Here is a 109,686-nt window from a genome sequence, read left to right as displayed (position 1 = left end):
ACAAAAAAAGACACTAAAATATTTGGTCATACGATATTTGGTCACAAAGAACCTTTTGGTTGTCGAGTCGCACACCACAAATACCTTTTAACGTCTTGTCCAGGACTTTATCAAATGACATTTTTACCTACAACTTCATTGTTCGAGGCACTGTAAGTAAGTAAAGATCGTTTGCTGCTATAAAGTGAAAGTAGACACCAAAATAATTACTTATTAGTTAATATATTTAATCTTTGTTTCTTATAAACTCAACATATTTAATTATAAAAAGTAGAAAAATAACACAATCAAATATATTAAAATATGTGATTTTTCTTGTTAAACAATGTACTTAGTGAGTAATCTTAGCGTTATTTTATTTTTTTTTCAAATGTGCACAGGCTCCAAGAAACCAGTCACAATATAAAGTTTGATGCAACTAAAAATATATTAAAAGACATGTTAAAACTAAAAGAACCGCAATAGACCTATTTAATAACTAAAAATATTAAACTAATGGTTTTGTATTAGACCGAAATAATTAGACTCAAGTTTTTATCAATTAATTACAACCAATCAAATAAGCTACAGTTTTTTATAGGAATTAGTATTTTAGAAAATACCGTAGTAAAAATGCTAACAACTTTTGATTTGTTAATTTTTGTTGATTCAAAGTGAACATATGATTTATCTGATCTTTAATATATTTAAGCCTAAATTGTATGTATACAGAACTTATATTAAGTTTTATTTCTAAACTACAACTGTAAGAAATATTTGAAATGTTAAAGACAAGTCTATTATAAAACACGAGATAGAAACGTCTTAACTGCAACCACAATTAAATGCACTTAACAGCTTTTATAAAATAAATAGTTTGAGTTTATTCACACCAAAAATTAAAATATTGCATTCAACTCGGGAACTTTTGCGCCAGCGAAAAATATGCAGCCTCTTTCCACGACTCATCAAAACTAACTTAAAAAAGGTTAGTGTTAAAAAATGTAAATAATGTCTAATAAAATTTCTTATCTTATGATTCGAAGATTAAAATAATAGAAAAAAAACTAGAACAAGTAAAAGAACTCCGTGATGTTACTTGAGCTATTCATATAGCTTATACTTACGAAAACCTTACACTATTTGATAAAGAACTGTTTATCATGCACGGAATTTCAAAAAAGAATAATAATTAGAAGTTTACTTTGACACTTAGTTGAAACTTCTATATTAGGGAAAATGGGATCAGTAGGGACTGTTCACTGTGCAGTAGTGTGCTTATAAATACGGCGAACTTTGAGTTTTCAGCTGGAATTTTTTTACACTTAGCAAATACCACAAAAAAACTTTTTTCTAAAAGTTTTTATAGAGGCTACTCTAGATTTTCTGAAAACCATCCCAAGTGCAGACTGTTTGGGATTCAAAAAATTAAACTCTTGAATTTTTGGCTAAAAATTTTCTCTATATGTGGCCAATTAACACAAAGTCTCAATGTGCACAATTTAAAACTATTTAAAGAAAGTTTTAGGGTGGAATTTTTGTACTTTGAAAAATAAAACTTAAAATTCAAAATAACTTATAAAAATGTTAAAAAATTACATAAAACCAAGAGTTGCCTCCATAAACTTTCCTTAGAACCTCTTAAACTGTGCACAATGTTTTTTTGTGATAACTGGCCACGTGTAAAAAAAAAATAGCTAAACTTTACTAATTTTAATTTTTTGGGCCTCACTGAGTTTGCATTTGGGTTGTTTTCAGAAAGTCTAAAACAACCTCTAATTCAAATCAGCTGAAATTTGCACATAGTGTTTTTGCGATATTTCTTACAGTGAAAAAAATTCCAGCAGAAAACTCAAAGGTCGCCGATTTTATAAGCACCCTACTAAGCAGCGTGCAATGTTTCGGATCTAGAAAAAAATATTGGGAAAAAAGAGGGCATGAACGAAAATACAACGAAAAGTAAAGAAAAAATGTTCAGTGCCAAAATTTAATATAAAAATAATTTTTCTATTGATTGTAAAATTTAAATTATGTTTTTTAATAATAGTTGCTTTATTTTATCTCTTTGTTGTAAAATAGTAAATAATGACTAGATTTAACATGAGTCAAAATTTTTGTAATTTTTGTACTAAAAATACGTTTCTCTTTTTGAAATAAACAATACAGAACTTTTTATTGTAAGGAATAATTTTAAATGAATAATTTAAATGAATTCCAATATTGAGACTGTGACAACTATTGTTTGCTCTGGTGACTACTAATGGTGTCTGTTGATGACTGATGAGCAGAGTTGCCTTGCCAACAGACCATGAATGCTTTATAAGCCTTGGTTTTTTTTAACTTAAATTGGCATGCTTGCGACTGCGAGTATTCCTTGCCAACAGTTTATTGCCCTAATGTAAGCCTTTACGTTTCCTTTTATTTTACATATACTAATTTATAACCATTACATATACATAATAAATCATTATAAAAATCAAGGTTCAAAAGCTTAACAAATATTTTATCTTTTAGAGTAGTTTATCTTGCAAATCATACAAAATCAAAAACTTTGAAATTTTCCCAAACAAAAATTTTCAAAGTTTTCATGGGCTAGTATAGTTATTCATAAATTATTTTAACTAAAATAACGTGAAAAAATAAGATTTTTTTTTTGCTGACTCACCTTTTTTCAGTTCAGACAGACCTTTTAGTTTTAATTGTTTAAGCTTTCTTTTTTGATTAATTTGTAATATGTTTCGGTAAATTGGGTTAAAATATTTTTTTAAAGTTTGCTGACTCAGCTTTATTTCAGCTAAGACTGACCTTGAAGTATACTTTCCGATTTCCGTTTCTTTTATTTACCACTTCTCTGAAGGATTTGTAAAATCATAAATAAGCTAAAGATGTTGTGGTTGAACAACTTTTGAAATTTATATTACAGGTTATTTTTATATTATTTAAGATAAATTAGTTCCTCAAACTAAAATTTTGTTGTATCATGAATTAAAATTTATGTTTTTTTTAATAGTTTATTTAAGGTCTCTCAAAGCAGGCAATAAAAGACTACTAGATAAACAAATACTCAAACTACGGTTACTATTACTACTTTATTTATGTGTGATGATTTGTGGGTAGGAATGTAGGAGTTTAAAATGCACGAAGGGTCACTTTTACACGAAGGTATATTTTTGCAAGAAGACACTTTTGCACGGGTTGAAAAATTCTTAAATTGTTATTTTTTGTATTGAATTCAAATGATAATTATTTTTTCACTATCAATATTAACCTTAAGTTAAGGGTAATATTGATAGTAAGGGCCTTAACCCTTACCCTCGGTCATTTACTTTTTTTTATGTTAATTTTTTACTTTTTCTAGTTATTTATAAAATATACATTTTTTTACTTTTAATTTTTTTTACATCACTGTTACCCCTTTCCCTCGGTCGGTAACTTTATTTTCTTTTAAATTTTTCAGTTTTTTTTTGTTATTAATGTTTTTATTTTTATCTTTTTTTTTCTCTCGTACAAAAGTGATCCCTAGTGCAAAAGTGGTCTTTCGTGCATAAATGTCTTCGTGCAAAAAATTCCCTTTGTGCAAAAAAGTCTTCGTGCAAAAGTGTCCCTCCGTTCAAAAGTGTCATAATTGACCCGGTCCTGTGATTTGTATACTAGCTTTCTATGGAAGTTAATAATAGAATAGAACTATCTGGAACTCAATTCTTTTTTGAATGCTGATTTTTTTTGTTAATTATTCAACCATTAAATAAGCATGTTGCTTGAGAAAATGAACACATAAATTTTTAGTATAAAGAACTATAAATATTATTGTAGAACAAAAAATAAAATGTATCCAAAATAATTGGTCCTAGAACTTGATGTTTAGAAAAAACTAGAGTTATTGAGTTAAAATAGTCAACTAGCATGAAGTTTATAAAGATATAGGTTTGTAATTTTTATTATTTGTCTTTGAAAACTTCATTGAGACAGTAAGTTTTTTTTTGTACTTATACTTTTGTTTATTGATCTATAAGTACTCAATAAAATCACAAGTAAAGCTAAATTACTTATTTAAATAAATACTTGTTGTTTTAAGTATGGAATTTTAGTAATGTTTATGGGTGAAAAACAAATAACATTTTTTGAATTTAGAAATCACATTTCTTTACTTCTAGCAAACCATATCATGAAAAAAATAAACAAATGATTTTGAAAGTTTAGTATATAACGAATTTTAAATTCAAAATCAGTAAAGTTTTGAAAACTAGCTACCTATCACTTAAGCTAGATTTCTATCAGTTTTAACATTCTAAATTAATGTTTTATTAAATAATAATATAACTCTTGAAAATATAGGTGACTATCTTTTTTTCACAGGATATTTCTGGTTTAAAACTAGAACCTTACTTTTAGAAAATTTTTTGCACTTGCAATTATATAATTTGTATAAGTACTATTGAAGATCTTTTTTTATTTTAGCCAATCCAATCAGAAACATGATGGCATCACATTTTAAAAATAAAAATTGTACAAATCATGTTGCAAAAAAAAAGTATTTTGATTACCAGCAAATATTATTAGATTTTGCTTCTGCTACAGCAAATAATTTCATCAAGTCATGCTAATTTTTATTTTGATGCTTAGAATAGCTTTTTTATTCAAAGAATGACAACCCAATCAACATATTTATTTAAATATGAGACAGGATTGAGAAAAACCCTTGAATTTGGTAAAACATTGACAATGTAGACAAAAAAAAAAGTAAAACCTGGAAATTGAGCAATTATGAAAACAAAATTAACAAACTCTGAGGAAAAATAATAAAAAAAACCTGGAAAACCTTTTTTTATTTGTTAAGTGATAATATTCTGTTTAAACACAAATGATCTGTAATAATTTTTATTTTTGTATCAATTAAGATATCATTTGTTAAAAAAAATTAAGTACCTGGAAAACTTTGTCACTTTACCTGGAAACCTTGAAAAACCTCTAATTTGACAATTCAGGCAAAAAAAACCTGGAAAAACATAGAATTTGAGAAGTATTGAAAAAAAATTCTGGAAATTTTGAACAAAAATCACTAAAAAAACCTGGAATTTTAACAATTTTCACATTTTCAATAGTAAAACTTTGATTTTACTCAAAAAATCTATCATATAGATAAAAAAATTTTGTCATCATCAAATTTTTTTTTACTAAAAAGCATATTTATAGTAGCTTTACAGTATTTTATTAATGTTATTTTACTACTTAAGACAGTTTTTTATCTTAAATTTAATTTTATACTAAAAAAGGACCAAAAGGCTGGAATAATTTAAAAACCATGATGTGATTTCCTTAACATTTTAAAGTTCTTGTAAAAACGAATCATTTCATTTCAACTTAATCTATTATTGACCATGAGGTTACTGTACTGATATTTCAAATTTTTCTTCTTACATTAAATTAAAGTTTTTGGGGTGGTCTAATTTTTTTTTTCAAAAGTTTACTAGACTTTTGTTTCCAACTTTAAGTATATACTCTAAATAGTTTTCACAGAACAAAAATAAAAGATTATCCAGTTTTTATAAGTAAGATATAAATTTGTGGATTAAACAATTTTAGTAGCCATTTTTTTTGAATTAAAACAAATAACTAAAAATTATGGTTTTTATTTTTAAGTAGTTTACTTATATATTCAGGAAACAATCAACTTGTAAAGATTAAAAACAAAATTTTGACAGATAAAATATAAGTGTTGTTAATTTATTTAAAAAACTCGAAATAAATTGAAACATAGGTTTCTCACAAGTTGTTTCTGATTGATTACAGATCAGACTCTCCAACTTTGATGGCGTATACCTAAAAAGTTACTTCAAATTTCAAAATTTAATTATTTTCTCATCAATTCAAGATGCTTCACAGTGGCTTGATTTAGGTGTTTAAGCTTGATTAATTGTATTTTCTCATAAGCTCAAAACAATTTAAACTAGTTTGATGTAAATTTAAAGCTGTTCTTTAACTTATAGTTGCAACCCTGTTTTGTGCTGCATATTTGCCAAAACTGAAGCTTTAAGTATAAAATAAGTGTCTTTTTCACAACTAGATAGTCATGTGTTTGGTACATCAAATTGAATAAAAAGTATAATATTTTAGAATTTTTATATTAAAAAACCAGCTTACTTGAAAAACTAATATAATTAAGCACTATCTTTGAAATCTGTTATTAAGTCACTAAATAGTCATTTCAGTTGATGCAATTTCTTAATGTTAAAAATATCAGTTAGTTGTACATATATAAGAAAATTATAAATACATGTATGCAGGTAAAATTTATATAAATAAAACTATTTTTGAGTTAAATGTATTTAAAAATGAGCTAAGATTAAAAGTAGGGAACAAAATACATTCTTATTGAAATTAGTGACTTATAAAGTCAAGTCAAGTTATTGAAAGTTATAATTTGGATTTAATGTTATAAAACCGGGAAATAAACTTTTGAAATTTTTAATAATTTTTTTTATACCTTGTTAAACCTCATAAAGAAATGTTAGTGAATTATAAATTCAAGTAAAATTATTGAAATTAAAGTTTGGTTATACTGAAAAATACTTTTTTTGAAACTTTTGTTAACATTCTTTCTTTTCTTTGTAAAATTCTCAAAACTCTCATGAATTTTTTCAGGTTTTTAAGTTCAGGTAAAATACAAAGCAGCTAAAAATGACTCTTGTATATGATAGAGATATCCAATCGCGCAAAATTTTTGTGGGCGGCCTAGCCACCACTACAGATGACATATCGTTAGTGAAATACTTTGAGCAGTATGGGGACATCTCTGACAGCATAGTCATGTTTGACAGGCTGACAGGCCAGCCAAAAAGGTTTGGGTTTGTAGTCTACGCCAAGGTAAGCTCAATGGAGAAGTGCCTTGCAGACTGCCCTCACAACGTGGATGGCGCTGATGTTAATGTAAAACATGCAGCCATGCCCTACCCCAGCAAGGAAAAAGATGAGAGAGGAAACTGCCAGATCCACGCAGTCTTTCCCTTTGGCTCCAGGATGGATGAGGGACAGATAAAGCTGTACTTTGAACAGTTTGGTGATGTTGAAAATGTCAGAATCCCCATGGATACTGCTTTAAATAGACCCAAGCACTTTTGCTTCATTGAGTTCAAGGAGAGGACTTCAGTTTTGAAGGCTTTGGACAAGAAGCAGCACAAGATGGGGGAGAAGTTAATCAAGGTGACAGAGTTTGTTGAGAGGAAGGATAGAAACAATAACTATGGTCGGTGCGGCAGGAAGCAGGACATCAAACCTGTGGCTCAACACAGGCAGCAGGACAACTACCGCAGCAGGCAGAGTTACCATGACAGGAGCGGTTATGACAAGAGGGGCTATGATGAGCCAAGACACTATGGGGAAGGCGACAGTCCAAGGAGCTTTAGGGGTCCAAGTGAAGCGCCTGAGGGATATGAGTATGTTCTGGTCAAGAAAGATTCATCAAGGATGGATTGTTTTAGGAGGGGGCCTCCAATGCCACCTCCAATAAGAAATTTTGATGGTTACTCCCAAATGCAAGGGAGCAGAAATTCCCCTATGATGAGAGGAGGATCTATGAGGAACAGGAACAGGTTTAACCCAATGGGCAGGCCCCAGCAAGTAGGAGAGCAGCAGAGACAGAGGAAGCAGGGACCACCAGCCAAGTTTGCTTCAATGCAGGAAACAAAACTCTTCTGTGGCGGTTTGTCAAAGTCTACTGATGACAACAGCCTGATTGACTATTTCTCCAAGTACGGGGAAGTCATAGACCAGGTTGTCATGTGCGATAAGCATACTGGGGTGTCTAAGAGCTTTGGCTTTGTCACTTTTGCCCATATGGACGCTGTTAAGAGGTGCTTGCAGGACGGGCCGCACCACCTGGACGGTCATGACATCAATGTGAAAAAGGCAGAAGTCAACCCAGGCAAGAAATAAGTGAACTTTGGCTCAGAAAAAGTTATCATCTGATATTTTGGTCATCTTGATATTTCAGTATTGTAATTTTTAAATTCTCTCTAGTCAATAAACTTTTTAGGATATTAGGTCTTGTTCATTTATAAAATGTTTTGCAAAGAAAATAATATTTAAGGAATTTTAAGCATGTGTTTTGTGGTTAAATTTGGATTAAAATTCTTCACATTAACTTTACATTTTTGGAAATGAACTTTCTTGTTTTTCTTGAATTGTTTTTTGAGTGTAAAATATTTTGGTAAAATTTCTTGTTAATAAATTCTTATTTTGTTAAGACTAAAATCATTGAGTTGTTTAGGTTAATGTAATAAAAATAGTTATCACATTCATTTACGGCCAACATTGGATAAGAACTCATGTTTCAGTACAACATTAAGTACAACAAAAGGTTGATTTAAAAATTAGTAGTGTTGGTTATTTTTAGTATACCAAAAAATTATATTATAAAATTTTAAATATTTCAAACAAGTAAGTTTTCAAGGTTTTATAGCTATCCTTCATTTTAATATAAAAGGTGTGGTAAATATTACTTAATAAACATTTGAAACTATTAATAATAGCATTGATAATTTTTTCTATTATCTGAAATAGCCTATGTTATTCTTGCATTTTTAAACACTAAAATTTTATAGGAAATGTTTTGATTAATTATAACAATCTTAATATGTATAAATGACACGGTTGGCACTTTATTTGAAAAAATTGGAAAAAACTTGAAATTTGACAATTTAGGCAAAAAATATCTGGAAAAACCTGGGGTTTTAACAATTTTCACATGTTCAGTAGTAAAATTTAAATTTGACTCAAAAAATCAATTATATAATAAAAAAAATTGTCATTAAAATTGTTAATTAAAAAAGACATCTAAATTAGCTTAACGGTATCTTTTCTATGTTTTTATGCTATTTAGCTCAGTTTCTTACCTTAAACTAAAAATAAAACCAAAAATGGGTACTTTTAAAAACCTGAAAAAATATTTGAAAAATGAGTGGCATCTCTGAAATGAGTAGGTGTATGTATGTGTTTATTAAAAATAAGAATATTTACTATAGATTATTGTAGTTTAATGGTCGATAAAATATGTAATATTAAAGTGGACTGTTATTAATATCTGTCATTATTAAATCTAATTAAAGGTAATGTAAAGTAAAATACAAAATTAAATAACAAATCAAACTATAAGCCACTTAAATGAAAGTTGAAGAAATACTAATTCATAAGACTAAACCGTTGTTACGTGTTAGAAAAAATATTTGATAATTAAAAATATTATATAGTTTAAAACAGTCGGATTAAACATTATATATTGTATCTATTATTGACTATTAATCGACAATAATCTATAGTAATTATTCTTATTTTTAATAATCTCAAATACACTAGGGTGCTTATTTTTTCAGGTACTTTTGATTTTCAAGCTAGAAATTTTTTTATTTTTTAGAAATATTATAAAAACGCTCTGTACAAAATTTTAGATGATTTGAAGAAACTTTCACCTTGGCACCAACCGATTTTCTTAAAACCACCCCAATACAAAATGTATTGGATCTGAAAATTGCTACCTTGGAGTTTTAAGCTTAAATTTTTTTACATGTGGCTAGTTGTCACACAAACACACTGTGTACAATTTGAAACGATTGAAAGAAAGTTTTATAGTGGATTTTTTGTAGTTTTTATCACCTTTTGTAAAATTTTTTGAATTTCCAGTTTTTTTTCTTCTAAAAACAAGAAACTCCAACTTTTTTTAAATTTATTTTAAATTGTTCACAGTGTAAAAAAAATGTTACAGCCACATGTAAAAAAAAAGAGCTTATAACTTCAAGGTTGCAATTTTTGGATCCCATACATTTTTCATTGGGGTGGTTTTTATGAAATTGGTTAGTGCCAAGGTGAAAGTTTCTTCAAATTATCTAAAATTTTGTACAGAGTGTTTTTAAGATATTTCCTAAACATAAAAATTTTTCCAGCTTGAAAATCAAAAGTACCTGTAAAAATAAGCAGCCTAATATGGGAACAGGTCTAAATTGCACAAAGACAAAATTGCACAAGGTTACTAAATTGCACAAGGTTACTAAATTGCACAAAACCAAATTTGCACTAGGGAACAAAATTGTACAAAGACGATTTTGCACTAATGTCAATTTTGCACAAGTTACATTTTTGCACAAGAGTAAAAAAATACAGTCAAATAAAAAATAAAAAGAAATAGAAATATAAAAACTAAAAAAGAATTAAAAAAAAAGTTTCTGAGGGTAAGGGTTAGGGGTAACAGTGGTAGTAAAAAATAATAATAATAAAGTAAAATAAATAAATAAAAAAGCTACCGACTGAGGGTAAGGGTTAGGGGTAACAGTGATAGTAAAATAAAAAAAAAAACAAAAAAAAAACTTAATGACTGAGCAGAAGGGTTAGGGGCAACAGTGATAGTAAAAAAAAGTAAAAATTGATAAAGAAAAATGAAATACAAAAATTTAACCTGTGCAAAAGTGACCTTTCGTGCAAAAGTATATTTGTGCATTTTTGTGCCCTTGTGATTATTAGTGTTTGTGCAATTTTGTCCCCCCCCCCTGCAAGTTAGACAGCTACCCCCCTAATATACACATGCTTAAGATTATATTCTTTCCTTACTGTATTTTTTTACAGAGCTTTGTTGTTGAAGTGTGTTAAGAAGTTAACTCTCTTCAACATGTGTTAGTTTAATAGAAAAGAGTACTGTTTAATTTTGTTCTTTTTTTTTGATGTAGTCATTTTTGTAAAAACATATGTACTGTGATTTTTTTTCCTTAAAAACTTAAATATATTACAAATCTATTTTTTTCTTTACATAAGCAAAATAGAGAAAATCCTAAGGCAACAAATAAATATATATTACAAAAGAAATTGTAATAAAAAACACAAATTACTAACAACTTTGAAAATTACCTGATAGAACTGTGTATCAGCAAGTTATTGCAAAGTTTGACCAAAAAATTTTAACAATAATGTTTAAAGGCAGCTGTCAAATTTGGGCAAGCGTACACAATTGCACAAGTACGCTTGCCTTATAATATTAATACTTTTGCACAAAGACACTTTTGCAAGAGGAATAAAATTACATGACAATACAGCTGCACAAAGGGTCATTTTTGCACAAAGACTTTTTTGCACAAGTAGACAATTTTGCATGTAGACATTGTTGCACGTTTTTTTTTTGATATTTTAATTTTCTTTTACTATCACTGTTACCCCTTACTCTGATCGGTAAGTTATTTTTAATCTTTTGGTTTTTTTATTTAAACTTTTTTTTTCATTTTTTTTTACTATCACTATTACCCTTACCCTCTGTTGGTAAGTTATTTATATTTTTTTTCTTGTTAAATTATTTTATTTTTAAATTTTTTTTAAAAACACTGTTACCCCTTACCGTTGGTCGGTAGCTATTTTTCAATAATTTTTTTTTAATTTAATTTTTTTTTCTGTATGTTTTACTCTAGTGCAAAAATGTAACTTGTGCAAAATTGACCTTTGGTGCAAAAGGTATAGAAGATTGAGATATTTATTTCAAGTGTTTAAGTAATAGAATTAAAAGAAAAAGTAGTGTTGTTCTGTTTATAAGATATTAAGGCCTTATGGGGCTACAACATTTTTTTCCAAATTAAAGCATTAGAGCTCAGTTGAAACTTTTTAAATACTATAAGGTACCTTGTAGACAATGCATTAACTTTTCTTTTAATATAGGCATTTAAAGCATTTTCATTTAAAATTTTTAAAGAAGTTTTCCTTGCAATGTGTTGAATCAAAAATAGGAACTAGATATTAAATATAAGTTTATGACCAAAAACTAAAAAAAAATTTTTGTTAATTTTTGAATAAGTTGCAAATTTAAAAATAGATTTACAAAAATTGTTAATAATTTTATGATCATTAGACTGAGAAAGTTTGAAAATGTTTGTTCAAAAACTAGGAAAAAATAATTTTTGATTAAGTAGTAATTTTTCTTTGTTTGCACTTTATAAGAAACTTTAAATCTCTCCAACTTTTAACTGCTTGTTTTCAACTTTTTATCTGCTTCAACAATATTATAAAAAGCAACTGGTAGCTCTTTATTACTTAAAAAAATAAAGCTAAAAAAAAATTCTCATTCCCCTATGGTCATATATTTTAAAGTTAATAAAAAATAAATAAAAAGCATGTAAAGAATCACATAAGTTTTAATATTCTATCAAATAAAAAAGTGTATTCTAAAAGTATTTCAACAAAAGCGTTAAAAAAAACAATAAATTTAAACTGGTCTGAAAAATAAATTACAGTTTTAATAAAATGAATTCAAAATTTTAAACTGCATCAAAAGTTTCCTTATCCTAGATTAAAAAAAATTGGTAGTTTTGTCAAAATTAATATAATGTATGAAGTTTTTCGAAATGCTGTTTGTATAATTATAAAGTTTAGGTTATTTTTTATGTAAGATGAAGATTAAATAAAAACAAGGAAATAGGTTTTTAAAAGGGTACCTACATCCATATGTTACACAATGTTGCCACAAAATTAAGACAGTAATAACTTAGGCTAGTTGTTTTTTTCTTAAGTAGCAGGATAGTTTTTTGGCTTTAAATCTTTTATTGTTTCTGTAAAATTATATTTTATTCAATCTCCTAATCTTTTTATTTTATTACTTTAAGAGATGTTTAAGCTTGATTGACTGTAATTTTTACAGTTGTTAGCTATTTTTATCTCATAAATTCAAGCACACTTAGGTTGGTGTTTGGCTACTCCGGATGTTTTTTTTTGCTCAAAGATTTGTAACTCTCATAAAGTGAAAAAAAAAAGAGATAAAATATGTGTTTGAAATGTATATTTTCATTACTCATAACAATTTCTGTGCTCACTTAATTTTTTTCCACAGTGTTGTGCACACTTTGAGAAAATCTGGCTTAAAGACACAAACCAATTGGACATTTTTAATTGCCTGCTATTATATTATACTTATTTATACAATAGCTAATAATACTTTATAGTGATTAATTATTACAGTTTTTTGTAGTTACCTTAAAAGTAACACATTATTTTTTTTCAGCACCAGACTTTTTTCAAAGTATTTATTTAAACCCCTGATAATATTTATTAAGAAAATTAAATGCACTCTTAAAAGTTAAACTAAAACTTGAAAAACTTCAGCATCAAAATCCTTAAATATGTTCAAAAATCCTTAACAAATTTGATAAAAACAACTTGCAAAACATGAATTTAGATACTTTTTGAAAAAGTTATGGAAAATTGAGAGAAAATTTTTGAAAGCCTAGGATTTTCAAAAATTTTACATATTAAGTTACAAATTTATGATCAAGTGGAAAATACACAAGAAATTTATATAGGTTGTGTAGAATTTTATTTATTATGAAACACATATAAAGTAGCATTACAGTATGTTTTCAATATTTTTTAAGAATTTTTATTAAAGAAAAATAGGAAACTTGAAATTTTTGAAACCTTGAAGAAAATCAGAAAACTTGAAAGATATTAAAAAAAAACCATTGACCACCCTGTATGTACAATGGTCAAAAATAATAGTAACTTTCAAAAACCTGGAAGAAGTTCTGAAATATTTAGAAGAAATTTTGAAAATCTGAAGAAAATTTGCCAAAAACCAGTGGCCACTGTGTAGGAAGTCAACTGTAAACTAATAGTATATTTTCTCAGATCTACTATGTTAAATAATTTGACCAAGTTAAAAACATGACTATAATCTTAATTAATTGAAGCAACTGCTAGCTTATTATTAAATATTCAGGATAGTATTTATTTTTATTAACCCTCAGTTATACCATAGTTTTTAGAAATTATAGGTCTACATATAAAATTTGAAGCAAATGATACAACTGAAAATAAAGGTTAATTTTTATTTACCTCAGGGTTGCCACCTCAGGGCAGCTTGAAATAATTCAGGATATTTTTTATTTTTCATTAAAACTTAGGCTGACTCAAGAAGTATTGTTTTTCAAAAAAAAACTCAGGATTGTTTTAAATTATTTTTATAGACTTAGAATGAGATTTAGTTGCAATATTTTGTTATTTCATAGACAATTTTGTTAAAGAACTTGACTAATATTAATTTTGAAAGTTTAAATAAATATTTTTTTATTGATTTGAAAAACTTATGATGACTCAGGACAGATTTCGGTCACTCAGAACTTTTTTTGACTCGAAGAGTGACATCCCTGTTACCTCATTATAAACTATCTATACTGCAAGTGGGTAGATGTCAAATATTCACAAAGGGACATTTTTGCACAGCGCCAACTTTGAACAAGGCATCACTTTTGCACGGGAAGAATTTTTTTTGTTTTTTAGAAATTTTTTGAATTTTACTATATCTTTTACCCTTACCATTGGTCAGTAACTATTTTTTTTCATTTATGTTAATTTATTGATTTACCGTTTTTGAATAATTTTTTAAAGATTTTACTCTCGTGCAAAAGTGATCCTTTGTGCAAAAGTTTCCCTTTATGCATATTTGACCTGTTCCCACTGCAAGTATGTGTATTATCTACACAGTACCTAATTACAAAAAAATGCAGTTTATGCAGGTTAAAGTATTTTTTAAAATTTAAACCAAAAAAAACAATGTTTCAAGGGCATAGGGGGGATAAACACTTTTTTCACAGTTTGATCTTATTTTATATAGTTTTTACTAAGCTACAAGATGCTTTTTACATATTTTAAGAACTCAAAATAGTTTTTGAGATATAGATAGTCAAAGTCAAAGGCAACAATAGGTTCCTTATGGGAGGGGCAAACTAAAACGGCAAATAAATAGAAATCTACCTCCTACTACGTTTTTTGAGATAATGACCTCAAATTTTTAGGAAATGTTCCTTTTAATATTTAAATAACTCTGTCAGAACAAAATTTTAAAACAAAAAAAAAACATACAAAATTGTTTTTTATTATTGTAAGTTTATTGTCATACAAAGGACCCAGGCATCAAAACCTAGGCCACTTATACAGAAAGACATACAACAAAAAGACAAAAATAAACCAAAATTGTACATTAAAAATGAAAAAAAAAACTAAGTTTAACTAATTAAAGTTTAAAAATAAACATAAAAACACAAAAATTATAACACAAAGTTTATAACTCCTGTGCTTCCGAAAAGAGAACAACAATATCCTACTTCAACTTCACCCCAACAAATGGTTTCACTCCAAAACTGGTTTCAATTTCATTCGAACAACTGGCTTCACATTATTTGAACAACTGGTTCAGCCTTCATTTGAGTAACTGGTTTAACTTTTATCCATACAACTTGTTTTACTTTTATTTGTATAACTAGAACCGCTTTTATCTGAACAATGTTTTTCACTTTTGTTAGGAGAGCCTGCTTCATATTTACTTTCAAATCTTTAATACTCAGATAACTCAGCGTTTGTTGGACTTTTGTAGTAGCTGATAAATGTTGAGAACACTGACTATAAACAAAACTTAAGAACCCAAGGCCCCAAGCACTTAAACAGGCCAATAAACTATGTATTAAGGAACAGGTTTTGTTATACACAGAGGAAAGGTGCCGCTAATAAAATAAAGCTATAGGTTAAACCAAATTAGACAAATACAACCACTGGTTAATGAAGAAGTAACAACAAAAAAAAATAGATAAAAATTACTTATGAATTTTGCTGACAAAATATTTATTTAAATCAAACTTTTTTAACCTTAACCAAAAATGCTCAACTTTTTTACAAGAAACTAATTCGTTTGGAAGCTTGTTCCATAATTCAACTGAACGATAAAAAAAAGAATTATGCCAAACATTATTATTAAAATTATGTCTGCATGTAAATTTTCTGTTGTTACCTCTCAGTAAATAGGTACATTTATGAGGTTCAAAAATAGACTGTAAATTAATTGTAGTTTCACTGTTAATCAGTTTGAAAAAAGTAATTAAGTCAAACTCAATCCTTCTATACTCTAAAGACTTAATACCAAGTTTTGAGAGTCTATCAAAATAAGATGTGTATGAGATGTTGCAACGGTTGAAGACTATTCTTGTATATTTTCTTTGAATGGATTCAAGATGGTTAATATCTTTCTTCAGGTATGGAGACCAAATTGGTGTGTTGTATTCAAACTTAGGACGAATGTAAACGAGATAAATTTTTTTTAGAATGTTTATATCTGTAGATTTAAAACTCTTTAAAACTTGAAAAGAAATAGTTGATGCAATTTGATAAACGTAATTGATATGGTGGTTCCATTTTAGGTTTTCAGCAATAAAAATTCCCAGATCTTTAAACACTTTAGTTGAAGGTAACCTTATGTTGTTTATTCTAAATTCAGAAGTGATACTAGATGTATTTTTTTGAATGTTTAGAACCTGACATTTACTAGGATTTAAAACTAGTTTTCTTTCTTTTAGCCAATGATAAATTTTATCCAAAAATTTTTGTAGAACTGTGTTAGAATGGCTAAAAATTTTTGTATCGTCTGCAAAGAGATTTATGTTGCTATTAATATCTACTAGTAAAGCTATATCATTGATATAAATTATAAATAAAAGTGGGTCAATAACCCCTCCTTGAGGCACTCCACTGAAAACAGGTAAAGACTCTGAAAAAGTGTTACCAATAAATACTTTTTGGGTTCTGTTTTCAAGAAACTCTTTGAACCAGCTAACTAAACTTTTATGAATTTTGTATTGAGTTAAAGTCTTTATTAGTTTAAAATGGGATACAGAGTCAAAAGCCTTTTGAATGTCTGTGTAAATAACTTTAGTTGACTTATTGCTTAGAAATGAAACCAACCATGAGTGTAAGCAATTCAACAGTTGATAACTAGATGATCGATTAGGTAGAAAACCAAACTGTTTATGTGAAATTAGCTTATTTTAAAAAAGGTGATCAAGTATTTTTAGAGAAATTATATGTTCGAAAATTCTACAAAAACTGCTTGTCAAAGAAATGGGTCTGTAGTTTAAAGGGTTGTACTTACTACCTTTTTTGTGCACTGGTATGACATATGAGACTTTCCACTGGTTTGGTACAGAGGATGTAGCTAGTGAACAATTAAAAAATAGTGAAATTGGAAGAATTAGGGAATAAATAGTACGTTTAATAAAATATGAAGGAATGTTTTCAGGCGTTCTGATTATTTTATCTTTTAAATGATTAACAGACTTAATTGTTTCATCATTGCTTATGTAGAAGTTTTTCATTTCCAAACACCTTTTACTAACAAGTTTAAAATTTTTGTCATCACAATCTTTAATAAATACCTTTTGAAAGGACCTGTTAAAAAAAGAGGCTTTATCAAGTTCTGATATTATTGGAAAATTATTTTCATTAATTAATACAGGTAAAGAAGGTGTTAACTTGAGCTTTGATTTTACATAGCTGTAGAATTTTTTTGAGTTTGTGTTTTGGCAAAAACGTTTTTCATGTTCTATGTTGAACACTTTCACTGCTTTTTCATATTTTTTTGATACAGTTTTGTATTTTTGTATCATCTGCTTATCTAACTTACATTGTTTGTAGAGTTTTAGTTTTTCTCTTAACAGCTTTTTTATATCAGAAGGATATGTTTTCATTTTTCTGTCTTGTTTAATCAAAGGCACAAATTGTTTGATTGAAAAGTTTATTGTTTTGATAAATTTATCATAAAACATTTGTAGATTTATTGAGTTGTTAAAAAGAACTTTCCAATTTATTTCTATTAAAAATTTATTAATATTCTCAAAATTTGCTCTACAAAATCTGAATAGAGTGATTTAGGAGATGGTTTTTTACTTTTGTGAACACTTATCCCAAACAAAATAACATTATGATCATTTATATATGTTAAAGGTGAATCAACCAAATGTAACTTAACTCTATCTAATGCCATATAATTACAAAGCAGTAAATCGAGGATATTACCGTTCTTATGGGTAGGTGAGTCAATAAGTTGTGTAAGGAGATTATCTGAACAAAATTTAATAAAACATTTGTGACAGTCATTGTAGGTTGTGCTTGGGATATTCCAGTTTATATTTGGCAAATTAAAGTCACCTAAAATGTAAAAAGGAGACTTTTTTGGAATAAGGTTTCTGATTAAGTCGATCATGTTTGAAACAACAGCTAGAGATTTAGAGGAACTTGGAGGGATGTAGACACATAAAAATCTCAATTTGAGTCCTTTAAGAATCAAATCAAAACATAAAAATTCAAAACCACCAGATGAAACAAAATTAGTTTTTACTTCAATTAATTTTAAAAAGTTTTTAAATATAACAGCAACGCCTCCTCCCCTGCCTATTCTCTCATTACGGATTATATTATACCCTAGAGGACAAAATTTGAATCAATAACATTTGAATTTAACCATGTTTCAGTTAAAAAAAATAAATCTAAATTTTGTGTACACATATAACATTCAATGAAGCTTATCTTGTTTAAAATAGATCTTATATTAGTATATGAAACATTTAAAAATAAATCTCTACTAGAGGTTAAACTATTAGAAAAAACAGTGCCTGAGGCCTTAGTATTAGAACAATTAAAGATTAAACTAGATGATTTAAGGTGCATGTCAGTGTTGAAGCTTGACTTATTAGGCCCAGAGATCCTGGGCGTTAAACCGAAAGGGCAGTTGAGTACTTTCAACTATTTTGTTTTATAACGTATCTTATGTTCAAATTTTTACTTAAAGCTTCTGCTTGTTTTGTTTTAGTTCAAATCTCAATTTTCTAAAATGTTCCATCTCTGATTTTGTTCGATCAATATTAATGTAGATACTAATTTGTTTTCCCAGATGCTGTATTTTAAGGTTTCTTAGACTCAATAGTCGTTTTCTGCTAGATTGTGTCAGTAGCTTCAAAATTATTGGTCTCGTTTTATTGTAGTTGTATTTACCGATACGGTATAATGTATTTAATTCAGTTTCAGCTATCTTGTTGGAACCTAGAGAACTTTGTATTTTATTCAGGTCATTTTTTGCATTTTCTACCGTATAAACTGATTTATTGCTAATGTTTTCGGGAATATTAAATACTATGACATTTAAAGATTTTTTTCTTTTAATTTCCTTTCAGTTTCAGCATTTATTTGATGTCTTACTCTAGTGATAATTTATTGTCAATGTTATTAATAAAGTCTGGTTGTTTTTGAAAGGAGTTTGTTGATGCTTCTGCATACATTGAAAGTTTATTTTCAAAATTATCAAACTTTTTGCAGAACTCTGTTTTAAATTTCATAAAACTTTCATTTAGTGAACTGATTTTGTGATCAAGAGACTTTTCTGTAGTTTGTTTCTTGTAGACCTCCTCATGAGTTTTTGTGTATTCTGGATACTGATTTCAAGTTCCTTGATTTTAGTTTCATACTGACTTTTCAAGTTATGGATTTCTTTTTCCGTTGACTGAAATTTTGCATCATTTTTTCTTCCTAGTTGTAGCAAACTTTCCTTTGTTGCTTTACTAACTTTGCAGTTTTCAATGATACTTTTTATTTCCAATTCAGACATATTAATTTACTTAAATATAACCTTATTCAATATATTTGAATGTTTGGTATATTATTTATATAATATTTTTATTTTTAAACTTTAAAAAAAAATTTTCCAATAGAATTTTCTAAATATATCAAGGAACATATCCTACAATTTTGAAGTAGTTGTCTAAAAAAACATAGGAGAAGATAGATTTTTAGTTAAATAGTCTGTTTTCGCCGTTTTAGTTTGCCCCTTCCACAAGGAACCTATTGTTGCCTCCAACTTTGACAGGCTATATCTCAAATTTTTAATTTTTTAAATCTGTAAAAAGCATCTTGTAGCTTAGTAAAAACTATATAAAATAAGATCAAATTGTGAAAAAAGTGTTTTACCCCTCCCCCCTACGCCCTTAAAACTCAAGCTTTTTTATCTGGTTAGTTACAAGCATAAGCTTTTAATTAATTCTTTAAAGTATTTGTTATAAAATTGAATGCTACAAAATTTGTTAAAAAAACTATTTCTGACTAAGTTTTTTTTATTAATTTATTGTTTCATCGAACAAATAAGTATGAATAAGTACTATAAAAAAAAATTAAAGCAAAATTATAATCAGTTTAATTAAAATAGTTTTAGCTTTAGTGTCAATCAAATATCAAAGTTTGCATTATTTCTTTAATGAATTTAGTTCATATTTAAATAGTTTTATTATTAATACTTTTATAAGTATTTTATTCCTAGTAAGAAAAATAAACTAGTAATTTTTTTAGACTGTTTAATAAACAATGGTAAAATCTGAGTTACCACCAATACCTAAATCTTTTAAGCAAAGAATTAGTGATGAAATCGGGAAGCTTTTGCTGAAAGGTTATTGTATGACATGTGATGTTTGCAACATTTGTAATACTATTTTAATGCAGGACAGACAGAAAAAAAATTGGTGTGTATATTGTAGTTTTCTAAAAGCACCTTCAAAAAACACATCTAAAAGTGTAGTACAAAACATTATATCTGAAAATGGATGTAGTAGAAGTCAAGAGTCATTGCAAGAAGATAGAGTAGCAAACTATGAAGTCAAAGAAAGCAATCTTACTTTAAAACAACCTGATTCCAACAAACTTCAATCAAACTTTGAGGATGAATGTGAGTCTAAAAACGAAGAAGTAATTAAACAAGAACCAAAAGTCACTAAAGCAACTAGCAAAGAAATGAGAGACAAAATTAGTCAAGAGCTAGGTAAGTTGCTGTTAAAAGGGTATCAAATGACAAATGAAACTTGCCCAGTTTGCCAAACAATATTTATGAAAGATAGGTCAAAACGTAATTGGTGTGTTTATTGTGACGTTTTAAATAAAAACACAGTTCAAAAGGAAGCTAATGTAAAAACTGTTGTAACAAACAAAAATGTTTCACTGTCAAAAGTTAAGGAAAATACACTTCCAAATGACAAAGCTTCAAATGTAAATGGGGATAGTTTAGATAATAGTAACCCTCCTAAAGTACAAATGAGTGGAGATCCGTTACTTAGATTTAAAAGTCTTGCTAACAATATTATTAGTAAAGCGACAGTTGATGAAACTATTTACCAGAGAACTCAAACCAATGGTAACAAAAAAATTAAGTTTGTTACTCAAATCAAACCACAAACCCCCAAGGTATTAATGAACAAACATTATTGTGTTGAAGAGAATTTAACTAAAACTAAATTCAACTTCCCTTTGCCTGTAGTCAATGGATCCCAAAGTTCTACCCAAGTCGACCTACTGCCATGTTTGAGTTCTATGGAAATGAAAATCAGTGATCTTTCTCGCCAACTTCAAACTGAAACTGATTTTTTGAAAATCAAATCCATCAGTGAGGCAATTAAATCTTGTTGTGAGGCTGCTACGTCATTGAAATCTTACATTGTTGTCAAACTTTAATTTCGAAATTGGATTTTTAGATTGATAGATTTTAAATGATTAATATTCACTCAATGTTTTTATTGTCTGCATGTAGACTGTTAACTTTTCCACTTACAAGTAGGTCTACTTTTGAATAAGATGTTTTGATTTTATTTTTAAGTGAATTATAGTAAAACAGTCTTAAATATTTAAAAACAAAAAATAAATGGGTAGGCAAATTTTAATTTTTCTTTAAATAATGAATATTTAATTGTTAAACTTAAGCATTTTGTTTTAAAAAGTAAATAGAACTTTTATTTTTAATTGCTGAAGTTATTTTACTAAGTTTATCTCTGATCGTTTGTTATTTTAACTACAGTTTATATACTACATAATGAAAATTACATATTGAATTTAATTTTAATTCCACAGAGTTTTTGTATTTTTACACAGAATCTTTAATTAACTTTGTTAGTATTATTGTGAACTATTTAGGTATTAGAATTGATAAAATCGTTTAAATTAGGATATGCTTGTTTAGATTAGTATGTTTATACACATATTTGTCATTTACTCACGAAAGCTTGTTAATTTTTAAAAACTAATACTGTCATTGAAAAAATATACCTTACAGATTAAAAACATATAAGCATTATGGTACAAATTAATTTTAGTACTGGTGAGTTGGCTATTGCTGTTCTTTATAACTTTTAAAATTCAGTAAAAGTAAAAATAATGTGTATGAAGTATTTGTCTATAATAATTCTGTAAATAGGTATGTGATATATTTTTTTTACTTATTCTTCAGTACAAATTTAATATTTTTATGTAAAAGTTAATTTAATGTTAGTTATGTTGTTATTAAGTAAGTATTTTTGGTTTCTGTTAGGTAGGTAAAATGAAATAAAAACTTTTTAATTGAAATAAAAGTTAATTAGGCCATGTACTGTGAATAAAAGTGTTAGTTTGATTTTTAAATATTTTCGCCTTTGGGTAAAACTAAACACTCAAAATTATTTTCTTAACTACTTCGAGTTACTAAAATCATTGTATAATTTTTTTGCTTAACAAAACGAGATAAGATGTGACATTCACTTGAACTTTCAAAATTAAACATTGTTGATCGGTTTTAATTTTGTATCAGGTAGTTATTTAAATCATTCTTTTCTCTTAAGGTAGTTTGAATTTTATAAAACAGGCTAATTTAAACTTTTTTTTAAATAAAACTCAGGTTAGTACTTCCTATACTTTATCAGCACTTAACATTACTTCTTTCGGACATTATGCTATGTCTTAAGATCAGAAATAGGATGGTTTGAATTTGTAAACTTTTTACAGGATTGCCAAAAAACCTGGAAGTTGAGAAATTTTGAAAAATAACCGGAAAAAACTAATTCTAACAATTTTTACATAAATTTAGGTAAGATAACAAAAATATATAATATACAAAAAAATATTGTGTTATTTATAATTTTATTTATTATAAAAAATATTTGAAGTAGGACTACAGTTACTTTTCAATATTTTATCCTTTTTTACACAATTTTTTACCTTTAATTTAATTTTTAGTAAAAACTTACTTGAAGTTTCAAAAACCTGGAAGAAATTCTTAAACCTGAAGAAAATTATCAAAAAATTTTTTGCATACTTTTTTGTAGTATTAAAGCTTAGTTATAGGAAAAACAATTACGACTCCCACTATATAGATACCTAAGTTTAAAAAAAAAATTTAGCCATAAAAATAAACACAGACTGGCTAAAATTAATTTGTAAATTAAACTTATAATTCAAGGAATCGTTTTGTTGCTTCAAAGGTCTGACCGAACTATTAGGTTTGATAACTTAAGATAATCGAAAAAAACTTCCTGAAAGTTTTGGTATTAAAAATTCTGCAATTTTTTTAAAGTTGGCACGGGTTCTACACTTCTAGTTCAGAGTCCCCCGTGTTAGCATTGCCTAAATTCAAAAGATAAAATTTTATACAAGCTGTCTAGTTTATCGTTTTGATTTACTAACTTGGCATGAGTGTTAAGTATTCATGCCTACTAGTAAATATTTGCATTGAATACAATTCATAGTATTAGTTTACTTAATGCTATGTGAAGAATATATAAAACAAATAATGATTAAACTATTACTTAAATTAAAATCATAATGATAAAAAAAAACTATTTTTTCTATTACTTTACTCGTACAGACCTAAATTTAACAATAGTACAAAACTCTTAACATCCTATCATTAAATGTGCGACTTCATTAAGCTTTAGTTTTTTTAATTTATGAAGCTGTTAATTACATTAAACTCGTTTAAATGCTACTGCACTTGTACGATGCAGACTTCTAACGAACTCAACACAATTTGCAGTTTTAACGACTTTCTTTTGCGCGTTCGCCAGCGGCATGGGAGTGGACTTGTACAGATGGAGCAAGCCTCACATTTCGCTGTTTGTCAGGCAGGCGTTGCTGTGGATCACGCACTCCCTACTGCACTGATGTCACGTTCGTATGTTCAATTGTAACCGCCACAACCTAACCTTTGTTTTTGTACTCAATCGTAATGCACTGGTTTCATCTAAGCACAATCATATTTTAACTGAAAGTCTTTTAGTATTACAGTTGTGAAGAGTTACTTTTTTTTTTACAGTTTAATTGCAAAAATGTTTTATTTCTTTAAATGCCTTGAAATCTGTTTTTTAAGTTTTTTTTTTGTGAAGAAAATTACAAACCAATTAAAGTTTTATTAAACCAAGTAAAAAAAGTTATCATTACCTCTCAAAACAGTTTATTTTTGCAATTATACTATTATAGCCGCACATAAGTTTTGATTTTTTTTAACTTGATGATTCAATGTGTTTTATGTTCATCCCCACGATGTGATTTAATGAAGTATTACTTATTCTGCTCAAAATTTTACTTTACTGACTTTCGATTTGTTTTTTTCTACAATTAAAACTTGATTGACTAAGAAATTATAGGTGTGAGGAAATACAAATGTTTCTTTTTAACTGTTGTGCTTTATCAGAAAAATAATAATGGGTCAGTGTTAAATAGAAAGGAGACTGTATGAGTATGTAATCTTATCGAAAACAGTTGCAGCAAAATTTGTCACCTAAGAGATAACCTTTGTTTACCCTGTGAGTAAAAGTTGGTGTGTAAGACTAGTTAAACTAGAGGCCGGCAAACTTCAGTTCGGCAAAAGGTTTTATGTCAAAAATATTTTATTAAAAGTGCCATTGAACATTATAAGGAGCCGAAGTACATTACAAACACATATTTAATTATTATACTTTTATATAATTTATTTAGATAAAAGGAATTACTTTGTATTATTAGTTGTTAAAGTTTTATTAAATAATTTTTTATACAATAGCAAAAAAAAAACTTCAAATAAAAACCTTACTACTAATCTAAGAGTGGAAAAATTTTTAGTCTGCGGTTTAGGTTTACAAAAAGTTGACATTCGCGAGTCATGTAATTCGAATAGATATACTTTTAATTAAAAATACAAATCTTAAAAACTATAAGTGTATTGTATAAGCACTAATGGGTACTAAAACTTAATTTGCATTGTTGACCTCTCGAGACAGAAATTTTGAGTCCGCAGGACAAATTATTTTCCAACCCAGGTCTAAATAATATATATTTTTAAACAAGTTGTGCTCATAACTAAGGGAACGGGTCAAGTATGCACGAAGTGACACTTTTGAACGAAAGTAATAAAAAAAATAATATATAAATTATTAAAAAAACAGTTACCGACCGAAGGTTAGGGGTAACATCGATAGAGCGAAAAACCTAATAAAAATTAATATTGAAAAAAAAAAACAAGAAAATAAAAAATTAATAAAAAGCAAGTTAAAATACTACCGACCGAGGGATAAGGCTTGGAGGTAGTAGTAAAAATATTAAATATTTTTTCTAATTGTGCAAAAATGTCTTCGTGCATGTTAGACTCCTGTCCATTACGTAAAGGCGTTGAATATTTTGAATACTAGTCAAACAATTGATTTTGCATTTAAAAAAGTGAATGTTTTTTTATTAATAGTTAAACATTTTAAAAACCTCTTAACTATTCTTTGAAGAGTATGATTAATGGTTGTAACAATAAATACTTAATCAATTTTAGAAAATTATTTTAAACTTTTTATTATAAAACATAAATGAAGAACTAAAGTAATTTTTTTAAACTAATTTATTATTTTTATTGCAGTGCTCCTTTTATAATTTATTAACTAAATATTTAATCGAGTTCTTAATAATGTAAATAATTTTAGTTCAAGTTTACCACTACTTTATGAAGTATCTTATCTCTTTAACTACGGGTCAGCATCGCTCGGTGTCACTTTTGCACGATTTTATTTGGCATAGTTCGTTTTTATGACTATATAAACATTTGTAGTATGTTAAAAACGAACTTTGTAAAATTTAAACTAAATGTAAACAAGCTTTAAATTTCTTATAAATTTAAGCTTAAATTTAACTACGTGTTAGACTTTGTGGTACGATTTTTCATCTAATTTTTTTTAAATCACTTACTAAAAAAATTTCAAAGTAATATTTATTTTTTTTCAACATTTAATTAGTTTAGTTTACATAGCGATAGTTTGAGATATCTTTTTGCGTAATCATTCAATAAACACTAGATCTGCACTTATAAAAATGTCAGTTGCTTATAAGATATGAAAACATTGTACTCAAATAATAATTTTGAGAATAGTAACTTTTAAGTATGACTCCCTGAGGAGTACCCACTTTTAGGCTATCAGCAGAAAAGTATTGATCGTGCTAAAGTGTATTTAAAAGTTCCATCCGTGCTAAAGTGAACTTTCAGATACAACAAATGTCTTTCCGTGCTAGAGTGACGCGGTGTTAAAATGGGGTGCACGACTATTTTGATTTAAATAATTCTGAGTCATTGTTAGTTATCTCTTTTAATGAATATTTAAAATCGAAATGTTCTACCACTAAACCTTATTAACTAGACTAACATCACCGATTTCTAACATAAATTTGAAAACTGACTTAAGTGTAGTAACTTTTAGAAGTTTTTTTTTTAGTGATTTTACCATTATAACCTTTTTTTTTAGACCTACAAAAGCAATTTTCCAAGTATATATTTATTTTTGAGAAAAAGTTATATAACCGATAAAATATTGCTCCGTGCTTAACTGTCCCTTCGGGCTGTAATGACGCTCCGTATAATTTCCATTGAACCACAATTTCTTCGTCAAATGTAAACTTAATTTCAAGAAAGAACCGTTGAAATAAAGCTTCCCTTAAGTCTACTGGGTTTTGAACCCTATACTTTAATTGCTAGATTCGTCTAAATACACGAATATGGGTTTTAATTTAATAATCCTCATCATTTAAGACACGTTTTAAACAAAAATTAAGTTATGGCGACTATTCTTCTGACAAATATAAGAAAAAGAATATGCAATTTCTTTGTGAGTCTAAGTTTACTAGGAGTTTTATGTTATAGTTTAGGTAAAAAAAAGAGCATAAGTTTTTTTAATTCACAAGAGTTTTGTGCATTAGAAAAGTATTTATTCCTGTTTCTTTTATTACAAATAAAAAATTTTAAAGTTAAGAAACAAAAGTTTTGTTTATCTATAGTTTTAGTAAATTATTAAGTCATTTCCTTGTACAGTTATGTTTACAATTTCACCAAAGTTTTATTATAAGTAGTAAGAACTGTCATATACTAGAATTTTGTAATAAAATTTTGATTTTAAGCAGCACTGTTAAATGAAACTGAACTTTATTTTACACAGCTTTAAAAAAAAAATGCCTTCAATCATCTTCGTTTGCCATGGTGAGAATTTTGTTTTTAATACAGAAAAAAAACCTGTTAATTTCTCTTAAGCTAGTTTTAGTTGTTTTTTAAATTTTTTTTGAATTCAGAAACTAATTTTACATAGGCAACACTTGCCGCTCTCCAATAGCTGAAGCTTGTTTGAAGCATATCATTGACAAAAATGCTTGCCAGGACATCAGTACAAACAATTCAAAACAAATTAACGCCCCACAACGTGGCGCCACCAAGTGGGTGGTGGCAAGCACGGGCACCCACGTGGACAGACTGGATCAGCCGCCGGATCCGAGGGGCGCCGCCGTCATGAAGAAAGCTGGTGTTTACAAGTATTTGGCGGGAAAAACCGCCAAGTTGTTCAACAAGTCGCTGTGGAACAAGTATGACGTCATAATTGCTATGGACGACAACAACTACAAGTGAGTATATTTATAACTGGTTAAGTAGTTAAAAAAACATCAATAGTATTTTTTTAGTCTTATCAAACAAGAAGAATTGAATTTAAAAAAATATATTTTTAATTTTCTATTTTTGAAACAAGTATTATTTTTAAGCTTCAAAAATAAATAAAAAATTCATAGGTTTTTGTCTGGAATAATACAGGATGATAAAAGTTGTAGTATTAACAAGTTAAAGATGTTTGGTGAGTATGAAAATTTGTCAAACTTTCCAAAAGCTATTTCAGATCCCTACAGAGTTAGTCAACATTTATTGATTTTTTACATATTTGATTAGTGAAACGGAGTGTAAAATAAAAGTATATAGTTTTGTTTAGTTTAGTGTCAACATTTTTTTGATTTAGTATATTTAGAAAATATAGTAAACAAGTTTTAGTTTTTTTAAATTTGACTGAAATCTAAAGTTGTTTTAAAAATTTCTATTTACTTTAAAATAGTCACTCAATATTGAATTTTTTTAAACATTTATCGACAATTTCAACGTGTTTACTTCGAAAAAAAAGTACCTAAGTTTTAGAATGTCAGAATTTTGAGATAAGTGGAGCGGTCTTTAATATTGCATGTTTAAATTATTATATGTACTTTTATTAACTAAAAAGTATAAGTATAACGGTAAATAAAAAATTTGTAGTATAATAATATATAAAAATAATATTTCAACAACAGAGTAAAGATCCTCTAGCATATCAAGAAGTTTTTGAAAGATGTTTAAGACTTAGTGAAAACCTTTACAAGAAGTTTTCTTTTAGCCCGTCCATGTAAAAATAATATGTCTAAAAACCTTTTTTTTTGTAAATATTTATGCAATAATTTTTACAACGATAAGTATTTGATTTGTTTATTTATTTTATATCTTTGTAAAAAAATTTCAGCAGAATGTAGTTACATTATGTTTGATTAATATGTTTAATTTAGTTATTTACTTAGCTGTTTTTTAGTTTATACATGTTTCCACACTTTTCACTGTTTGAGTACAAAAAAACTATCATTCTCCTTAATTTCACTACATTTGTTTAATACTTGTCATTTAAGTTTATGTACAGTCATTTTGCACAAATAAAAAGTTATAAAGTTAACGTGTATGTTTAAACAAACTATTAAATGTTTTATCATACCTGCTATTTGTAAACTAGAAATAAAACAGTGAGTCATTTGAACTATCAAGTTAAATAGTAAAAAAATAAAATAAAATTTTGTATTTCTAAAAAATCTAAAGTTACACTTCAAACAAAGTATAATAAAAATGGATATATACAACTAAATTTAAAAACGGAACTATGATTTTACTCTTAAAGGCTCTTCAAATTCAGTTCATTTCAGTTGTTTCATTAAACAAAGCAAAAGTTTGTTAAGTTATCTAAACTTAGTTGTATATAAAACTATAAGTAACATAGAAATAAAAAAACAATTATGATCTAGACTTAAAATATTCTCCGCCCACAACAATTAACTGTTTACTGATCTAGGTAAACACTGAGATAAGTTTGAAAGTAAATTAAATATTTATGCTTCTTGTCTTTGTAATTGAACGTTTACAAGCAATTATTGAAATAAAGTTTGTAGGCAAGCAAAATAAAATATTTAAACTCCTATTTACTTTAAAAAAGTTTATTTTAAATTAAGTTATACTTTTTTTTCTTAATCAACAAGACTTTGCTAAACAAGCAATGTTTTATAATTTCATTAAAGGTTTATTTTTACTTCAAAGCTTCACAAAATAGACTAATTAACTCACATAAGATTTACTATACTGATATAGCCGTAAGTATTGTGATTTGCAAAAGGTAATGCCATAAACCTTTTAGACACTATTGTGTTGAAAACCATGGTTAGACTGTACAGTGTGTAAATAACTGATCGAGATTTGCTATTTATCTAATTGTAGTCAATATATACATATATATATAATTTAACTAATATGCATGTTTTTTTTATTGTAAAGCTTCATATTTTAACGAGAATTTTTTTATACCTTAAATAAAGCCTGTTTTTTAGACGCTTGTAATAACTTGAGCCTGAGAAATGTTTTATGGTTTTTTGTAAGTGAACAAGTTTTTAAATATTTAAACGCCTCTTCTCTTTAAAAGCTTGTATGTAAAAAAAAATTATAATGTGAACAGACTAATAGACATGGGCATAAATCTCTAGCTTATCATGGTAGTAAACTATATTTAACTACTTAATGACTTGAAAGACCAAGGTCAAGCCTGAAATAATTTTTATCAAAAGAACTATTGAACAAGTTAAGTGTAAATTGGGTGAAATAGGGATATTGTTCGCATATACTTTATGAAATTGCTGATAATAGTTTCATACCTAAAGATAGTCTGAGTATGTAAATTTAATTTGATGGTATTGATCCAGTCTACACTTTAATGCAATTAATGAACATACTTTTTGTTATATTTTAACCAGTAAATTTTATTAATTTAATAGTTCTTTTGTGTAAGTGTATTCACTAAAATAGAAGTTAAATAGCTAAATATTTATCTAAATAACTGTTAAAATGTAAAACTTTAAACATCCTTTGCTAGTTTTTTTTTTTCTTATCATAAAGGTAAACAGTATACCTTGTTATAGTTGAACTTATAGGTTTGCATAAATATTTGCAGTTGTGAAAAGTTAAAAGTTTAAAACAGATTTTTGGAGCATATATATTTTAACTTAAAAATTTTATTTTTCAAACTTAAATAGACCTTATTTTAAACAAAAACTTTTCTGTGTATTGCGTGTTAAGATATTCTGAGATAAATGTCATGTTCTGTTTATTTTTCTATAAACACATGTTTTTTTTTCTTAGATCTTCGCTAATATAACTGTAAACTTTTTGAAATAATAAAAAATGTGTATCTTATTTTTTTATTTTACAGCTCAAAATAATCAAAGTAGAAATGTTGCGTGCATTTTTTATATACATATGGTCCATTGAACATATATTTGAGATTCAACTTCTTATCGTGTTCAATAAACTTACTTATAATCAAACAAATTACACACTGGTCGTCAAGTAAAGTGTAATAAATTAGTTAAAATGTTATCTAACACTAACTTATTTAACAATTAGGAAAACTAGTACTCAACAACTTTGGTAAAATTAACTATATTTTGCTTTAACGACAGTTTTTAAGTAAGTGTAAAAATAAAGAGAGCATTTCCTACTACGTTATATTTTCATCTAACTTGCTCAATGTGTCTTCATTAAACAGACTACTTGTTTCAATCTAATAGCTAACTGTAAAACTAAATGCTACTAGTTACAACACAACAAAAAATTTTTTTAATTAAACAGCAAATGTTCTTCTTTACTTTAGTAATATAAACAAGCTAGTATTACAAGATATAATAATTAATTTTTAATTTATATTAAAGCTACATAAAAAACGGAAATGGACCAAACTTTTTTATCGACGATAAAAAATATATAAGACATTCAATGAAACTTGAGTCAATAAAGTATTTGTTGAATATATATCTATTTGATCAAACCTAGAGTAAACTACGAACTCTAGTAAGTATAAAATGTTTTTACATTTTAGCTGAAATTCGTTTTAGTTATTTAGCTTAAATTCGATTCATTTTGATGAGACGGTTCAGGTTTGAACTTACATCTACGTTTTTGAAACTGCACCATAATAATTATATTAGGAAAACTCTACACATAATCAAAGTTCAAGCTAGAATAAAGTTGATCAACAACTTAGGAAAAATATAAATTAGTAAATAGTTAAAATATTCTCGAGTTTTCACAAAGAACTCAAGTTTGCACTGTTTAAAATTAAAGGTTTTTATTTATTTTGAGAAACTTAATTATTTTATTTAAGCAGTTAATAAAAACTAACGTTTGTGTGATGTTTGCTTTTGTTTCTAAAACTAGCTTTTTAAAACCATTTTAACTGTAAAAATTAAAAAAAAAATGTTAAAAAAAGTATAGGATTCTATAAGCAATTTTTTGCTTAGCTGCAGATGCTTTGCAAAAAAAAAAACAAGTAAAATCTCCGTCCTTTGATTTGTAAACCTTCAATTGATATACGAGTAAAACTTTTTAATGTATAACATTTCTGGCTCCATATATTCCAAAGAAATCTAAAGTTACTTTAGAATGTAATTTTTATCGTTATTCTAACTAATTATAAAATTTTCAAAACAAAAATTAATTTAGTTTGATTTAATTAGAGCTTGACTTTAATAACAGTAAATAAACTTTCAAGTACTAACTTTATTGTTGCATAAAAACTATGAATAAGATTGTTTGATTTTTAAAAATAAAAAAAGATTTTGATTTTTAAATTTTTCTTTGATTTTCTGTAGATAATTTTTCATTAAACTATTGTTTGTATAAAATACTTAGTAAATTAATATAAAGATGACAATGCTAAGTTTTTAAGGTATTAAACAGGCTAAAAACTTGTTATTACCAAAGTTACTTTTTTGTATTTAGCTGGTCTTTTTCCTAACCATTATAAAAATTACTGTATTGAATTATAAAGTTAGTATGTGTATTTAATAATAAAAATGTAAACTTAAATCTCAAAAATAAATTAAAATAATGAATTGTTAACAAATGGTATTTATATATATATATATATAAACTTTAATAAATAAATATTTATTTAATGTAAAAGTAAAAACTATGCATAATATTTTGAATTTTATTATTCTAGATTGCAGTTATATATTTAAACAAAAGTACAAGTAAAATTGGTAGCTTTTAAATATTTTTAACTTTTGAAATCAAAATTTACATAGAGAAAGCCTATTAAAAACAAAATAATTAAGTAATATATATATATACTACATGGTAATGCACAAAATTCATAAGGATTGTCATCAAACAACTAAAAAGGTATATAAAGCTGATAAAAATAATTTAAGAACAAAGCGTCAATAAAAGTAGCACAAACAATTTCCTAAAATTTTTCAAATGTTTTTTATGGTTAAAAAAGACTAAACACCTTCAGGAAAATACCATGACAACTTTGGAAAACTACTGGAATCTATAAAAGAAATAAAAACAAAGTTTAAATGTTTGGTTAACAACTGATATTTTTATACTTGTTATGTATAAAACTAAATTCTCAACTTATTTAAAAAGAATACAACTAAAATAATTATCATTTTACTTATCAAACCAATACAAATTAATCCGTCTTTTGGAACTTTTGACGTTTTAAAGTACACGTGAAAATTTATATGATAATAAAGAATAAATAGTTTAAGTTAGATGTTATCGGTTTTTAATTTCATGTTTGAATTTTTTGCTACACATATATGTTGTGTAACTGTAAATTACATAGCAATTACATTGGGATTGTAAAACTTAAAAGGTTTGTTTTGTGTAGGTTTTCTTTATATAAAAATTATTTAAAAATATAAAAACAGTAGTGATCTGTTGGAAATCTACATAAAAAACTATTACTTTACGCCTTACTTTTATATTTAGATATAAAAACGAAAAAATTTAGAAGTAATTTTTAAAAGATTTTATCAAACTTATTAGCATAAAGTTGTTTTTTGAACATAATGAGTTTGTTTTACATTGCAAAACAAAACACAGTGTTATTTATAAATGTTCTTACTTACGAATGCATTGAAAAATTTAAAACAAAACAAAATAAAGTCTTAATAAAATAAAGCAAAAGTTAATTGATAAACTAAATTAAGCCAAATACTATTTTTAATTAGTTTAGAAAATAATAGTTGTAATAGTGAAATTTTTTTGTGTAAATAAATATTTTTTAGCTTAAATTTTGTTTCGACCAATTTTACAAAAAGTTAAAAAAGTTAAAAATCTTACACATTTAAAACAGTGAATATTTATGACTGCTATGCTATTGGTTTTTTCATAAACAAGTAATGATATATTAGTTCCGTTTTTGTTTTTATAAAAGGTTAATGACTACTACTTCCTCCAGTTAACAAATAAAGGTGTAAACTTTTTCAATTAAAAAATACAAATTAAGTTTTTCAAACCCAAGTTATTTTGTTTAAAAGATTTAAAGTATAAAATTTTATTTAGTGTACTGTTTTAATTTTTAGCCACAAACACACGTAAAACACAAAAAAAACTTTAGTCTACAAATAAAAACTTACATTTTAATTTTCTAAAATAACGATAAGTAAATAAAAGTCAAGGTTGAAAGATTAACTTTATATATTGCGTTGTACGATATTTATTAAAAAACTTGTTTGAAATACCTTCCAAAATAATGTCGAATATGCTGTGGTAGTCGAAAAGTCCCTGCGAAACTCGGTCAAGCATGACCGTTTGCGTCCACGAGGAAAGGGGGCTCCCCAAAAATATCTTACTGCCTTTATTTTTTTTAAATTTAATATAGCTTAACGCAAATAAAATTTGAATACTTTCAAGATCACAATTACAGTTGTCAAATTACAGAATAAGGGAATAACATACCTTCAAACATTTTTTTTATTTTATTGTCAAAACAATGTTTTACTCAAACGAGATCTTAAGTTGTTACAGATTTTTATTGATACTACTGAAGATCTCGTTTGAATGAAATGTTCTTTTGATTATAAAATTAAAAATTTTTGACACGGCAAAACAAAAACCACAGCCACTCACGGACGCAAAGTTCCTGATCCAGGTACGAGGCAGCGAAGTTGTCGCTGAACACCCCAGACTTCCAGTTGTTGTTCAAACTTGCGGCAAAACTTTTCACGTCTTCCGAGTAGAACATTGTTGACAGTTTGGTTTGTAAGTGCTCCAAAGCAGAATTGAGCTGTAAATTACCGTTTTAAATTTGTAAAAAGTTTTAAAGTGTATTGTTTATTGAACGAAAAAAAAGCGCTCAAAAAGTTTGGTCTAAAGTTCTGGATCCAAAAAAACATTTAGTTTATAAAGTCGTACACCTGAGATACAGCTTTATGTCTAAACCAGGACTAGAGATAAGATAAAATAAGGTATACAAGATTTAAGATTTAAAACTTTTGTATCTATAACTAAAATGGCTTTTTAGGAACCAACTAAACATTTTTAAAATAAATATTTTCCAAATTCCTAACTTGATTTATTATTGTAATACAATAGTTAGAGATTTTTTGTGAAAAATCCGCTTATTATATTCTAAACATGAACAAAAACCTGGGGAGGAGCAGCAAAATAAAGAAATCTGAGATTGTTTTCGAACATGTAGTTTTCTATTTTGAGAGATATTTCATCGAGAAAAGTACGGTTGTAGGATATCTGCTGCACTATTTCGCATATCGGTCGGTTTATCTTCCGCACTGAAGAAGGTCTGGAGGACTTACACCTAGGGTTTGAAAACTTCTAGGTAAACAAAATTGAACTGCTGTCACTATTATCAAATTATGCTTTTATTTATTTCTTTCAATGTGTAATTTAAATTTTAATTAAAGTAATGAAGCATAACAAACTTTTAGTTTGTGTTTTTTAATGCTTAAGTTAGTTTGTACTAAGCCAAAACAAATCTTATAAAGGAGGTTACAACTTTAGCAATATCAAATTACAACTTAACAGTATGCTCATTTTGTTGTTTTTAGTTTTTTAATTTTTTATCGTAGTTATAGAAGTAATAAATTTTAATATCTTATTGTAGTTAGATAAACATTTATTGTGATTAATTTTCAATTATTTTGAACTCACATATCAAGCCAGTCAACGTTTTCAAATCTCCAATGAACTGACAAAAACTCCTCATCATTAAACTTTTTTCTCAAAAATTCTTTTGCTAGTTTCTGAAAAAATATACCTGATTTATTATGATATTAGGTTTGAATTATGGTTCTTAAACTATAAATATTGCTGTCGAATATCAATTGCGGATTAAACTCAATCTTAGTTTACAACTTTTTATCAAAAACAAAATGAACATTTATATATATTTTTTTTTTAATTTAAATTTTTAATATAACTTTTTAATGATGATTTGCTTAACAAAACAATCAAATTTCTTAACCTAGTAATATGGAGATTTTCTCCAAAAAATTTTAACAAAAACTGATATAAATCTAAGTTTCACCAAGAAGGACTTAAGTTCTTAGAAGGTGTATAAATATATATAATTATACATAAGATATAGTTTCTCATACCAATTTAATTGTAAATAGTAAAAATTCTGTTAGAACATGTCATATAATATCTTCTTTAAAGTCGTTTTTGTAATCAGTTATGTATTTGAATATAAATTTCATTACTCGCTTCAAGTAGTTTTAAAATGTTTTTTATTTAAACTTTATTTAAAAAAAAATTTATTCAAAAGATAATTTAAAAGTATAGATAGCAAACCTAATCAAATACTAATTAATTAAGTATAAAGTTCTTGCTATATTTGCTCATAAAAAACGTTTTTAAAGTAGAAAAATATGATACCACGGTTCCTAAAAAATGTTCGTAGTTTAGTTAAAAAGTAAATAAAACTGTTACTAAACCTGTACAACAACTGGCCTCTGATAATATTGCGATTTAGGTTTCCAGAAGTTGAGCCAGGCCTGCCTGCTTCCAAAACACTTGTTACCGAGTGCTAGCGCCACGCACTGTTGGTTTTCCGTAGACTTTACAGCATTCAACATGTTCCTAAAAATTATTTTTGATTCAACGTATTTCTTTCACATTTTTTAGTTTGTTTAGTACAAGTATTGCAAGTTATTTTTTTTTTATAGTTCTTGTTGATTAACGATATGTTTTAATTTATATAATAAATAAGTTGTATAAACTATAACTAATGATTTATTACAAGTATAAACGTAAATAATATATAGTTACTAAATTAAACTTGTTAACTAAATGTTAAACATTTTAAAGATAGTAAGTTGATGTATATCATGTGGTTTTAAAAAGTACTAAAAAACAATAATTTCCCTACTATACTTTTATGGTATTAAACAATACTAAAACATTTTATCACTTTGTATAAAATGTACCTAAAAATTTATAAGATCTTAATAAATTTTGTTTAACATTTGCCAATTTATTTTTTGTCGAAAAAAAAAAGAACAAAAAATATATATAAATTTTATACAAATTTTCACTGTGTCAGTGTTCTTAAAAAGTTATAACTACCTTTAAAAAATATGATATGAATGTAAATAAAATTGGCAAGACAAAACTTGTACAAATGTGTAAATATATACAGTGGTGTACACATGTCAACATTTAATTTACTTTAATCTTCTTAAGTCTAATAGATTTATTTGAAATTATTGTCAAAAAGTAAAACTTTACTACTCAACTGTGGTTTTTAATTTTAAATAAAACTTCTTTTATTAATAAATATAGAGTTTTTAACTTAAGCGTTAAGTTTAAGCCGCTTTCGTAAACAAAATTAATTATTTTATCAACTAAATCTTTTGGTTTTACTTTCTGAGTTTTTTCAAAATAATTTCATATCGAAAAGTTGTACCGAAAAGAAATTTAACGATATCTATAAAATATCTAATAAAAGAATGTCTAAAAGTGACCAATAACTTTAAATAAAAACTTATGATTTATTAAACACGCGTAAAGCACTCCAGGCAAATCTAAAACAAAGACCAAAACATTCCAACTCGCTTAACTTGTTAATCTACTGATAAACTATGATGTTAATAATCGCAAAAAAATGACAGATGTAACCGACCATAAATAAACTTTTTGTAGAGAAAACTCATGGTTATTTTTTCACAAGGTTGTAGAAAAACTTATGTAAAAGTTTTCTTCCGAAAAAAAAAATTGAACAAATTAAACTAACACCACAGAGTACTTGTTTTTACTTGTTTGTTGACAAAACTAATGCTAAATTTAGTCAACAACTTTTATAATATTGAATATTTAAATGTTTATCAATTAGTCAAGGAATATAAGTTTACAAAGTCTAAATATATAGAGAGGTGAGTTAGCATTTAAAAACATATTCTAAGTAAAAGATATACAATAAACCAAATTGGTGCAATAATAATAAAAAAATAAAAGTTTTAATTTCTTTTTAATTTTTCAGAATTCTAAAATGCGTAACTAAACGAGAGTGCGTAACGTCACGAGTGCGTAAAGATGCGAGAGGTTACTGTATATATGTAATCATATTGTTGTAGCATAACTATTTGATTATTTTTTGTTGGTATGCTATTGAAAAATAGTTGTTACATATCAATCAGTTTTTTATGTTTAATTTTGTTTTTGCTTTTAAACACGTTTTCTTACAGTGAGTATGCCGAAACAAGGTCTTCGTCTGAAATCTGCCGGATTTCGTAGAAGTTTCCAGTTTCGATGGATGTAGAGTGTTTGAATAGTTTCAGCCCTTCAATCCGCTTCCCAGATATTTTCCCGCAGGTGAGAGTTGTTTGCAACCGACCCTTGCAAACTTCTTTGAACCTTTTAAATTTAAGTTTTATATTTAAATGAAAAAAAAATTTAGGAAAGTAAAAAAATAAAAATGAGTTTATAAAAAACAAATCTTGTAATTTTTTTTATTAGTTTTAGCAAACTTTTTGTAAGTAGATATCGGGAGAAGCTCTTTCAATTTTTTAACGTCTAATATTTTGTTTGCATCAGTTTCAACAATGGAGCGATATGATTGGTCGAAAATGTCAACATCCATCAAGTCCTCCTCATTTTCACCTGTTAATATACAATTATTTAAGTAAACTTTTGATAAAGTTTCAAAGTTTTATTTGATAAACTGCAAAAGCTTATCTAAATATAAAAAATACCTTTTCTTGGAATTGTGGTTGCATTTTTATGCATACAACTATTTTCAAACTTATAATTAAGTTAGTTTTGGCCAATAGTTAGTACATGTGAGCTTGACAAAAATTATTTATTTAGAGTTATTCGTTCTTATTTTTATTTTGATGCCTAATGTTTTGTTTACAAATTCTACTCAAAATTCAATGTCTAATAGTATTATTTTATTTATGAACTTGATGTTTTTTTTTAATTGATGAGCTCATTAAGCGAAACTTTGTTTATTTAATGAATTTAAGAAAACAAGTATTGATACAAATTCCCCTTGTATGGTTTACAACTTTAGTTGTTTGATTAACGACTAGAAGTTATAAAAGAAAATTTTAAAGGTAACAAAAACTATACAAATGTTTAGAAGTGTACACGCCAAATAAAATAACAGTTAAAGTAGTCGGTGCAAATTACACACAACAATATTTTACGCTTTTAACTGTAACCGCTTCCAACAAAAATAATTTAGGCTAAGGTATAAATTTAAAGTCAAATTAAAAATTGCCACAAAACGTGCTTAAGTAGCTTATCGTTGTTGGTAATAAATAGCTACGATGATGGTTAAAGTTACAATTTTCCTCATATTTTCTTTAAAAAAAAGTCTTTTGATTTTGTGAAAGCATAATTTGTTTTAAAATTGATTATAAAAAAGCAAGCAAAAGTGTGTTAGAAAAAGAAAAATATATTTAATAAAACCAACTGTAAATTTTATTGACAGTTTCCATCCGGGGATGATGGGGAAAAGGGGGAATCACCAGAGTCCTTCCGAACAACGTTGCTAGGGAAACTGATTCCTTCATAATTCTGTTTGTTTTGTGAAACATAAACTACTCATAACTTTAATTGTTTATCTTTTTATCCTACTTGAACTATTAATGGTTAAAGAAAAAAAAAAAAATAACTTTTTGAAGTATAACCATTTTTTTTTCTTTAAGAAATATTTTTTAAGCATAATACTTACTTTTAAGCTTTAATTTGAGAAATAGCTGCGTTATTGTCTTATTAAAATATATTGAAAATATTTAAAACCTGTACAAGTTGTTTGGTCCCATGTTATAATACATAATGGGTATTATAAACATTTGTTTTTCACTTGTCTCCACAAACTGTTGCTCTTGCAGAAACAGCTTGTCAGCAATTCGGCTTTTTGGTTTGTTTTGTTTATTTATTTCATGATAACTGAGTCTAACCTGGCCACAGCCATTCGGACCACATATTAGTTTTTCCCGTGACTGCAAATCTCTAATTATTCTTTTTCTTGAAGTTTGAAGCTGTATTTCAAGTTTAAATTGAAACTTACAATATTACAGAATAGACTTATGTTACTTCCGTACACTAATGTTCAAGTTAAACCAATTAAAGTTGGAACTTTAGATATATTAAAAAATTCTTAATACCATAAAACTATGAAAATCTTAAGAAAATAAATAATCGCTAGTTTAAGACTCTAACTAACGAGCAGTTGCTGTTGAAGTAAAAGAAAACACCAGCAAAATAGAGCGATAAAAATAACTGAAATGCATCTTCTTTTCATTTGATGCCTTGACTATATTTTGAAGTCGAGTTTTTTATCCTTCTTTTTCATTTTTATGCAAAGTATCGTTTTTTTTTGTCTGTTAGTATTAAAATTTTTTTAGTTTAATAATGCTTTTTCTTAGTAATTTATTTATTTAAACATTTATTATTACTAACTGAGATTAAATAAAAAAAATCTTAGTTATGTTTTATCCATTTCTTATATTTTTTGTAACAAATAGAGTATATCATTGTGCATTTTCGTATGCATTTCAAAAATAATTAAATATTTTGGTTTAAAAAAAATAACTAAATTGAGTACTTTATTGTCACTTTTTTCACTGAAAAATCAAAAAAAAATTATCCTAAAAACGTTAGTTTTAAATATAATACATGTTTAATAGTTTATAATTTTACTAAAAACTGATAATATTTTAATAAAAACGAACAATTTTGTTATAAGCTAGAGAGAGTTATTAGTTTTTAAGTGAATTAAATTTATTACAAGTTTAGATCACAACTTTACAAAAGTTAAAATTCAATTAACAATTTCTTTTTATATAAAAACAGTTACTTTAATCAAAAATTCTTATAATCAATGAAAGTTTTTTTAAAGCTATCTCCAGTAAAATACTAAAACCTTTAGTAACATTAATTTCTTAAATAGAAAAAATTGTAAATTTTCTTGTGCTCTTATACTTTTTTTTACATATTTAAACTGCAATTAAAAACATTTATATGGAAAATAATCTCCAAAAAAAATTTATTAAAATTAAATTAACACTCGAATATCTAACAAAATGGTTAAATTGTTAACCTAAAAGAAAGCTTATATATATATACATATTCAATATTGTAATGTTAAAACATCTAATGCTGTAAAAGTAATGCTTACATGTGCAGAAAATTAAACTTTCTCAGTTTTTACTTCTCTTTTATTTTGCCTTGGGACATATTCCATCTTAGTATAATTTTCATTGTAGAGATAGCTTTTAAATTCATATAAGTAAACTACTTTTTAGTTACCGTAGCAATTAAAAGCTTTAACTTTGATTAACAAGAATAACTTAAACTAATTGTAAAAAAAAGATAACTTAAGTAAAGTACACAAAGTTTAGAATTTACAAACCTTATAAAATTTTGATACAAGTTTAGAAAGACATACGATCGTTAAAATAAACGTTATAAAAGTGAAGTGCTAAATAAGAAGTTTTTTAATTTATGTTGATAACTTTATAAGTATTTATTGTTTAAATTATTTAAGTTTTCAAAAACTACAATCATAATCTCATAAAGGCTAAATTACACATTTACAAATACTATATACCACATTAAATAGTCGTATATAAGCTAAATTGGAAAACTACTAAAGTGTCACTAAAAATCGCTAGTGGTGATATCTAAAATAAATTCATTTAAATAAACTATAATTATTATTTTTGTAAAAATTTAATAAAATCAATGGTTTAACTTTGGATTAGCTTATATTTTGAATTTTTTAATACATTTTAAGTTTAAAAATAGTTCTTTTAGGGATATATTGGTTAAAATTTTTAAACAAAAATGAAGAATATTAAGTTTAAAAGTTTAAAAAAGTATATATACTTATTATGAAAAAAACTATTGTTTAATAATTAAATGTATTTTTCTGCAATTTTTCAAACAAATTGTTCAACTTTATATACAAAATATTTGTCAAGTTTATGCAGTGTTTTTTGCTTTATTTTAACACTTTTCGATTTCTTTTAATCTTTTTAGCAAAGGCTTTTATAAATCTTTAGCAAACTTGCTAGAAAAAGATGCTCGTCGGCCGCCTTTTATATTTCAGTCGTATATAAATTAAGCCGAATCAAGTAAAAAATGACCACAGGGCTATAATGTTTACTTGTTGAAAACTTGGTCTTTTTTTTACTTGATCTAAATTTTTCTAGGCTCATGATTCTTACTTGTTAAAAATTTTGGGGCCGTTTTTTACTTAATCAAGTTAATAAACTGTTTGCTCTAACGTTAAAGAAATTATGTTTTTAAACTTTTTTAACTTTATCTTTATGGCGTAGTAATCATACGATAATTTTAAATTTCAAAATAAAAATTAAAGGAACTACAAAAATTGAGCAAGAAGATCTGTTGAGAGAAAATAATGGTCAACATTTTTTTTGAAAGAACCCTTTAATTAGTTAGAATATAGATGTTTAAAAAAATAATTATTTTTAGTAACAAATTTAAACTGATATAACTTTAAACTAAATTTTCAAACTAACTAGTATTTTAGTTGCATTTACTTTTTAATTTGTTAAAAATACGTTTTAATATTTCTTTACTATTCGTTTTTATAAACTAAACAAAGCTGAACAAATTTGTTTTAGTTGTTACTTTATTTGATAATATATTTTTTTTTACTTAAGTATATCTGGAGTTAGTTTTTACTTGTTCTGAACAGGTTAAAATAATGACCTAGGAGTCATAATTTTTGTTTGTTGAAAACTGTAGTATTAATAATTGATCCAAAAAGACTTACGCAGACCGCAAACATTTAAAAAAGTTTTTTTATTTTTATGAATAAAAGATATTCTTTTAAACAACAACTTTAACAAAATAAGCAATAATAAAGCACCAATAATTATTAGTTGTTAAATTTAAAGCAGCCTAATTGTAAGTTTAACAAAAATAACAATTTTCAAATCATTTTAAAAACTATGTTTTTAGCTAAAAAGTACATCGCGGGCCGCAACTTGCTGATCTCTGCTTTAAATCAGTAGTCTTTACAGTAATTAAAATCTGTGCACACTTATCTAGAATAAAAATATTTTGTGCATTCAAAGCTCAAAACTTGATAAACATGTAATAAGAGTTTTCAAAGTTTACCCGTAATATCTTGTGTAAGTTTCGAAACACCTCTCACATATGCCTGAAACTTTTTTTGATTTTTATAATAAATAGTCTTAAGAATGTCTAGTCTGAGTTTTAAAGTAAATTTGGTGCACCCCTACATCATTTTGGGGCTCTTTGAAATTATTTTTCTTTGCACAATAAATTTCGCGTTCACTAGTGTGCATAAGCTAACACGGTGAAGACTACTGATCTAGTGTAAGTTTTAAATGTTTTCGGGAATATCAAATTAAAGTTTTAATACTTTCTTTAAAAATTTCTATGACCCTTTTTTTTACTATCAGAAACTCCGGAATATTTAGTGTAAATTGAAAAAATGTTTTAGAATATTTAGTGATTGTTCAAACATTTTCCATAATATTTAGTCTAAGTTTCAAAACTCCCTTAAAATGTGCCTATGATTTTTTTACTCCTTATCCAGAATACTTAAATAAAAGTTTCGTAAATCTGCTAAAAAATCTAGTGTAAACTTCAAAAATTGACAAAAACTTTTAGAATAAATTTTCAAAAGTTGTGATTGTTAAATACCTAGTGTAAGTTTTAAAGGTTCCCTCAAGTATGCCTAACTTTTTTTCTCCTCATGAGATACTCCGTAATTTGTAAATTTAGTATAAGTTGTGAAATTTTCCAAAAAAATTAATGTTTGAAAAAATGTTTGAGTTAAAACATAAAATGAAAACATAAACTCCTTCATGAGTTTTGTGCACCCTATTTTTTCGTTTCCTTTAAACTTTACACACCAGTGTGCACGAATACTAATGCGTTTTGGGCATAGTTTTGGAAGTTTACCTAAGTATATACACTGTATTATAGTAATTTGGCATTGTTAAAAAGCTTTTTAGCTTTAAGTTAATTTATTAATGTATATAGTATATATTATACTTTATACACTATAATTTTACTTAAAGCCAAAAAGACTTTTTCACAATGCCGAATAAACAAATTAGACTTACAATAACAAGAAAACTGAATCATAAATAAAAATTAACTAAATTGTAGCAGTATGACTATAACTTGGTTTTAATTTTGTCTATTACTTTTAATCTAACACCTACTTGTAATAATTATTTTATTTATAAATTATTAACCCTTGTTTCTTGCTTGGATGCACTACAATTTAAACTCTGACAGTTGAAATATTGTATTTCAAATTCTAATAATTCTGAGTTATTGAAGACTATCTCTTTTGACAAATAAAAAAATAAAATTTACCATCTGAGTCATATTAATTAGTATACCTACTTAAACACTATTCTTTTTTTTATATAGATTAATTTTTAAGTAAAGGTAAAATAAGTTTTTAGTCATACTAAATTATAAATTATAGTAAACTTGACCTAACTATGATTCCGGATAATATTTGTTTATCTATTTAGTAATAAAAAAAATTCTTTGGTACCTAAATATTACATTATCAAGTTAACTATCATATGTTATTTTATACAGATTTTTAGACCGAAATTTAGTGTTGGATAGACCTTTGAAACAAGTTTCTAACAAGATTTAATTTGACTAAAGTGTGAAGAATGAGTACAAAACGAAAATTACATGCAAACTAAATTCAAAATAAATACTAAAACAAGCATCATTAAAATAAATTTAATTGACTGAACTTTTTCTGTTTTAACATTTTCCAAAATAGATCTCATTGATAAGCTGCTAGTAATACACAATCTATTGTTATTTTAAAGAACAAACTGTGTTTTAAACTTTGAAAAGATTCTGCTAGCTGAGCTAAACTTCTAAAAAATATTGTTATAAAAAACGTGTTGTTGTAGTGGTCCTAATGACAACTTTGAAATCTCTCAACTTTTCAAGATTAGAACCCAGTGGTCTACACTTATACATATAAGAGACATGATAAACCATTATGTTGCCTACAGTTGACAAAAAAAAGTTTGAGTAATTATCTAGCATGATGTCACACCAATATAAAGCTGAAAGTATATGTCCTTTTAAACCATAATTTTAGGCTAAAACTAGAATGTTTTTCTTTTTAACTTATATAATATTTTGAAATTTATTTTCTTTATTAAAGTCCATCTTTAATTTTAGCTTAAAAATAATTAGAAGTTTATGTAGTTTGACTTAACAAATATATAATATTAAATTACAATCTTAAAATTTATTATCTTGTTTACTTTTTAAATAAGTAAATAACTATTTTTTATATAGCTTGTTTAAAACATAGTATCTTTTTAGACTTGACATATTACTCTAAAAACATTGATTTTTAGCCTAAATTTATGGTTAAAAAAGACATCAAATTTTATATAATTTAAGTTTGATATTGGTGCAACATCATGCTAGGTAATTACCAAAGTTGATCTTGCAATATAAATTATTATTTAAATATCTAATACTATCAAGTAGTAATTTTTCGTAGATGTTGAATGAGATTTAGCTGTTATCTAATAATCAATATATTTTTTATTTTACAACAAAGTCAAGTTTAAAAACTTGGTTTTTAATGGTATTTCAAAGTTTATTTAATTTTTTTTTAACCTTTGTTACTAGCTCTTCACCACTAATAAAGAACATTGTTGTTTTTGTTCAAAATCAGAAAATAAAATATATCCTGTTTAAATTTTTGCTAATAAAAACATACAGATATATAAAAAAATAGTTATTTCATGGTTATTTCAAGTTATCCTTATAATTATTATCTATTATAAGTTACTTATATTACTTAAAAAAAGCAACTTAAAGTATCTTATTAGTCTACTACTAACAAAAAATGAATCTAAAACTGAATTTCTAAAAACTTAACCTTTTTAGAAAATTACCATCAAAAAATCTCTCCACATCATATATAATCTCTTTACTGCTATAACTTATGTTTTTGTTGTTAAATTTAACAAAATAAATATATTGAAACTTGTATACAGCCATCTAATATGGGAACGGGTCAAAATTGCACAAAGTAACTAAATTGCACTAGAACAAAATTGCACAAATGTACAGAAATGCACAAAGATACTTATGCACAAAGACAAATCTGCACAAGTGCACAAAATTCACAAGGGAACAAAATTACACAAAGGCAATTTTGCATCAAGGCAATTGAATTGTGCAGAAAATAAAAAAGCTACCAACCAAGGGTTAGGGGTAACAGTAATAGTAAAAAAATAAATAAAAATGTTCTACCTATGCAAAAATGTTTCTGTGCAAAAGTGTCTTTGTGCACTTGTAAATTTTGTCCTCTTGTGCAATTTTTATGCTTGTGCAAATTTGATAGCTACCCATCTAATATATATACAGTCTTAATTGATTAAGACTTAAATATTGAAGCTTTGAATAAAGTATTGTAATTACTTTTTTTTAACTACTTTGTGGTGAAACTACAATTAATTTAAAGTCATTTATAAACCTTATGAAAATTATAATTATTTAGAGGTAATAAAAATACATGCAAACATCATTTCAATCATGGTATTGGGCATCACTTTTTTTCAATCATTCAATTTAATTGTTGAACAGGCTCCTAAATGAAATAGTTTGATGTGAAAAAGTTAACCAATTTTTAATCAATTAATGTTAAAAAAAAATTATATAAATTACTTTTTATCAATATATTTTATATGTAAACAGTTTTCTTTTTCTTCCCTATCAATCATTAATTTAATTTTAAAGTTTTGGTTTAATTTTTAGTTTGATTTCATTTGTAAGCAACACCTTACCACAATGAATAATAATTCCTTATTTAGTGTTCTTTAATATATGTTGTTTTATTACTCTGTTTAACAGTAATGTACTTTGGGTTTTGGTTTATAAATAAATTTTGCAATTGATCATAGCAAAAACTAAATTTCAATTATTTTCAACTTATTATGCCCCTTAATGTAAAGTTGTTATAATGATTAACTTTTTAAAATTTTTATCTATTAGTTTTAGTTTTTGTTTCTAAATTTTAGATAAAAGGAACTTACTGTATTTATTTTATTTTTCATCTCTTTTGGTGTGTTTTTCAGTTTAATTGGACCAGGTTTTATGACAGGGTCCAGTAGTGTAAAATAAATTAACAATAATAATAAATTGAGTAAACATAACTTGTAGATCATACATACACTGCTTTCTCCTTTTCACTACTCACAAAAAAAAGATTATATAAGGTATAAGTTGTAAAGCTGGAGACATAAAATTTTTTTAAGAATTTAGAAAAAACTTATGAATCAGACTAGTTTAAGGTCAATCAGTATGTAGTTTATTTTAACTCGATTATCACTTTTAGTAAACTATATTAACATAAATTTAAATGATAAAATAGCTTTACAATAAGTTTTATAATATTAGCTACAAAAAATAAAATTAAAATGTAGCTATAAGAAATTAGTGAGACAATTTTGGATTATCAACGTTTTTAACAAGTTGAATTAAAAGTAGATATTCTTATAAATGACTGCAGAGTGCTATTAGTTAGATTTTAAGGTAGCTTACTTTTATTTATGTTCATGAAGAGAATGTTTGTTCACAAATATATGTTGAACTAAACAGAAAAAAAAACTTCTTTACCAACTTTTTCAAGTAAACAAGCTTTTACTTATTTACTAAAATTTGTTAATTCTTTAGTTTTGAACTTCCTTTGAGGGTGTTGTCACACTGAAGTTAAATAAATACACAAAAAAGAATGACTTACAATTCATACTTGATATGAAGAATTTTTTTACAAGATTACTTACTAATAGGTCGTCACTTAAATTTATTATACAGTTACGGGAAATAAAAATAATTTTTAATTAAAGCTCCATATTATAATAGATATCAAAATTGTATACTATCTTCTCAAATTTTATAGAGATTTATTCTTAAGCAATCTGACTTCAAATTAAAATTTTCAGCTTAACTACTTATTTTTAGATATACAAAAGTAAAAACTCTGGATTAGTAAATGTTTATCAAAATATAATGAAAAATAAACTAATCTGTTTATAATTATTAATAGCTAAGTACTTTTATTGTATTCTCAAACTACAAAAAGTATACAAAATACTTAATAAAAACTTAAATAAAAACAAGTTTAATTATTACAAGAATATTTAAAAAAGTTAAAAAACCTAATGGAAAATTAATATTAAGATACACAAAAAACTATAAATACAATTAATACTTCAAACTAACCGGAATTCACTAACTTACAGTATGTTTCAAATGGTCATCACTGACCTTAGTCATATATATATATGATAAATAAGTTCTCAAAAATCAAATCATATTATTATAGACTTCGAAGACAGGTTCTAACTTGATAACTTTAAATGCAAAATATACTCAAGCAGTCAGAGCAAAATTTCAAATTGTTCCACAACTTAACTATTCATTCATACATTTACAAATAAAAGTTACAACCTTGTTTAAATAAAGGCATGTTAGGGAGTAGCCAATAGTTTTTGAGAATTTTTTTCTAGGTTTTCTGTTTTGTTTTCAGGTTTTTGAAATTACAAGTTATCCTGTCTCTTTTTAGTATAAAGTATTTAAGGTCCAAAATAGTGTTAAGTACTATAAAATTACTAAAATGGTACTATAATACTCTTTCCTTTTATATAATACTTCTAGACTAACTGTAAATATTCAAAAATCATTGGTGTAAAACTGAAGGAGAAGATAGATTTATAGTAAAATACTTTTATTTATTTTTTTTCCTTTTTACCTTAAACAAGGAGCTTATTAAATTCAATAACTTTTATCCCTTATTTTTTTAAATTTGTTTTCAATTTTATTTAATGGTAAAAAGTATCTGATTGGTGTTTTAAAATTCAAAGTGTTATCATGTTTTTAAAAGCAAGGTGAGAACCCTTTATGGCCTTAATTTATTTATTTACTCAAATGACTCTATTACACTAAAATTTAGATACAAAAAAATTTTATGACTTCACTCTTAAATAGTAAACATTTACTACTATATTTAATACTTACTATTTAATAAGCTCTTTACATCCCAGTAAATTGAGCATTCTTTTTTAGTTAAGGCAAATAACTATATGACTTTACTGTTATAAATAGCATTGACTCACAAAATAAGGATGCGATTGGAACGGATTGAGATCCTGAAAAAAAGGATTTAGCTGGTTCTGGAGATTAAAGAAAAAAAGCTGAATCTAGCTAGATTCTGATCCGGGCCTCACTTCTAAGTCACTAAAATTAATTAACTATAAGTTATGAATAAATAAAAGATCATTAAAATAATTTAAAACTAATTATCCTTAAATTGAACAGTTTTGTCTGTTATGTTTTGTAATTTTTTAAAATTTTTATTAATGCTTAATACTCATAACAGTGTGTAATTAAATAATAAACTGTATGTGTAAAATTAAACTTTGTTTCTTTTGCATCAAACCAGTAGGCTTTTTCTTGATATAACTTAATTCTAAAATAAAGCGGCCCACAAAAGTCAATGTCAAATAAATTTTGCATATTATGTTTAAACGCATGGGTCTACAACTAGAGTAGTTGCCTAACCTTGTTATAGAACATGAAAAAGTATACTAGAACTGATTTATATACAATAAAATATAGTTATAAAAATTACGATAACAAAAATAAGAAATATTTGTTTATAATGTAAAAAATGATGCTAAATTAATCAACCAACATGCTTTTAATGATACAGCTGTGGTTTGGTATGCCAATATAGATATAAAGTTCACCTTTGTTTTTTCATCAAACATATTTGTTAGATAGCAACATAGCTTTAGATAGCAATTTATTATGTATTTTTGAACCAACAATATACTAAAATTACCATTTAAAAAAATTACTGGTACAAGGGTTGCAAAAAAACCTGGAATTTGTCAATTTGGGCAAAAAAATTCCAAATAAATTTAGAATTTTAAAAGTTTTGAAAAAAAAAACCTGGAAAAACCTATAATTATATACTTTTAAAAAAGCATTTAAAAACCATTTTGTATCATTAACTTTTTTTTCATTACACATTGAAGTAGGTTTACAGTATCTTTTCAATGTAGTTAATTTATTTATAACTGTTTTTTAACTTAAGTTTAATTTTATACTAAAACTAGACCAAAAAACTTGTTTTTTGAAAACCTGGAAGAAATTCAGAAATCATGGAGAAATTGACAAAAAAAAAATCTTTGGTAACCCTGTAATACTGTGAATTTGTTTAAATTAATAGTTTACTTGTGTCTTTTTAATGAGCTTTTGTTATAAATTTTTTGTAGTTGGTTCTTTATTTTTAACAAACAAATGACTATTTTAGATTTTAAATAATTGAATCCTGATCTTTTTATATTGTACATGTGTTAATCACTGGGTTTTGATCTTGTAGTGTTAACTTTAAAGAGTTTTTAAATCCATCATTAGGACCCCAACACCATTAGGCCACTTATTTTTTAGAATAAAATTTATTAAAACTAGTGATCTAACAAATCCAGATTTTTTAAAATTAAGATCCACTCTAAACCGGATCCTAAATTTTTAAAAAGAAAACTTTAATTTCTTAAATCAGAATTAGGCAAATTTGGATAGTAGTAAAAAAAAGGAATAAATCAACCAGATCCGGATAGTGACTTTAGTAGATCACTAGATGAGACTAAGTTATTGAACAAAAATTTCTTAAGGATTACCACATACTCTAGCTACTCAGGCTAGTTTAAACTTATTTAAATCTCAGGTTTACTCATACCAACTTTGGCTAGTTTGATGTTTATTTTTAAATCAGGCTAATTATTTGTTAGATTTAAATTTAGTGAACGTCCATTTAGTTTAAAATATTGCTTTATTTTATAGTTTTATAGCTGTTTAATATTTCTATTTAGTTAATTTTACTATGTTAATCTTAGTTATTAGGTAAAAAAGGTTTGTCTTGTAGGTGCTTCTACTCAAGTATAAAATATTTTTTCATTGTCTGTTGTAAACATCAAGTTGATATTCAAGTTTTAAAAGCTGTGCACACTAAATTACTACATAATAGTTTTTGTGCAGACTAGATAATGTATATTTATTTATAATACTAACACTACTATTTTTTATACTGTTTTTAGTTTGTAAATGTTTTATTAAAACTTGTTAAGAACTAACAAAAATAATTTTTAAGGAAAACAACATCTTTTTTATCATTATTGATTAAAGTTTCTATGCACTTTCATGTGTAAAGGTGCTCACTGAAAAAATCTATTTTATATTTTTTTAATGAAAAAGTTATTCTTAAAATTAAATTTTATATGAAAGAAAATGTTTGTATATCTTTATTTTGTTTAACAAATAAATAAGTTAAAACAAATATAATAGAGAAATCAATTGCTACTTTATTTTGTTTTGTTTACCTTACAAATTGTTGTTTGATGTATTTAGTTTTAATGTGTATATTTTTTTAGTTTTTTTGATACATAATAAATTATTTTAACTGTTTTGAAAATACCAGTTTTATTTTTAATAAATGCTTATTTTGTGTATAAAGGTTTTAACCAGTGGTTTCACAATAGGCACCTGTGCAGACTAGTGTTCATATTTTTTTTTTACTGTGCACAAAAATTTTAATAAGGTATAAAAATGTTTTTTGAATGATGTATCTGTTTTTTTTTAGAACTGCTAATTGTAATATAAATTTAAAGTTCCTATTATATTATTTTTTTATTAGAGACTTCGAAAATTAAAAAAAAAGTGTTTTTGATTAATAATATATATTTTTATAGTTTAGTGTATAGTCTAGCAGTTTTTTTGGTTTATTAAGTTTTTAAATAAACTTTGAAAGTTTCCACATAGTTTCTCTGTAATTTTTTATTCATAACTGCATAATGTAAAGCTTAAGTATTTATACATAGGGCAAAGGGAGAATACTCAAAAAAATATTTTTTTAGTTTGGAATAAAACAGTTATTAAAAAATAAAATTGAAAAGTTAAGAATATTGGTTATATAAATTGTTTTCAGATGATTGGTTTCTATAGAGTGTTTTTCGTTTTTTACAATATTTTGTTTTATTGAACACATCAATTTTTATCTTATCCCTTATATTTGAAAACTACTTTGATTTTTTTAAAGCTTTAGAATCAACTGGTAGGTAAAATTAAACAACATAAGAGACAAATATAAAAAACAAGTAGGACTAACCATTAACCTAATAAGTAAGCAAAATTTTTTTTTTCTTAAAATTATGGTGTTTATTGCTGAACTAATAAAACCAGCTTATAAGACTATTGGTCTTAAGGTTATAATCTTTTTTTTTTTGCTGGTTTATTGCAAATAAAAACTACACTTAAAATAAACATTTTATCACGTAAATTAGTATTTTTTTACTAAACTTAATATATTTATACATAAAGTGAGATAAAAGTTGGTTTATTATTATTTTGAAAATTGCTTAAAATTGAGGTAAACTTTTTATTTAACTTTTTCTAGTATAATTTAATTACATAAAAGATTGTTAATAATAGGCGTTTGTTAGTTCAGTAAGATTTAGTTGTTGTTGTTGTTGTTTTCAAACCATTTAAAAGATAGAGTTATTAAATAAAAACATTGAGGTTAAAGTTTCATACTTTTATTATCTAGTTATTTTTATATTTTCAAATTAATTTTGTACTAGGCAATAAAAGTTACAAAAATAAAATGAGGCTGAAATGTGAAGCAAATGTTGTAAACAGACAGGCTGCTTCAAATGGAATCATATCAAGCAAGTTCAGCGTTGCCAATGTGTTCATCTTGCAAGACAAAACCAACAAAAAAGCAATGATGAAGGTTTGCACTGTGAAAAACAAGGATGGTAAGAGGTACCCGCTCAACAATAATTTGCTCAGGTGTTTTGAGGGGGTGGTCAAAGAAGGTAAAGCAACTGTTCGCCTGATTGCACCACAAGTCGATATTTTCATAAGAAAGGCAAACCCTGTAGAATTAAAACTGTTAGTGACTTCAGTTAAAGCTGCAAACGCAAGCAAGGATGTTTCCAAGTGGGGTGCTACTTCTACAAATGCTGCAGTAAAAGCTAAAGATCTCACGAAACCAAAAACAAAAATGGTTATAAGAACGCCCTTGGAATATAGAAAATCTTATCCATTGCCTTACTCACTTGAAAAACTAGATATTAATGGCTGTGCATTACCAGCAATAGCTCAAAGAATATTGAAGTTAAAGCATCTTACTCATCTTAATTTAGAAGGAAACAACATCAAACAATTACCAGATGAACTGAAAAACTTTAACCTAATGGAGTTGAACTTGAATTCAAACAAAGTAGAAAAAATTAGTGAAAGACTGTTTTCTGACTCTACACCAATTTCAAAAAGTCTTAGACACTTAGAACTTTGTGATAACTTACTAAAAACGTTGCCTTTATCTTTGTCATATGTGAAAAACTTGACAGTTTTACGCATAAAAAACAATAATCTCACAGAACTAGATTTGTATTTTGATAATTTATGTGGACTTAGAATACTTGATGCAAGCTCAAACAATCTTCAAACTTTGCCTTTTAGTATTTTAAGATTAAGGCTAAATGAGCTTTGGTTAGAACAAAACAACTTTGATACACAACTCGATATACCTGAGTATTTTGAATTGAGTCGACCAGCAAAGGTGTTAAAGTTACAAGAGCTAGCTGCAAACACTGTACGTGGAAACTACTCTAAAGCATCAAGACAACTTATTCCATACATTATGAAGCGATATCTTGAAGCGGGAAGAAAATGTTCATTGTATAGTTGTAATAAGTACTCCTTTTTTTCAAAATTTATCTCCCAATCATTAGGAAATTTGTCAAGTATAACAGCAAGTCTTCATTTAGAACCGGAAATGCAAATTGTTAAAACTACTTCTAAGTTTTGTTCCTTTAAATGTAAATTTATATTTGAAAATACTCCCACTTTAAATTTTTGAGTATAAAGTGTAGACATTAAAAAACATTATTAAATTAAGAGTCACTAAAAAAGTATTTTATAAGAAATTTAACTGATAATGTTATATGTATTTTAAATAAGTCTGTTTACACTTGAACTATTTTTCATATACATAAAGTATTATAAACATAATTGCATGAATTTAGTCGAATAATTTTTTCAATTATAAATTTATTAAAAGACATACTAAATTATAAGTTTATTTTTAATTAAGTTAAACTAATAGTTTATAAAATGGTACTATCAAATAAAAGCATATATAAGTTTACAAAACTATTTTTATTAATAAATGTTCATTGAAATTAAATATTTCAATATACTATACATATATGACTTGTTAAATATAGTCTTCTTTTAGTAGTTGCTAAAGCAATAATTATTTACCTTGTAAAATTTTAATCTACATGTTTTTGTACTTAAAACAGACTTAGTTTTTATAGTTTATTGGTTCATCTTGCTTTGAATTTGGTTAGCTTAAATTTTGTAAAAAAATATGTGAAAGTTTTAGTTTTTTTGAAGTATTTGTACAAATTGTTATTTGTACTCAACCAAAAAACTAAGAATTTGTAAATTCAGAGCAACCACTTGAATTTTAAGTTTGTAATTTTTGTTTAATTTTAAATAAATTATAGTACCAAAAATTATTTAATTATTAATTGATTGATATATAAATTTCCAACTTGGTAATTGTTAATGGTTTTTTAATTGTTTTTTTTTTTATAATATAAATTTATAATGAAGTTAATTACTACAAAAAGTTTTTATTCAATATAATATAATATTTTTATACTATCTTATATATAATCCTAAATTATTCTGCAAATAAAAAACTTATTTGATTATATTTCATATGTAAAATATTTTGTATAAAAATGAAGTTATAAAATAAGTACAAAAGCCTTTTTTTTCATTAAATTTTGATTAAAAAAAAAGTTTTATAACTTTTAGTTAAAAGAATTTTGTAGTAACGAGAACTTTTATATACCTACAAAAGTAACTTTTTTGACTTGTAGGTTTCAAATTTGTTTATAATATTAAACTTGAAAACTTAAGCAATTAAAATTTTCGTTTAAAAATATTATGCTGCTATGGCTTGAAATTTTAAAAATATTAAGATTTTTATTAAAATCGTTTAAATTTTTTTCTTTTATTTATCTTGTACTGCACAAAAATCATAATTAAAACTTTATGGTCTGTCTACCTCAGAAAACTATTTTGAAGTAAATTTGAAGTAATTCAAAACATGTGACTACTATCTTATTTAAAAAAATATATATCAGTAAAATTTAAATCTTTATATTTTAGAAAATTTAGTCTAATTCCAACAATAAATTTTTTTAGAAGTTACATCTAACTATGTTTAAAAAAAGAGGCCAAAAATTTGCCAGGAAGAGGCTTGAGGTCGAAAAAAACGACTCGGAAGTTGAAGAAGAGCCTCAGCCTGTCATCCAACTGAAAACCCAAACTGAAGTCAGCGAGAAAAAGAAGAAGAAAAAGAAAAAGTCCACCAAAAAAGAGACTTCATCCCTGCTGAGTTTCGGCGACGACATTGATAACGGGGAGGAGGAAGTGACCTTCAAAAAGTCCTCCAGGAACACCAAGATCGCCAACCGGCTGAAGAAGCAGATCAAGCAGGAAAGTCAGCAGCTAGGTGGCGCCAAGGAGAAGAAAAAGAAGAATAACCTGCACAGCAGCAGGGAGGCGCCGAAGAGCAGCGTCCCTATAAGTTACGAGGACGTTGTGCTGCCAGGGGAAGAGCAGGACGACGTGGCGGTCGCCCCAGGAAGCGGGTTCATCCCGGACTCGTCGACCATCTACGCGGCCAAGCGACAGCGCGAGATGCAGAGGAAGATGGGGCAGGAAACGGTGCTGGCAAGGGAGGAGGACACGACCAAGTACAAGGCTCATCAGAGCTCGCGCATGGTGAGAGAGGAGGATGAGGAGGGGAGCAGCGGCGACGAGGTGATGAAGATGCAGGGGTACATGACAAAGTCAATGAGGGGCGAGGGTTTGGAGGACGAAGAAGGAGACGAGGAAGAGAGCAGGCAGTGGGAGGAGCAGCTGATCAGAAAGGGCAGCTACGGGCTGAACATCGAGCAGGTGAAGGAGCAGTACAAGCAGAACTACACTCCAAATAACAACTACTATGGAAGTCAAATAAGTCATCAGCCGCCGCCAGTGATGACCGCGAAAATGGCGTCAAACACCACCATGGAGTCCATTAAAAGCAGGCTGAGAAAAACGTTGGAAGAAAAGGAAAAGGTTTACGAAGAGAACAAGGAAAAAGAAAGGGAGCTGATGTTTGACAAGAAAGAGTGCGAGGACATCGCTCTGCATTTGAAAGACTCCAAAAAGGTTGGCGAGCAGTACATTTTCTTTCAAGAGATACGCTATTACATTCTGGAACTGGTCGGCTGCCTCCGGGTCATGCAGCCGCACATCCTCGCCCTGGAGAAGTCCATGATGGACCAGTGGAAGAAGTGCAGCAAGAAATTGAGGGAGCGCAGGAAGAAGGACCAGATAGACGAGGACAGCCAAAGCAAGAACGTGACCATGGACAAGTCAACCCAAGAAGGAGAAGCTTTCGTGGCGAGGGTGCGCGAGAGAGAAGCGCGCAGGCAGCGCAGAGCGGAGCAGCGAAGGCTTCAAAACGAGAGCAGCCACAACGACGGGATGTCGACGGACGACGAAGAGAGTCCTTCCGACAAGGCCGTGTACAGCTCAGAAGTCTCGCGCGTTCAAACTGAGAAAAAAAGCTTGTTCGCGGAAGCTCTCGAAGAGTTCAGCAGCGTTTCTGCCGTTCTCGACAAGTTTTCAAACTGGAGGGAAAACCATACTGACTCGTATTACGACGCTTTCATAGCCTTGTGCATTCCTCAAATTTTGCTTCCATTTATCAAGTTTCATCTAATCTTTTGGAACCCGTTCAGAGACTCTGACAACAATTTCGAGAACGACGAGTGGTTCAAAAACGTAGCGAATTTTTCTTTGAAAAATTTGCTCAGCAGCTTGAACTTGATCGAATTCAACGCAGACAGCAGGTTCAAGGAAGACGCAACTATAATTTCTACAGTAGTTGAAAAATCTGTTTTGGAAAAACTAAACAAACTTGTAGTCGAAGTGTGGGACCCGATGTCCTCGAAGCAGACCGCAGCCTTAATAAATTTGCTCGACACCTTTTCCGAGTACCCATTCATGAAAGAGGACAACAAGATCCTGGAGGGCCTGATGAGGTCGGCGTGCAAGAAGATGCAGGAATGCATCGCCAACGACGTCTACATCCCGTACAACGGGGACGAGAGCCAGGTGGCGCAAAAGTACTTTGACCGCCAGTGCTGGTCCGTCATCAAGTTGTTTAAAAACGTCATGAAGTTCCACGAGCACCTCTCCTTTGAAGTTCTCAGCGAGCTGGCTTTCGAGACCCTGCTGAACAGGTACATCGTGTGGTCGTTCGAACTATCAAACCCCGACGTCAAGTGCCTGACGAAAGTGGCCGCCGTCGTGCGGGAGATCCCCGAACAGGTCATCAAGCATGAGGAGTCGGGACCGGCACTGCAGAAGCTTTGCAAGTTTATTGACAATTTCATCCTGAAAGCTGAAAATAATGGGAGTTCTTCCGGCAAGAAGATGGCGGAGACTCTGAAAGTTCTTTTGGGAATTTTGAAACCCAATGACGTTTAGAGTCGATAAGGTTGTTATTATCAGTATATGCACTTTTTATTTCTAATATGTAAATTTTAAATATTTGTATATCAATTGTAAGTTGTCTAGGTTAATTGATTTAATACAATTTTTTTAGCGTTTTTATGTATCGTTCTTAACAAAATTACAATCATTTTTATTTTTAAATAAGATTGTGAAAAATAAATTTTAAATAACTATGTTTTATTAGTTTGCATTATTTTCCTTCGTTTTAACATTTGATGTAATTTTAAAAAATATTCAGATATTTTAGTTTCTTTTTATTACTTTTCAAAGTATAATATATTTTTAACCTGTTTATCAAAAAATTTTTGATTTAAACTTTTTTAATATGTTGCTCATTGTACAATAAAAAAAAGAAATGTTGAAAGCACTTATTAGTATTATATGTTTTGGTTTTAAGAAAACAAATAGAGAGATCTCAATTACTGGAGCAGAAATAATGAGTTTATTCTTTCAAAAATTTATTTTACAAAATAAGTTTCGATCAAAGACCTCGTCAGTGCTTAAATAAATCTACAAAAGATATGTGGCAGTCATTGAAAATAGCATTTAAGCAGTTAAATTAAAATAAAACCAAATTTTTACTTAAGAAACTAAACAAATAAAATTTTAATATTAAGACTGAGTTTTAGGTAAATTTTAGATTTTAGTAAAGTTTTAATCAATATAACAACAATAATAATAATGATAAAAGCTGTATGTAGCTTTCTTTTTTCTTCTAGTTAATTTACAGAGTAAACATTGCTTAAGCAAAATTTATATTGCTTAAGCAATTATTAGTTTAAAGTTTATAAATAAGTTATCTGATTATTAGCTAAATAATAGATATCCGTTTTTCATGTTCTTGATAATTTTAAATATTATAGTTTAGGCAGATAAACAGTGTAAACCTATGTAGATTGTAGGTTACTTAAATTAAGAGACTTATTTTATACTTTAAACCCCAAATATTAGACATAAGTAAATAAAAAACAATAACCTAACTATATGATACCTAGAGCTATTCCATATAAACTAGGCACGGCAATGAGTGACTATATTTTATATATAAGAACAATGTAATAATAATTTAAAGAACATCATATTTTAGAAAGTACTTAAAGTGGAGTCAAAGTCTTTACACATGAATTGGATCCAAGATAATATATTTTAAGAAATGTAAAAGCTGGAATAAAACTACTTGAACTTAAAATCAAACATTACAAAAAACTATTTTTAAGGCAGATAATTTATAAATAAAGCTTTCTTGATTCTAGCAGTACTTTGTTTTATGCTTTTGTGAACTTGATCAACAATAGACGCATAAAAATTTGCATTTGTGACGATAGCATTCACAACTTCTAAATCAACAAAAGTATGTCAACTCTGCAGCATATTATATTTAATGTGCTGATATAATATTCACAAACCTTCTTTACCAAACATTGTTATAACGTTGTATAATTAAATAAATTAATATCTTAACTTGCAAATGTTTTGATGTTCTAAACAATTTATCCTACTACAGAATTTCTACTTATAACATTTTCTATGCTTATAGCTTGAAATGAAAGTTGTTAAACGAGTAAAGCAGTTTTATTAACATTTTTTATTTAAATATTACAAATATTTACTCAAGGTAAATAGCAGTTCTACAAAAAAAAACCTTGTAAAGTTTTAATTAAGAAAAATACTAAAAAGTGTCGAGTTTTTTGTATAAACTAGTGAAGAGGAATTATCAATAGAAGTAACAATCAAACAAAATGATGTTTGAAATTTAAGTAATTTACTTGCTAAAAATTATCAATACTAGAACTTGTTTTGAAAGATACAAAAAACTTAAGCTAAAAGTAAAACATAAAGTTTACAAATAAGATTTGTTCCGAATCCGAAATAAAAGATAATAATATAAGGACACATTTATTACCAGAAGCTACTGTATAAAAGTTAACTGATAGTTACTGATGGCAGTGATTAAAATAATTAATATTTTTAGATAAGAACTTTTTTTTTTTATTCTCTACATTTTTTATCACTGACTGACGTAAAAAGAATAACAACTAACATAAATTAAAATTTTTGTTCGATTAGTTGTTCTATTTAAGTAAAAAATAATGTGACTTTATAATTAAAAAAACGCAATTTTTTTTATTAAAGTCCTTTAAACAACTAAGATAATTTGTCTAATTTACAAAAAAAAAACCGTAAAACTTACTTTTCTTTTCTCTAACAAGTACTAAGATACCTAAACTTGAAGCGTTTGGATAATTTTCAAAAAACCATAAATACTTAACAACATAAAAAAAGTTTATTAGTTTTTTTAAACCTGTAATTAGAATTTGATAATTTGTTACACTATTTACATCGATATATTTAAATCTATTAAAATATTCTTCGCACCACAACCTACGATTTCAAAAATATTTGCACAGAAAAGCACTAAAAATTTGTATTTACTCTTTATATTTCATAAAAACTTTTTAATTTTACAATAAAGATTATAAAGTTGGTTAGTTTTTATATTTAGATATGTTTTAAGTTTTTGTTTAATAACTCTGTTTACAATGTTTTCAAATCTTATTTAAATATACAATCTTAGAATGAAATTCAGGAGTTAGCTTAAACAAAAAAAATACCTAACTTGTTATTCAAAGCATATTATTTATCTATCGAGAAATTTTTTAGACACTTGAACTAATTAGTGAACACACAGTTTACTTTAATATATAATTTAAACAAAGTTAAGCCTACTTTTAAAACGGATACTTGCTTTGTTACATTCGTTATTCAGATTGATGATAATTAGTTTTTGAAAGCAAATTAAAAAAACAGAAAACTAATAGTAAAGTATTTTATAATTTAAAGAATCATAAGCGTTATACTTACAAGCTATGCAATATCTGTTATAACATTAACCAAACAAAATAAGTATTTCTTGTAATTAACTTATAATTTCGTTTTAGATAGTGCATTTTAACACATATCAAGTTTAAATACATTTTCTGTTAAGTAAAACCTACAAATAATATTAAATCCGTTTATTTTTAAATGTTATTGTTAAAAATTAAGGTAGTTTAAAAATGTTTAGGCTAATGACTGTAAAATTTTTTACTGATATTTTAATTTTTAACAAACTTTTTTTGCAGCTTAGTTGTATTTGTTTACTTTAATATTTTTAGCAACTGATTACATTTGATATGGTGAATTTCTCAAATTTGGATCGTTTTTAAGTATATATCTTTAATAGCAACACAATGCTTGTGTAAAAACATAGACTTAGTTAAAGTTTCAACTGTAACACATTCAAGCTAAATGTAACAACTGTTGTTCATTTAATCTTTAAATTAATGTGAATCAGATTGAATTAAACTATCTAATATAGATTAAAAATTCATATACCTTTAGTGAATGAAAAAAGAGTTTATTTCATTTTTATATAAATATATCAAAGTTTGACTTACTCTAAATCCTAGTAGTTAGAAATACTTTTTTGAATTAAAACAAAAATCAATGTTGGTTTAAGACATTTTATGTTTATTTGGTAAAGTGAGCATAGTTTTTAATTAACATAAATAGTGTGTTTTAAATTTATAAGATTTCTAATGCTCTTCTACACTGCTGTTGTTTAAAAAGGGGTTTTTAAAAACCTAGAATCTCATTTAACGAGTTAGTATTAGATTTTTTAAACCACTTAAAAATGAACAAAAGTTTAAAAAAAGTAAGCTTTAAGAATAAGAACAAATTTAACTATCAATTTAAACAAGTATAGCATTATTATTATTACTTTATTACATTATTATTTTAGTATAGTTAACTAAACTTTTTTTTTCTGCTTCTGTAGTTTCTCATTAATTATCAATTTTTTTAAGTATTTCTGCTAACAAAATAGCTTATAATGATGCAGTTCATGAAAGTAAAGTTATGTTTTATTAACAATGTAAATAGGTATATATAAGATAACAAAATTTAAAGTATAAAATATACTGTTAGTTACCTATGTTATAACATTTACCATATTTTTAATTGTAAAAAAAACTAATATAAAATAAATAGAGTTTAAAAAGTACATATCAACTAAAAATGTAAGTATTTTTTAGTTTGTTAACCTATACATTTTACAAACAGTTTTATTTCATGTACCCAATAATTGTATCAATTTTTATAGGCAAAAAGACTACCGCGGACTGAAATTAGCACACAACATGTACCTAGCATGCAGAATTGGGACTGCTTTTATACAACTAGAGATTCTAATCATAGGAATTATATCTACCGCAGTCCGGAAAAGCGTAAGAACGTAAGGACAAGACTTACAAGTTCGTGCTTTTTGAAAATTTAATTTATTAAATTTAAATTGGTAAACTATTGAAGTCAGATAAACTTATTGCGTTGTTAGTAGCTTATCAGAGAATGTTTTTTATTTAAATTTCACGATTAAAAAAAAGTTAAGTTAGCTGATATTTAATTGTAAAAATCTATTTCAATCCTTTATAAATAGTTATATGTATATGTACTTATAATGTACCCTAAGTTTATTTTACTCATTATTTTAATATGCTAAAAATTTGCTATTAGTAAAACTGTTGATTAAATTATCATTTTTTAAATGTTATTCATAGTTTAGTACATTATAAAAGTTGCACATAACAAAACAACTAATATATGAAACTAGTAAAAATTTTTATACAAGTTAAAAACGTAAATAAACAAATGTAGAACTTCGCTTTGTTTAATCAAAAAAATTGTTTATGGTGTTTGTAATATTAACAGTTTAACACTTCTAATATTAATTAAAATATCATTGTAATGTACTACGTCTAAACTAAACAATAACGTATTTAACAGGTCCTTAACAAGAGTGGCAATCAGACTCGGTCTTGACCCTAGAGTTTTCAAACAAAACTTCGACAATCTTTTGCAACCAAAAGACCAGAATGAAAACAGCCCAGAAGCACCAGCTCAACAGAACGTAAACAATCCAGATGACCAGGTTCAACAAAATGAAGACAATCCCGAAGACGGTCAGTATTACACCTCCGAGCCCGTTTACTTGAACTTCATTCTGTGCAACCATTTCGGCTTCGAGCACTCGGAGGAGCTGTTCAAGGAGAACGAGGAATTTTTGCAGAAGTTGTGTGACCTGATGCCGTCGACCGACCCAGTGTGGAGATGGGTGAAGGGTCAGAACTTTACCGAGGATGAGACCACCCTGAGGACGGAGTTCTTCGTGGGAATTTGGGAAGATGAGGGCTTCGTAAGTCCAGCCGTTCCTCTGTCCCCGCACTAGTTAGAAGAAAAATTTTCAGAGGAGGCTGAGGAATGAGAAGGGAAACGGGAAAGGCAGAAGTATAAAGAAAGGTATAGCGGAAGCTGAATAGATGTTTCACAATCTTGTTTTAATAAATAATACAAAAAAAATTCTAAAAATATTCAGTAATTAATACTTTAATAAATATTTACAAACAAAATATAAGTCATTGATAGTTGAAAATAAAATTTTTAGTGTTCTTTCAAACTTTTCACTAGAATGTGAAATTAAACTTCCTCCACGTTAAGTTATTGTTTTATAAAACTATTTAGTTTTTAGTAGTTTAATTTATAAAAGTTGAAATGGTAGTTAATAGTTTTAGAATGAAAATTTTTGTTTTAGTTTAAAAAGATATTAGTGAAAATACAACATTATAGTAATGAAGGTATACTAACTTCTAAAGATAAAAAATAAATGGTTATTAATTAATACCATTTTATATAAAGCGTTGAAATGTCATTGTATAAGTATCGTGGTCAAGTAGTTGAAATGACATTTTTAGTGAAGTATATGATTCAAAACTTGAAAATAAAGTATAAAGTATTAATATGGAAATGTAATAAAAAAGAGGTACGAGAACCTGCTTCAATATAACTCAGTAATTTAATCAATTTATATTTAATACCTTATCCTAAAGAGATTAGATCAGGGATCGGCAAACTGCGGCCTGTGGGCTACATGCGGCCCAAGAAGTGTAAAAGTGCAGACCGCGAGCATTGTAACCTGTAAAATTTAAAATGCTTATGTATGCGAATTTTTGAAACTTACACTAGATATCCTGGGATATGAATTGAAGATCAAAAAAGGTCTCCGGTACAATTATTGGAGATTTGGAATTTACTCTACATGTTCTCGGTTGAAAAATTTAGATTAAAAAAAGTTAATAGATATAGTTGACGTGAGTTATAAAAGAAAATTTGACGATGTAACTAAAACTGCTGCCCGCAAACGTTATTTTTCCGAAATTTGGCCTGCCACCACCAAATTCCTACCAATCCCTGATCCATAACACATAAATTCTACGGGAATTTCTTAAATCTTTAAAAACTTGTCATTTTCTACGTCAATTTAAATGTATTTAAAACAAATATTTTCAATGAAGCTATACATTTATAAATAAGAAACATACTTTGTTATTAGTCGTTCCATTTAATATTTTCATTTAAAGTAATTTAAACGAAAAAGTATTTTTTAAAATTAGTAAACTCGTTTTTATTGTATCACTGTGCACTCTAAGTCTAAACAACAAAAGTTTAAGGTCTTTTTTTTACTTAAATTTATTTTAATTAAAACAAACAGTAGCCTGCATCGAACTCATATAAATATTAGTACTTAATTAATGATAAAACTTTATGTTAGTAAAAAGAACAGGGCTATTACAAAACATTGTTGTTAGTTTGAACTTCTCAAAATCCAAAAGTTTGGTTCTCTCAAAACTGAATTTTGTCTCAAATAATGTCTCATATTTTTAGAACGTGTTGCAAATCTCTCTCAATTTAAACTGTACCACAAATGGGCATTTTAGGACTAGTATAAACACAAACCGAAAACGCTAAATTTTATGAGTTTTTTCATGTCTTTTCAAAGATATTTTAAAGTGACATTGATGTCACAGTAAATACCATCGTCAAAGGAGCCGCCAAGTTAAACAAGCAGTTCCCAAGGGCTGTTTCAGAAATTTTCTGCTCCAACATGAAGAAATATATATCATTATGGTTTTTAGAAAAAGTAGAGCACACACTAAGCGAAAAACAAAACAATGAGCAGAAAACTTTTCAGTAAAATTGAAAATGAGTAAAAAAGCAAATTACATACCAAGTAAAGTTAGTAATACCTCATCAAGCATTAGCTGCGCAACCCGCATACTCATCTAAAGCTGTCTCCCAAAAAAAAATAAAAACTTATTCCACATGAGAGAGTTCACTGTCGGTCAAGTAGCTTTGAAAACTTTAAACTATTCGGACCCGGTTTCGGCCAAATCTCAAAGTGTCTTTAAACAAAATTACTTGATTATTTTTTTTTACTATTTTTAATTGGTTATTCATTTGAAATTTTCGTCCAATTGAAGGTTTACAAAATAAATGTTTTAAACTTCTTTAACTGATACAGAAATTATGATATCTAACGTGATTTAAAAAAAGTAAATGGAACTTTAACGAATATTTTTAAACAAAATATAAATCATTAACAATAAAAAAAAACTTTAGTGTCTTTTTAAACTTCTGTTTGAAATTTGAGTTTTAACTTCCTTCTCATAAAATTACTATGTTAATGTAACTATTTAGTTTTTAATAGTTTAATTTAGAAAAGTTAAAATGTCAGTATAAAAAAGTTAATAGTTATAAAATGAAACTTTTTTTAGTTGTAAATATTTTAGTAATAGATACATAATTACAGTAATTAAAAATACAGTAGCTTAAAAAGATTTAAAAAAAGTTCAGTTAAATTAGATTTTATTGAAACTGTTGAAGATACATTGTATAAAAATTGTGGTCAAGTAGTTAAAATGACATTTTAGTTAAGTATAACAATAAAAACTTGAAAAAAAAAAAACAAGTATTGATATAAATATGTCATAGTATAAGGAGTACAAAAATCAGCTTTAATATTACTCACTTTCTGGGAACTTAGTATTTTATTAAATTTAAACTTAATACCTCATCCTAAAGAGATTAGATCAGGGATCGGCAAACTGCGGCCTGTGGGCTACATGCGGCCAAAGAAGAGTAAAAGTGCGGACCACGAGCATTGTAACCTATAAAATTAAAATGTTTATGTATGCAAATTTTTGAAACTTACACTAGATATCCTGGGATATGAATTGAAGATCAAAAAAGGTCTTCTGTACAATTTACTGGAGATTTGAAATTTTAATTTCATAAAATGGGGTTTGGAAATGAGTAGTAAAAAAAAAGTTAATAAATATAAATGATGGAAGTTTTGAAAGAAAAGTCGTAACTGAAACTACAGCTGCGACCCGCCAAGATTTTCTATTTCAAAATCTGGACTGCCGCCACCAATGCCTGCTGACTCCTGACCTATAACTTTTAAACTTTACGGAAGTTTTAAAAATGGTTAAAAACTTGTATTTTTCTACGTCATTTTAAGTAATTTGTAAGTATACTTGAAAGTTGAAACCAAATTTTTTTAAGGAAGCTTTTTATTTATAAATAAGAAACATACTTTGTCATTAGTCGTTCTTTATCATTCTATTTTTTGACTTAAACTAATTTTAACGAAAAAGTGTTTAAAAAAAGTTAGCTGTGTCAGTTTGCACTGTAAACAAAAAAAAAACCTGTTAAGGTCATTTATTTTCCGAGTTAATTTTCATCTGGTTAAAACAAACAGTAGACTGCATCGAACGCATTTAAAAGTCAGTAGTTAATTAATAATAAACTTTATTCAAGTAATTTAAACAAGTTTATTGCTAAAACATTGTTGTTAGTTTGAAATTCTCAAACTACAAAATTTAGACTCTCTTGAAACTGACTTTTGTCTCAAATATTGTCTCATATTTTTAAAAGGTGTTGCAACTTTCTCTCATTTTACACTGTTCCACAAATGGATACTTTTGAAATAAAATAAATTACAAACTTAAAATGCAATGCTATGAGTTTTTTCATGGTTTTTCAAAGATAATTTAAAGTGACATTAATGTCACAGTAAATACCATCTTAACTGGAGCCGCGAATTTCAACAACCAGTTTCAGAAACTGTCTGTTCCTACATGAAGAAATATATACATACCATTATAGTTTTAGAAAAAGTAGAGCACACAATGAGCAGCAAGCTTTTCAGTAAAAATGAGGTGTTTTCAATAAGCAAATGTCATACCAAATTTTATCAATAAAAAAAGAATAAATTAATCAACTTAAAAGTCCTTTTAATTGTTTATAACTTTCTACATTTTTCATCATGATATTTTTAAATGCTACAAGTAATAAAAAAATCATTAAACGTTTCGATCAAATTTTATGCAAATCAGATATTTTTAAGAGTAGTATACATAATTTTACCGTTTTGTTCACGACGCATGCACATTGGACTCCTATTTTTCAAAAGACATTTTTCTAACAAATTAGCAGTTAGTTTTTTAACATAAACTGCTACAATTATTCATTATCGCTTTTTATTCAAACATTGTTGCATAAGTTCTTGTAAAGAATGAAAAAACTAATAACAGAATATATTTAACATAAGCATCCTTTTGTCTTTGTACTAATAATAACTATACAACTATTAAGTTAGCACCACAGTTTATTCTCAATTTAACTTTTATCAAAATTCCATATTTCAATTCAAACATTTCTTATTTTTTTTGTCGAATGCAATTTTTTAATTTAGAAGTTAAGTTGCGGGCCGGATCCTACCCGTATTTTGTTTACCCTTAATTTATAACAAAGTTTTTTGAATAAAAAACCAATTAACATAAAGCTAATTAAATAAATCCATAAAACTACTAATCATAACACAACTATATATTTGGGACTGGCAGTTTACAGCCTGCGCGCTGGACCCACCCTGTCAAGAAAAACATTGGGCACTCGACATATTTTAAGTCTGATGACAACTTGTGTGAAACAACTAAAGTTGAGCTTTTTGTAAAAATTTAAATTCAAATGTGTTTACATTTTGAGTTTCCGTACACATTTTGAACATTGTAGTAAAAATTTTGTGTTAATTTTTTTTAAATCATGCATAATGAAGCCGTGTAATAAAGTTAAGTATCACTCCGTGCTTAAGTGACTCCGCGCTAAAATCACACTCTGTGCTATAATAATTGCCGTGATATTCTGGCCCGTCTCATATTTAATATATATTTAAGTTAAGTACCATTGCACAATAAATAAAAAAAAGGTTATACATTTTCATCAGCTATAACTTTTTGTGTTAGTGTTTTTACAAAAATATTTTGTTTAAAAACTTTGTTTAGTATTTTAGTAAAATTAAAATTTGATTCAAATTTAAAATATTCAAAAAAAAATTACACATATTTTTTTCTACACATTATTGGTAGGTAGATTAATAATTTTTCTAGAACTTATCTGTTTTAATAAATGTTACAACATAGTAATCCAAACCGTATTTTTAACAAATTTCTAATCAAATAGTCCTTTTAAATTTTCAAACACTTTGAAAGACAAACATTTTGATTATAACCTTCACGACCGCCTGTTAAACGATTTTCATTCCTCATTTGGTTGGAAACACACATTCTACAACAAGATAATTTAATTGTAAGACTAACAAAACATTGTTAATACTTCTAAGGATTTTCACACTATATCCTGTAATAGTAGGTTGAAAACAATAAACAACTTAAATGTACAATTTTAACAATTATTTTAGTCTGCATAAAATGTAGAGATGTAAAAACTCCAAAATACTTGAACTTTCAAACAGTTACAAGTTTAAAAAAATATATACCTTACATTTTTTCTTAAATTTTTATTTAATTAGCTATAAACAAAGCTTATCAAAGTAGAACATTGAAAATTAAAACCAAAAAAGTTTTCAAAATCACAGTATTACTTTTTTAAGCAAATTTAGTAGTTACTACTTTTTTTAAATTTCTAGGTGTTTCTTTTACAACAAAGTTTTTTAAATAAGTTACGTATCTTATGAAAAAAAGTTGAACCTGTAAATTTAACTATTTTTTACCTTTATTTGATTAACGACCTAGAATATTTTTTCTAAAACGTAATTAAACTAGTGATTTACCATACATAGTAATAAAAAAAAAGTTTAAATTAGAATTATTAAAAATAACTTAATCATTTTATTAGAATTTTTGTTTAATTTAAAAGCCCAAAGTTTACGACAACTAACTAGAAAATTAAAACAACTTTGGTAAAAACAGCTTAAGTTTATGCTTTTTGTGAAAAAAAAGAACATTGATATAGTTTTTTGTCACAATTTTTTATAAACTAAGTAGCTATTACTTTTCTAATACTCGATATAATTTATGAGTAACTGAATTTCAAACCTCTTAATAGTACGGAAAGTAAGTTAATCCTTAAATCGTTAGATTAAAGGAAAACTAAAAATAGCGTAATCAATTTTAAAGTTTCAGACAATAGACAGTTATTACAAAATCAATAGTATTTTAGGAAGCAAATAACAATACAGCATATGGAGAAATTTGCAGTTATTAATGAAAATCATTAATATTTCAACTGAAAAAGATTAGCTGGTAAGCATTTTATTAGTTAAGTCTACCGAATTTTCGCTTCATTAAATTAATAAGAATTTTCAAACAGACTGTTTTATTTCATTATGGCCTAAAGTTAATTTTGTTGTGTACTACTGTTGCAAGTTTTTATAATCTTAAATGTATTTTTTGAAAATTTTCGATAAAGCTCAAAAGTTTTGAAAAATTTTTACAAAAAATTTTTCTTCTGTTTTTTAAATTTTCAAAAATTAAAAAAAAATCCTAAAAGTTTACTAAGATTTTGACAAAAAACTATTAAACCTTTACACTAGAATTAACCTTTAAAATAACTTATAATGAATATTGATTTGTTTGTTTAGACCTGTCACTTACTGTTTTGTTATAAAACCTCTAACTTCTTTTTTTTGTAAAGTAGTGAATCCTTATTTTGTTTTATAGTGATAAATACTTTTGTTACGCAATTTTACCATTTTTCAAAACTTAGTATAGATATCAAAGTAATAAAGTTTCGATCTAATAAAGCATTTATTGAATTTTTAAAACAATATAGTTCATGTTTATAAACTAGTTATTTTTACTTTGAAGTAGTTACTAAATCAAAATATATAAGTTGTAGTATTTACCAAGTAGTTTGTTATTGATCGTACAATATTTGTTTATAAGTTAATAAACAATCGACTGACAGTAACTAATAACTTAAGGTCACTTTTAGTTTTTCATCTTCCTAAATTTGAATCAATATAAAAATGGACTAATAAATGCTTGTAGGTACTGATATTGTTTCAAAATAAGCTTAAACAGCAAAGCGAATAAAACATTGGTGTTGCAATTTAATACTCTATGTTTGAAAGCTAACTTGATTTTATTTGTTTTTTTTTTTTAATTTGAAGCTGTTAAAAATATCTAAATATAAGTTTTTACTTTTTGGTAATAATTAGTATAAAACAAACATCAACAACATTTCAGTTCTGTATATCTTTATAAAAAATAAACGAAGTTATAAATTTCACCATGCTTTAAATACATTATAAAATGTTAAAAACACAAAAGTTATTTCCTATGTTATGCTTTTTCATTCTAATGTTTCTCTTATATTTTTACAACTTTTCACAGGCTTTTATTAAAACTAAAAAGAATTTAGAACGATTTTTGCCAATAAGAGCGATGAATATGTTTTACAGTTGAGGTCTAAACTGTACTTTGGTATAACTTTTTATTTTAACATGTGTTAGCCTATCAGTTCTATACTTGATTATTTTACGAAATAAACTTTTAAACACAATCACGAATCGGAACAATTGAAACCTTCTCAACAACTCCATTTTAATCTGTCCTCACAGTTCAAGCTAGTTTGTTGTTGCACTCTATTCACTTTGACTTGCTCCTCCAACTGAATGCCAGCCTCGATAAGGATCTGGTCAGGTTTGAAGTTCGGGTGTTTGATGGATCTACTGCTTGCTTGAGTCCAGGATAATAACTGCTTCAAAATATTATTTTTTTTTTTTTTTTGGAATTGAATAGTTTTTCAAAACAACTTCAAGTAATTTTAAATTAGTATATTCTTAAGTTTGCTATTTATAATTCAAGTTAGTTGCTAAACTTTTTATGAAAATTGAACTTTTTCAAAAAATCATATTCAATAAAAACAACCAAAGAAAAAGATTTATGAATATTATGAAGCGTTTTTTATAATTAAGTCATAATGTCTTTATATACTATTTTTATACCCGACTTAAATTTTCCTTGCAGTTTTAGGCTTGTATGTTAAAGAACAACAACCATATTTTGAAGAACTGAGGTATTTAATATTAAAGTAATATCAAAGTACTATAAAGATTAAAAACTTAAATTCTAGCTTTAACTAAGGAGAAAAAAGACAAAGTACTCTTTTGAATTAACAATGAGTAAAAAGTTAATGGTTTAAAAAACAAACTGTTTGCTAATCTTTGTTATTAAAAGTAAATATAATCTTAAAAAATTTATTTTTCTACATAATTAATTTATCTTTTGTATTGATTAATGTTAGAAATATTCAACAATTATTCTCCCAAACCCTTGAATTTATCGATAAAGCAGTTCAAACAAATTTATTTTCTTCAGCAATCGATACGGCAATCAAGAGAAAATCAATTATTTCGAAAAAAGCTTTAAACTTTTTAACTCTCAGCTAACAAGCGCTGGCAATTCAAAGCGTTTAAACTATGCTAATGACTTGTTTATGTGCTAGCTGCAACGTGTCAATATGTGGCGTTTTTTGGGCTTCGACCAAGCCGAAGGTGTTCACTGAGAACCGCGATGTGACAGAGTCAATATTAATCGAATTTTTTTTTCACTTTGCTTTTTAACTTGAACTAAACTTGAATTTTGGGCCGCAAACGAGTTTGTTTTCCCGACAACAAACTCTTATGTTAATTTGTTTTGTAAGGTGTACTTTGTTAAACAAAGACAATGTTTGTGTAATTGTACTTTTGTCTATAAAATGTCCAGGTTAATAATATTTATGTTTAGATTGACTCGTTCCACTTGGTATTGAAAGTTTAGTATTAGCATAAGTATTTAAATTAGTAATTAGAAATTATAGCAGATTCAAAATTTTTGAAAATCAAAAGAAGTATAAATATTTTTTTCGATAAGTGTGTTCTTCTGATACGAAATATTCCCTTAACACATAACAAACTTTATATAATATTGAAATTTATTTTCACGCAAAAACTATTTTATTCAAATAATATTTCTTATATAAAAATATGAAATATATATCTTTAGACAAACGATTACATGACTTAAAAAAGTAATTGATTGACAAAAAGTGTTTATGTTAATATATATTAAAAAAACCACTTATTTTTAGATTTATTATATGTGTTTAACAATAGCTTTTTTATTATACAACTCGAAAAAAATTCATGTGCTTAATTAAAAAACATAAAAAGTAATTGATTGATCAAAAAATGTGATTTTATGGAAAAAACTTACAATAAAAATATTGAAATTAGAAACTTGTTTTCATATACTGATAAATTGTGTTTACTTTAAGAAACTAACAAGATGTATTTGGTTGATCAAAAACGTTTACGTTATATAAAAAAGATAAATGTTTCTTTTTAGTTTTTAATTTAATTTTATATTCTAAATATAAAACAGTTTGTTTAAATTTTTAAAGTTAAGTTAGTTATTTTCTAAATAAATTTTTTATTTCTAAAAGACTATAAATTGTATTTTACTTTGAAATTACTTAATCTGTGGAGCCGATTATAAAGTACATACGAAGAAAATTTAATTGATTTTGTAGTCTGGTATTACACACTGTTTGCTTCATGTTGCGCTTTTAATTAAAAATAAATCGAGAATCGTAAAAACATGTTTTTATTATTAATTACGGTGAACAAATGAAAGTAAGTCGTGTACTATGATAGTTGCTATAGTTCAAATAATTTTACTTTTGTTCAAATTTGCAATGAACTTTACGTAAGAAAAAAAATAGCATGCATTGTTGCAGAGTTTTAAATTTTAAACAGTAAATATTATATAAAATACAAGTCTTGCTTCGAGTTTTTTTAAATTGAAGAATGTTACTATTTTTTTACGTTTTGTTTGCGTTTTAATATATACTATGCAATGCTATATGATTAGTACATTTATTAAAAAAATTATTAGTTCCAGAAAACATTTCTTTTATCTATTTAGCTAGACAACATCAACAGTTAACTAAGTCTAGAAACAAAATTTTCAAACATTTAAAATTTAACTTAAACTAAGTTTAGAACTACTTTGGTCACTACTTTTAGGCGTAAATAATCAATAAAAATAATTTCTGCATTACAATTATCATTTCGCAGTTTAGAGTTAAAAACTAGTAGCATAAACAAACAAAACCAGAAACTAATTAAAAATAATTTCATACCTCTTACCCATGGTTTCCTGCTGAGTGACATTCTTCTTCTTCCACGGGACCTCGTCGTCTTCTCTCAGGTGCCAAATCGAATCTTCCCCCGTTCCACCTGGCTTCTCAGTGACGTTACAACGAGAATTGAGCGACAAACTCTTCTTCGGCGCCGGCTTGCTCCTCGACCCCAGCCGCCACCACCTCGACTTCTTCTCCTCGCTCTTTTCCTCCGACTTCACCTCGGCGTTGTGGATCCGCAGCAGAAAGTCGGCGCTGACCCGCAGCTTTTCGGTGTTGGGCCTGGCAGCCATGCTTTTGGTCGAAACCGGCGTGTGGGGCACCGAAAGCGCGCTGCAGATCGAGTTGTGGTCGGAGGTGAATTTGGCGGGAAACTTTCGCGGGGTTATCTTCAGCTCGAGCGTCGGCCTCTCCGAGTTCTTCACGATTTCGAGTCTTGTTCCCGTCGAGTCGACCTTCGAGGTTGAAACGACGAAGGAGGAGCTCGAAGACATGTTCTTCGCGGACTTGAGCCTCTTGTTCAACGCCGGCGAGGATGAGAAAATTTCGCTTCCAAAGTTTCTCACTCTCTGAAAATTCCCCATTTCAGAGAGCGTTGGCTGCGGGGTAAAAGTTGGTTTCCCTTGCTCGAACCGTGTGTCCAGGTAGCTTATTTCCAAGCTGTTCGAGTCGTAAAGGCGAAAAGGTGCAGTCGATTTGTCAACTGGAGAAATTCCTTGTGGCTTTTGGTGGTTTTTCGTCGACTTAAAAAAGCTGCTAGGAGAAAACGAGGACCGAAATTGACCGGAAGGTTTAGCTATTTCGCTTGAGTTTAGTTTAATTGGCGTTTGACCTGAAATATCAGTGATAAAAATGTTTTTGTTAATCAGATACTGTTTATACTATTGTGCTTTTGTTTTAAAAAATGTTCAAACTATTTAAAAATACTTGTAGTTTGTTCTCTGAAAACTACTTATATAACTTCAATTTAGTAATCATGTACAAATTTACTGAATTAAAATTAATAATATTAATAATATGTTTACTTTAGAAAAAAACTTACTCATTGTTTTTGGAATGGCATGCTTTGGAGACGCCTTTTTTCGAGGTAACGTATAAGAACATTCCAATTCCGGCATTTTTTGCAAAATCATGTCTTCTTCTGAAGTCGAAGCGGATGCTACCAACATTTCATCCCTGTTGTTCGGTGTCTCAGGGTATAACGACCATTTTGTGTTCATTTCTTGTTTGATACGATTATCAAACTGATTTAAATAAGACTCCGAAAAAATGTTGTCAATAGATTTCGAATACCTGTTTTTATTAGGACTGTTGTAGTTGGCTCCGTAACTAGTATAACAGGGAGACCTCTTGTAGTTTTTGGAAACCTGTACGACTTGGTTTTTAAATTGACAACTAAAGCTTGTTTTGTGACCGACAACTGGAGAGCTTTGATCTAAAACATTTAGCGTATCTTTTCGAAACACGAGGTCTTTAGGACTTTCCGAATTTTTAGACTCAGGGTCCTCAAACGTGATACGGTAAAAGTCGTTGACATCGTTTGAAATTAAGTTCGCACTGAACTCTTTTTCATCACTGTCCAGTTTTTCGTATATATTTTCCGAGCTCGCTTCCACTTTTAAGCTGTCAAAGGACAACAAGTCTTCTGAAGTTTCTTTTTTCGGATCCACGTCATTGCTGACGCACGAATCGCAACCGTCGGGTGCCTGCCTGCTCATGAAATTTACTACGTTCGGGTCTGTAACGATCGGAGAGTAAGGAGAAAACGCTCCTTGACCGATCGTTATTGGGCTCTCGGTTTTTAACTGTTTAACGTCGTGCAAATAATCATTGGTCTTTTCTTCTTCTTCAATTATACTCATTGGTCGCCTGTGGTTTTTCCCACCACTGCTGTTAACCGAACGGCTATTTAAGCTGTCCTCGTCATTTAAACAAAGGTCTGCCGGTCTCAAGCTTGTGTAAATAGGAGATATTGCCGTCCTACCTTTGTTTACCTGGTAGTTTTGGGGTGAAAGAAATTGTCTATTTATTACTTGATGACCATCAGGACTAACTGAGTTTTTCAACAAACTGCTATCTGATTGACCACAAATTTTATCTTCTTCTTTGAATAGAACGGCTGGGCCACTTCTATTGTATACGTTGTTATCGGTTGCTTTTGAACTTTGAAAAGTTGAACCGAGGCTGGTTGATCGCTGCATCGGAACAAGCCCGCTGCTTTCCAAGTTGTAAACCGGACGAACTCTGATCTGGCCGTTCATCACGCCAGGGTTCCGGTGCATTTCTGTGACGTCAAGTTGCTTTGTCGTGCTGATGTTTTTTGAAACATTTGACAGGAACTTTTTCGTGTTTTCCGTCGTCGGCAGCCTGCAAGCCCGGCTTTTAACTTTTCCGAACGGGGACCTCGGCAAGGGTCGTTCTCTTTCCAAACGGTTCGGGCTGGCCGGTAACCCGCAGAACTCCGGGTCGCTGGTTATCGAAGTCGACCGGCTGCTGCAAGGGGATTCTCCCTTTCTTAGAACTACGGTGTCGCAGGAAAATTCGCTTCCAGAAGTGAAGTACTTGCTTGAGCTACGATGATAATTTGAAACTAAGAATATTAACTTTATTCATATCATTAAAAAAACAAAGTAAATACAGTAACCTCTCGCTTATTTACGCACATTGTGTCCACAGAAAAAGAGCGTAAAGATATGAGAGATCGTAAAGATACGAGAGGTACCAAATATAGTTACTATAATGGCTGTTTTTTGATATTGCTTCTAGTTAAAGGCAGACTGGGGACTTTGCCACTTTTAACAATTTGTTTACTTTATTTTTAAAAATGAAAACAAAAGATAAAACTATACATCTATTAAAAAAAATAGATTTTAATTTATATAAAATAACAATACTTGTAGATAAATTTTAATAATTTTGATAACAAGTAGATTTTATCTTAATTTTTATTTATATGTGACTTATTTGATACTTAACATTTATATTCTATTGTACTTAGCAAATTCAATTTATAATTAAGCATTTGTTTACAATTAAGAAATGGTGTGATGTCCGTAAAAAATCTGTTTCTATAGTCTTCTACAAAAATATGCATTTGGTGCTGTGATGGATTTCTTCTTTTGAACAAAAATATATAAAATATAAGAAAAATTTTTAATAAAAATTGTTTATGTTACTACAACTTTTTTTAATTTGACGTTTGCCCACATTAGGATAAACTTTAATTTAATCTCCTATTGTTAACAAAATTTCTGATATACTGAGGAAAAACTAAATGTTCATCAACTAGTCAAGGAACATAAGTTAACAAAGTCTAAAGATATAGAGAGGTGAGTTAGCATTTAAAAACATATTTTAAATTAAAAATATACAATAAACTTAATTTGAGCAGTATTTAAAAAAAATTAAACTTTTTATTTTAAGAATACTAAAATGCGTAACTAAACGAGAGTGCGTAACGTCACGAGTGCGTAAAGATGTGAGAGGTTACTGTAAAGGAGTAAAGTAAGCCTACACTTTAAAGAACCTTTATTTCTTTAAAGAGAGCAAAAGAGATTAAAAGTATATTATTTAAAATTCTTATACAACTGGGAAAATTTGTTTAATAGTTTATTTTTAAAAATAAAACAAGTAAAAGATTCAGATTTTTAGAAAATATGCAAAGAAGTTTTAATAAAAAACTTAATTTATTTTACACTTGGATAAATATTAAAACATTCTTTTTTTAATTTTTATAAAAAAATTAAAAAAAGTTGTCTATCTTTTTCAAAGCAATAACTAAATTAGTTTAAAAACATTGGTTTTATTTAAAAAACTATATAAAATAAAAATAGTTTTTTTTAAACTTTTAAATATAAACATTGTTTCACTAGTGTAGTTTTAAAAGTTAACATAGTAGAAGCTTAAAACTTAAACTTTTCTCAAATATTCTAAAAACTCTAGTAAATTATTTATTCGAATCATTTTAAACTCATTTTCAATTTTGTAATCAACAAAACTAACGAAAGAAAAACAAAAACTACTCTTGTATTAATAGTTTAGAGAAAAAGTTATTGTATAAGTTTTGTTTACTGAGCCAACTTGAAATATTGTTTGAAAGTTACAAACTTAAAATTTAAAATGCATTAAATAGTATCAAAAAGTTTTTACACGTTATAAAAAAAATTACCGATTAAAACTAAATTTAATAACTTCTACTGAAAGCTTCTTCATAATTATTGTATAAAAAATAAATCATCAAATAAAAACCTCATTACCTGCAGCTTTCAGAATCAGCTTTGATTGCGCTCCTTTTTAGTACTTGATGGCGAAAAGCGCCGTTGCTTCCCTGTTAAATGCAAATTTCTATTTACCAAAACAAAACTTTTAAATAATAGAACATTATAAACTTTGAAAGTAACGAAAGAACACAAACCTACCTAGCTTTAACTTTTAAAGTTTAACTTCGCAGAGCTAAAACCAAAAAACTCTATACACTAATCGATGCTTCTACCAAAACGAAGGTGAGAAAAAAGGTGAAAGTGAAAATTTGTAACGTCGCAATAGAAAGCCAGAATATTTTCAACGTCAAATTCCAGCGCACCAATAAAAAATGCACATATAAACGGGAACACCCTAAGTTGAGAGTGTTGTGAACACATGGTTCTCAAGAAGGCATGAATTATTTACGCGCTGCTTAAAACCGTAAACTTCGTTTCATAGACTGAAAATTGGAGAAATTCGAACTCCGCTAGGCGATGATGCTTAAATTGAATTTGATTAAATTACAAAAATTTGATGTCTTGTAAACGTCGTAGTAAAAGTGTTGTTTTGTCTAAATTTTTATTTAAACCTGATTGCAAGCTTTTAACCAATTGTTATAAAAATAAATTTGATCGCAAAGTTAACAAAAATATATAAGTTGACAAAAATTTCATTCTTAAATTAAAGTTATATATATTAGTCAGAAACTAAAAAAAAACTCGTTTTTATCATACAAACAAAATGGAATTTTATGTTTATCTAAAAAAACAAACAGAAAATGTTATTGAAAACTTTTTTGTTAATGAGAACTCATTTATTTCAACTTTTGTCGTTGTTTACTATTTAGTCTGAGTCTACTCTCTGTCGCAAAATAAGATTCATAACCTTAAATAATACATGAAAACCACTTTACTCGATAAACTTATAAAGGTTTATTGAATTAGTACAAACTAAAACAGTTTTACACTGTTTTGTTTAAGTATTTAAACCTAAGACTTGAAAGAATAAAAGATATCTTTATTTAACTTGGTTTACTACTTTTTTTTTAAACTTTAAAACACGTTGTTACAAATTCATCATAATGTTAGTATCTATAATATTAAAAATAAAAACAGCAAAGAATATACAATTAATGAAATTTCGTTTCATCCATTTGTACAATAAACACAATTACCAACTTTATTTTTCTTGCGTAGTACCCGGTGAATACGTGACGCCATTTGTACGGTGGAGATGGTGTCTTGGTAGCAGGAAGGGTGACTTGACACATGTGCCAATATTGATATGCGACAGTTCAAATTACCTAACAGGTTTCTCAGCACACGCGTCAATTTGCTTTCCCTGAACATTTTTTAAGGAACTTTGTAATATGTTTTAAGACTTTTAAGTTTAATGTCTATATAAAACTTATGATTTAAACTGTTTTGGTAGAGATAAAAGTAAATTGTATTTAGGTTTATGTCAGTGAATTGAATATTAAACTGATAAAAAAATACTTAAACAAAGTTTACTAAAAGTCGTTTTTACACAAGGTTTTTGTAAAAAGCACTTATAATCCAATTTAAGCACTTTTAACTAGTCTTACTTTATGTAAAAAAGTTATATTATTGGAAAGTTTCTAACAGAAATAAATTGTTTTTATTACACAATATAAATTCTTAAGCAACTTTACAAAGTTTTTCTGAAAGTTGTTTTTCAAAACTTTCAAAAAATTCTCTAAATCTTTTCTACCCATCTAGCAATTCATTTATCAAGGCTTCGTAGCAAACATACTTCATCTCACCTGAAAGGGACATGGTTCGAATTGTTCACTATAGCCATGATCACGTGACCTAGCGAGGAGTAAGACAGGGCGAGAGATTTCGGCGTTTTTATCAAATTCCTCTCGCAACTGCCAAGGTCAACGAAGTGCAGTCGGCTCCGGTGGCATTGCATCGAGTCTGGTTGATTGTGAAGTTAATTAAAGTTTTTCAATCAGGCACGTCAAAGCTTTTGAACTTTCTTTTTGTTTTCTCGGAAAGTGTAGATAAAATATTTGCTTTTAATTAAAAGAAACTTTATAATAAATTTTAAGAAAGACATTGTTTTCAAATACTCAACAAAAAGTTAATATATATTGATTTATGTTTTGTAATTTTAGATTTAACAACTGTTTATAAATTTGTTAAAAGTTACACATAGAAACTGTGAAACTTATTTATATGAATAAACTGTAAAATCAATATTGATTATTTTATTAATACTTTTATCAAATTTTTTTGAATTAAAACACTGTTTAAAAAACGCCTTTTAGACAACTAACTGTTTAAATTTAAGTACAGTTATTAAACTATAGTAAGTCAAACTTCTAATGTTTTAATTCACAAAAGTAGTTTTGAAGTTCTTAGGATTTGATTATTTATTATAAAAAGTATTAAAATAAACATTCTGAAGCTTTAAAAAAAAAAAAACAATTTACTTAAGCCGCTTCCTTTGCTTTTTTCTAAACTCTTTGCGGTTAAAGAAGAAAGTCAAATAAAATAAGTTTAAACTATTTCGCATTAAAAAAAACAGCTAAAAAATCAAATAATTAAAATATTTAAGTTAACTTTATTATCGCCTATATTTAATGCGCACAATTTAAAGTCGGAAAGTCATTAAAAATTTATAACAAATAACAATAGTGGAGAAACATTTTTGACAAAAAATAGTCAGATGAAATTAGTTTTTCAGTTTAAGTTATAACACTTAACCTTGCTAGACACAATGAACTTTAATTTTGTTGATGATAAGTTTCCTTACGTTTAAGGGGCTTAAAAATGCTGCTTAATTTTAAGTTTTTTGGAGCATAAATTATATAAACCCGTTGTACTTTTTAACTAGTAATTTTTAAATATATATATTTTTAAACTATATGAAAACCACTAAAAAGCTGTTACTTAACAGTTAAAATACAAACAAACGTTCAAACTTTAAAATCAAATTATTTACGTTTTAAAAGGACACTTAAACAATAACTTTTAGCTTTCTAACCTGTCGACGGTCCCTGATAGATGTTTACAGTGTACACGAAGTGCGAATGCTTTTTCAGCTCCGGCGAGCTTCGAGCGCCGCAGCTTCTGTTGGCAACGGCAGCATCTAGCAGGTGGCATGCTTCAACTGCGTCCATTGCGAAAACCTCGCTCACGTTTGATAGCTAGCGTAAAAATTCAGCGTTTAAAATGATTACTAATTCTTTTTATATTTTGATTTTTTTTTTGTTTTATTAGTATAGTCATGTTTGTGAATTGAGTTAAAAACATGTACTAAAAAAAATTTAGTCAAGCCAAAACTGGAATTTAGTAATAAGGGAGGTGTAACTACCATGCGCATTTACAGAAGCACGACTACTATGACATCATAAATAATAAATAAGCGTAAAGCATGAGTATATCTGTTTAGTCATATAAGTGTGAAAATAATGTTAAGCTTTACTTTTATTAAACTATAACATACATACGGTTAGTGAGCGTTTCTTTTAAATTATTTATCTACTAAAGATACAAAAAATTATACTTAAAAAAAACAAAAAAGGTTTTATTTTAAACTCATTATTATTGTTTGAAGTTTTTTCAAGAACATCGTCAGCAATCAAGTGAAATAATAACTGTAGGAACAGGAATTTTCTTCAGTAAAAATATAAAATATAGTACGACGTAACTATGAAAATTAATTTCAAGTGTGTTTAATTTAAGAATAAAGCTTTTGGTTAGAACGTTTTTTACATCTAAAAACCTAAAAATCAAGCACAGCTATACAAAAAATATTAAGAATAATATGTTTACCACAAAAAATTTGGCAAAATTTTATTTAAGACACTTTCACTAGTTTTAGACAAATTTTCGAATACGCTGTTAAATACTTTGTTCAATTTGTAGAAGAAATAAAATTAATCTGTGTTTCCAAAGCCAAAAGCAGTCATATGGTTATATACGACATTAAAAGCTTGTTTACTAATATTCCATTTGTGGGGCTTAAAGCGGTTAAAATATAATTAATTAAAGAAAAATTATAAAACTACTATTAATGATTTTAAATTTTTTTGGTTTTAAATTTCTAGATATCTTAATACGTTAAAGTCAAAACTTTGCGACTTTAGTTTTGTTAACTTTTTTGTCTTTATTTTCATTTTTTAAATTTTAATGAAAACCAACAAAAAGCTCTATTTTTTCTGATATTTTTAAAAGTTTTAATTGCATATTTTAAAGCGTCTTAGGATTATAAATCAAAGTTTTACAACTTGAATTTTGTTTAACCACTTGTGTTTATTTTCTTTTTTTTTAAACTATATACAAGTAAATCTTTACTATTCCTAATGATTTTCAAAGTTTTAAAGTTATACTTTGCAAAAAATCATCTCAATACGTCAAAGTTATAGTTTGAAAAATAATTTTTCTTTAGTAATGGTCTTTAGATATAAAAAACGGTATTCTAACCAAAAGCTTCATTTTTAGATTAAACACAGTTAAATTTAATTTTTATAGTACGTCATTAAATGTTTTATAACTAGTGCATGAAATTTTCAGTTCATACAGTTATTGTTTTACTTGCTAACTGCAGCGGTTTTGAAAGTACTTCAAGCAATAATGATGAGTTTAAAATACAAGTTTTGTTCTTTTATTTGAAGTATAATTGTTTGTAGATTAAGTAAATCATAAAGACAAAGTATTCGTTGTAATACTTGTTGATTTGAGAAACTTAAATAAAATATTACTATAACAGAAAGTGTTTATCAAAATAACTTACTACTTTAACAAAATGCTTTAATTTTAACGACTAATTTCAGAGTTTACTCTACTTTATTAAGAATTTAAAAGCTCATTTGGTATGAAGTATATTTGTAATCAATAAAAAAGAAAATCACACCATTTAAGCATTTTTTCATAACTGTTTTTATATGTTGAAAAAATAAATCTCAAAATAAACTTACTTTAGCACCATACAATGGGTCTTCCAACACAGTGATTTCGTTGTTTTCTTTTTCATTTTTTGTGCAATTGCCTAAAAATCAGCAACGTAAAATTAACTAAAGTTGTAAACCATTAAATAGTTATTAAAAACTTTAACTACCTCTTTGCTTGTAGGGGTACAGCAAGTCCTTCAACTTTTCAGACCTGCTGTAGATTTCAAGAGCAGATACGTTGATTGAAAATGAAACGGGCATGTGGGCTTCCTTCAGCTCGTCTATGCATTTGTACAGCCAACTGATCGTGGAAGGAATTATGCCGACGTTCACTCCTTCCCAATGCAACAACGATGTAGTTTTGCCTGTATAGAACTACAGTTAAAATACGCACTTTAAATTTCGAACACATTTCGAAGTTTAACTGTTTATACAAAATGTATTTAACTATACATACGAGCTTAAAAAGTTTTAGATGTAAGTTTATGAAGAAGTTAAAAATAAATACAAATTTTTGAAATGTTTATAATTAGTGTAAAAACAAACAGTTGACTTTTATTGAGTTAATTATGAATTAGATTACATATTGAGAATAACAGATACAAAAAAACAAAAAAAAAACTACAAATATATGCAAAAATATATTTTAAATTTTAGCAACATTGTAATGCTTTTATTATATATCATAAAGTTATAAAAATAATGAGAAAAATATTAATATTTGTTAAACTGTCATATAGACTAAAGAGCTACAAAATTTTTAATAAAAATGCTAATTTTTGAATTGAAAAATAGTAAAAAAATAATTATGAAGTGTTTTTAAAACTATATTACTATATTTAAAACAGTGTATTCTATTTTTATAAATGTTTTGTTTATTTCGATAGTTTAATAGTAAGATACATCTTTTTTTTTAGGTTAAACGCCATTGTTACAACTTATGATTCAAAAAGAACTTTTATTAAAAAAGAGAAAACTCCGATCTGCTTTTAGTTCTGTTAGGTCAATCAGTAAAAAACACGAATGTTTTTATTTATTTAATTTTTACCATTATAGAGATAACTGAAATATAGTTAGTTATACAAAATTCATAAAAAACGTATAAGAAGTTAAAACTACCTAAGAATGACTGTCCGTAGCAGAGTATGCAACCATCCGATCCAATTAATACCGACCTCAGTACATTACTTATGCTGGCTGAACTAACTTCGTTCTAAAATATTATTGTGTTTTTTGAGTGTTTAGATTAAAAAATAAAACTTCTAGTTAGTTTACCAATGTTTTTTAATTTTAACTACAATTTTGTTGAACTATGAAATTTTGTTTCATGAAGTACTTTTATACAAAGTTTAAAAAAAAAAAACTGATAAACTTAAATTCTCACCACAGAGCTTCCATCTGTGAATACAGCATCGAACGAATACTTTTTAGTGGCCAAATTTGAGTTGCTACTGGAAAGGCTCGGGTTGTTTATGCTAATGTACTTTGTGTTTGGCTTGTGCGAAATGAATTCCTTTTCATTCTGCCTGCTTCGTTGGTTTAACTCCGTTTCGCTGAGTCGTGACTTTCTTGATGTTATTTTCAGCATCATTTTAACCTGGAAAGATAAATGAAATGACATTAAAAAGTAGTTTCAATGCATTTTTGCGTAAAACTTCATGGGTTTATTGATTATGCGTGTGTTTTGGCCAGTTTTGAAATACCAAAGAAATTTTACTTATGCAATGGGTATATTGATAACTTTGTTTACGTAAATTGCTTAAATAACATTATTTTCACTGAAAGCGTAAATATGGCTGACCCCATTACAATTGAGTTTAAATTCACCATTGATTATTGAAGAATACACTTAAGTGTGTATTGTATTTAAATATTGAACTAGATAACTTTTAGTTTACCAACTTGTAGAATAATTGATTAAACCTAGAAACCTTAAGCAGCTAAATAAAATATTTTATTTAATTTTCAACAAAAATTGCATATTTCAAACTACTAGATACTTCAAATTTATTCAAAACACAAGCAAGCTGAATACCTTAAACGTAAACAATTTCAAAAAATATATTTAAATTCATGTCAAATGTTTATGTTGATAAACTACCGAAAAAGAAAAACAAAGACAAAATTTGTTGCAACAAGCACCGAGTCGCAAGTTAATAAGAATTTATGATGATTAACGAACGCAATCAATCGTTTTAAGTGTTCTTTAGCCCGAAAAGCTTTTTATATCAACTAGCTCAAATCAGTCTTGCAAAGTTTATTTTCGTTAAGCGCCAATTTCACAAAGTATCAAAGTAAACGACATGCCTATATTTAAAAGTTTTCAATCAAACTTATAGCTTCAACATAAAGTTTGCAAACTTAAAGTCTTTTATTTATGAAATTCATAACTTTTTCTAGCATCCAGCTAAAAAACAAAGTACGAAGCCGTACAATGCACATGGATCGATAACGGCGGCAAAAAAACTTGATGGATGCTAGGAAAAATTCGTGCAAAAGCAGGGAGAAAATTAAAGCATTGGAAAATTCATAAGCAGCTAAAGTTCAATGCGAGCGCCTATGCAACGCTTATAATTACAAAAAAGCTAAAGTTTCACGCACTGGAGCAAAGAGCATGAAAAAAAAAACTCTAATTCGGTAATCTTGCTGTAAAACTTTCAATTAAGGCTCGCAACAGCAGCAGTGTGCATAAAAAGGAATTCCGTTTAGTTTCACGTCAAACGCGATGGAAATTAGGCTTTTCCGAGGCAATTTATTGCCACTTGTAATTGTATGACAAACAAATTTGATTCAAGTATCGATTTTAAGTGTTTAGTTTGTAGGCAAGGCGCCGATTGCAAATAAATTTTAGATTTCGGTCACGAAAGATTTAATTATTATGCAACGATTGTTTCTTAAATTTCTAATTGAAATTTTCACTAGTTTGTTGCAGCAAAAACGAAAATAAATTTTAATTTACTTTAGTTCTACAAACATGATCAAGATTTTAAAAAAATGTTAGCTGTTAACATTAAACAAAAAAATAAAACTTAATTTATGTTTGTAATACGAAAAATAGTTTTTTAAACAGATTTACAAAAACGTTACCTTTCCAACTCCCAAATTTTCTTTTCTCTTCGGGTCTTGAAAATCCAGCAGGACGCTTTTCAGCAGCCCTGACGGCGCTTCGACCCCAAACTGGGCCATTTGGCCCCTGAAGTCGGTCACCATCCGCTTAACTTTGGCCCTTTTCTTTTTGGGGACGTTGGGAGAAACTCCCCTCTTCTTCCTGGGCAGCGTTTCATAACTTTTCAACTTTAGGGGGGAAGGGACCGCTCCGTGAACCAAGTTGTTTGGCATGCTGAGTACCTGGGTGGACACTTGAGTTGCACTTTATTCAGATTAGTTATAATTAACAAACACAGATTAGCTTAAGCTTATGGATGACAATCAATTTTTATTTGAGCTCGACAAGTGTTAATTATATTATGAAGGATTAAAATTTTGAAACTCTTTGTTGCGAGCACTTGTGAATGAAAAAGTAATTGTTTTTAGAGTCCATACTAGCTTATGCCAGTTTTTCAATACATACTGCAAAAGTCTAACTATATTTATAAGTTTGCATTGTGAAAGTTTAAAGTGTATAAAACTTATTTTTAACAATGCTTATTTTTAATAAGAAGTTGAGCCTAAAGATTTTAAAATCACGTTTTTTGCGATTTTATTTTTTCACTTTATTTGCTAACTACCAAAGTTCAAACACGCGGTCGCAGTAAAGTAGAATCACTTAATTCAGCGACAAATTGGCGCTGCACAAGTTCAAACAGGTCCGTTACAAATATCTTTTTTTTTTTTAAAACCGCAAGTCTTCCGGCTGCTCGGCTCGCAATCAAGAATTTATTTCGTCACAATTAACGCGCGGCTACGTCACGAAACAATGAAAAAAAAAACAGGCGGACCGTTCAGTCACTCTGCCACCGACTACAAACTGACATATTTTTCTTCTTTCGGCCAAAAAATTTTTGTTACGTCACTATACAGAGCTGTGCAAATAACTCCCCATAAAAATTTTACAACTGGAAGCACACAGAAGTCATCGGGTGCTGTCAGTGAAGTTTTAATTGATCAAATGTTGCGCTGCCACCTTCGCGCTAAAACTGTCATATAAAATCCCGCAAGTTTTAAGACTTGACAAAAAAAAACTGCGATCGATTGTTAAAAGACTAAGAAGTTTTGTATTGTAAAACTTAACTTTTTTTTATGAAAACAGTTCAAAAACTCATTTCAGAGACTTTTAAAATTTTTTTTTACTCATACTTTATTTAGTTTAAATCGATAAAGTTAACCCTACCTCAATAGTAAAAGCATTATTCTTTATGAAGTAATTTTTTGGACTTGTGCTTTTTACTACTGCAAAAGTTAGCTTAAAAAGAGAAAACTTTTAGTCAAAAATGCACAAAGTCAGGGTTAAAACGCGAAAGGTGACGGCCGGATTATCTCAACTTTTATCTCCGAGAACAATGTTACAACATTTTTCCTTTGGAAAATTGATAACACTGCATTTTTTTATTTCTAAGGTTAAAATGTTTAAGTGTTTTACTTGCTATCAAACATTTACATGTTTTTTAATTTTAAAGGTCAACATAATTTATTTTAGATTTTCATGAGATTTTTAAGGTGCAAAATAGTGTGCAATCTAACAATTAAAATGTTACTTAGCAAAACCTAAAAATAAATTTTTGGTTCTTTTTAAGCTGTACCACTATTTTGGACTATGGTAGAAATAAAAATAAACATTCTTAATTTCTAATACTAAACTAAGACTAACTTGAAGTTTTTATTTTTGTGTTTCGTCTTAGCAGCATCACTTTCGCATCAGTAAAATTTACAAAAGTTTCAACTGCTAACAAAAAGTACTGAGCATTTTTAAACAAAAGTTCTGTTTTTAAAGTAAGTGTAGGTTAATGTAAATTAAATAAGTTTTGCTTAACATCCGTATTTAAACAATTTTTCACTAAAAAGTTAGTTTGTAAATTTTTTTTTGAGAAGTATAAGTATACATTTTATAGATATAAAATAAATCTTATTCACACTTAAAATATTTGAAATTTTCTTTTTATAACTCTTAACGATTATTTAATTTCAATATAAGCATACGTAGTTTATATAAAAAAATTTTTTTAATGACACCTAAAATAAAAACAAGACTATTTGTGTTAAAAAAATTCAAACAATTTCGTTTATACGTGAAGAAAACTACTAGAATAATAATTGAAATCCAATACGTTGTTGATAAAACGAAAAAAAAAAGTTTATTTAATAAATAAAAAAAAACTTAAAAAAACAATAATAAAAAAGCAACCCACTAAGCTACTTTAAATACAACTGGTTTTGTATCACACCTACATCTACGTATTTATATGTGTATATGCTGTTTACTTTGTTTCTATCTTATTTATTCGAAGAAGAAATTAAAAATCTGCAAAACTTTTTCTTTTTAAGAAATACATTCTGATAAACGTTTGCTGCCGTCATGCGGTTAACATTTTCGTGTGGCAAAAATAAAAAATGCATTTCATTTATAAATAGTTAGACAACGCTAAACACATATGCAACTAATTTTTAGTTTATATTGATAATATACAGACTAAAACTGTATGTTTTGAATATACATTTACAACACTTGGTATTGTTTCTCCAAAATTATAAAATTTTAGCTAAAAATAACTTAAAGACCTTGAAAGAAATACATTAGCATTAGAAATTTTTATAACATATAGCTTAAACTTTAGATAAATTATTTGTCATTTTTAAGCTGTAGAATGTACTATAAAACATTAACAGTTTTGTCTAAAATTAAACAAAAAAACACAAACTGTTTTTACAACGTTTATAGATAAAATAAAGCATTTTAAAATTTAATAACAACCTTTAACACTTTTTCGACTATATTTAAATTAAATATAAGGTATAAGAATATGTTTAAAGTAAAGTAAATAAATAGCTTTAAACAATTCCCCATTTAGAATAAAATAAATAATCTTTTACTAAATAAAAAGAAACACAAATCAGAGTAAAACTTTAAAAAAAATTAAAGACTATCAAAAGTACTGAAAATTCAGAAAAACATTTACTATAAAATTAAAATATTTATTGAAACTAGAGTCAATTTCATGTCGTAGAATTGTTTTTATTTTTAATCAAAAATATTTTTTCTTAACTGTAATCAATAATATAGGTTATAAATATGTTTTTTTTTGTTTGAGGTTTAAATTATATTTTTGAGCGACAAAATTGTAATATTATATGTTCAAAAAATGTTTTGTTCAAGTAGTAAATTCAAAGTTCATTTTGTTATCGAAGTTAAAGTTATTTTACTTGTTTTACTTTTAATTCAGGATTTTTAAGAGTTTTTTTTGTATAAGTTTAAGATAAAAATAAAAACAAGTTATTTTTGAAATACATTTTGAAATGTAGAAAAAACTTGTAACTAATAACTAAAACCATTAATATATTACTACCATAAAACTTCTAGTCAATATTGAACCTTAGACGAAATTAAGTAAAGTTTTAATTATCTAGATTGTCTAAGAAAATTTTTCTCGATTAAACTTTAATAAACTACATCAACGGGTTTATTATGGGTTATTGAGTTTATGAAATAGTTACTAAACGATTACTGATAAAAAATATTATACAAACTTTAAGGTTACTATTTACTTAAAACTAAATTTTATTTATATGCAACTGTTTTGGTTTTTATAAGTTTTGAAGTTCTGTTTTAATAAAAAATAAACAAAAAATCATTAACATAACGTTTTTTTTTAAGCATAAAATATAAACATTTTAAAGAGTTTATAGAAGTATACAACAAGAAAACTAAGTGGCTACAAAGTTTATTAAAAGAAGAAAAAACAACAAAATACAATATTTTAGTTAAAGTAAAATTCATTAAATTTTTTTATTATCATATAAGTAAAAGTAAAAATTTAGAACAAAGCTATATAAAATTAGATAAAAAGTACAATACTTAAGTATTAGATGTATATATTTTGTTTTTAAAGAATCAAAAAAAAATTAAATTTTCTAGCTTTCATAGACTTTTTAAAGTTAGTATATCTACTTTTTGAACTCAAGTTTCAGAAAATTTCGTTTCATCTCGTTTTAACATTACCTGTTGGAAATAAGTAAGTTGATACAAACATTTCTTAGTGGTGGTAAATATTTTCTCTTAAACTTAAAACCTTAATATAACTTAATTTTAAAATGGTTTTAAATCGTTTAAAGTAATTGTTTCACTAATACGAAACATGTATATGCCAATGCTAATTTGCAGTTAAACGAAAGTTAATTAGTCACTTTTGAATAAGTAGGTTTTAATGACATTATAAAAAAAAACCTTTATTACTTACATAAAATTTAAACAGTAAAAAAGAAAAAAAAAATTTTTAATTCTATTTATTTTCATATAACACAACATTTTCACCGATCTAAAATTGCTATACATAAAGTAAATATCTAGTTTTTTAACACTCACACAAAAAAGATTTTAGCAACTGTTTATCATTCAGAGTAGTGGCCACTCCGTCAGATATCTTCCTGACTTGGAACTCCGGATCCGCTTCTTCGTGGTTCAGCCACCTCTGGTACACCATGAAAGTGTTACCTGTTAAATTTTTTTTCTTGAGAACCCGTAGTTAGACTTTATTTTGTTATTTATTTTTATCAAAACTAGTTTTTTTTTTGTAAATTTACTTGATAGACTTAATAAACCTTTTTCTGCGTCTCCTAACTGTTTTTTTGGAGCTTTGAAAGCTGCAAGAGCGCTGTTCCACTCCTGCTTCCAAAAGTTTTTGTCGGGGGGATTTCCTTCTACCAGCTGTTTTGTTTTTTCGTTGTATCTGAAGGAAAAAAAAAGTTAGTTTTAGATAGAAAACCGTACAACGTTATAATTTTGACTGTAGGTTTTAAACGGTATTGTATGAAAATAGTTGTTTAGAAACTAATGAGCGAAACTTTGAAAATGAAAATTAAGTTAACAATTTTGTATTAGGGAAATTTAAGTTTTTCAAAACTATTAACTCACTAAAAAAAGTTAAACTAAAAAACTACTAGCTAGATTCAATGTACATAAAGACTAGTCATTAAGCTTGGTTATAAAAAGTATATTTAAAAAATGAAAAAGAAATAAAATAGTTATACAAACGTGTAAAAAATTCCGCCGAACACCAAAGTGGTCCACTGGGGTTCACCAATATGCATCCAGTTTACTGCAACTTGAACGTAGCTGAAGTTCCCCATGATTCCAAGTTCTCTCATGTGCTTCGGCTTGCAACGGGGGTTCATGGGGAGGGTCACGTTTTTGTTCACTGCGTCAACTGCACTGAACTCCCAATAATGTTGGCCTAATTTTACATTATAGATAAAAACCTTCAGAGTTTAGAAATGTTCTAGAGCTTAAAAACAAGCTGTCTTTTGTAATAAAAAAACAAATTATTTTTTAAAGCTTTCATTGTTTATTTACACATTCAATACGTATAACAACTGTAAAAAGTAAAGAACAAAGTAAAATTGCATTTTGAACTCGGATTTACGGCTTACTTGATATTGTTAAAGCTTAGAAATATTTTATTGTAAAACCGACTATACAACCTTCAAACAGTACGTAGGTGTTCGAATCTGGTCTCCAATACGCCGCGTCCACTTGTTCAGGTCCTCTGAAGTAATCCGACAAATCCATGTCAATATACTCAGTTTTGTCCTCGAACAAAATTCTTTTGATCTTAGTATTGACCGGGTGGTTCTGCAATGAAGTCAGGGTTCAAAACGAGTAAACTGCAAACAATTAATCTGATAAACAAAATTTTACTCACCACAAAAATCAAAAGATCACTTGGTCCTCCCATTACGGCAGCGCTCATGTGCCGGAGTTGGCATTTACTTTTGAAATCCTCTGTAATGAATTTCAATTTCGAACATCACATAATTTATCATATCGAACTACTAAAAAGATACTCACCAATAAACCGAGTGTTGTCCACGCATTGCCTGAAGCTGAGAATTGGCAATTGTTTTCTCCGTGGACCGTACAAATATCTTATTGCTTTAACGTCTGAGCGTGAAAGGACTGGGAATTCTCGAAGTTCGTATCTGTTACATTCAGTGATAAGATGTACTTTTAAACAAAAGTTTGAGCTCTATTATTGCTTAAACAGTTACCGAGACTTTTTACATTAAAACTTAATATTTTTGTATCATAAAGTATCTGTTTGATAGAAGTATAATCGCAGAATATTTAAAGCGTGAGAAGTTTAGTGTTTTTAAAGACTTTTTGAAAACTCAACTAGTTTTTCATTTATTCAAATAAACTATAAACATAAATGTTTTGGGTTAATATGTCAGATATAGATTTAAACAAACAAGGCTTATACTTTTCACATATATCTATTTATATATAGTTAAACTTTAAAAATGGAATTTTATGAGGTTTTGACAGTTAAACAATGGTTAATAAACACAGTCTTTATTTAAAAGATAAAAAAGCTAACTCTTTCGACATGATGGACTGGCAGTCGTGGCGGTTGATCCTCAAACCCAACATCTTTCCCACCGCCCTCGTAGCCGCTTGCAAGAAGTCCACGTGTTTTTTGGGACAAATCATCTTGCGGCTGGTGGTCGGGTGGAACACCTTGGTGGACGAGCACCAGGTGCGACTGTCAATTCGACCGCGTCCGATACACCTGTTGTAAGTGACTCGCTTGTACACGAACGGGAACACGCACCTCGACTTGAGCTTGTCTGCGGAAACTTTGATTGGTTAGTTTACATGTTTGAAACAACTCACTTGCTTTGGAAGTATCAAACGTTTTTTGTAGCATCTAGTTGCAGCAGATATAGTATTTCAATGAAATTGTTTTAAAATTTGAAGCAAACAACTTTTACAAAACTAATCTGTTTGGTTCGTGTTATAACTAGTTACTACAGTGAGAATTAAAATTTTTATTAAAAAAACAATGAAATCAGGACATAACAAAATTTATAAATTTAGACTTGAAAACCAGAAAAAATATATTTAAAACATTAAAATTATTTAGATATTTTCTACAACTAACATGGTTTTCCATCCCCTCTCCAGTGAATGTTTTTGTTAAAAGTTATGCTTCCCAGATGTTTAGTAACGTAAAGTCTTTTCTTCATTCGTTCTGAATTTAGGTATTTTTTAATATTCAATTTATTTAGTAACTTTATTTTACAATGTTACAAACTTGTAGTATAGCCTTATTTTACTGATCAATCGGATATTTTCTCAAATTATGACTATTTGCCTCTTATATTTAGTTTATTGTTTATAGTTTCAAATCTTTAAGTTAACAAATTTAAGTCAAGAAAACTTAAACATCGAAACTGTTGTACTTTTTAACCTGTCTATTTTAACCTCTAGTTTAACTTCTATTTTACTTGTAAAAACAATTCTAAAAGACAAACGTTTCCTTTTTATAACGTATAGAATAAAACTATTACTTGCAGCAACAAATCGTATGTGAACATGATACGGTTTTTTGTGTACTTGCTTGAATTCAACATTTGCATATTCAGCCCACAGACGAAAAGCTTTTTTTAACTTCATCTCTACCTCACATTCAGACATATACTTTGAGTAGTTTTCAATTCTAAAAAATTTATAACTTTACAGTTTGAAAGTGATAAACTCCATAGGCTACTTGCACTTGAAATTGAATAAAATTGAACTTGTATTTTTAACTTAAATAACATTTGGTTGAAAAAGTATTAAAGCGTGCTTTTAATTTTGTAAAAAAACATAATTTATATCTCTGAAAAAGAACAAGTTTATATAATTTTTTAAACAAAAATTTAAGTTTGAGAAAAACCAGACAGTTTCAAGTCTATTCAAAATAGTTAAAAAACAAGTTAATTAAATTTATCACTTCAGGTTTTAAATACAAATTACAACTTAACTTTTAACAAGCTTTTAGTTCTAAAAGCTTTTCTATTACGTCAATTTATATAGATAAGAGTTAAACAATAACTAGTTTTTTGGTGTAAAACCAGATAAAAGATTAGTAAATAATTTTAAAGAGCAGTTGTTCACTTGTATTTGATAACGTGGCTTTTAAATCTACGAGCATTACGTCTGAGCAAAAGTGGGCGGCCTAGTTTTTTAGTTGAATTGCAACTATGTTCTATCCGTTTTTTGTCTTCGAAGTCAATTTCTAAAAGAAGTTTTCCATATAACACTTATAAATTTAGTAAAACGAAAAAAGTTCTACAATATAATTTTTAGCAATATTTAAAACATAGAAGATTTGAGAAAAAAAAAATATGAAAAATATTTTTTACTAGACAATTTACCATTAACTATATGTAAGTTTTATTTGTTTGGTAAGGCTTTACAAATCTTTACGTTTTAATTGTTTTTATTAACTTGATCAAATCTATACCAAAAATCGTTATATAGAAATTTTTCTTTAAATATAGTAAAAATAAAATAGTGACTTTATCCTGGACTAAACATTAAACTGCATTTTAGTGTATGACTTAATAACAAAAAGTTTTTTCGTAAACCAGATCCTTCGACCTAACTTTATGAATGCTTATTTTTTGTCGTTCAATAAAGAATAATAACTTTACAATTTTTGACAAGCAAAATTGTTAATCTAACGAGTTCTTAAATGAAAATGCGTTCTTTTCAAATAGTAAACATATCTCTATTTAACTTTTAGCTAATAACAATGACGTTTTTAATAAAATACGATTTACCTTAGTAAAAAAATATCAAACCCTATGAAATGATTCTAGTAACTTGTTTTCAATTCATTTTCTTAATTATCTAAAACTTGGTATTCTCCCTGTAAGCTAAAATAACTTTTCTAGCTTCTAAATAAGTTCTATAAACTCGTTTTAGCTTATAACAATATAATAAAACTTATAGCTTAGAATAAAACTAAAATTTCATAGCTTTGAATCAAACCAAAAAGACTACTTGATTGAAACTTAGAATTAATTATAACAAACTTTTTGGTTCGTTTATTTGTTTATATCATTTAGTATTCTTTTATTATTAAGGTAGTTCAGAATAACCTATAATTTTTTTTGAACTGGTTTTTGATGGTACAAGTGTTATATATAGGTTTTTAAATATAACGTATCTTAAATACTTAAATTATTTTCTAGTTATAATCTACAGTTTTTACAAATGATTTTTAAAGCATTAAATAAATTATAATTTTTTTGTATTACTACAATTTAGTAGAAAAATTTTACAAATATTGTTTACCGCTTATTTATGAAGTTTTGGAGTATTTTTTATATTAACATCAAGATAAACAAAAAATAAAAGATAAACATTTCAGAAAGTATTTACAAAGTTCAAACATTTACTCTAGTTATAACAAACCTTTTAGAGTGTACGGGTACTTTCTACATAATCTTCTGAAACTATTAGGATTCGTTTTAAAAAATGGTCCTAGTTTTGCTCTGTTCTGTCATTTTATTTTTTTATATACGCTTTAGTTTACTTTAACATTGAAATATTGAAATAAAATGTGAACAAAACTAGAATATTTATGTAGCAAAAATGTCATAAAAACTATAGATTTACTTGTAAAAACATTACTTTTTCTTTAATATTAATAGAAGTAACAAGTTCTATTTTATGTATAAAAGTTATTATTTTTTATTTATTTTTTTAAAATTTTTACTAACTTAATTTCAAATTTAAACTAAGTAATGAGCAAAACAAACCCTTTTAACCGCTTTGACTTTATTTCTTGTTCTTTCATAACCTAAACTAGGAATAATTAAACCTAGTAAAGCTAAAAAATACAAGAATAATTTAATTTTACCTTTCATTAGAAAGTTTTGCAAGTATGAAATTAAAAACTATTATTATTTTTGGTTTTTGTTTCTTTATGTATCAACTGGAAATGTTGCTTAATCGTATTAAGTTACTTTTATTAACTTTTTGTATTGCTTTAGAATTAAAAGTGATTAAATAACTGATTAACTTTAAGTAGTAGATAGTTTATTAAAGTTTTTTAATCGAAGCATGGGATCCACTATGAAGACAGTGAATCATCAAGGTACCATAATACTACATTTTCTAAAATAAGTGATTGAAAAAGTTAGAAGTACTTTGTAGCGATTAAGCGTTCATACAATTCCAAATTAATAATAACAGTCTAACTGAATAAATTAATAAACAACTCTCGTTTAAAAGCTTCAAATTAGTAAGTGATTATAGTTTCTTTTTTTTTTTATTGTAAAACCTTACATAAATCTAGTATACAAGTTATTTTAGTTAACAAGTTTAAAATTAAAGTTGTAAACTACAAACGAAAGTCTTTAAAAACTAACTTTTTTTCTATCATTTTTTTGTGGAAACTGTCATTTAAAACTTTTTTAGTACATAGACTGATCACTGGGTTTCTATCTTGCATAGCTCAACTTAAACAATTTTTAAAGCCGTCATTAGGATACAAATTCGATCTAGTTTAAAAGTACATGTTATTTTTTCTTTAAACTTAAAACTTATATACAGATTTGAACTGAAGAAAATTATCTTACTCCAGGATTTAGTCCTAAATTTAAACCGACAAAAACTTAAAAACTACAAAAAAGGAAAGTTTAAACTTAAAATTCACATTTTGGTTCAGAAATGTAAAATTGAGTAGATCGGTGTTGACCGATTCTTTTAATTCCACATAAACATGCTTTTGTGTCTCATATATTGTAAATAAAAAATTCTCAAAAGTTATAGCAAATATTATTACTTCTTTAAAACAAGTAAATATAAGTAACGTATTTTACTCCGATACTTCATCTCAAGATTTCAAATCGTTAAACATGTTATCACGAAATAGCTTATAAAAATAAAATATAATATTATTAAGTAAAAATCTCTACAAATACTTAGTTCTATGATTATGACAAGGAACAATAGCGTTGTATTTAAAACTAATAGTTTTTCAAATCCATAAGAGAATCCTTATTTAAGCTTTTATTATCAAATTATCGTAAAAAAGATAACCAAAACAGTAATAATAAGAGTTTTTAAAAAGCATCATCTTGAAGAAAACTTATTTTACTACAGCACAACAAACGAAACAGATAATAAATGCATATGTTTATAAGTACAAAATTATCTTTGTTTAAATGTTAAAGTATTTAAAAATTTCAAACAATATGCATACTAATAACAGTTCAGCTTGTTAAGATGAATAATTTTTCAAACTCATTTAACTGTTTAAAATAATGGCTTTTATTACAAATAAAAATCTTTTTTATCAAAACTATTTTGATATGTTATTAAACAGTGAATTAACAACAAGCAAACTTAAAAAATTATAACTTTATCGTGATTTGCAGTAAGTTACATTATATATATATGATTTTAATTTAGTAGTAATGTTTAGGTTACTGCTACGCTAAATTTTTTTTGTTTATTTATTAACTTTTTTACTGTTAATGTAAAAAAACTTTTACTTAGCATCTTATATTTTTAACAAACTCTTATATAAAACTATAACTTTAGTTTAGTTGTTTTAGAAGCTGTTTTTAAATTTCAATGTTTGAATTACTTCTTAATGTTGTTAATTATAAACTAATTTATAGTTAAAACTTTTTATTATAAAGATAAGTAATTAAAGTAATTTTTTTGTTTAACTTTTTATTTTAATTAGGTTATGTTGGCTTGCAAAATTTCTAAATATTTAATATCAAATATTTACTTTTTTTTTGGGAACGGGTCAAAATTGCACGAAGATACTTTTGAACGAAGACAAATTTGCACGAGAGTAAAAAAAAACAGAAAAAATAAATTGAAAAAAACAAAAAAATAACTAAAAGATAAATTAATAAAAAAACAAAAAAAAAAAAAAGTTACTGACCTAGGGTAAGGGTTAGGGTAGCAGTGATAGTAAAAATAAAAGTATAAAAATAGCTTATAACAATAATTATTAAAAAATAAATTAATAAAAAATAAAATGATCCGTTTGAAAATAAATACCGAGGGTAAGGGTTAGGGGTAACAATAATAGTAAAAAAAGCTAAATAAAAAAATTAATAGTAAAAAAAAAGTTAAAAAAACTTTAAAAAAATTCAATCTGTGCAAAAATGTCTCCGTGCAAAATTGTCTGCTCGTGCAAAAGTGTCTTCGTGCAATTTTATACCCTCGTGCAAAAGTGTCTTCGTGCAATTTTGTCCCCTCGTGCAATTTTGTAGGCTCGTGCAAATTTGATAGCTACCCACTTTTTTATTTAATTATAGTATTTTATTGGCGGTTTTATGAAAATTAAGTTATCTATAAAAATCATTAATTAGCTTGATATGTTGTGGAAATTGAGTTGAATAGTTGGAAAAAAAAAACTTTAATATTGCAAATCTTAAAACTTTTTATAATACTTTTCTTTTTTTTTGATCTTCTATAATCTATAACAACCATTAAAGAAAACATCGGTGAAAATCTAACAAAGCCTTGACTTTTTCATACTATGAGACAAGCTCAAATTAACATAAAAGTTAGATCATTAGTTGATCCAACTGAAGATCGAATTGGTATGATCAAACCTTTATATCAATTACAACTATACACATTTTCTCTTTGTAAAAAATAAAGATAAGTATAATAATAAACAATAAAAAAATACCAAAGTAGTTTTTTTATGTGTGTACAAAATGCCTTCCTAAAAATACTTTAGTTTTTTTAGTTTTTGTTTGTTCTCAAATGTTTATTGCATATCATATGAACAATTGTATATTAGGTTCATAGATTTACTTTTATGAGCAAAAAAAATTGTACTAATAAGTGTGTTATTATTCAGATTGAATGAAAAATAAGAATTTTAGGCTATTTCTTAATCAGTACGCTTGTATGTAAAATTGATTTTTTCTTAACAGACTAATAAAAAAATTGATAAATTTTTGACAGCGAAAAAGATGAAAAGGTTAACCTACCATTAAATTTTTAATTACTAGATAATTACATAAGTACCATGACAAAATAAATTGTAAAACTTATTCATGATTTGAAATAATAAACAGTATACATTTTATAACTCTAGCTTCGTTTCTTTCTCAAATTACAAACAATCTCAAAAAGCGAATAACTTGTTTTATAAATTTATTTGTTAAATTTCTTTAGGTAGTTTGTTTTCACAGTTTTGTGTTGTTTTTTTGTAATCCGTTTTATTTTTTAACTTTGAATTTAAAATATAGTTTAGACTTGACAAATTACTTTTTTTTTTCATTTTACTTAAACTGACAGAAAATGTTTTATATATTTAAATATTATTGCGTAATATATACGTTTTGAAATTTAATAGATAACTTAATTAAAACTTTATTTTACAAAGATAAAGTTGTTTGTTAGTTATCTAAGTTTTTTTTAAAGAACTAACTTAGTTATTTAGGAATAAAAGTTAGCTAGTTTCAAACAAAATATCTAATTATATTTGTTAAAGTAGTTTATTTTTACAGCATAATTTGTACATAGTTAAACAAAATTAGTTGGGTTTTATGTTTTAAATCTGTTCTGTAATATTTTCATTGCAGCGGTTATGAGAATAATAAAAATTTTAATAGACTTTAGTAAAAATTGGAAGTTTAAATATTTACACGATATATTATTTGTATAACGTTTGTAGATAACACTATCATGTAGATAAAAAAAAATTATAGAAAAGTAACAACAAAAGCCTATTAAAGGAAAAAAAAAGTCAATTACGAATTTAGCACAAAAACTTAATGTTTAACAAATTTCTAACTAGTACCTAGTTTCCAAATAAAATTTCATGATATAAAAATTAAAAAATAAGTATGTAAATAATGATATATAACTAATAAAAAAGTTAAACAGTAAGATTTCAAACGATTGACTAGAAACTTAACAAAATAACTGTAACCTTTACGCAGGTTTTCCTAAACTTTTTTTCAAAAGACTCCCTCCAACAAGATTATTCAAAATACTACCACTAAAAACGCCTAAGACTTTTTTTTTTGCTCTTCATCATCAACTTCATAATATCTAGTATAAGTTTGAAATTATGATCTCATGGCCCCTTTTCTTAATTTCTGTCATAGACCCCAAGGGGGCTACTTGGCCCATTTTGGGAAACCCTGATCTACATACAACTAATTAACCAAAATAAAACTTCATATCATATGAATTAAAAGTGAAACAAATTTTTTTTTTAATAATTCTAATTATATTTAATTAGCGACAAGCTAGATGTTTCAAGCCAGTATACTGTAAAAGTTTACTGATAAGCTAATTTGTAAATAAAAGCTTTATTACTTACAAAAAGTTTCTAAATTTTTTTGTATCTTTCAAATGGTATAGCTCAGTGTTTCAATTGCTATAAAATTACTTTTATTAGTTAAGAAAAATTTGTTAAATTTTTATTTTGGTAGTTAAATAATACATGTCTATACTTTATAGCCATATTTTTTGACCTGTTTAAAATATACTCAAAATGATAAAGTTAATTATTTTAGTATAGCACAAATTAAAACCTGTTTGATTTAAAATTTCAAAATCAGTTGTGTACAAGAATGTTTTATAGTTAAGCGCAGTATCTTTTTAGATAACATTTTGTCCTTAAAACTGATATACGACTTTAATAATTTGTTACTTTTGATTATTACTATCATTGAGAACTTAGTATGTTAAAAAATATTCAGCTACGCTTAGTTTAGTTTTGTAAACAGTTAAGAACTATAAAGTTTTACTTTTTATTTTTTTTTCTATTTAACTTCATCACAACTTTTAATGTATATTAGTGTATAAAAGTCATTATGCTAATTAATGTTTTACATTTTTGATTTTATTTATTTCTTTATTTTTTTAGATAGATTGTTGTTTTTTTTTGTTTAAACCTATCACATATTTATATACTCATTTTTGTTGTTTTGTTACTAAATTTTTACCTTTTGAATAACTTAGATTTTCATTTTAATACAATTAAGCACATTTGTAAAGAGCTTAATAACAAACTTTTTTGTAAATAAAAACTGTATTGTTTAATGTTTTTACATTTATTGCATAATGTATACATTTAATCCATTTCTTAGATTAACTTAACTTGTATTTTAATTTTGTTTTTAGTAACAATAAAACTTATTTAAAAACTATTTTTAGTCAAGTACTTGTTTTTACTTAAAGATACTACTCAAGTACAGTATAAGGTAAGAGCTCATTACAGGCAGTTAAATAGTTTAAAATACACTTAGTTTGTGTTATTACTTATGTAATTAAATAACTTGATAAGATTAATAAATTGAAATTACTTAATGTTAGGATTAAAATCTACTATGTAATTAAACAGCTCATTATTTTTTGAGTAAGCTTAGTTACAAAATAATTACTTTTTCAAAGAACTAACCGTTTGCAGCTAAAAAAGAGCAAAAAAACAAAAAAATCATTTTAGTCTTAGTAATGTGACCTTTTTTATTCAAGCGTTACCACCTTAATGTTATTGAAACGTTGCATCAGATTTGTATTTAGAGAAAAACACTTATAAATTGTAATGCAAGCACAAGTGTGTCAGTTTTGTATATAGCTTGTTATTATAAGCTGCATTGCTAAAACAATAACTTTTTATTACAGTAACTTTAGAGTTTATTTAGCACATTTGCTTAAGCAAACACTTCTTTTTATTATTTGCTCAGTGTGTACTACAATGTTTGTCCAGCAAGTCTTTGTTATTAAATAAATAATTAAAAGTAAATACTAGACTTTGTACTTTACAGTAAGCCTTAAAAATAGTATAGTTGTAAACTTTTGTATTATCTTATATAAATTTATTATTTTTTTCTATTAGCACTAAAAAGAAACTTTGATTTAAATAACTCACTTCTTTTTAATCTTTATCCTTTTTTTAAAAGGGTAATTAACTAGGATGATGTCACACCAATAACAAAATGTGTACTACTTAATGTGTTTACCTTATCAACATATTTATTTTGTTTGGAGCACATTATTGAATTATTGTTTAGTTAGAGCTTAAATTAAATAAATATGAATATAATTTCAGTTTGATATTTGTGTGACATCATCCTAGTCAATTACCAATCTTTTGCTTAAAGTTTTATTTTAACTTAAGAACAAAGAAAAATTTATATATATTTACTTTTGTCTAAAAATAAAACAAATTTAAAAAATCCAGTATCTTGTGAAAACTGTAAAAAAAACTAGACTTTGTACTTAACAACAAGCCTTAAAAATAGTATAGTTGTAAACTTTTGTATTATCTTATATAAATTTATTATTTTTTTCTATTAGCACTAAAAAGAAACTTTGATTTAAATAACTCACTTCTTTTTAATCTTTATCCTTTTTTTAAAAGGGTAATTAACTAGGATGATGTCACACCAATAACAAAATGTGTACTACTTAATGTGTTTACCTTATCAACATATTTATTTTGTTTGGAGCACATTATTGAATTATTGTTTAGTTAAAGCTTAAATTAAATAAATATATTATAATTGGAAAGTGGCTGTAGTATCATACAAAAAAAAGTTTCTAGTAAATTTTAACAAATGTATATTTAAATGACTTTTAATTAACTAACTTTTTAATTTTTTATTTATGAATATAGTTTGACTTTGAAACAAATTTAAAGTTAGATGTATTATGTTTAATAGAAAAAATAAAAGTAATTAAAAATTTTCTTTATTCTTGGTAAAAATTTTCAATAATAAATAATAATCTTTTTTAGATTTATGTAAAAAATGATAAATAACTTTGATTTTTTTTTAAATGTCTGTTGGTTTTACATATAAACTATTTAACTATAGTATTATCATCCATAGAAGACTATGGTTACCATGATTAATATTGGCAGAAATAAGTTTAAAATAAAAGGGTGTATACCATTTTTTTCTTTTGGAACTAATTTCCTTATTTTATTTAAATTAAACACCAAAATAAATTTATATTGACCTTAAAGTTCATATCTAATTCAATTGACATTGTATCCACTCCAATCCATTGACCATAGCTGTGAGCGTTCACATTTTTATTTCTTTACATTATTTATAATTTAGACTTCACTTTTATTTTAGCAAATTTTTATACACTACACACTAAATATAATGGGCTCACCAGAAAAACCCATAGACGTTGAGCTAGCAGACATGAACCCTGATGTTCAGATAAAAGGGGAAAAGGAGGAATTGGAACCTTTAAGAATGCATCATGAAGATGATGAAAAGGAGCGCTTTACAGGACTCACTAAGGAAGAGCTTTTAGGTATATTAAATAAAATAAACAAGTTTTTTAGTTGTAATTTTTTTATTACAAATTATAACAACTTATTTTCATTTATGAATGTAACAAGGAGTATAGGATACTAATAAAATATTTAAATTGCTACAGAAGTGGCCAATCAGCCAAACTGGAAGCGTGCAAGAATGATACTGTTCATACTTTTCTGGGTCATCTGGGTTGTGATGCTAGTGTCTGCTGTCTTTATTGTTATCAATGCTGAAAAATGCAAGCCCATACCACAGGTACAGTGGTACCAAGACACCGTTTTTGTGAAGTTTGAACCGGAAAGATTTGGTGGCCTTGAAAGTTTGTGATATTATTTTTTACAATGGTCTTCATAAATGTTTTAATATTTTTTAAAAGTTTGTTTTAAATGCTATGTTTAAACTAAAGATATTTCTTAGACTATTGCAAGATACACCAAAGTCAGCTAAAACTTGGAAAAACTGATTTAAAAATTGTAACCAAACTTTTTTTCAGAATTATCAGAGCAAGAGAAAATCGAACATTTCAAGGACATGAAATCGTCAATGGTGTTGAAAAATGTTGTTGATGAAAACTGGGACTTGAAAGAAGAAGTCGAAGCTGTTGCACTTGGTGCTCATAAAAAAGGTAACAAAACCTGTTATTACCACAAAGTTTAATAAATTATTAGAGACTTGTCTAAACATTTATTCTATTGTTTTATTACATCTTATGTTATATTATTAATGAGCACTTGTTTTAATTCTCTAGCTTTTTACAACAGCTTATACATAAAATTATATTCGTAACTACCAGGTGTCATGGTACTGGTTGACTTCCCTGTGAGCACCATGAAAACCACCAGTAAAAAGTTCGCAACTGTAAAGGGCCTCAACTGCACAGCTAAAACTCCGACGGCTGGCTGTGATTTCTTTGTGTGGAAGAACAAGGTTAAAATTTGAAACTGATAGTTATTTGAACAAAAAAGAATTATTATGAAGTTCAGATGCTTAAACAACTTTTTTTAACACTTAAATTTTAAAACAATTGTATATTCAACATTCCTTGTCCTTTCCTTGATGTAAAATTAGTTCTACATTTACAGACTGACACCGGATTTGTAAAGGCAGAAGATTCTAGTAATTACTACAAAGGAACAAAAGATGCTGCGGAAATCAACTTCAGCAGTGAAACTGCAGTTAACCTTCTTACTGTGAGTAAATTGGCATGTATTTTAGTGTTATTTGGTTTTGAACTTACTTTCCAAACAGAATATTGATATATTGTTAGTATGAAGTTGTTAGTTTTGTTTAAGATTTATAATTTAACTTTTTTAGTTGAAGATTGCTAAAGATTGCTTTATTATAAATATTTTTCAAAGTCACATTAAAATATGATTTTATCTTTACAGATAACTACTATTCAAATAAGATAAAACTTAGTATACAGCAACATTTTTTAGTATCTTATCTGATACTGTTAGATAAAACCTAAAAGTTTTACTCCTTAACTAAAAAATCAATAAGTTTTTTTTTTTTTAAACAGGTTATTGTTTTAGTTTACATATTTACTTTCTTAATTTTAAGTATATAACAAGTTTTTTGCATCCATACGAAGTCCACTGTATAAAATTTATTGTCAATAAAAAATTAATAAAACTAACAGCTGTTTCAAAACAAGTATACAAAAATCTGCATTATACTTTAAATAGGAAGAATTTTACATAACAAATTGTGTTATTTAAAAAAATAACAAAGATAACTTGTATTTTAGGAAAAATTAGCAGCAGCAATAACTGGAAGCAAAGTTGATGGATTTTTGCTGAGTGACACTCAATCTCTGTTTGGTTACGAATGGAAAAAAGTATTAGATGCCGCTTTCAAGAAAGTTAATGGAACTAAATATGTTGATGAATCTAAGACTGAAACTTTGTGAGTGTTTCCAAACATTTTTCGACCTTATAAAACTTTTACATCTTTTTGACTTAAACTTCAAAATTATTGACCCGTTTTTATTTACTAAAAAACTATCTAAAAAATCAAATTCATTTTTTTAATCTTGTTTAATGCTTGTGCTACTCTTAGAGTGTTATTAAATTTTGTTTTTTTCTAATAAAAAGTATTATATTTGTTTAAATAAAAAACCTAAGTTGATAAACCATTTTAATTAAATTTAACAAACCCATTTATTAAAAATAAAATTGATTTATTTTACCTTGACAGATCGGCGATGTTTGTCGAGGCGCATGACGATTTAGCTGCAAAGGAAATGAGCAAACACTTCAGCGCGAAGACCAACTCTACAGAGTCTCTCGTCTCCCCAAGTCCAATCGTCCTGCAGCAAGTTGTCAGCTCAACAGATCCCAAGGAGATCAAGAAGAACTACGAGGAGTCGAGGAAGGACTGCAGGGTCTTCCACGCTTACCAGGTACGTTTGAGTGTAGTAAATTTGTCAAGTAGTTTTATATTGTGTTTTTTAGCTTTTGATATTTGATTAAAGTTCCGAAACAGTAATTAAGCTTAAAATTTGAAGTGAAGTAGATTTATACCACAGTTTCAATTTTTTTATTGTAAAACATAACATTTAAAGATAAATGTAACCTATTGGGTTTCAAAGTTCAGTTCGCTATAATGAATTTTGTAGGTTAAAAAAAGTAAATTAAGTGTAAACTTAGATAAGGTAACTTTTATATTAAAAAACATTTATTTTATATGTAGAAATTTTATATTCAAAATGTTTAGTAAACTACTAAGATATTCATAACAAACCAAACACCTTTTAATACAAACAGACTTCATTGTCGGGTACAACTGATAAAAAATCGATGGCAATCTCCATGTTAAACGTCGCATTGCCGGGAGTTTCTTTCATCGACTTGGGTGAAGAAGTTGGAAACAGAAACCAAAACTACACCGTAAGTAAACTCTTATTAAATATGAGTGATTTTACTGGTAAAAAGAAACATTTATATTTATACATACCATGTACCATAGACAAGTGTTCTCAAAATACTTTTAGTTGTTGTTCCAATTGTGCAGTGAAGCGTATAAACTTTTTATTTGTTTAAAATTAACATTTTTGCTCTCGAGCAAATAAAGCAGTTTGTTTTCACAAGTAAACCATAAACAAAATATCATTATGACAAAACCGTTTTTTTTTTGACAAATTATTTCTATCTCATCGCATGACAGACCACCGATAACAAATTGGACGAAGCAGCGAAAAGCAACCTGAAAGCGATGACGGACCTGATCAAGAAGAAGACGGTGGACACTCTGTCCAAGCATTCCATGAGGTACGACACCCAGAACTTTGACACCCACTTTGAATGGCTCGAAGTTCCTGAAAACAGTTCGTTTAACTTTATAATATTATTTTGTTATAACTAAAATCGTAGCGAGTTTTTTTAGCTTTTTGTTTAAATACAAGTTGTATTAATTGTTTTGGGCAAAAGAGTTATCATTGAAGAAGTTTTTATGTGTTTTAAAGCTTATTTGACAAATACTTTGCAAAAAACATAAGTATTTTTTTAAATAGTGATTGGATTCTGCAAGAAATGGGGCAAAAAAGAACCTGTATTCATGCTGAGCAATCTCGGTGACGAAACAGTGGTAGACTTCGAAATTAAGTTCTCAGAAAAATGTGGAAGCATAAAGGAAAACAAAATTGATGTGAGTTTTCTTTTTGTAATCTATTTCGGCAACATAACTTATTTTTTGTCTTTTGATAAAAAAAATGTAAACAAACTATAGTTAATGCAAAAAATACACAAAATATAAAAAATATTATTATACTAATTAAACTTTATTTAATTTCTAAAAACTGACAAAAACAAACAGTTTCTGGTTTCCAACAACAAGTATAAGTTCAACAGAGAAGGGGCGCCAACAATTACTAATATTACGATGGATTCCACTTCACTTTTCTGGCTTAAAAAGGCATAAAATGTTTTTTACAATACATTTTCTTTTTCAAAACTATATGAAGCTGATGATTACATACGTAATTGTCATTTTGACCGTTGCGTATTACATGAAGCATTTTTTAGTTTTTTTTTTCACTATACTTTGATGAATACAACGCTTTTCAATCAAAACAACTGTTTTAGCTGTAATTATAACGATTAAGTATATTTTATAAACTTTGTTTGAACCTTTAATCGATTTTAATCACTGCAAAATAAAATAACTTAGAAATAACTCGTTATATTTAATACTTCATAATAGTTTATAGATATTACATTTTTAGATTTAATAGTAAAGTTGTATTATGTTATTTAGAAGACTTAAAAACTAAATAAGTCTACAAACTCTTACAGTACTATAAGATGTAATACTGTGGGAAAAAGTTAAGAGTTTTATTTCTAATTTACTACTTGCAATTAAATCCAAAATATTTTTTTATTTCATATAAGTTTATTTTTTAAATAGTTGTCCTGAAGGTAACTCTAGTGTTTTTGATACGTTCTTCTACTAAAAAAGTCTTATTTTATGGTTTTTGTAAAAAATATATTGAACTATTGCTAATTAGCTTTATAAAACTAAAAAATAATACATAGAATCATAAAATAATAACTTTACTTATAGTATTTGTTTTTTGGAACAAATTTCTAATTTACTTTTATTATTAAAGTAAACGAATTACTTCTTAAATTAATCACAAAGATAAATAAACAATGTAGTAGGTAGTTTAAACTATTTTTAGATTATGCGTCAAGATAATTATACCAAGTTAGTCTGTAACTGTGTTTTTATACTTAGTAGTTGATTGTAACTTGCACATTTAGATAAATTATATTTAGTGAATTAGGTATAAACCGTAAATGATACAATTTTATTGTATGTTACAAATACTTCCGGTTAATACTTTAAATATTTATTAATAAATAAGTTAGTGAAATTATAAGTATTAAAAATAGTCGGAAATTTTATTCTATACAAATTGATTTATAATCCTTTTTGTATGTTATTAACTAAAGTAAATTAGTTTGTTAAATTTTTAAAAGAATAGTTTTTAATGTTTTTGACTTATCTGATAAGCAATAGATTTTTGTAAATATAATTATGTGCTAAAATCTCATTGTCAGTAATATAGGAAACTAATAGTCTATTAGTTGTGTTGACCGCTTTTAAAATTTATACCAGTAGTCAAAATGCCAACTGCATCAGTATTAGTAAGTTTTCATAACATATACGAATTGCTAGAAAGTTGAACATTATTTTCTATCTGTTTAAAAACCTAAAAACGTTTACTTAAAACAATAAATAAGTAATATTTTAATAAAAGTTTGAGCTTACAAATTGCTCATTAAACACTTGAAACTATATATATATCTAATATGATCATTCCTTTGAATTACTCTTAGATACAAATTTAATTTAGTAGTGTGGGTTACGTAGGGCCCGCGGAGAGGATCCAGCCCACCGACAAAAACCGCCTATGACCTGCGAAGTATTTTTTAGCTTGAAAACAATTTTGGCTAAACAAATAAAATTTGACTTTTTCAAATAATTTTTAATTGTGCTCTAAATTTGATTTTAAGTACACAGTAAAAATTATTTCATTAAAATTCCTTAGTAATAGAGCTTATGTTTGTTTTATTTTTTAATTACGCGGCCTTCGAAAGACATTTCTGGTAAATCTTTCCCGCCGACTAAAAAAGTTGTCAATAGCTATGATATATTAACAAAAGATCTTAAACAACTTTTAAGAAGTTAGGTTAGTGTTTTACTTACAGTTAAATACTTATCTAGTGTACTTTCAGTTTGAGTACTAATAATAAATTTGATATTTGAAAAAGAGACTTTTTTGTTTAAAATATGAATTCACATCGTCTTGTCAACATATGAAAAAGCTCCTCTTAAAATACAATAAACTTTGAAGTATTTTATAGTCAATTTACTGTTGTTTCGTTAATTTTAGTTGTTTGATTAGTTAGATGGTAGATCAATTTTTGTACTGAATATTTGTAATGTACAATGTTCAATTCTTACGTCATATTGTTTTTGTTTTTTTGTAAACTTTTGCATCTTTGTTCACCAAAGTGCTTTTTATTTTAAATTTGAACTGGCTGAAGATTAGGGACAATCTTTTTTGTCTTTATGAAACATATGTTCCAGCATTTTTAAAATCGTCATTTAAATAAATTATTTAAAAGCCCTTCAAGTGGGCTCAGTAGAAAGTGTTCAAGTTTGAACATTAACCTTATTATATATATATTCAGTGAGTAACTATATATTAGGACAGATAATTGAAAGAGATAAAGATAAAATTAAGATGCAAATAGAAATTTAGGTTATTTTAAGATGAAATTAAAACTTGTTAAACTTTAAAAGCGACTTTTTTATATGTCTACAAGAAACACTTCAAACGATACAAACTCGCTTCTTTTGTTTAGGCATCTTTTGTCTTTCAGTGCATATACAACGGCTGATGCTTCTTTGAGACACAGCCTACATATTGGGCTATTGCCGTCGGCTATAGGCTGTGCTCTTTTCATAACTTCCAAGGATATTTCGAAGTCAATGCCGCTGCGCTTTAAGCCACAAACATACTTCATAAGTTCAGTGTCATTTTCATATATGCCGCCTTTAAAAGATTTTTTATGATTGGCATACCTGAATATAAACTGAGTCGAGCACAAGCCGACATAAATCCTCGTCTCAACGCCAGAGTTAACTGTGGCCTTGTAGACGATGTTCTCTGAACGGCAATTACCCCCTTTCAAATTATATTTACAGCTACCAGCGCAGCCACATTGACTCTGAATTCCTGAGTTTTGATTTAAAATTTTTTGGTTGTGTGCCTTAATGATATTCTCTAAATTTGCCGCACACGAATAACTTATTCGCATATTATGTTTGTTGAAAATTTTTGTCAGCGGATTTTGTTTATTGAAGGGTTTTTTGACTAGATTTATAGATTTTCTTCCAATATTAGTTTTTACAGAATTGCTAAAAGGAGGGTTGTACCAGATTACATTTCTTTTTCTTTTGTGTTTTTGATTATTAGGTTGTTGCTCAGGTTTTTCAAATTTAAGTTTGTTGTCGTATCCGCATTTTTTCATTATTTTTTCATATTCATCTTTAGTCTTTTGAAAATTTTCTTCTTTGCTTGATCGTTTATTTAAGCGTTGATTTATTATGTTAGGAATTTGTTTTATAATGTTTTTAGGGTGGCTTGATTGTTTGTTGACATAAATAATTTTAGCGTTTTGTTTCCTGTAAGGCATAAAAGAGATATCATTCAATATATAAATATATATATATATATATATAGATATAATTTATTGAAATAGCGATTTTTAAAATTCTGGTACATATGTTTCATAAAGCTTTAATTTTTCATAAAGCTTTAATCATCAGCCAGTTAAATTCAAAATAAAAAGCACTGTACTAAACAAAGATACAAAAGTTATGCAAAAAAACAAAAAACAGTATGACGTAATATTGTACATTACAAATATTCAGTACAAAAATCGATCTACCATCTAACTAATCAAACAACTAAAATTAACGAAAACAACAGTTAATTGACTATAAAATACTTCAAAATTTGTTCTATTTTAAGAGAAGCTTTTTCAAATGTCGACAAGACGATATAAATTCGCTCCTCTTATTTAAACAACCTTCCTTTTTAAAGCATACATAACGGCTGTTGATTCTTTTAAGCACAGCCTACAAACAGGGTTGTTACCATCTGCTATTGGCTGTGCTCTTTTTATCACCTCCCAAGTTAATTTAAAATCAATGT

General features: G+C 26.9%; 8 protein-coding genes across 9 annotated transcripts; 6 read left to right on the top strand and 2 right to left on the bottom strand.

Annotated features, from left to right (window-relative positions):
* The first annotated feature begins 6,657 nt into the window (after window positions 1-6,657).
* LOC145828690 (uncharacterized) lies at window positions 6,658-7,911 on the top strand. The gene has a single exon (XM_082936446.1). It carries the CDS (start codon window positions 6,658-6,660, stop codon window positions 7,909-7,911), a length of 1,254 nt encoding a protein of 417 aa, XP_082792572.1.
* A 12,248-nt stretch (window positions 7,912-20,159) lies between these two features.
* LOC145849752 (uncharacterized) lies at window positions 20,160-21,747 on the top strand. The gene has a single exon (XM_082954799.1). It carries the CDS (start codon window positions 20,170-20,172, stop codon window positions 21,304-21,306), a length of 1,137 nt encoding a protein of 378 aa, XP_082810925.1. The 5' UTR covers window positions 20,160-20,169; the 3' UTR covers window positions 21,307-21,747.
* A 5,133-nt stretch (window positions 21,748-26,880) lies between these two features.
* LOC145829642 (low molecular weight phosphotyrosine protein phosphatase-like) lies at window positions 26,881-28,601 on the top strand. Its single transcript, XM_082937494.1, has 4 exons — window positions 26,881-27,082; window positions 27,189-27,498; window positions 27,661-27,775; window positions 28,204-28,601. Exons 1-4 carry the CDS (start codon window positions 27,016-27,018, stop codon window positions 28,297-28,299), a joined length of 588 nt encoding a protein of 195 aa, XP_082793620.1. The 5' UTR covers window positions 26,881-27,015; the 3' UTR covers window positions 28,300-28,601.
* A 3,821-nt stretch (window positions 28,602-32,422) lies between these two features.
* On the bottom strand, window positions 32,423-39,795 carry LOC145829730 (uncharacterized). Of its 2 annotated transcripts, none has more exons than XM_082937599.1 (11): window positions 39,684-39,795; window positions 39,257-39,498; window positions 38,928-39,031; window positions 37,978-38,110; window positions 37,694-37,864; window positions 35,947-36,091; window positions 35,162-35,253; window positions 34,640-34,808; window positions 34,121-34,277; window positions 33,733-33,846; window positions 32,423-32,531 (listed from the first exon to the last, which is right to left on the bottom strand). In XM_082937599.1, exons 1-11 carry the CDS (start codon window positions 39,759-39,761, stop codon window positions 32,482-32,484), a joined length of 1,455 nt encoding a protein of 484 aa, XP_082793725.1. In that variant the 5' UTR covers window positions 39,762-39,795; the 3' UTR covers window positions 32,423-32,481. The 2 variants fall into 2 exon arrangements, with proteins under 2 accessions (XP_082793725.1, XP_082793724.1); XM_082937598.1 differs by having other exon boundaries at window positions 33,733-33,842.
* A 12,395-nt stretch (window positions 39,796-52,190) lies between these two features.
* LOC145829560 (leucine-rich repeat protein 1-like) lies at window positions 52,191-53,509 on the top strand. The gene has a single exon (XM_082937397.1). The coding sequence runs from the start codon at window positions 52,191-52,193 to the stop codon at window positions 53,451-53,453; it is 1,263 nt and encodes a 420-aa protein (XP_082793523.1). The 3' UTR covers window positions 53,454-53,509.
* Window positions 53,510-54,822: 1,313 nt separating this feature from the next.
* On the top strand, window positions 54,823-57,265 carry LOC145849732 (PAX3- and PAX7-binding protein 1-like). Its single transcript, XM_082954768.1, has one exon. It carries the CDS (start codon window positions 54,830-54,832, stop codon window positions 57,152-57,154), a length of 2,325 nt encoding a protein of 774 aa, XP_082810894.1. The 5' UTR covers window positions 54,823-54,829; the 3' UTR covers window positions 57,155-57,265.
* A 12,384-nt stretch (window positions 57,266-69,649) lies between these two features.
* On the bottom strand, window positions 69,650-86,597 carry LOC145828689 (uncharacterized). The gene is made up of 13 exons (XM_082936444.1): window positions 86,512-86,597; window positions 84,792-85,052; window positions 83,089-83,301; window positions 82,824-82,917; window positions 81,872-82,069; window positions 81,732-81,802; window positions 79,796-79,958; window positions 78,567-78,723; window positions 77,962-78,124; window positions 76,798-76,868; window positions 73,584-75,112; window positions 72,542-73,373; window positions 69,650-70,117 (listed from the first exon to the last, which is right to left on the bottom strand). Exons 2-13 carry the CDS (start codon window positions 85,041-85,043, stop codon window positions 70,006-70,008), a joined length of 3,855 nt encoding a protein of 1,284 aa, XP_082792570.1. The 5' UTR covers window positions 85,044-85,052; window positions 86,512-86,597; the 3' UTR covers window positions 69,650-70,005.
* A 15,172-nt stretch (window positions 86,598-101,769) lies between these two features.
* On the top strand, window positions 101,770-106,133 carry LOC145849925 (uncharacterized). The gene is made up of 11 exons (XM_082955040.1): window positions 101,770-101,952; window positions 102,079-102,276; window positions 102,451-102,582; window positions 102,751-102,884; window positions 103,040-103,147; window positions 103,708-103,865; window positions 104,157-104,361; window positions 104,726-104,848; window positions 105,126-105,285; window positions 105,472-105,605; window positions 105,774-106,133. The coding sequence occupies exons 1-11, from the start codon at window positions 101,796-101,798 to the stop codon at window positions 105,876-105,878; spliced, it is 1,614 nt and encodes a 537-aa protein (XP_082811166.1). The 5' UTR covers window positions 101,770-101,795; the 3' UTR covers window positions 105,879-106,133.
* Window positions 106,134-109,686: the final 3,553 nt, after the last annotated feature.

The sequence above is a fragment of the Thalia democratica genome, chromosome 2 (genome assembly GCF_965202585.1).
Source record: "Thalia democratica chromosome 2, ktThaDemo2.hap1.1, whole genome shotgun sequence".
Taxonomy (NCBI): Eukaryota; Metazoa; Chordata; class Thaliacea; order Salpida; family Salpidae; genus Thalia; species Thalia democratica.
This window is presented reverse-complemented; position numbering and strand designations above follow the sequence as displayed.

Coding starts and splice junctions, on each gene's coding strand:
- LOC145828689 (XM_082936444.1), bottom strand. CDS start 85,043: ATGCCAAACAACTTGGTTCACGGAGCGGTCCCTTCCCCCCTAAAGTTG. Junction 82,070..82,823: donor CTACGGACAGTCATTCTTAG/GTAGTTTTAACT, acceptor AGTTCTATACAG/GCAAAACTACATCGTTGTTG. Junction 73,374..73,583: donor TGCCATTCCAAAAACAATGA/GTAAGTTTTTTT, acceptor CTGATATTTCAG/GTCAAACGCCAATTAAACTA.
- LOC145829730 (XM_082937598.1), bottom strand. CDS start 39,761: ATGAAAAGAAGATGCATTTCAGTTATTTTTATCGCTCTATTTTGCTGG. Junction 37,865..37,977: donor CCGATATCTACTTACAAAAA/GTTTGCTAAAAC, acceptor TAAATTTAAAAG/GTTCAAAGAAGTTTGCAAGG. Junction 36,092..37,693: donor CTTGTTTCGGCATACTCACT/GTAAGAAAACGT, acceptor AATAATTTTTAG/GAACATGTTGAATGCTGTAA.
- LOC145829560 (XM_082937397.1), top strand. CDS start 52,191: ATGAGGCTGAAATGTGAAGCAAATGTTGTAAACAGACAGGCTGCTTCA.
- LOC145849925 (XM_082955040.1), top strand. CDS start 101,796: ATGGGCTCACCAGAAAAACCCATAGACGTTGAGCTAGCAGACATGAAC. Junction 102,885..103,039: donor TCTTTGTGTGGAAGAACAAG/GTTAAAATTTGA, acceptor CTACATTTACAG/ACTGACACCGGATTTGTAAA. Junction 104,849..105,125: donor ACAGAAACCAAAACTACACC/GTAAGTAAACTC, acceptor ATCGCATGACAG/ACCACCGATAACAAATTGGA.
- LOC145828690 (XM_082936446.1), top strand. CDS start 6,658: ATGACTCTTGTATATGATAGAGATATCCAATCGCGCAAAATTTTTGTG.
- LOC145849752 (XM_082954799.1), top strand. CDS start 20,170: ATGGTAAAATCTGAGTTACCACCAATACCTAAATCTTTTAAGCAAAGA.
- LOC145829642 (XM_082937494.1), top strand. CDS start 27,016: ATGAAACTGAACTTTATTTTACACAGCTTTAAAAAAAAAATGCCTTCA. Junction 27,499..27,660: donor ATGGACGACAACAACTACAA/GTGAGTATATTT, acceptor AAAAATTCATAG/GTTTTTGTCTGGAATAATAC. Junction 27,776..28,203: donor CTATTTCAGATCCCTACAGA/GTTAGTCAACAT, acceptor TTTCAACAACAG/AGTAAAGATCCTCTAGCATA.
- LOC145849732 (XM_082954768.1), top strand. CDS start 54,830: ATGTTTAAAAAAAGAGGCCAAAAATTTGCCAGGAAGAGGCTTGAGGTC.